General features: G+C 39.9%; 2 protein-coding genes, 1 long non-coding RNA gene and 1 pseudogene across 4 annotated transcripts; 1 reads left to right on the top strand and 3 right to left on the bottom strand.

Moving 5' to 3' along the window:
- Positions 1-30683: 30683 nt before the first annotated feature.
- Positions 30684-97188, bottom strand: LOC140516208 (uncharacterized). The gene is made up of 2 exons (XM_072627230.1): positions 96479-97188; positions 30684-32909 (listed from the first exon to the last, which is right to left on the bottom strand). Exon 2 carries the CDS (start codon positions 32234-32236, stop codon positions 31148-31150), a length of 1089 nt encoding a protein of 362 aa, XP_072483331.1. The 5' UTR covers positions 32237-32909; positions 96479-97188; the 3' UTR covers positions 30684-31147.
- SPRY3 (sprouty RTK signaling antagonist 3) lies at positions 96231-106958 on the top strand. Of its 2 annotated transcripts, none has more exons than XM_072627231.1 (2): positions 96231-96558; positions 105763-106958. In XM_072627231.1, exon 2 carries the CDS (start codon positions 105809-105811, stop codon positions 106670-106672), a length of 864 nt encoding a protein of 287 aa, XP_072483332.1. In that variant the 5' UTR covers positions 96231-96558; positions 105763-105808; the 3' UTR covers positions 106673-106958. The 2 variants fall into 2 exon arrangements, with proteins under 2 accessions (XP_072483332.1, XP_072483334.1); XM_072627233.1 differs by having other exon boundaries at positions 105702-106958.
- Positions 106959-127435: 20477 nt separating this feature from the next.
- LOC140516477 (uncharacterized) lies at positions 127436-134436 on the bottom strand. Its single transcript, XR_011971374.1, has 2 exons — positions 130584-134436; positions 127436-129987 (listed from the first exon to the last, which is right to left on the bottom strand). It is a non-coding gene; the product is annotated as an uncharacterized lncRNA (long non-coding RNA).
- Positions 134437-141710: 7274 nt separating this feature from the next.
- LOC140516256 (complement factor I pseudogene) lies at positions 141711-142786 on the bottom strand (annotated as a pseudogene).
- Between the last annotated feature and the right edge of the window lie 1393 nt (positions 142787-144179).

Genomic DNA, 144179 nt, shown 5'->3' with positions numbered 1-144179 from the left:
AGTTAGTGAAAATAAAGATGTCATTTTCCCCATCCAAATTGCCCATTGAAATCTATCCATGAATCCAAAGTTAAGAACTTCTGTTCTAAACTTAATTTCTGCCAGACTGTTTTTTAGTTTTCATAGCAATTTTTATTAAATAATAAATTATTACTTTAGAAGGTTTCTTTGGGTTTATTGAACACTAAACTACTATGTTGGTCTGTTTCTGTATGTTGTGTACCTGATCTATTCCAATGATTAACCCCTTTTTTATCATCATCAAATAATTTTCATGAATGCTATAGTGTACATTTAGATGTGTCACTGCTAAGTTCCCTTTCTTGACTGTTTTTAATTTCCCTTGAGAATCTTGACCTTTTACTACTTCAAATAAATTTGGTTATTTTTTTTCTAGCTCTATAAAGTAATCCCTTGGTAGTTTGAATGGAATGGCACTGAATAAGCAAATCAATTTTGTTGTAGTCTTGTTATTTTAATTATATTGACATGGCCCAACAATGTGCCATTAGAATCTTGTCTCTTATTTGGGTGTCTTTGTTTTTATAGTGTTTTGTAGTTAATGGGTGAGTTGGCAGATGGACCCAAATATTTAATATGTCCAATAATTACTTTGAATGGAATTTCTCTTTCTATCTCCTCCTGATGAGTTGTTGGCAAAATATAGAAAGGTGTGGGTTTATTTTGTACGTTGATATTTTGATGAAGTTATTGTTCCAATAACTTTCTAGGGTTCTCTATATAGATCATGATGTTATATACAAAACCCAATATTTTTCTTTCCTCTTTGCTTATGCTTATTTCCTAGATTTCGTTTTTTGTCTTTATTGCTATAGACAGCATTTCTAACATTATACTAAATAATAGTGATGATAATAGATATCCTTACTTTACCCTTGATCTTATTGTAGAGGCTTCCAGTTTATCTCCACTATGTGTACTGCTGGCTCTTGGTTTTTAGAGAAATCATATTTGCCAAATAAAGGAAAAATTCATTAGTCTTAAGCTTTTTAATGTTGTTAATATGAATGAGAGTTGTATTTTGTCAAAAGCTTTTTCTGCATTTATTGACAGAATCATACAATTGTGAGTGTTTTTATATTTATTGTTTTCCTGGTATAAACCCTACTTCATCATAATGTGCAATCTTTTTATGTGTTGCTATAACTTCTTTATTAAATTTTTATTTAAAAACTTAGTATAGATTATTCATTAGGGGAATAGTCTGTAGTATTCTTTCTTTGATTTGTTTCTCCCTAGATCAGGTATCAAAACCTCCTATTTATATCATAAAGGAAATTTGATAAGATTCTTTCTTTTCCTATTTCTTCAAATAGTTTACATAATATTAGTATTAATTATTCTTTCAATATGTAGTAGAAATCCCTCTGCATGTGTTATTTACAATAAATATGTTATGACCATTAATATAAATGGGGAAATGTGCTTGCCAAGAAGTGCAATGTATCCACCACTGTCAATGAGGAAATTCCTCACAAAATACAAGTTGAAGAAGAATACTCTATAGATGAGAAAGTCTCTCTATTTGTTGATGACATTATACTGATAATAACATGTTATAGATCATTTTAAAGGCTGTTAAATGACATTTGTAATCACTCAAAAGAATTCAGTGTATCTATGTAGAAAAATAAGTGGGTAAGGAATGCCTATTTTTATCCATTACTACATATAATTTGGACAAACACTACAAAAAGACAGTGGGATGTGCTGTGTACTCTATTGGTATCCTTATCATATCGAGAGAACATGAAGAAGACCTCTAGAACATTAGGTAAGCTACTTATGGTAAACTTAGGGGAAAACAGAAACGAGAGTCACAGACACATTGTTGGAGAGTACCCAAATGGATAAGATTGCAAATCCTTTTGAGCACTGAAATTTCTTATAATGACCACAAAAGTCCTCCTCTTGTGCCTGATCATTTTGTGGCAGGGACTGGGGACACATGAAGCACCAGAATAACTCTGTTGGTTCTAATAAGCTGAAAAAACTTTTGAGTATGGCACTGGTGACAAATTGTGTTCACTCTTTAAAGATCAGCTTACTAGATATGGAGAAACTCATCATAAGAAGCTTAACTAGGAGGGGACAAATACTTTAGCTATGGGGACCCACTAAACAGATACAAATACAAAATAGCCTTTAGTCCTCTACATTCCCCCTCCACTTCTGCAGCATTGAGGGTGGATTGAATCAAGAGGTCAGAGGGTGTTAAGAATCACATAGTTTTCGGGCCATCTACAAATATTAATTTAACTGTTGGCACTCTAAATATGAAATTTTGTCCAGTGACTAATGAGTTGGTACACTACTGGAAAAATTGAACCATATCCATATTGACATTATTACTATAAAAGAAATGAGAATAAAGACATTTCAGCTAAAGTGAAGGACAATCACAAGTTCTCCTCAATGAGGTGAATAAAGAAGTTGGTGGAGGGGATTTTGGTGTCCCCCAAAGGCAATGAGAGACTATAGTTTCCTGGATTCCCTTGGTTATCTCACATGTTGGTGTTTATGAAGTGTCTACAGAAACAGAGGCTTGGGAAGATGACTGCATCTTCCATAAAGGATATAAGCTTAAAAGCATTTAACTGGACAAACTTTTTAAAAACAAGTCAGCATGTGTTGGAACCTTCTAGAGAAGAGGATGTTGGAAAATAGGCTCTTAATTAAGAACACATGGTAGCTTCCTAGCTACTGATGCAGTCTGATAGGATGAGATACTTCCCTTAGGAATAGGGCACAGGTAGACAAAAACAGCTTGGATGATCCATCATTTTATGAGGACAGGCCCTCAAGCACTCATTCACCTACCAAAGGAGTATTATCAATTCCTGGACACATTCATATAGAGTTCTCTCATTCTCAGTATATTCCATAAGTCCCTGGAGTTTGTTGTATGTTTAAAGGCTCCAGTGACTCCCAAATATAAAACAACATCACCTCTAATGTTTAGGACTGCTTAGAGCTAGCCTGGAATACTGGGAAGGGCTAGGGTTACCTGAAACTATTAGATATGTCACTTCACCCCTCAGGGACCAAAATAGACAGACTTAATTGAGAGAGAATTGGATATGACCAGTAGAGCCAATGGGCACATGAATTCCTTGTATCCTTTTGAAGTGTCACATGAAGTATCTTTCTGTTCATTAATACATTTTCAAGGAGTGTTCAGGTATGTTGCTGTTCCTTGAGATCTAGAAATAGAATGATTGATTTGACAAAAGATGGTATCTCAAGGAATAGTAGCTTTACTTAGAAGGTGGTCTCCAAAGAAAAAGAGATATGTCTGACCAGATATATATATACATCCTAGCTTGGGGCAGCTCTGTGACTGTGTGTGTGCATGTGTGTGTGCATGTGTGTGTGTGTGTGTGTATGTGTGTGTGTTTGCATGTGCCTGTCTGTCAGAGGCATTAGTGGGGGGGCAGGAGGAGAAGGGGAGGCACGAGCTGATTGATAGACTGTATGATTGAGGGGGAAAAGGTATAGCAAATAAGGGGAACTCCAGGCTCAGGTATCAATTTTTCTGTTTTTAACAGTGGCTAAAATGATTTAAGCACAGCTCAACATGGCTGCAACGGAACACTAGAGGAACACTAGATAAAGTAAGCAAAGCTTCCCAATTTAATATTGCTAAGCAGCTTTTTGACCCCTCCCCCGAAACTAGAAGAAGAAGCCTAATTATTCCCTGCCCTGCCTCCCTACCCCACCCACCAACTCCATAAATACTGAGATGGAGTGAGGAAGAAAAGCTGTGGAGTGATAGACCAGGGAAAGGTAACTAAATGGCATACCAACTTGGATGAGGTTTGAGAGAATTTCCCTGAAGGATATGAGTATTTGAAAATTTTCCTAGTGTGTTGTGGAATCCCTGGATATGTGTAATGCCCTTTCTTGTTCCCAGAAACTTTCATCTGTTCAAATGCACATACTTGTGAAAATTGTACTGGGAGAACTGGCAAGTTATCTGGAGGTTGCCTTATGGGTTATCCTAAATTTGAAAGGTTCCAACTTCTAGAGATAAAGTGATTTCCTGATACAGTGATTCTCTCCTTGGAGAAGGAAGAGGATCGTTTCCCATGGTTTCTGCATAGCAGAAGAGTAAATCCAATAAGTTGCTTAGACATTGGAAGTCAAATAGGTAGGAGAAACTTGTTCAGAAGTTCCCCAAAACTACACGAGTGTGTAATGCCCAAAAGGTTCATTTTCAAGTATTGTCTCGTTAACTACCTGGAATTGCTCAGGAAAATCTCTTCATATTCTCAGAGATAGCATTGTGGGAAATATTAGCACATTCAGTTTCCCCATATATGGGTAATATGGTTTCCAGCAGCCATTATTTCAGCCAACCCAAAATGCACACAATGCAAAGTACTCACAAGACTCAGAGGACATAAACAGACATGGAGATTTGTAAAACACTCTTTCATAAGGGAGCTGAACAGAGAGCTGCTGTCTGGTTAATACTCTGACATACAGAATACTATATAGTCTCTTGAAGACTCTTAGTACTGCTCTGTGGTTTAGACTTCCCCAGAAAGTTACCACTTTGGGGGTTGCTGAACAAGTAATTTCCTTCATAGTTGACCTGCATTGTCTGGGTAACTCACTGGCTTTGTTTTCCAAATAGGATACCGTACAGGAGCTACACAGATAGTCTTTCTCCAAAGTGCATACAGCATCAGGAAATCCCCTTCTCTCTCCAGAGAAATAATGGAAATTTGTAAACTAACCATGAGGCAGTCTAAAAGCAGATGCTTCCCGAGAAAGTTCCTTACTCCAATTTGAAGGTTAGATTCTGGGATCATGCTACCTAGAGAATTCAGTCCTCCCTCTTTCACACAGAAGACTGGGCTTATCAATGTTGCCTATGAAGAATCCTCTCAGACACAGGTGTGTGACCACATGTCTACCTCTAGTATATGTTTCTGCTATAAGTCACTGTCAGATTCTCCTGGTTAGAGCAAAACCCTGAAGGACTCAAGTTTCTCAGTCCTTTTCCCAACCTAAAACACTGTTGCACTCTGATATGCACTGGCCTGTCTTCTCAAAATCCAAGGTGAGCAAGAGAGAAGTAGACAGAGTACTGGTCATGGAGTCTGGAAGACTTCACTTCTAGTTGAGTCTGGATTAAAATTGTTGGTAGAGCTGTAAATGAGTCCAGTGATTCTGGAAAGCAATTTATAATTATGCCCCCAAATATCTTTTCACCTAAATGTGCCATAACGAAGACTAATCCCGAAGAAAGCAATGAAAAAAACAAAAGACCTATAGGTACAAAACTCTTTATAGCAGTTTTTTGTGCTACCCCAAACTGCAGCCTAAGGGGAAATGCATTCTATTGGGAAATGGCTAAGCAAGCTACTATATAAATGTAATGGAATGCTTATTGTCCCAGAAGAAATGAAGAAATGGACAATTTCAGAGGAAATGGAGAGATCTCCATGGAATGATGCAGAGCAAAGTAAGCACGAAGAACTATTGATACAATGATAAGAATATTAGAGAAAAATAATTTTTCAAGACTTTAGAATTCTGATCAACACAATGATCATTTCAAAGGAGTGGAGATGAAACATGCCACTTGCCTCCTCAGGTATGGCCAATGTGGGAACCCCTTTTTTCAGACTATGCATATAGAGAGAGGGTCTTACTCTTCTCTTTTTTCTTATCTTCTATTCCTTTCTTTTTCTCATTGGAGATGGTATGTATTTAGAGGGATGGGCTAATAAAAGAAAACAAGACCAAGACAGGACACGTAAGCATGTATACCCTAAAACAATTGATTTGTGATCTCCCCGTTGTTACCGTTCTTTCCAATGCTGCTGATCACAACCCATTCTTATTGGCCTATCTTGTCTATATCATCCCATTAAGTTTGGCACCGAGGCTCTCCTCAGTATGCTAAGGGCCTTCTTCCTGTTCTCTTGACATAACAAGGAAACCAAGAGAACATGATATACTGGTCATTACTCTCTCTCTCGGTATATGACTATCTTACATGGCTTTGGTGACGTCTCTACCCTGTTTCTCTTTTGTTTTGCCTTGGGCGTAACATATGGCGGGCTTACTCCCACCCAACCTACACCTCTTCAAAGACCAGTTGTGGTACACCATCAGTGGAAGAATATTGGTCTGAAAAAGATGGGCATAATATGACAAAGGAGAATTGACACCCAATGAAGAAGGGAGACTATTAGAAACTCGTTTGCCCAACTACATGACAATGAAACTTGACAACTTAGATGGAATAGATGATGACTTGCAAAATATAAAATTGACATTACAAGAAACAGAGAATTTCAGCAACCCAAATTCAGAAAAAGAAACTTAGCAAGCCCAAATAAACTCCCAAAGTAAAGAAAAGAACAAAGGACCAGATAGATTTAGAAGTGAATTCTATCAAACACTCAAAAAACAATTTTTATACAATAAGATGTTAATAAAAATAGTAAAAGTAAGGATCCTACCAAACTCATTCTATAATACAAACATTGTCTTCATGCCTAAACCAAAGAGAATCAAAACAGAAAGAAAACCAATATTCCTAATAAAGATTGTTATAAAAATTTAAATTAGACTATTAACAAAGAAAACTACAGCAATATATCACAAAGATTATATAATATGACCAGATTGAATTCATACTAGAAATGCAAGTAGGTTTAATATTAGGAAAACTGCAAAAATAATTGACAACAAAAATCATATTACATATCAATAGAATCATTTGTTGTTGGCAGTTAGGATTAAGTGACTTGCCCAGTGTCACACAGCTAGTAAGTGTCTGAGACTGGACTCTGAACTTGGGTTGGGTCCTCTGTCCTGACTCCAGGGCTGGTGATCTATTCAACTGTACCATCTAACTGCCTCTAGAAAAAAGCTTGACAAAATCCCACACCCATTCCTGTTTAAAAGAGGAAAAAAATAACACTAGAAAATAGGAATAAAGAGACCTTTCTTTAACATATTAAGGTAACGGGGCAGGTGGGATGTGCAGTGAAGCAAATATGGCCTTAGACACTTACTAGCTTTGTAATTCTGGACAAGTGCCCAAATCTCTTTTTGCCTCAGTTTCCTTAACTGCAAAATGAGGAAAATGGGGATAACATCTCTCAGGATTGTGTAAAGTCTTTAACCCAGTGCCTGGTACATCATAGGCACTATATAAATGTTAGCTATTATTGTTAGCCATTAAATATTATATATCTAAAACCAAAAGCCAGCATTACATATAATGGTGATAAACTAGAAGCTTTTCCAGTCAGATCAGGTTAAATCAAAGCTGTACATTGTCACCTCTACTATTTGGTATAGTACTAGAAAGGCTAACCATAGTAATGAGGCAATAAAAATAAACTGAGGAAACAAACATAGAAAAAGGAGAAACAGAAGCATCCTTTTTGCAGATGATAGTGTTCTTAGAAAACCCTAGAGTGAACTAAAAAGAAGAATTCAAAAAATAAAGAACTTCAACAAAAATTTAGAATATAAAATAAATTCATATAAACCATTGGTATTTCTGTATACCACCAACAAAATTCAACAGGAAAAGATAGGGAGTTCCCATTTAAAATAACTACATATTGTATAAAATTTGTTGAAGTCTACCTACTAAGATATACACAGAAACTCTATAAATACAACTACAAAATAGTATTTGCAAAAAATACAGACCTAAATGATTGGTAATGGGTAAGGCAAGCCAATATAATACTACAATGCACCTAATTTACTTGTTCAGTACCAGACCAATCAAACTATCATAGATTACTTTAGAGATACAAAAAATTAAGAAAATTGATCTGAAAGAACAAAAGGTCAAAAATCTCAAGGGAAACAATAGAAAAGAGGGAAGGAAAGGGGCCAAGCAATACCAAAATATATCTCAATCACCACTACAAATAGTAATCATCAAAATGATTTGGTACTGGTTTAAAAAATAAACTAGAGGGTGCAATGGATAGAGCACTGGGCCTCAAGTCAAGAGAACCTAAGTTCAAACTTGGCCTCAGACACTTACTACCTGTATGACCCTGGGCAAGTCACTTAACCCTGTTTCTCTCATTTGTAAAATAAGCTGGAAAGAGAAATGACAAACCACTCCAGTATCTTTGCCAAGAAAACCTCAGATGGGATCATGGAGAGCTGGAGGTGACTGAAGAATTAAAAAAAAAAATAGGAAGGTTGATCCCTGGAATAGATTAGGTACACAACATAGAGAAGCAAACAGAACTATTCACTTAACATTTAATAAGCTCAAAGCCCCCAATTACCAGAAGGACTCACTATTTGACCAAAAAATATAGAAAAACTGTAACAGTCTGGTAAAAATAAGGTTTTATTTTTTATATACCTAGAATAAAAAGTCACATCATAAACAAATTAGAAGAACAAGGAAGAAATTACCTGTCAGATCTTTAGATAAGAAAAGAATTTGACTAAGGGATAGGGAGAATCATGAAAGATACATGGAGGAAAAAATCTTTTGCAGCCAGTTTCTCTGATTAAAGATCTCGTATATCCAAGAAGCAATTGCTTAGCTTGGTGGTTGATCTTACCTTCTGGAGATCAAGGGGGGTGGGGAGGAATGGGAAGTCGAGTGCTTCTGTGTGATGCTTGGATAAAGCTAAAAAGCAGAGTTTTCAGAACCAATCCATTTGAAATACTTACTGATATGGTACTCTCCTCACAAGAATGTCCAGTGAGGTTCTTCTGATAACTGGGTTAATGGTCTGAATTGCAATTGTAATTGAAAAGGAGTCTGGAAAATCCTTAGAGTCTGCTTTTAAAGCTATCCTTGGGCGATTGGCCTGAGAAGGGCACTTTTCTCCCAGTTTGCCCAGTTTGCCCAGTTCCGAAAAGCATCAATGAAATCAGCATCTAGACAACAGCATTCACTTGCAACAGCATTAGTCTGAGTAGTAAGAAATTTGCAAATGATTGGATATTCAGAAAAGCAAACGACAGCTTGAATCAGCACTGCAGTAGATTTGAACTCAATCAAAAGCTATTAAAGAGTAAGTAGCTGGAGATAGCCTGGGAGTGAAGAGAATCCCAGAAATGGAGAAGAAAGATTGCCACTTGGAGCCTTGAAGACGTAGGTTTCAGTCCTGCTGTTGAGGTCTGTGAACCATATTGAGGATTGAGGTGCTCCGGACCCCAAAAGACCGACCTGCTGGGTCATGCCAAAAGAATTCGACTTAAGACTTCTTCCAGTCAAAGTAAAACAAAGTTCATTAAAGGTTCACTCTATTAAATTGACTCTTAAGGAACCTAAGCATTTTGGGATGCTTGTATTGACAAGTGGGCCAGATAGAATCTTAGCTAGACAGAGTCAGAGCTGGATTGAATCTGAGCGCCTTCATGGAGCTGAGATGGAGCTTATATACAGAAAGTCCGTGGGAAAGATCTAGAAGTGGTCTAGTAGTCTGGGAGGAGGGTCTAAGGAGGATCTTGATGAGACTGGGGTAACTGGTAATGTAATCAAGGGTGGGAAACAGCTGGAGGCAATTGGGAGTATCCCACAATGCTGGGCTGGGGTGGGAAGCAAGAAGTAACAGACAATGGAAGGCCAGGCTAGGCCCAGGGCAACAGATTTGAGTATGAAAGGCCAGATTGAGTGAGAAGATTCAAGGGGAGTTCAAGGAGGTTCCCAGAGTCTTAACCCCATCACTACCTCATGCAATCCTTTCAGTTTTTGCATTAGTGAAATGAAGGGGTTGGATTGGTAGATAAGATGACCTCGAAGGTGAAAAATGTGATACTATCCTCCTACAAACATATGGTTTTACTTGGTATATTAGGGATCATTGATTTTAATTTGCAGGCAGTACAATAAATCTCAAGATGAAAATGGAGGGACAAGCAGATTTGGCTGAATTCTATCAACAGACAGTATGGTATAGTGGGTAGACATCTGCCCTTTGAGTTGGGAACACCTGCCTTAAAGTCTTACTGTCTGTGACCATGAGCAAGTCACTTAACCCCTTAGTGCCCCAGACAAGACTCGAAATTACGGAGAAGTTATGAAGCTGCATAAGTGGAGAGGGTTTATATACTGGGTATTATCCATGCCCATGAAATCACAGATGAGGAGCAAAAAATGAATACAGTTGGATCCACTCCATTATTTGGGAATATAGCTAGGTGGTGTTATTAGTTGGAAACATTAGTTATAATAACTAGTACATATTATTTTTTCCAAAACATTCTTGATATTTATAGTGGAAGGTAAGTGATATACAATGGCACCACATTTTTGCAGGCATAGAATAAATTTCATAACAGTAACAAGGTAAAACTGTGCCTGGGGCAAATTCAGCAGTGTCACAGCTCCCAAGAAAGATCATTTGATGAAGAAAATGAGGCATAATATAGGACAGTCCCAGTTCCAGATGAGGGAGGGTGACATATCTCCCAGATTAGTCAGTCAAGAAACATTTATTAAGCACTTACTATGTTCTAGGCACTCTGATAAGTATTGGGGATACAAAAACAAAAAGAAAAACAGTCTTAAGAGAAGAAAAAGGAATTGAAGGAGTTGCAGGAGGCAATCAGGAAACAAAACTATCATTCTTTGCAGCTGATAAGATGGTATACTTAGAGAACCCTAGAGCATCAACAATAAAAATTCCTTGAAATAATTAATAACTTTAGCAAAGTTGTCACATATAAGATAAACTCACATAAATCATCAGCATTTCTTTATATGACCTATAAAGCCCAGCAGCAAGAGAGAGAAAGAGAAATTCCATTTGCCAAGAAAAACCCAGGAACTATCCGAACACAATTACAAAATTTTAAACACAAATAAAGTCATATCTAAACAACTGGAAAATAACAATTGCTCATGGGTAGGCCTAACCAATATAATAAAAATGACAATTCTACCTAAGTTAATTTACTTATTCAATGCCACACCAATCAAGCTACCCAAAAATATTTTATAGAGCTAGAAAAAATAACAACAATATTCATCTGGAAGAACAAAAGGTTAAGAATACCAAGGAAATCATTTGTTTTAATTCTTCTATGCAACATGACTAAGGTGAAAATGTGTTTAATAAGAATGTATGTGTAGAACTCATATAAGATTGCATGTAGTCTCAGGGAGGGGTAGAAAATTTAAAACTTATATAACTGATTGTTGAAAACTGAAAACAAATAAATTAATTAAATAAAAAAATAAATCGCTTACAAAAAAGAATATTGAGGGATTTAATGAAAAAAAAAATACAAAGGAAGGCAGCCTAGCAATACCAGATCTGAAACTATATTATAAAGCAGCAATCATCAAAACTATCTGGTACAGGCTAAGAAATAGAGTGATGGATCAGTGGAATAGGTTAGGTACACAAGACACAGTAGTCAATGACTATAGTAACTTAGTGTTTCATAAACCCAAAGTCCTCAGCATTGGGGATGAGAATTCAATATTTGACAAAAACTACTGGAAAATGAAAACAAAAGGACACAAACTAGGTATAGATCAACATCTTGCACCATATACCTAGATAAGGTCAAAATGGGTGCATGATTTAGACATAAAGAGTGACACCATAAGCAAACTGGAAGAGCTAGGAATAGTTTACCTGTCAGATCTATGAGGAGGGGAAAAATATCATGACCCAACAAGAGATAGAGAGCATTATAAAATGTAAAGGAGATCATTTTGATTACATGAGATTAAAAAGCTTTTGTCCAAGTAAAACCAAATGCAACCAAAATCAGAAGGCAAGTAGAAAGCTGGGAAACAATCTTTACAGCAAGTGTCTCAGATAAAGGCCTCATTTCCAAAATCAGCCACTTATCACCAAGGGGAGACTGTCAGCAGCTTGCTTTCTTGAGAGTGTTCACGACTGAAATGCCGTAGCCATAGTATTAGATCTGAGTGGCATATCTGTCTATCAAATGATTCCCAGATAGACATTTAGGTGCAGCAGGAAAAGAATGGTAAAGGAATCTCTAAAGGCAATGGCAGAAGGGAACAGGGCAGCTAGGTGGCTAGAGCACTGGACCTGATAGATAAAGCACTTAAAACTCTGTCTGCATAAAACTAGAGAAGGAAATGGCAAACCATTTCAATTTCTTTGCCAAGAAAGCCCCAAGGATAGTTGGTCCACAGGGTCACAAAGAGTCAGACAGGACTGAACAATGACGATGATGACAAAGGGAAAAGCATTAAGAATTAACCACCAGACACTGGGTCAAGTGCTGGGCACTTAGCAAAGACAAAAGTGAGACAGTTCCTTCTCACAAAGAATTTCCATTCCAACCGGGAGTTCTTAATCTGGGCTTGTGAATAGATTTCAAGGGGCCCATGAATTTGGAAAGAAAAAAATGACATCTTTATTTCAATAATTGGCTGCTTTTGTCATCCTTTAGTTTCTGAATTTCAAACCATTTTTTCTGAGAAAAAGCCCACGACTCCACCAGACTACCAAAGGGGTCTGTGCCACAAAAGAAGGTTAAAAATTCTTGCAATGTGCAAAGACAAAACAAAATGGGGTTGGAGCAGATGACCAAAGAAGGAATTTTTTTAATTGAGGGGGCCCAGGGATGGTGAGTGAAGGCACAGGGCAGTTGATTGACATGCCCTCTCCAAAAGCATTGATGTGATTACTATGCTGCAAGGGGCCCTAAAAAGGACTAGATATAGTGCTCTACATGAGTTTGAACTCACCAATTAGGTCAGTTCAGTTCAGGGCAGGAATTTTGAAGGGTCTGTTCCTCTGGCTGAAAAACTTTCAGGGGCTCTCCAATGTCCAAAGGATAAAATACAGACTTCCCCAATACAGTCTGCATTTTCAGACATCTCACATTCTGTGTTCTAGACGAACTGTACTAGCTTGTCCTCAATTTCACCTTTGATTCTTCTGCCTCTGGGTATTATATGGATCCTTTCAGTGCCTGTAATTCACCTCATTCTCATTTTCTTTTTGGAGGCAAGTGGAATTAAATGACTTGCCCGGGGTCACACAGCTAGTAAGTATCTGTTGTCACATTTGAACTCAGGTCCTCCCAACTCCAGACCTGGTGCTCTATCCACTGCAGTGCCACCTAGCTGCCTTTTATCCTCACTCTTGCCTTTTAAAACTTCAGGGCGCAGCTCAAGGGCCAAATTCTCTGTGGAGCATTCTTTGATTACTCTAAACTGAAAATTCTCTCTCTCTCTCTCTCTCTCTCTCTCTCTCTCTCTCTCTCTCTCTCTCTCTCTCTCTCTCTCTCTCTCCATGTTTTCTCCGTTGGCTTTACTGCATGACATCTTATATAAAACTTATTTGCATATATATTTTATTCTCCATTAAATGACAGCTCCTTGACTCACATAATTCCTGTTTTGTTGTTGTGTAGTCCCAGTGCCTAGACGGGGCTTGTATGTAACCACTTAAAGCTTGGTTGAGTTTACCTAAATTCAAGAGAATTCCATGGCTAACTTGAGACACAGAACTGTTTTTCTTGTATACAAATAAATTTGTAATACACCTTCCAGTTAGCCTTAATTTGGACAAATAGACAGAAATTGCTCCTTCAATTAAGTAAATTGAATATTTGTCAAGTACCTCTTATTATGCATAGTGCATTATACTGATATAGCTGGGAGGGGGGAGAGCACTTATAATCTCTATGGAAGAGGGAAAGTTTGAGCCAGGACTTGAGGGGAAAATATCCCAAGTCACAAATGGGGTGATGGGGTGGGGGATATTTCAGGCATTGGGAATGCTGTGAGCAAACACAGAATATTGGAGTACTATATTCAATTCTGGGTCCAACATTTTAGGAAGGGCATTGATGAGCAAAGGAACTTTGAGAATAGGGTAACCTTGGAATTCAGTTTGGTGAGAGACCTTAAAATCATTCCATACAAAGATGGATCACCAGAAGGAACCAGGAATATTTAACCTAAAGAAGTGATGACAAAGGCAGAGACAGGGTGAGAGCAAATTCCAGGTGTGAGGGACAACCAGTGAAAACAAATAGAGTTGAAGGGGCAGAGTCAAGATGGAAGAGTGATAAATAGCATTTTTAGCTGAGCTCTTCCACAATGACCTAGAAAATTCACCAAATTGAATTCTGATTGGTAAAGCCAAGAAAAAAGTCACCATGAGTCATTTTCCAGCCTAAGGAAGCTTAGGAAGATAGAGACGGGGGGGGGGGGGGGGGGGGGTGAGGAGTGGGTTGGCCAAGAGCACAGCACAGTGGCAGCTTAAAAGCAGCAATATTGTCATGAGAGCACAGGGTGCATTCCAGTGCACAGGGACAGTAAGGACACCAGAACAGGGAGTACCAGTGCAGAAAGAGATGCCAGGCCATTAATTCTCTTTTCGTCTTTTTCTTGCACTGCTGTCCTTTCTTTTCCCAATTTTTCCTCCCTACTCTTATTTGGTTTTTACAAAGAATTCTTAGTCTTTTAGAAAAATCTCTTCCTTTAAATCTTCTAGGAATTTTTGTTGGTCTTGGTCCAAGTGCTGTGATCTGGGGAGAGGTCTCTTGACTGCCCTCCTGTTCTGCACTCTGCAAATTCCTGGCCCAGCTTTGGATCTGTTGGATTGTGTATGGTTGAATTCCCATAGATTGCTGCTGGATTCAGTCATTGTTAGTCAACTGGGAGGTTCTGTAAGTTCAAAGAGACTGAACTGCTGGCTTCCCCTTGGTTTTGCCCTGATGTGTTCCACTACAAGCTTATACTCAGGGCTAAAGGTTAGAACTGAGTCCCTGCTCTACTCTTAGGCTCCAAGTTGCACAGCTGTGGTTCTGGAACTCATTCCTTCTCCTCATCTAGGTAGAGTTCCTTCTCCCTTGCAACTATGACTGCTCCTCTCTGCCCTGGGACTGGGTAATGGGTGCCACACAGCATCTTTTCTTACTCCCAGTGCTAGGCAAGGAGAAAATATTGCAAGTAGCCAGAAAGAAATGATTCAGATATCATGGAGCCACAGTCAAGATTTAGCAGTTTCTCTATTAAAGAATCAGAGGGCTTGGAATATGATATTCCAGAAGGCAAAGGAGCTAGGATTAAAACCAAGAATCACCTACCTAGTAAAAGTAAGTATAATCCTTCAGGGGGGAAAAGAAGGTATTCAATGAAATAGAGCACTCTCAAGCATTACTGATGAAAACACCAGAGCAGAACAGAAAATTTGACTTTCAAAGACAAGTCTCAAGAGAAGCATAAAATGGTAAACAGGAAAGGGAAATCATAAGGGATTCAACAAGGTGAAACTGTTTATATTCTTACATAAGGAGATGATTCTTGTAACTCACAAGAGCTTTCTCTTTATTAGAGCAGTTAGAAGGAGTATATATAGACAGAGAACATGGGAGTGAGTTGAAGTTGATGGAATGGTAACTAAAAAAATATAAAATGAAGGAGTGAGAAAGAGGGATGCCTTGGAAGAAGAGGGAAGGGAGGGTAAATTATCTCACATAAAAAAGAAGACATGAAAGAACTTTTACAGTGGAGAGGAAGATGAGGGATATGGCAGGGAGAAGTACTTCATAAACTGTACACCACAATTGGCCCAAAAATAATAATATACACATTCAGTTGGGTATAGAAATCTGTATTACCTCACAGGAAAGTAGGAAGTGAAAGGGATAAAAGAAGAACTGTGACTCATAAAAGGGAGGGCAGATTGAAGGGGGTTGGCAATCAAAAGCAAAACACTTTTGAAGATGAACAGGGTGAAAAAAGAGAGAGAGTAGGATAAACAGGGAAGAAATAGGATGGAGGGTAATAAGCAAGAATCATAACTATGAAAAAAATTACAGCAAGTTTCTCTGATAAAGACTTATTTCTCAAATATATAGAGAATTGAGTCAAATTTATAAAAATAAAAGTCATACCCCAATTGATAAATGATCAAAGAAAACAGGCAGTTTTCAGACAAAATAATCAAAACATCTATAATCAGATGAAAAAAATGTTCTAAATCACTATTGATTAGAGAGGTGCAAATTAAAACAACACTGAGCTACAACTGCATACCTATCAGACTGACTATAATGAGAAAAAGGAAAATGACAAGTGTTGGAGGGGATGTGGGAAAATTGAAACACTACTATATAGTCAGTGAAGTTGTGAACTGATTCAACCACTCTGGAGGGCATTTTAGAGCTATGCTCAAATGGCTATTAAGCTGTGCATATCCTTTGACCCAGAAATACCACTACTAGGTCTGTATCTCAAATAGAGTTTTAAAATGGGGAGAGGGAGAAGGACCTGAATGTGCACAAATATTTATATCATCTCTTTTAGTGGTGGCAAAGAATCAAAAATGCAGGGGATGCCCATCAATTGGCAAATGGCTGAATAAATTATGGTATATGACTGGAATGGAACATTATTTTATTCTAAGAAATGAGGAGCAGGATGGTTTCAAAAAAATTCAGACTTACATGAACTGATGCAAAATGAAATGAGCAGAACCAGGAGAACATTGTACACCATAACAGCATTATTGTACAATGATCATTTGTGAACGACTTAGCTATTCTCAGCAAGACAATACTCCAAGACAATTCTGAAGTACATTTGATGAAAAATAACATCCATCTCCAGAGAAAGAACTGATGGTGTCTGGATGTGTATTGAAGCATACTTTTTAAAAACTTTCTTAGGCTTTTTTTTTTTTGGTCTGCTGTTTCATTTACAACATAACTGACATGGAAACATATTTTGCATCACTGCACATATAGAATCTATATCAAATTGCTTACCATCTCAGGAAGAGGGGAAAGAAGTGAGGGAGAGGGAGAATTTGTAATTGAAAAAAAATTAGATGAGTGTTTAAAAGTGTCTTTACATGTAATTGGGAGAAAATAAAATATTAAATAAAAAAAGAAAACTACTTAAAAATTAGAATTTTAAATTGAATCTAATGACTTCTTGAGAAGTCAAGAAACAACAAAGCAAAGTCAAAAGACTTGAAAAATAGAAGAAACCATGAAATATCTTATAGGAAAAAAGCAACTGTCCTGGAAAATGGATCAAGAAGAGCAAATTTAAGACTCACTATACTACCTGAAATCCATGAACAAAGAAAAAATCCTAGACATCATATTTCAATAAATTATAAAGGAAAACTGCCCAGATATCTTAGAACCAGAGGGCAAAGTAGAAACTGAAAGAATTCATAGGTTATTTCCTGAAAAATATCTCTAAACAAAATCTCCCATTATAGCCAATATCCAAAGCTCCAAGGTCAAGGAGAGAATACCTCAACAGCCAGAAAGAAACAATTCAAGTACTGTGGAGCCATGGCCATGATCACAAAACTTTAGCAGCTACCATTCTAAAGGAATGGAGTGCATGGACTATGATAATCCAGAATACAAAAGAGCTAGAACTACAACCAAGAATCATGAACCCAGAAAAACTGATTATAATCCTTCAGGGAAACAAATGGATATTTAATAAAATAAAGAACTTTCAAGCATTCTGGATGTAAAACCCAGCACTGAATAAAAAATTTGACATCAAGCAAGCTTTACTTGAACCAGAAGAAAAGCATTAAAAGGTAAGCATGAGTGAGAAATCATAAGGGACTAAACAAGGTTATTTATTTTTTTACATTCTTATATGGAAAGATGCTACATGTAACCCCTCAGAACCTTGTCATCATCAGGGATCTTAGAGGGAGTTTAATTAGACAGAGGACTTGGGTGTGATTCTATCATGGTGAAATAACCTCAAAAGAAGAACAGAAAGATAAGAAAGAAGGATGCACTGGGAAATGAGAGAAGGGAGAAAAAGGGGGAAATCATCTGGCATAAATGGGGTACAGAAGGAAGAGAATATGTAAAGGAGGAGAGAAAGATGGGGGTCAAGAAAGACTTGAACTTCCTTCACATCTGAACTGGTTCAAAGTGGGAAAAATGCACATACACATGATGATGGGTACAGAAATCCATCTTATTCAACAGGAAAGTAGGAGGAAAAGGGGAAAAGTCAGAGAAAGGGGAAATGCGATGGGGAATAAGAGGGAGACAGTGATCAGAAGCAAACAGACTTGAGGAGGTGAGAGGGTGACAAAGAGAAAGATACACATAAGAAAATGCGATGGAAGGAAATGCAGAGCTAGCAGTCACAATAGTGAATGTGAATGGAATGGTCACCTATAAAATTTATATCTTTAAAAGCTTACATCAATAAAAGAGAGAAAGAGCAGATAAACAAATTAGGTGTTCACCTAAAAAAACCTGGAAAAACAATAAATTTAAAAGTCCCAATCAAATGTCAAAATAGAAATCCTCAAAAATCAATGGAGAAATTAATAAAAATTGAAAGTTTAAAGAAAAACACCATTAAACTAATAAAAGTAGGAGCTGCTTTTCTAGAGAAACAAAGACAAACGATTGGCTAATTTGCTTGTAAAACAAAAGAATAAAACCAAATTACCAGCATAATAAACGAAAAGGATGAATTCACAACCAATGAAGGTAAAATTATTGCAGTTACTAGGAGCTATTTTGCATATTTACAAAACTACAATTGACCAGACTAATAGAATAGGAAATAGAATACTTAAATAATCCTGTCTTAGAAAACAAAATTCAACAAGCTATAAATGAGCTCTCTAAGGAAAACAACTCCAGGACTAGATGGATTTACAAGCCAATTCTTGTTGTTGTTCAGTTGTTTTCCAGTCATGTCTGACTCTTTATGGCCCCATTTGAGATTTTTCTGACAAAGATACTGGAGTGGATGGCCATTTCCTTCTCCAGCTCATTTGACAGATGAGGAAACTGAAGCAAAGAGTGACTTGCTGAGGGTCACACAACTCGTAAGCCAGATCTGAATTCAGGATGATGATGAGTCTTCCTGACTCCAGGCCTGTCAGTCTATCCACTGTGCTGCCTAGCTGTAAATTCTACCAAACATTTAAAGAACAATTAACCGAATATTACATAAACTGTGTGAAAAAAATAGGTAAAGGAAAAGTCCTATCAAATTCTTTCTATGACATAAATATAGCATTGATACCTAAATTAAAGGGAGCCAAAACAGAGAAAGAAAACTATAGATCAATTTTTTTAATGAATATTGATACAAAAATAAAAATAAATCATTAGCAAGGAGATTCCAACAATATATCACAGAAGTCATACTCTATAATCAGGTTGGATTTATGGCAGGAATGAATGTAGGGCTGTTGCATTATTAGGAAATAATTGACTATATTGATAATAAAAAGAACAAAAATCATATGATTATTTCAAAAGATTTAGAAAAGGCTTTTGACAAAATGCATAATACTAGGAAGTACATGCACATCTATGTATAAAGGACATGAAGACATGCATGTGTATGTGAGAGGTGGCACAGTGGCAAAACCTGAATGTCTGGAGTATGGAAGACCTGAGTTGTAATCTGGCTTCAGACACTTACTAGCTGCAGGACCCTAGACAAGTCACTGAACCTCTTGGCTTGGCACAGCTGCTATGAGAAGTGGAGTAGGGAATTGATTAGGTAGGAACCTCATACTGGTGATTCTGTAGAGAAGGCTTAGTTGAGATTACGTCACATACATCTATGGCACACCCACATCATTGTGGATTTGTGATTTTCTTCCAGCTACATTCAATAGTGTATGGATAGAAGTGCAAGGGCTGAAGTTTGGCAAGCTGTAATCAATGATAGAACAAGGGGGCAAGAGCTGGTAGAGTGGAGATTAGTGTAGAGTTTGTTCACCAAGGGCTACAGATAGAAAAGGGAGGAGAGAATAACTAAGGCAGGGGGAGAACAGAAGGGTAAAGAGGGAGGTCATGGGAAGGATGAAGGCTATCAAAAGTTGGGAACTGTCCTATTGGCTCAGGTGGGGAAAGAATGAAAATGACAAATGCTGGAGGGGCTGTAAGAAAACCTACAACAAGCATTATCTATAATGGGCATAAGCTAGAAACTTTTCCAATAAGATCAGGGATGAAGCAAAGATATCCATTATCACTATTATTATTCAATATTGTGTTAGAAATAAAAGCTATAGTTACAAGACAAGATGAAATTGAAGGAATAAGCATAGGCAACAAGGAAACAAAACTATTATTTTTTTTTTGCAAATGATATTTAGTTAGAAATTGTTTAGTTAGAAAACCCTAGAGAGTCAGCTGAAAAACTAATTGAAAAAAATTAACAACTTCAGAAAACTGACAGAATATAAAATGACCTCACACAAATCACCCAAGTGTATATTACCAACAACACCTAGAAGAAGGAGATAGAGAAATTCCATTTAAAATAGCTACAGATAGTATATAATACTTGGGAGTCTACCTGTCCAAGTCATACTCAGGAACTACATGAACACAATTATAAAATATCCCACACAGATAGAGACAATTCTAAATACTTGGATAAATATTAATTGCTTATAGGTAGTCTGAACCAGTATAACAAAAATGACAGGACTACCTAAATTGATTTACTTATTCAGTGCGATACCAATCAAATTACCAGAGAATTTTTTATAGAGTTAGAAAAATAATAAAATTCATGTAGTGGTAAACAAAAGATCACGGATATCAAGGATATCAATTTTTCATTGATTCAATGGAAAAAAATGTGAAGGAAGGAGGCTTCTTGGTATCAGATCTCAAGCCATATACAAAGTTGTAATAATCAAAATAAGGTGGTACTAGATGAAAAATAGAGTGGCTGATAAGTAGAACAGATTAAGTAAACAAAGCAAATGAGCACAGTAACCTAGGGTTTGATAAACCCAAAGATCTTAGTTATTAGAGCAAGAACTCACTATTAGACAAAAGCTGTTGGGAAAACGGAAAGCAGTCTGGCAGAAATTAGGCATAAAACATGATCTCACAATGTATGCAATGTTAACTCAAAGTAGTTTTCTAAATTAAATCATGCACACTCTCTTTTCTGCTTATTTACTCTTTACTTTTCAGAATCTGGAGTTAGTACTTTATAATCCATAAGTCAAGTGAGTGGTATTTTGCAATTTTTTTTTTACCAACATTTCTTATGCAATTTCTTTTTAACAGTGGTGACTTAACATTTCAAACCTAGATTGCTAAAATTCTAAACTGATTGCATTAAAAGTTACTATAGAGAAATTTTGACCAAAGAGCTCCCTAAAGAATAAAAAACTTACTTTTGCAGTTTTAAAAACATTGCCCTGATGTCAGATATTGTAGAGAAAAAAATATCCTCAGAGAGCAGTGAATAGTTCCCCTTAGTCTACCCAGGAGATCTTGCCCCCAGTTGGTTCACAAGGGGATTTAGGGAATAGGAGAAGGGTATTCTTAAAAGCAGGTAGAAAACTTGTCCTCTAACTGCTGCTTCTCTGAGTTAAAATAAAATTCCTTTCCACACTCAGCTTCAATTAGTTTAAGTTTCTACTAGATATTGTACTGATAGAAAGAGTTGTTACTCAGCTTCTAAAATTGGGGGTGGAACGGGGTGGGGAAGGAGAAGGGAATATCTGGAGAAAAGTCAGGGCTAGGATCTTGGGGTGTGGGGAAAAGAAAATCTGTCTTTGAGATCCACAACCCCAACCCCTACCCCTTCATGCAGTATTGCTCCTTAGGGAACCTACTGCTGCTATTTCTCTTCTTATTTTAGGGGCCTCACTTTTTCTTTCCACAATTTTGGGCAATATAGCCCTTTTTCCTGCAGTTAGATGTCTTTAGGTGATCTAATTACCTCTTCATTATCTATATTCCCCAGCTCATGCTGCTTTTGTTATCCTTAGTTCCCATGATCTGGAAAAATTCATAAACTGACCTAGGCTTAAATCTTCTAACTCATTCTTTTGAGTGAGCAGAAATCCTTCCTAAGGGACCACATAGTTTGGCATGTGTGAGAGACTGTCAATTGATCCTAACTGAGACATAGGGGGTCTGTTCTCTAAGAATTAATGGCATGGGGTGGGGGGAGAAACATAATAAACTTGGGGACGAGGAGAATTTCCTTCATTAACCCTTGCTTTCTATGGCTAGATTCACAGAACCATGCTTGCCCAATATAGGTTCCATTCCCTGCTCGGGGAATCCCAGGTCATAAGCTACTGGGTGGCAAAAATGGTGGGGGGGGGGAGGCACTAAACTTTCCAGTATCCTGGATATCGTTGTACTTTTGTTTTTTCAGTTGTGTCTAACTCCGCATGGCTCCATTTGGTGTTTTCTTGGCAAAGATACTGGTGGGGTTTGCCATTTCCTTCTCTAGCTTATTTTATTACAAATAAGGATACTGAGGCATTCAGGGTTAAGTAACTTGCCCAGGGCCACACAACTAATAAGAATTTGAGATCAGATTTGAACTCAGGAAGATGACTCAGATCAGGCACTCCATCTACTGTGCCACCTAGCTGCCTGGATATCTTCTGTACAGTGGTCCTTTAAAAAAATCTATTTTCCATATTTCATGTGTTGGTCTACTTTACAGGATTCTTCTGAGGTCATTTGCATAGTTGTGGAGTGATCATTAACTGTGTAAGTGAATAACAGTTGAAAGACAAACAACCAAACACCCAAGAGTTGTTGTCTGATTTCCAAGAAAGTACTTTCAGTGAGTCCCATTTGTTTTCTAACATCCCCAAGCTTAGCCATCTTTACGTGAAAAAGAAAACTTTAGAAATAGTTGCCTCAGGTTTTCAATTCTCTCATCATTGTACTTGATACAGAATATCCAAGAAAGCACAGAATGGTTGGTTTGTGTTTGTCCTTTCTTTGGGAAGAGGACCATGACATCAGGGAAATGATGACATGACTTGCAGTTGACTTTGATTTGAAGGAGGAAGGGCTGTGCAAAGTCACCAGCCTCACTTTCTCCTCCAGAGCCATCTGGGTCCGGTGGTCACCATTCATCAGGACAACTGGAGATAACTCAGGATGCAGTTGGAGACCCTGGCCCTTTTTAGGCTAAGGCCTTTTCAGCTCCTGGCAAATCCTTTAACCTCTGTCTGCCTCAGTTTCCTCATCTGCAAAATGAGGATGATAATAATGTTGTTGTTATGTGTTGTTATGAAGCTAACATAGTATAATATTTGCCAAGAGTTTTGAAAACCCTAAAGCTAGTTATTGTAACATACAGGAACCACTGTCAGTAGTACAGAGCCTGTCAACCTATACCACTAATGATAGGGAACTGGCCCAAGCCAAGACCTTTTCTCTTTGGATCGGGAGGGCTTTTGTCCCAGTAGTCTGTAGGGCCCCTACAAAGTCTGGCCTTGGGAGGGGGCTCCCTTTCCATTTCTCTCAGGCCAGATACTCCCTATCTTCTATTTAGCATTCTTTTGATATTTCTCCCTTTGATCCTATTACCAGCCACTTCCATCAGGATCCTCCCTGGGGTTGATCTATGGAGACCATCTCTGGGACCCCAGACTACCTGGTGACACCTGCTTCTGGCCCAGGCCTTCCATTGTCTGATATCTCCTGATTGCCTCCAGCTGTTTCCAACACTTGACCAGTTACCCCCTCCTTGGACTTCTCCTCAAGATCCTCCCCAAACCCCTCCTCCCATCACCCTGGACTACCAGACCACCCCCAGATCCTGCCTACAATCGTTTCTGTATTTTAGGTCCATCTTGCCTCCATGAAGGTGCTCAGATTCAATCCAGCTCAGACTCTAACTGAGATTCTATCTGGCTCACTTGTGAATACAAGCATTACAAATGGTTAGACTCCTTAAGAGTCAACCCAATTTGGTGAATCTTTAATAAACTTTGTTTTCTTTGACTTTAAGAAGACTTGAGTCGAATTCATCCAAGCAGGACCCAGCATGTCAGTATTTTGGGGTCCCCAGCACCCCTGAACCTCAACAACTACCTCTTCTGTGTTCAGCCACTGCAGTTTGTTCTGGGTTCTTGCTTTGGAAGCCTGTACAGGTTACTATTCTTTATCTGGTTGATCACTCAAGAGTCAAGGGATCGAAGAAACAATCCTTTTCTTAAAAAAATATATTCCAATACACCCAGTAGAAGCAATTCCTTTAGGGAGTAGACCAGAAGATAAAAACATTTTCAAAAACCAGCCAGAATGGAATTTCCCTAGTGCTCTCAGCCAGTCCTAAGGATTGTTTTACCCTCCTCTGTCTGAAGGTCCCACATGTGGATCCCAGATCAATCCATCTTGGGGCAAAGTTAGCCACACCTGCTCTAGGTCTACACCACAGTCTTCTTGCTTGCAACAATCCCAGCTGGGTATTCCAACTTGAGTCTACCAACCATTTCAAAATTCTTATCTTACTATCTTCTTCTGCTAAACTCATACGAAAAGGTATCCCTTTCCCCTCCAAAGCAAACTCCTTTACATGCACAAGCAACGCCATTCCATCCTGTCTCCTTCAGCACATGGGCCCCTCTGTCATCTCCACTCTCACTCATCTTCAATCTCTCCTTGTCCCCTGGCTACTTCTCTCCTGCCCACAAACATGTCCACATCTTCCCCAACCTCAAAAATCCCTCCGTTGATCCTCTTTTCCCACTAGCTATCTTGACATTCTTTAGTTGCTAACCTCTTTGAGAAAGTCACCTGTAATCAGTGCCTCCACTTCCTTTCTTGTCACTTTCTTCTTTACTCTCTGCAGTCTGACTTCTGACTTAATCATTTAACCAAAACTGCTTTCTCCAAAATTAGCAATGATCATTTAATGGCCTTTTCACCAACCTCATCCTTCTTGACCTCTTTGCAGTCTTTGACTAATGACTGTCTTCTCAATTCTCTCTTCTCTCTAGGTTTTAATGGCACTGTTTTTCTGATTCTCCTCCCATCTACTAGTACCCCCTTTACTGGATCTTCATCTAGGTCTTGCCTGGGAACCATAAACTCTGACCTAGGCCCTCTTCTCTCTATATATTATTTTGCTTGTTGATCTCACCAGCTCCCACGGATTCAATTGTGATCTCCGCAAATGTTTCTCAGGTCTATTTGTCTAATACAACCTCTCTGTTGACCTCCATTCTCACGTCTCCAACTGCCTATGGAATCTTAAACTCAACAGATCCCAAAGTGAACTCATCTTTCCTCCCAAGCTCTCTTCTCTTTCCAACTTCCCTATTCCTAGTCACCCAAGCTTACAGCCTAGATGTCATCTTTGAATGCGTACTCTGTCTTATGCCCCTTATCCAACCTATTGCCAAGGCCTACCAATTTCACCTTTGCAATATCTGTCACATAAAACTCATCATCTCATTCCTAGATGTTTGCAAAAGCTGGCTGGTTGCTCTCCCTGCCTTAAGCTTCTCGCCTTCCAGTTCATCCTCCACTTGGCTATCAAACTGATCTCCCTAAAGTGCATATCTGACCATGTCAATTCCTTATTCAATAAACTCCAATTGCTTCCTATTACCTATGGGAAAAAATATAAAATTCTCTGTTTGGCTTTCAAAACCCTTCATAACCTGACCCCTTTCTACCTTTCTAGTCTTATATTTTATTTCTTTCCATGTATTCTGTAATCCAGTGACACTGGCCTCCTGGCTGTTACTTGTCCCAAATCCTCCATCTTCTGACTCTGGAAATTTTTATTGACTGTCCCCCATGACTTCTTCCTCATCTCCATTTCCTTTCTTCTTTCAAATCTCCACTAAAGTTCTACCTTTTGCAAAAAGTCCTCATTAATCTTAGTGCCTTCCCTCTGAGATTATCTCCAATTTATCCTGTATATATCTTGTTTAAGCAATGTCTCTCCCATTAGACTGTGAACTCCTTGGGAACAGGAATGCCTTTTCTTTTTGCATTTCTTTGTATTTGCAGCACAAATACTTCTTGATTTGATTTATGGGAATGTAAGAGATTAACTCATACCTCCCCAGTTCTGCCAAGGTTTCACATTGTTGGTACAAAATAGGAATAGTGACTGAGCATGTTCAATTGGAGGGGGGTGCAGGGAAGTGGAAGAACTTTTCTGTAATAACAAGAAAAGGACCTATAGTCCATTTAATTTCCCATCTGTTTTCTCTCTTCATAATTAATACCTGATGCCTCCTCAGAACTATTACCCATTATCTCCTTACCAACTACTCAACTGAAACTGCTCTCTCAGAGGTTGCCAGGGAGTTAATGTGGTACTGATGCTGAAGTCAGAGGCCCTTTGTTCAAAATCTACCATTAAACTGACTATAGTATCCATGTCAGTCTGGGTTGGTCATTTCACTTCACTGGGTCTCAATTTCCTCCTCCATAGAATGAGTTTGAGCAAATGTCCTCTAAGGTCCCTCTAGACCTGCTCACATGCAGAAGGATTCAGAATCCTAGTGGGCATCCCTCTGCCTCTTCTGCCCTTGGACTGCTGAAGTTCTTGGGCAGCTGCCTCCTCCCATGTAACAGCTAATTCCTGGCATAGGGGTGTGAGACAAAGGAGCAAGTGACTCACAGGCAAGGTGAATGGTTTATCCCAACAAGGGAATAGGCAGGAAGGGTCCTGAAGGGAATTTTGGAGGCCAAAGAAAATGACAGAGGCTCAAAAGACTCAAACTCAAAGGGACCTTAGAAGTAATTTAATTCAGCCTTCTCATTTTCCAGAGGAGGAAGCTGACTGGCTAAAGAAGAAATGGGTGCTTTCTTTCAAGGTGACACAGTGAGTGAGTGGTAAGACAAAGGTAGCTCTTCCAACTGAGCCCCACTGAGAAGCCAGGAGGGACCAAGAGATGATTCAGTGAGCCATGGGGAGCACAGGGCCATGAGGTTCAGACAGGGCCACAGGACTCAGACAGGGCCACAGGATTCAGATAGCTTGGTTGATAGAACCTCTGGGTCACTCCCTGCATCTCCCAGTGGGGTCAAGCTACTCATCTGCAAACAGCTCATTGTCTGTTCTTTTTTCTTTAGCCAAATGTTCTCAGTGGAAGGGGGAAAGCCTGGCCAAGTCTAACTGGATTCCTTACAGTAATATAGCTCTGGCAAGAATTGCTGGATGGCAGAGAACCTTCGTTTCTGTGGTCATTCCTTCGGAAGAATTGATCATGAGAGTGGCCTCATTTTCCTGATCCCGCACAGTTTCTGGGCTCTTTACTTTCCTTTTGGCTGAATCACAAGTTCCCAATCTCTCCTTTTCCCTGTCCTCACCTCTCCCCAAGTAGATGACTTTCTTCACTACACCTTTCCTTACAGTACTCATTTTTTGGACTGTTGCTTTTTCTATGGCCTTGCAGTCCTTGCTTCTTCTCTGAGGCCCCTCTGGGTCCATCCCATCCCAACCTTGGACCACTTCCCAAAAGTATAGAATTCTCTTAAGTAGGATACAGAAAACAGAAGAAATACTAAAGGGAAAAATGATGTCTCTTTTCAACATCCTCTGCCCCATATACTTATCCCCCTGTGGTAAGTGCATTCTCATTATGAATGCATTCATCCAAAAGGTGGCTGGACTTTACTCCTCACATGAATCATTCAGCATAGGTCACTGCAGAATCAACAGAAAGTAAGTCTGTGAAAACTATACATCTCATTCAAAGTGTTCCTTCCCAGAATCCAAGTATCTCCAAGCTGGAAGCTATGTCAGAGACCATAGAGTCCCGCTGGTAGCCAACCGGGAATCCTAGCTCCACCACATCCAGCAGGGGATCACTCTGCTTCTGCTTTAAGATCTACATGAGATGAAACCCATATCTCCTGAGGTGGCATACTCTACTTTTGGATACTACTAATTGTTAGGAAATTGTATGTGTGTATTTTTTCCTCCTGAAACCTCCATTCTGGGGAAGAACCCAGGCTGGCCAGGTTTCATTCTTCTCTTAGCCTTATATCTGATTTTCTGGACTCAATCAATCAGTCAATAAACACTAAGCACCTACTATGTATCAGCCATTGTGCTAAGTGCTGAGGCTACAAAGCAAAACAGAAGACAGTCCCTGCCCTGGAGGAACTTTGTGTGTGTGTTTATCCTTCATCCTTCATTGCCAAAGAAGGCCATGCCATCAGAGAAATAATGACATGACTTGCACTTGACTTTGCTTTGAGTGAGGGAGGGCTGGGCAGGTCACCAGCCTCAATTTCTCCTCCAGCGCCATCTGAATCCAGTGACCAGTATTCATCAGGATGACTGGAGATGACCCCAGGATGAGGCAATTGGGGTGAAGTGACTTGCCCAAGGTCCCACAGCTAGTGAGTGTCAAGTGTCTGAGGTGAGATTTGAACTCAGATCCTCCTGACTCCTGCACTGGTACTCTATCCACTGCACCACCTAGCTGCCCTTGTAAGTTTCTAGAGGAACTTACAAGCTAATGGAGAGACAACATGCAAGCAAATGTAAATAAACCACCCATAGATGAAATGAATAGGAAATAATTAACAGAGGGAAAGGACTAGAATTAAGAGAGGTTGGGAAAACCTAGCAGTAAAAAGAGGGAATTTTACTTGAGACTTAAAAGAAACCAGGGAGGTCAGAGCAGAGGAGAGGAAGCATTTCAGGTATGGGGGACAGCCAGAGAAAATGCTTAGATTCAAGAAATGGAGAGTCTTATTCAGGGAACAGCCAGAAGACCAGTGTCACTGGATTGAAAAATTCTCATCAGGGGAAGACTGGAAAGGTCTTTGAAAGCCAAACAGAACATTTTGCATTTGATCCTGGAGGCAATAAGGAGTCACTGGAGTTTACTGAGTAGAAAGTAGGACATGATTAGACCTGTGCTTTAGAAAAATCACTTTGGTGGCCTAATGGAGGATGAATTGGAGTGGGGAGAGACTTGAACAGGCAGACCCCCAGAAGGCTATTATAGTAGTCCAGGTGTGAGGGGATGAGAGCCTGCACCAGGGTAGGGACTGTGCAGGTGAGAGAAAAGGGCATATTTGAGAGGTGTGGCAAAGGTGAAAATGAAAGGCCTTGGCAACTTGGATATGAGGAGTGAAAGAGAGTGAGGTATCAAAAATGACTCCTAGGTTGTGAGCCTGAGGGATTGCAAGGATGATGGTGCCATGGCCAGTAATGGAGAAATTAGGAAGTGAGGAGAGTGAGAGTTTGGGGAAAAGATAATAAATTCTGATTTGAATACGTTGAGTTTCATATATGTACTGGACATCCAGATTGAGATGTCTGAAAAGCAGTTGGAGATGGGAGATTAGAGGTTAGCAGAGAGGTTGGGGCAGGATAGGCGGATCTGAGAATCACTAGCATAGTAGAGATATTAATTAAATCCATGGGAGCTGATGAGATCACCAAGTGAAATGATATAGAGAAGAGAAGAGAAGAGAAGAGAAGAGAAGAGAAGAGAAGAGAAGAGAAGAGATGACCCAGGACAGAACCCTAAGGACACCTATAGTTAGAAGGCATGATCTGGAGGAGGATCTAGCAAAGAAGACAGAAAGGAGTGGACAGAGAGGTAGGAGGAGAACCAGGAGAGAAGGGTGTCCTTAAAATCGAGAGAGAAAAGAGTATCGAAGAAGACAGAGTGATCAACGGTATCAAAAGATGCCCTGAGGTCAAGGAGAATAAGGATGGAGAAAGGACCATTGGTTTGGCAAGGAAGAGATCATAAGTAACTTTGGAGAGAGAAATTTCAGTGGTACAAAACAAACTAATAGAGTACGTCCAGCTGACAGAGTATGAAACAGTCTGTACCTGTGGTCTACCACATTTCTACTGAGAGTAAGAACACAGTTTATCATGAGTTTTTGTAACCAAGATTAGGCATTTAATAGAACCTAAATCTGATGTCTTTAAAGACATTGTCATTATTATGTGTGTTGTTCTCCTGGTTTTGTCTTCTTCTTACTATGTCATTTCATTTTGCCTTTTTATGCTTCCCTAAATTTTTTATTTTGTCATTTTTGATAGCGTAATAATATCCTTTATATTTATAGCATGGGTTTGGGTCACCTATACTTCTATGTATACTAAGGAGCTGCTCCCATCTTTTGCTTTGTTACTGGGCAATATCTCATTCATTCTCATTCTGAGTTCTAAGGTAATTAGGGGTTTTTTCTAATATTTCCTCATTGCTTATTTAAATAATCACATTACTCACCAATTAATAAATTATCTTTGAGCTCTCACCATAGTTTATTGTACACTTTTCCATTTAATAAGCAGAAGAAACCTTTTCCCCAATAACCATTTGCTCATCTCTCTTTGTATCAAATATCCTAATTTCCTAGGTTTAAATAAACATCAAGCCTCCAGGATATATAATAGTGTATTGTAATAGCGTTACAAATAGTAAAACAAATTTATTTTTTTTTATTTAACTTTTAACATTTATTTTCACAAAATTTTGGGTTACAAATTTTCTCCCATTTTATCCCCTCCCCCCCCAAACCCAAGCATTCTAATTGCCCCTGTGACCAATCTGCTCTCTCTTCTATCCTCCCTCTCTGCCCTTGTCTCCCTCTTCTCTTTTGTGTTGTAGGGCCAGATAGCTTTTTTTACCCCTTAACCTGTATTTCTTATTTCCTAGTGGTAAGAACATTACAGTTGATCCTAACACTTTGAGTTCCAACTTCCTTACCTCCCTCCCTCCCCACCCCTTCCCTTTGGAAGGCAAGCAATTCAATATAGGCCAAATCTGTGTAGTTTTGCAAATGATTTCCACACTAGTTGTGTTGTATAGGACTAACTATATTTCCCTCCATCCTATCCTGTCCCCCATTACTTCTATTCTTTTATGATCCTTTCCCTCCCCATGAGTGTCGACCTCGGATTGCATTCTCCTCCCCATGCCCTCCCCTCTATCCTCCCCCCACCCTGCTTGTGCCCTTGTCCCCCACTCTCCTGTATTGTGAGATAGGTTTTCCTATCAAAATGAGTGTGCATTTTATTCTTTCCTTTAGTGGAATGTGATGAGAGTAGACCTCATCTTTTTCTCTCGCCTCCCCTCTTTATCCCTCCACTGATAAGTCTTTTGCTTGCCTCTTTTATGAGAGATAATTTGCCCCATTCCATTTCTCCCTTTCTCCTCCCAATATTTCTCTCTCACTGCTTGATTTCATTTTTTTTTTTAAGGTATGATCCCATCCTCTTCAATTCACTCTGTGCACTCTGTCTCTATGTATGTGTGTGTGTGTGCATGTGTGTGTGTGTACTCCCACCCAGTACCCAGATACTGAAATGTTTCAAGAGTTACAAATATTGTCTTTCCATGTAGGAATGCAAACAGTTCAACTTTAGTAAGTCCCTTATGACTTCTCTTTGCTGTTCACCTTTTCATGGTTCTCTTCATTCTTGTGTTTGAAAGTCAAATTTTCTTTTCAGCTCTGGTCTTTTCATCAAGAAAATTTGAAAATCCTCTATTTCATTGAAAGACCATTTTTTCTCCTGAAGTATTATACTCAGTTTTGCTGAGTAGGTGATTCTTGGTTTTAGTCCTAGTTCCTTTGACTTCTGGAATATCCTATTCCATTCCCTTCGATTCCTTAATGTAGAGGGTGCTAGATCTTGTGTTATCCTGATTGTATTTCCACAATATTTGAATTGTTTCTTTCTAGCTGCTTGCAATATTTTCTCTTTCACCTGGGAATTCTGGAATTTGGCCACAATGTTCCTAGGAGTTTCTCTTTTTGGATCTCTTTCAGGCGGTGTTCTGTGGATTCCTTGAATATTTATTTTGCCCTCTGGTTCTAGAATCTCAGGGCAGTTTTCCTTGATAATTTCATGGAAGATGATGTCTAGGCTCTTCTTTTGATCATGGTTTTCAGGTAGTCCCAGAATTTTTAAATTGTCTCTCCTGAATCTATTTTCCAGGTCAGTTGTTTTTCCAATAAGATATTTCACATTATCTTCCATTTTTCCAATCTTCTCGCTACATTCTGTGATATCTGTCTTTCTCACAAAGTCCTTAGCGTCCATCTGTGCCATTCTAGTTTTGAAAGAACTATTTTCTTCAGTGAGCTTTTGAATCTCCTTTACCATTTGGCTCATTCTGCTTTTGAAAGCATTCTTCTCCTCATTGGCTTTTTGAACCTCTTTTGCCAATTGAGTTAGGCTAGTTTTCAAGGTGTTAATTTCTTCAACATTTTTTTGGTTCTCCTTTAGCAGGGAGCTGATCTGCTTTTCATGCTTCTCTTTCATCCCTCTCATTTCTCTTCCCAGTTTTTCCTCCACCTCTCTAACTTGATTTTCAAAATTCTTTTTGAGCTCTTCCATGGCCTGAGCCCATTGGGTGGGCTGGGACACAGAAGCCTTGATTTCTGTGTCTTTGCCTGATGGTAAGCATTGTTCTTCGTCATCAGAAAGGAAGGGAGGAAATGTCTGTTCTCCAAGAAAGTAGCCTTCAATAGTTTTATTTCTTTTCCCTTTTCTGGGCATTCTCCCCAGCCAGTGACTTGACCTCTGAATATTCTCCTCACACCCACCTCGCCTCCTGGTCTTCCCAGCCAGCGTTTGGGGTCTGAGATTCAAATGCTGCTTCCCAGCCTCAGGGCTTTGGCGGGGGCAGGGCTGCTATTCAGTGTGAGAATTAAGTTCAGGTGGTAAGGTCGGGGCAGGGCTGCCTCTCAGGCTCAGTTCCCTCAGGGGGTTTATGCACAGACCTTCAACAATGGATCCAGGCTCCTGCCCCCTTGGGGAGCCCCTGTCTGCAGCCGCCTCTCAGCTTCTATCTCCTTTGGGGGCCTGAGCCATGGGGGCACCCCACTCCCCTCTCGACCCGCCAAAGAGACTCTCTCACCGACCCCCGTCACCTGTGGGTGGAGGGGCTTGTGCCACCACTGGAGATCCCGTCCCTGAAGCCCGCTCGGATTTTTTCCTCTCGGTGCCGCGGCCACTGCAGGGCTGCCCTCAGCTCCCAGTCCCGGCGCCCAGTCCGCAGCGCGAAGGACCCCCCGCGAGAGGTTTGCAGGTCTCTCCGGAACAGAAATCTCCCTCGCTCCAATATTCCGTGGCCTCTGGGTGCAGAATTCACCGTGAGCTGGTCCCCTCTAGCCGTTCTGTGGCTTGTGGGTTCGGAGCTATGTGTATGTGCGTCTTTCTACTCCGCCATCTTGTAAAACAAATTTATAATTGATTACCATATCAGCTGTGAGAAAGATTATAACCAGTGCTTAATCATAAATACAACTTAAACGATGATTATGGCTTCTGACTTTTCCTCATTTACTTTTAAAAAACATTTTATTTTTCCCCACTTGCATGTAAAAATAATTTTAATTCTTTTTTCTTTTTTATTTTTTTAACACTCATTTTTTAAAATGTTAGTTCCAATTCTCTCCCTGTCTTCCTCTCCTCCTCCTTCCCTGAGACAGAAAGCAATTTTATGTAAGCTATACATGTGCTCTACATGCAAAACATATTTCCATATTAGCCATGTTGTGAAAGAAAACACAGATCAAAAAAACACCATGAAAAAGCAAAGAAAGTAAAAATGCTTTGGTATGGATTCAGACTCTTTCAACTCTTTCTCTGAAGATGAATAGTATTTTTTAGAAGTCCTTCAGAGTTGTCTTTGTTCATTGTATCACTGAGAATAGCTAAGTCATTCACAGTTGGTCATTGTATAATAATGCTATTACTGTGTACAATATTGTCCTGGTTCTGCTCACTTCATTCAGTATCAGTTCATGTAAATCTTTCCAGGTTTTTCTGAAATCATTTGGCTTGTCATCTCTTATAACACAATAGCATTCCATTACAATCATATACCACAACTTGTTCTGCCATTCCTCAGTTGATGGGCATTCCATTAATTTCCAATTCTTTGCTACCACAAAAAGAATGGCTATAAATATTTTCGTATATAAAGGTTCTTTTCCCAGTGGTATTGCTGGGTCAAAGGGTATACACAGTTTTCTAGCCCTTTGAACATAGTTCCAAATTGCTCTCAAGAATAGTTGAATCAATTCACAATTCCACCAATAATGCATTAGTGTCTCAATTTTCTCACATCTCCTCTAGCATTTATCATTTTTATTTTCAGTCATGTTAGCTAATCTGATAGTTGTAAGGTGGTACCACAGAGTTGTTTTAATTTTCATTTCTCTAATCAATCATGATTTAGAGTATTTTTATGTGACTGTAGATAGCATTGATTTCTTCATCTGAAAACTGCCTGTTCCTATTCTTTGACCATTTATCAATTGGGGAATGACTTTTATTCTTATAAATTTGACTCAGTTCTTTATATACTTGAGAAATGAGGACTTTATCAGAGACACTTGCTGTAAAAAAAATTTTCCCCTGCTTTCCTTTTAATCTTGGCTGAATTGGCTTTCTTTTTGCAAAAACTTTTAAATTTAATATAATCAAAATTATCCATTTTACATCTCATGATGCTTTCTGTGTCTTATTTGGTCATAAATTCTTTTCTTCTCCATACATCTGACAGTTAAACTATACCTTGCTCTCTTCATTTGCTTGTGGTAGCACCCTTTATGTCTAAATCATGTACCCATTTTGACCTTATCTTGGTATATACTGTGAGATGTTGGTCAATGCCTACTTTCTGTCAAGCTGTTTTTTTTTTTTCCAGTTTTCCCACCAATTTTTGTCAAATAGCTTTTGTCCCCAAAGCTTGAATCTTTGCAATTTGTCAAACACTTGATTACCGTGGTCATTGACAACTGTGTATTGTGTAACTAATCTATTCCACTGATCTACCACTCTTTTTCTTAGTATCAGATTGTTTTGATGATTACCAGTTTATAATACAATTTGAGATCTATAGTACAGCTCAGCCACCTTCCTTCATGCTTTTTTCTTGATTCCCTTGACACTCTTGACATTTTGTTCTTCTAGATGATTTTGTTACTTTTTTTCCTAGCTGTATAAAATGATTTTTTGGTAGTTTAATTAGTATGGCACTGAATAAGTAAATTATTTTTAGGTAGAAATTGTCATTTTTATTATATCAGCTCTGCCTATCCATGAGCAACTGATATTTTCCCCATATTTTACATCTGACTTTATTTGTGTAAAAAGTATTTTATGATTATGTTCATATAGTTCCTGGTTTATCTTGGCACCACCATTTGACTGCAGAAGACCAGACAAAGTTTTCAAGAATTCTCTTTGTAATTTTACTTCAGAAGGTAAGAGTTAAAAAACAGCTCTCACAGCAAAGAAATTCTCATTATACTTTCTCTGTCTTCTCAGTCTCTCTTCAGCTATTACAGTCCTTCTGGAAAGACAGTTAAAGTAGTCTTCTCAGATTCTATTCTTAAGGCATTGTAACAATATCTATATAGTCTCTCTACATACTGTCTCTCCTAGTTACTTATCCACTCCCAATGGCTTAATTATCATCTCTATACACACGACTCCCAGATCTCTAGATCCAGCTCTAGTCTCTCATCTGAATCCCATATCACTAACTGGACATTTTGAACTGGATATCGCCTAGGTACCTCAAACTTAATATATCCAGAACATAATCCTTTATCTCTCTCCCCCAAATCTGAGGGGATGGTTGAGGGTGTAATGTTTTTTCCCCAGCAATCACCTCCTCAACCCCCTTTTCTCTCAGAGAGATTTAATCAATTATACCCTGTCACAATCATTAGCTCCTTTTAAGCCTAATGGCAACATTATGTCCTTTAACATCCTCTTGATCCTCTCCTTTGCTGTTCTATGGAGTTTATACCTAATTAAAAATAAGTTAGTAGTATAGGCTTCTAATTCAGAAAATTCCTCACATTCAGCAGAGGTTTGGCTCTCTGCCCTAATTTAAATGTATGTTTTCTCTAGCCAATCCCTGGCTTCTTTTTGTTTTAGGTCAAAATCAGGACATAGGAAAAGAAGTAAGCAGTATATTTGCAGTATTGATTACTGGATAGCCATGGGGAAGGAAATTTTGGGAAAGAATTCTTCTTTGGAATTGACCTTAGTTTTACAAGAGATGAGTACAACCCATAGCTTGGACCTTCCTGTCAGTTTCTCCTTTTACCTGTTGCCCCTCCAGCCACCAACTCTTTCTGGATCAACTTCTTCAGTTAGTAGGTGGCTCAGCTTCTGAAGTCCTCATTCCTTCTTTCTAATAGAACTCTTGCAGACTTTGCCCTTTGAAGAACTCCCAGGTAGGACCTTCTGGTTCAAAAATTATGACAGTCTCCCATCCCTCTCCAGCCTGAGAAGGAATGAGATAATCTCCTGATGCAGTCTCCACATGGGCTTCGGAGCATGTGCAGTTGGTGTTTCTAGCTTGCTTACAATGGCAGAAAAGAAAAAGAATCTTTCCATTGGCCTGTGAACCAGACAGGAGGATGCATTTAAAAGGCGGTCACTTGACCAAGGTATTTTCTCTTGTCTGCCAGGTTGCCTTGATCAGTGAGCATAAAGATTGCTCTAAGCCTCCCTGTGGGAAGAGAGGCCTCTCTGCCAGAGCCATCACCAGGTAGCCTGTGACTGCATGGCCTTCTTGTTGCTTCTGTCCTGCTCTGGGTGGCATATAGGTGGTTTATGGAGGAGGATCTGAGTTCAAATCCACCCTCAGACACTTGACACTTACTAGCTGTGTGACCTTGGCCAAGTCATTTAAGCCCAATTGCCTTGCCTTTCCCCCTCCAAAAAAGAAAAAAAAAGAAAAAGAAATGGAGCAAATTATCAAGCTTGGGAGACTCAGCAGAATAAACTGCCAGAGGAAAGAATCAAGGCCAGCATTTGTGGTTCATCAACAGAGCTTCAAGGGGTGACTGGGAAGAAACCCCAGGAGGGGATTGACTGTGGGCAGGCTGTTGGCTCCTACAAGAGGGAGAGACTGTCTATGTCACCTTCAGAAGAGAAAAGCCCGTTCTCCCTAGAGACTGAGATGGTCCTGGGGGACTGTACCCCATGTGTTTGTTTGGGTGAAATTGCACTTTTTTCTATACTTGCTGTATCTTCTAAGTAAAATTCCTCTGGAAAGCTAATTAATGTTCATTTAAATGACAATGTGGCTCCAATCAATGCTGATTGATAATGGGGAAAATATTGTATCATTGAGATAATAGCATTAGAAAAGAATCACCTTGATTTCCTCAAGAGTACCCCTAGAATTCTCAGGGGGAGATTTAACTGGCCTTATGAGAGAGTGAGTTCATGTCTATCACTATGCATGAGATATCTCCCTCCCCAAATAGAAGTCCTTTCTTTTAATGAATATATATAGCTAAGCAAAACATAAAAACATTGTTAGAGAATGTATGTCTGATTTTGTGTCTCTAGTCCAGGGGTCTATAAACTATGACTTGAGGGTTAAATTTGGCTCCCTACCTGTTTTTGTATAGCTTCTGAGTTAAGATTTTTACATTTTTAAATTCAATAAAACTTTATTTTAAAATATAAAAATCATTTTGAGTGCAGGCTGTGCAGACCAGATTTAGCCTATGTTTGCCAACCCTTGCTCTAGTCCATTACCTGTACGCTAAGAGGTGGGAGGTGTGTTTCAGTCTTAGATTTTTGTCTCATAATAGGTCACTGCTTTAGTCAGAGATCTGAGGTGCTTTAAAGTCACTTACCCTCGCATGAGTATTGGATCATCTCATCTTAATAGTTTGTAAGACAAGGGAAATGCTGGAAATAGTGTGAAATTTACCCTTGACCTCAGGAAAATGAATTTCCAAGAGTTCAAGGAAAACTTCTATAGGATGCCATTGCCTGAGCCATAGGAAGTTAACCCAAGTGCAGTGGGAAATTCTTAAAGCTGTAAATTGGACAACGTTAAATTTGCCTCACTAGAAAGAAATCCTTGCTAACAAAGTGTAATGGATTGTCTCAGGAATCCCACTCTCTGGAGGTCTTCAACTGGAGACTGGAGGACCAGCAGTTAATGATATTGTGGGGAGTCTTCATACTTAAGGCCCTCTGAGGGGGCCTTTCAAATCTGAGAGCCAATGAAATCCTGAAGGATGTGAGGAGAGCTGCGGTGTGTGCCAATTATATCAGCAGAAGTCTCCAGGTAAGGAAAAAAACACACTGGAAAAGCAGGCATGAAGCCTGGGTTCTAGTTCAGGCACTACCATGGACACACTGAGTGATGTTGCCTTCATTTCTGGGCCTTTCTTTCCTCCCTTGTAAAAGAAGGTGAGTGAGCTAGATGATCCCTAGCCCAGCACTCCCATCTTCTGATCCTGTGACTCTAGCCTCTTTCTCCTCTCTCATTTATGCAAGAATGGAATAGGTGCTGAGAGCTCCTCATGATGCCTCTTTCTGCTTTCTCTTTCTGCAGGTCTAGGGATGAGTGTCTCCAGCTTTTACTCTCCTGGATGGTGAAGAAGGTTTTTTGTCCCCAGCCCCTTTATGCTGAGAATTTTCTTTTTATGTGGAATTGTGCCCAGGCCTGATACACTGATTACCACTTCTCCTTTCAGACAACTCTGGCCTTCCTTCTTTCTGCTGAATCACTCTGCTCCCCAGTTTCTGGAGCCTTGGGAAGTAGAACAGGGCTGATGAGATGAGGCAGCTAAGAGCCTGAAGTGATGGGCTAGGAGGAATGATAGAATGATGGGCTAAGAAGAGGAAACCAGCTACATATAGGGAACAGTAACCAGCTTCTCTCTTTTCCTACTCATGACTTAGAAAGGGATCTTTTAGACTGATTTTGTATCTTTCAATTGTCCTGTCCCCTGAGTCATCCTGATCCTTGAGGCAGGAAGCCAATTTTCTTCAGCACAAAGGTTCTTTTTACACTCTGCAGCAAGGGGGATGGGTTGCAGTTAGACATGTTGTTTCTAGGCCTTGAGAGAGGGGATGACTATTATTGGGGTAAGTGACCCCAAGGAAATCTGCATAATAACCTACTGCTAACCTGGCTTTGAAGGCATCTATATTGTAGGAAAGAGGACTGTGTTAGCTTTTCTAAGGGCAGATGGAGAAAGAATGCTGGATTTGGAGTCCAAGGACCTGGATTCAAATCTTTATTTTGAAACTACCTCTGTGACCTTAGGTAAGTCCCATTCCTGTGATTTCAATTTCTCCTCATCTGTAAAACAAAGGATTTGGAATAGATGACCTTCATTGTCCTTTCCGGCTTCTAGTCTATGATTCCCAACCAATGCTCCCCAAGTCTTGGCTTTAGCTTTTTTGGTGATGGAAAATTCACTACTTCCTCAAGCAGCGTTTGTGGATACATCTCATTAAGTGGATTCAAAGAATAGTAGCTGCCTACCTGAACAGCATCTCAGAAGTCATCTGATGGACTCCTCTGATTTTACAGATTAGGACAAAACGTTTCAGGGAGATTAAGTGATTTGCCAAGGTCACTCAGGTGATGTGCAAAAGTGGGAGCATTTGAACTCAGGGTCTCTGATACCAGAGCCAGTGCTGGGGTAGGGGAAGAAACATTGCAGTCATTGGATCAAAGTCTTCAACTTCGATCCTCCATTCTTACTCAAGTGCTATTGAAGAGAGCTGGAAGAAGTCGTGAAATTGTCCTTACTAGGTCCACTACAAATCTTTGTGTAGTACAAGCTCTAGGCTCACTTTCCCAACTCATACTAGGACTAGCAGGTCAGGTTTCCAGAGCTGGGCTGAATACATCTCCCTTCAGGGTAACCCTGAGGTATTAGAGGTATCTAATGCTATCACTCACAAGCCCCCATCTAGTGTGTCTCCACACTATTGATCAATCAGTAAATAAACCCCAAATATCAATGAACTAATTAAAATCAATTTGCTTTTTATAAAGGGGTATTTCTTGAGAAGGTATAAAAAGAAGTGATATACTACATCTAAACTTGGAGCACAGTCTCCCCTTTACACTACTTGGGTCCATTTAAAGTGGTAGCAAGAATTCCACACTTCTCCTTACCTCCCCTGCCACCACCAAAGGTCAACTCTGATATGTCATAACCAATGGATAAGTTGCTCCTTTGCTTGTAGGACATGGTGTCTCAGCTGCCAGGTTGATTCACTGTTCAGCTGAGTCAAGGGTGACTTCTCCATTTCTCCACTTTCTCTCCTCTCACTCTCTTTTTAACCCCTTATAATCTGACTTCTGACCTTATTATTCCAAGAAAAACTGCAGTCTCCAAAAATTATAATGATCTCTTAGTTGCCAAACTCAATGGCCTTTTCTCAGTCCTCATTCTCCCTGACCTCTCTGCAACCTTTGACACTATGGATCACTCCCTCCTTGATGCTCTCTCCTGTCTAGGTTTTTTCAAGGATATTCCTCTCTTTTGGTTCTCCTTCTAGCTGACAACTCCATCTCCGTCTCCTTTGCTGCATCCTCTTCTACATCATGACCTTTGACTATAGGTGTCCCTCAGGTTCTGTTCTGGTCTCTCTTCTTCCTCTAGACTACTTCACTTGGTAATCTCATCAGCTCCCATGCTAATGATTCTCAAAACTACCTATCCTGCCTGAAACTGTCTGCTGACCTACAATGCCACATCTCCAATTTTTCCAGACATCTCAAACCAGATGTCCATTAAACATCTTAAACTCAATGTGTCCAAAACAGAACTCATTCTCTTGTTCCCCTCAACCCCACGCCAACTTTTCTATTATTGTAGAAGGCAACACCTTCCTCCCAGTCCCCTAGACTAACAACCTAGGAGTTATCCTTGACTCCTCACTCTCTTCCATCCCTCATATCCAAGCTGTTACTGAGGCTTCTCCTTTTCACCTCTGCAACATCTCCCTAATATGATCTCTTCTCCTCTGTTTCTGCCCCCACCCTGGTGCATGTCCTCATCACCTCACACCTGGATTTTTGAAGTAACTTGCCAGTGGATCTGCCTGCCCCAAGTCTCTCATCACTCCAATTCATTCTCTATTTAGCCACTAAAGTCCAGTCATGTCACTTCCCATGTCATCCCTACTCAGTAAACTCCCGTGGCTCCCTATTGCCTCCAGGAGCAAATACAAAATGGCATTGGAAGCCCTTCATAACCTATCCCCCTCCTGCCTTTCTGATTTCTTATACCTTACTCCCTGATAGGTACTCTTTGATCCAGTGATAACAGCCTCTTGGCTGTTCCATGAACAAAGTCGTCCATCTCTCAGCCCCAGGCATTTTCTCTGACTGTCCTCCATACCTGGAACACTCTCTCTCCTCATCTCTGCTTCCTGGCATCCTTGACTTTCTTCAAGTCCCAACTAATATCTCACTTTCTACAAGAAGCCTTTCTCAGCCCCTCTTAATTCCAATACCTTTCCTCTGTTAATTATTTTCTAATAATCCTGTATATAGTTTTTATAGTTATAGACCTATTGTCTCACCCATTAGATTATAAGCTTCTTGTGGACAGGGATTGTCTTTTTCTTCTTTGTGTATCCACAGTGTTTGGCACATAGTAGGTGTTTCATAAATATTTATTGATTAGGAGGGGAAGACTCTCAGGGTAGTTGTTCCAAAGAGAAACAGTCATTATTGATATTCATTCTAAGTCAGGAGGGTCCAAAATAAAGCCATTAAATGGAGCTTGGGCAGGAATCTATTGTGGTCCTATCTATGAGCCTCAGAGTGAACTGGGTTTAAGGTTTTGTGAAAGGAGAAAGAAAGAAAGAAAGAAAGAAAGAAAGAAAGAAAGAAAGAAAGAAAGAAAGAAAGAAAGAAAGAAAGAAAGGAAGGAAGGAAGGAAGGAAGGAAGGAAGGAAGGAAGGAAGGAAGGAAGGAAGGAAGGAAGGAAGGAAGGAAAGAAGAAAGGAAGGAAGGAAGAAAGAAAGGAAGGAAGGAATAAAGGAAGAAAAAAGGAAGGAAGGAAGAAAAAAGGAAGGAAGGAAGAAACAAAGAAAGAAAGGAAGAAAGGAAGAAAGAAAGGAAGAAAGGAAGAAAGAAAGAGAAAGAAAGAAAGGAAGGAAGGAAGAAAGAAAGAAAGACAGACAGAAAGAAAGAAAGAAAGAAAGAAAGAAAGAAAGAAAGAAAGATTTAACTAGTAAATCCCATGTTAACTGGGCAATTTCTGGTAATCAAAATTTACCTTTCTTTGGAGAGGAGGAGAGGATGAACTGAGTGACCTAATTGGCTGGCTCCCCATTCAGGCAGTTTGATCTACTCACAGGTTGTGTTTGTCCTTCCTTTTCGAAAAGGACAATGACGTCAGAGAAATGATGACATGACTTGTAGTTGACTTTCATTTCAGTGAGGGAGGGCTGTGCAAGGTCATCAACCTCACTTTCTTCTCCTGAGCCATCTGGGTTGAATGACCTGATATTCATCAGGATGACTGGAGATGGACCAGTATGCAATGGGACATCCTGACCTTTTTAGGCTAAGGCCTTTTCAGGTTCTCACTTTGAGTGAGGTAATGCCCATTCAGTGAATAGGCTTCTTTAAGAAATGGGTCAAGGGATGACCCCTTTAATTAGAAAGAAAAAGAAAAATATCAAGCTGGGAGGGGGAAAATCAGGGTTGCTGTTCCAAAGAGAAACAGTTACCATTAACACTCACTGTAAGGGAGGAAAGTCCAAAATACAGCCATTAAATGGAGCTTAGGCAGGGAACCTATGATGGTCCAATCTATGAACTTCAGAGTGAACTGGGTTTAAGGTTTTGAAAAAAGAATGGAAAAAAGATAGAAAGAAAGGAAGGAAGGAAGGAAGGAAGGAAGGAAGGAAGGAAGGATGGGAAGGAAGGAAGGAAGGAAGGAAGGAGAGGGAGGGAGGAGGGAGAGGAAGGAAGGAAGGAAGGAAGGAAGGAAGGAAGGAAGGAAGGAAGGAAGGAAGGAAGGAAGGGAGGAAGGGAGGAAGGAAGGAAGGAAGGAAGGATTTAGCCAGTAAACCCCAAGTTAACTGGCCGTCAAAATTTACATTCCTTTGGAGAGGAGAAGGAGAGGAAGAAGGAGAGGGAGATGGAGAGGATGAAATGAGCAACCCCACTAGCTTGATTCCCATTCAGGCAGCTCAGTCTACTCACAGGTTGTATTTATCCTTTGTTTTTGATTGAGGACCATTAAGAAGTGAGTCAAGGATGTCTCCTTCAATAAAAAAAAAATCAAACTGGGAGGGGAAGACCATCAGGGTTTGCAGCCCAAAGAGAAATAGTTAATATTAACTCTGCCTGAATGGACTTTTTACCTTGTCCTGTTCCCCCTGCACCTTGTTTTACCCTGCTAGTTTCACCAGCAACCGTGAGGTTCTTCCCCTTCCAGTTTGATTTTTTTCTTCTTTTTTAAATTAAAGGTTCTATCCCTACACACACTTCTTCAAGAGACTTATCCACTGAATGGGCATTGCCTCACTCAAAGTGAGAACCTGAAAAGGCCTTAGCCTAAAAGGGCCAGGGTCTCCCATTGCATCCTGGGCCATCTCCAGTCTCCCTGTTGGATGTCTGACCACTGGACCCAGATGGCTCTGGAGCAGAAAGTGAGGCTGGTGGCCTTGCACAGCCTTCCCTCATTCAAATGAAAGTCAATTATAAGTCATGTCATCATTTCCCTGATATCATGGTCCTCTTCAAAAATGAAGGACAAACACAATTGATTGATTCTCCCTGGGCTTAGCTGCTGCTATAGGCTCCAGTTTCTGAGAAGACCTCAAAGAGTGATGGCCATTCTACCTTTCAGAGGTTTACAAAGTCATAACCAGGCCTCTGTTACTCATTTCTCTAAGATCAGGAAAGAATCAGAAACAGAAGAAATAAGTGCACTGTGTATTCATGACCTTATAATGGCTCACCTCGTGAGCTAAGGTAGTCCATTCACTACTATTGCCTGTGCTGCTACTGCTGCTACTGCTGAGATCCCTTCCTCTTTCTTCATCCAAAGGCCCCCAGCCATTCTTGTCATATTCATCAACAAGGAAGAACAAGTTCACCTGTTTGAGCCTTCTGTATACACACTCAGTTCCAGCTAGGAGCATCTTTTCATCTCTGTGCACCAATGTAAGAGGAAACAATCAGAGAATGCCTGCATGAATTCAGAGGTAGGAGGGGAATGGGCCCCTCTGTTTCACATTTATAGAAGCAGACTCACCAAGACACCATGGACATATTGGACCCTTATTGGCCAGCACCCTATTTAAATGTTATCAGCTCTCAACCAGGACCTTTTATTCCTTTCCAGTTAATTGTCTTTTTTCATTTTCTTCTTTGCCTCTAATTGATAATTCCCCTTTCTACAGTGGATAAGCCAAACTACTTCTCTCCTCAAGTTTTCCCCAGTATTGCCTGCCCCCACTCTCTCTGCTTACATCTTTACCTCTTGTTTTATTGAGAAAAAATGAGGACCATTCATCAAAAGCTTTCTCTTCTCCCCTACTCTTCATCTGACAACCTTTTGGCATGGCTCCTGCCATTTCCTCCTTTACTCCAATCTCTGATAATGAGGTGGCCCCTTTTCTTGCCAACACAAACCCTTCTCTATATACCCATGATCGTATCCCCTCTCATTTCTTCCAGAATCTTGTCCCCACTATCATCCCTCTCTTTCATCTGGTTTCTTTCCTGCTGCCTACAAATACATCCATCTCCCCTATCCCTAAAAAAAAAAAATGAAAACCACCTCTGATTGCTATTATCATCCAATACTCCTATTTTACTTCAAACTCCTTAAAAAACCAATTTACATTTGCTCCCTCCACTTCCTTCACACCCTTCTAAACCACTTACAGCAGTTTCATCTGAAACCCCTCTCTCTAAAGCTGCCAGGGATCTCTTAGTTGACAAATCTGATGGTTATGGCCTCTTTTCAGTCTTCATCCTTCTTGACTTCTCTGAAGCATGTGACATTGTTGACCACTCTTTCCTTCTGGGTCCTCTCTTTTCTCTGGGTTTTTATGACCCTGCTCCATCCTGTCCTCCTCTTACCCTTCTAACTAGTCTCCTTTGCTGATTCATTGTCCATGTCTCTTCTGTCCTGGGACCCCCACTTTCTTTCTAACTTATCCCACTTTATTGACCTTATGAACTTTTCATGGATCCAATAATCATCATCCCACGTGTTTTAAAGGCCTATACATTTTAGTTCTTGTCTTTTTCCTGAGCTCAAGTCCAATGTCACCTTTTTGATGATGTATTGTCTTTCAGACAGCTCAAACTACATGTCTTATAAGCTTCTCAGACTCAACATGACCAAACAAAATATAATTCACCATTATCCCCCTCCCCCTAACCACTTCTAAACTTCTCTGTCACTGAAAACGTCCTCCCAGTCATTCTTGACTACTCACTCTTCACTTACCCCAAATTCAATCTGGTGCCAAGTAGTTTCAAATTCTTCTTTTACAACACCTCCCATATATATTCCCTTCTTTCCATTCACACATCTGCCACCATATTATAGGCACTTCTTACCTCTCACCTGAACTATCACAGTAGCCTCTTAATTGGTCTCTTTAACTCAAGTCTGCCCTTACTCCATCCATCTTTTCACACAGTATCCACCATCTATCTACCATGACTATCAATCAATAAACTTCAGTAGCAACCTATTATCTTTAAGGCAAAATGAAAATTCCTGTGTTCAAGAGGAAAAGTTTTTCACAGTCTAGCCCCTCCTTATTTATAATTCTAGTCATCTTACACTTCCACAAACTCTTGTTTTTTGTTGATCTTTCATTTTTGAAAAAGGACCAGTGACATCATGGGTTGATGTCTTGTCTCAGTGAGTTGGATTTAAGTGAGGCAGAGTTGTACAAAGTCATCTTCACTCTCTCTTCCAGAGTAATCAAAGGCCAATGGCAAGACAAAAGTCAAAATGACCATTGATGGTCCAGGATGCAGTGTATGACCTTTAATGTCTGACCAAGTTTGAAGCACTCCATTGCACCTGCTTTAGCAGTCTTCATGATCATTGGAACAAATTGTTCTCACTCACCCAGTCTTCAAGCTTTCACATGCTTAGGGAAGCCACCTCCCTCCAAATTACTGATGGGTTTGAGATCTGCCGGGTTACCCTCAATCAGCCCATCTGCCAAGAGTATGACCCATCTGCCATACCAGGGTATGGTTGCTACACATGCTACAGCTTCTTGGAGCCATAGGTTTGGTGAGAGGTAAGCACCAAAGGTGGATGAGCAGCCTGGAAAAGGGTTCGTCAGCCCTCATACCAGAGATGCTGGTCCTACCTGCATACCCCATACACCCCAATCATCCCTGAACATTCTATATACCCCAATCTTCCCCAAATACCTTATACACCCCAGTCGTCTCTCAGAACAAACTCTACAATCCAATCATATTGGCCTCCTCACTTTTCTACACACACTGCATCCCATCTCCTATTTCCATGCTTTTCCATTATCCCCCATGGCTGAAATGCTCTGCCTCCTCACCTCTGACTCTTGGACCCTCAGCTTTCTTTCAAGGCTCACCTTTTACAAGAAGATCTCTGTGGTCTCATCTTCACATGTTGCCTGTCTTCCCTCCAAATCTATCATATTCATTTTCTGTATATTTCATGTATGTATACACATCTCTGCAACAGAACATGAGCTCTTTAAAGGCAAGTATTGTCTTTTGCCATTGTCCTCTCCAAGCTTAGAGCTGTACCTGACATAAAGTAAGAGCTTAATAAATGTTTGTTCATTGACTGACTAAAATGCTTGGTTATGACTGATTGCATGTTTGTACCCAAGGGAAGTGTTTCACTGTGTAGCTCTGCTGGTCTGTAGGTACTACTATTAATGTGAGGTCTGACTGAAAGAGCTGTTCATTACCCATGACTGGTGGATAATGATGAACTTTGGTCCAGTAAGTATGTCCTATACTAAGCTAACCTGGGGTCTTAATCTATTTACAAAAATAGAAAAACAGTCAGGAAGATAGCCTGGTAGTGACCAACTCAACTAGAGCAGAGGATGTTGATCATGAAAGATCTATTTAGGTAGGATAGAGCAAATTATGGACAACTTGAACGCTAAGTGGATGTGTCTGGTGCCAGAGGAATTATGGGTAATCACAGGGATTTAACATAATAAAAATCCATGTTTTTGAAAGAGTAGTCTCACCTGATGTAGACTGCAAACTTCTTGAAAGAGTAGTCTCCTCACCTGATGTAGACTGTAAACTTCCTGAGTAAAAGAACTGTTCTAATTTTTGTCTTTATATCTCTGAGTACTTAGCACAGTACTTGAGATACAACACATGCTTAATAAATGCATGGTGAATTGAATTGAATTAGTTCAGAATTCAGGTTTCTCATAGTAATACCAGCTCAAGGTGACAAGGACCTGGATTAATGAAATCACAATAAAAATTTAAAGAAACGAACAAATAAGAGATATTTTAACTCCCTCAGATTGCCCTCTGGCCATTCCTGAATTTGCCCAACTTCTCTCTCCACCCTCCATCATGAAAGTGGAACTCTAGAAATCACTAAAAGGGCTTTGCCCTTTCAGTCAATCAGGAAGTCAGTCACAAAATACTTAGCAAGCACCAAATATGTGCCAGGCCTTGTCCAAAGTACTGAGGACACAAAGAAAGACAAAAGACAGCCTCTGTCCACAAGGAGCTCACTTAATGTGGGAGGCAACATGCAAATCACTATGGACAAATTATATACAGGATAGATAGGAAATACTTAAGAAAGAAAGGCACTAGAGTAAGGAGGGATTCACAAGGTTTTATGTAGAAGGTGGGATTGAAGCTAGGACTAGAAGGAATACAGGAAAAGCAGGAGGCAGAGATGAAGAGGAAAAGTCAGAGAAAACACCTAGATCCAAAGAAGAAAGCCAGTGTCACTGGACCAAAGAGGATTTGGGGGTGTAAGAAGGCTGGAAAGGTAAATAGGGACCAGGTCATGAAGGCTTTTAAATGTCAAAGAATTTTGTGTTTGATCCTGGAGATGATAAAAAGCAACTGGAGTTTACTGGGAAGGGAGGAGACATGGTTAGATCTACGTTTAGGAAAATCACTTTAGTGACTAAATGGAGGATGGAGTGGAAGGGGGAAAGATTTAAGGCAGGAAGACCTCCCTCTTCCTAAACAGGCTAACTGTGATTGTCCAAGCATCAGGTAATGAGGGGCCACCCTTCCAGGGGGGTGATAGTATCAGGAGATACATGATGGGGAAGAGATGTTGCAAAGGTGAAACTGACTAGCCTTGGAAACAGATTGGACCTGAAGTGTGGAGAGATGGTGAAAGAGAGTGAGGAGTCCAGAATGACTCCCAGGTGGCAAGGCTGGAGAACTGGGAGGATGGTAGTAGGGAAGTTTGGAAGGAGGGAAAGTTTAGAGGGAAATGTGATAAATTAAATTTTGGACATGTTGAGTTTAAGATGCCTGCTGGACATCAAGTTTGAAATATCTGATAGGTATTTGTAGATGTGAAACTGGAGGTCAGCAGAGAAATTAAGGTTGGATAAGTAGATTTGAGAATCATTAACCTAGAGATGATAATTAAGTCCATGGGATTTTCAAGACAGCTCCTGGTACAATACATAGAGCACCGGTCCTGAGTCAGGAAAACCTGAGTTTAAATTTACACTCAGATATTTATTAGCTGGGCAAGTCACTTAGTCTCTGTTTACTCTCATTATCTGCTGCAAAGGGTTATTGTGAAGACTGAAAAAGCCAATACTGGTTAAATGTGCTTACAACAGTGCCATATAAATGCTTATTACCTTTCCTCGGTGATGAGATCACCAAGTGAAATAGTATAGAGGGAGAAGAGAAGAGAGCTTGGGACAGAGTCCTCTGGTATCCCTACAGTTAGGTATGTTATGGATGAAAAACTAGCAAAGGAGACCAAGATAGATTAGAAGAAAATCAGGGCTTTGGAAAAACCTAGAGAGAAGAGAGTATTCAGGAGAAGAGGACTAATTTACAAAATCTTTTGTTAACTGTGCTCAGATGGAAGGCATTCTATTTCTTCTAGATGGAAGATCAGTTCCCGTGTAATTCTCCATTGCTAGAACTGGGGAGGGATAAGTTCCGGGTCACATGAGCAATAAAATGGCAAACTAGACATTTTATCTGATCCCCATAAGCTCTCAAACTTGTCCAGAACAAAAATTATGTACCAAAGATAAGACAATTTCAGCTGTGCCCATAGTCTAGGACACCTAGAATCTGAAGGAAGGTTAAAAAACCAACCCTGAATTGACTGACCCTGAGCTCACTCAGGACTCTTCCTCACTTATCATGACAATGTGAGAGAGACTACACTAGCAGGCCCAAGGATCTTAGGCAGGTTTACAACAAAATCTGCCCCAATTACCTAGTCTCCTTGTCTCTTTCTAATGCTATGGAATTCGAGGCTCAAGGCTATAGAAGTTTATTCAGAACTTGACAGTCATTACAACTGTAACCTTTCAGGTGTGAAAGCCTGCCTAGGCTACAACCCATAGTACCAGCATTACAAAGCTTTGAATTGCTGCTATCAAGGTGAACAGCACTACAGAACTCAGAATTGCTGGTGCCAGGCAGAGAACTGAGGAACAGAAGGAGTGAGAAAGGTCATCAAGATGGGACAGTGTGGAAGGAGGGGCTATGCATCACTCCACTAAGGCAAAAGGAAAGAGTTTGTCTAGCCTGGGACAGTTCTGAACACCTGAAAGTTACTTGAGGCAGAATCGTAGGCTGGTGAACCATGACTTGCCCGATATGGGAGAAGACTGAAATGTTTTGACATCCAGCCACTAAGGAAACAACAGCAAAAAAAGACTGAAATAACCAAAGATCTCAGAAAGGAGAAAAGTCAAAGACCTTGGACATAAGAAGATAAATCAACAAAGAAAATATAAAAAAAAAACCAGAAGGAAATACAGTCTCCAGATCCAGTAAAGATGAGTTCAGGCATCTGTGGTAAAACTATTGCAAAATAAAGGAAAAGTGCCTAACATTCGATGAGAAAAAAAACCCTATGGAATTTGAAAGGAACATGGAATTCCAGCATACTACTCCTGAGTGGTCTAAAAGAGGAATGATAATGATGAGAGTGGAATTTATGGCCTACATAGCAGAAATAATGAGCAGAAGAGAAAAATTGGGATCTGCCATGGAGAGTCTCATCAGAGAAACAAAAAAGAAAACAGTAGACTGGGAATGCAAATTCAGAGAAGTGAAGGGCAACATAGAAAAGGAAAAGCAAAAAACAAGAACATTGAAAGAAAATGTGTTCATTATGCAAACAAAATGTGGATCTTGAAGACAGGATGTGTAGAGACAACTTAAGGATCATAGGCCTCCCAGAAGAACACAACAGAACAAAAAGCCTTAACATAATAAAGAAGGAAATAATAGAAAAGAACAGCGCAGAGCTTCTGAACATAGTAAATGAAAGGCCAATTGAAAGAATTCATAGATGGTTGCCAGGAAAAAAGCCAAGGCTGTAAACTCCAAGACACACAGGGGTTAAATTTAACAATTCAATTCAGAATCAACAAGTTCTACAAACAATCAAGAGAAAGACCTTCAAATACAAAGGAAATACATTTGAAGAATGCAAGACTATTCTTCACTTACTAGAAAAAAGAGGAGGGAATGCAATAATGTGTTCAGAAGAGCAGGATCTCCTGGTGTGGCCCAGGGTGATCTATCCGGGAAAATCTAAGTTTCAACATACATGACAAAAAGATGTTCAATAATAAAAAGGAATTGGAATATTTTTAGAAGAAAAACCGGAACTGAAGAGATTATTTGCTTCTTGGACACTCTAAACAACAAAAATGCAGGAGAAGTGAATAAATGCATCGATCAAGAACAGCTACACAGTGACATTAGAGAGACCAATAAGAAACTTCTTTATAAGTAAACACAAGGAGATAAGGATAAAAGGGAGTTTTTGGTAGAGGTAACTGTAGGAACATAGAACTGTGTTTATGGCAAAAGAAAGAAACAATCATTATTTGGGGGGAAAAGCAATATCAGAGACAGATTGGGGAAAATATAAACCTAACTCTCATAGCTTTGTGAATAGATTGAAAAAGAGTGACAGCTTGGGTAAGAAAACAATACCCTACAACCTTTTACTTAAAGTAAACACGTGAAAAACAAAGACAAAATAACACTGAGAGGAAGGGGAAAAGTTACCATGCAGCAAGTGAATCTAAAAGATCATGAGTTACTATCACGTTATCAAAGAAAAGTAAACATTCAAAAAATAAAAAGGGATTAACAAGAAAGCTGTATTATGCAGAAAAGAACCATAGACAACAAATCAACATGAGTAATATTGATTACGGGCATAATGAAGACATGCTGCAAATACCTTAGCATCCAAATTCATAAAGGAAACACTATCTGAGCTAAAAGACAGGAACAGGAAATTTCAATCTCTTTCCATCAGTTATAGAAAAGTCTAACAGAAAGATAAACAAGAGAGAAAATATGGAATTGAACAAATTGCTAAAAAAACTAAAGTTAAAATACTTATGGCATCTTCTAAATGGGACAGCAAAAGAATATACATATTTCCCTGTACCACACGAAATTTTTACAAAAATTCACCACATATGATGGCACAGAGATATTGCAAGCAAATGTAAAAAGGAAAAAAACATAGCTAATGCATCCTTTACAGATCATAATACAGTAAAAATATAAACAGATTCAGGGATCAGACACAAAAGACACAGACCCAAATGAAACCTTAAATAACCAGTAGGTCAAAGAATAAATCATAGAGACAATTAATAACTACATAAAAGATAATGATAATGATGAAACAACATGTCAGAATCTCTGGGATGCAGCTAAAGCAGTCCTCAAGGGAAAAGAATCATATCTTTACAAACACGCATTAACAAACTAGAAAGAGGGCAGAACTGGAGGCCAGGTGGCTGTGGAGAGGAAACACTGTTAAGATTCTGGGCACAAAAATCTCTCCCTGATCCCAGACCAGTGTACACACTTGATTGTGTGCCACCTTGGAGGAACTGATATCTTACAGATCCCCAGAGTATACCCTACTCTTGACAAAGGACCCAAAAGTCAAGTAATTGGTTGGGAAAATGCCCAAAAAAGGGGAAAAAAAATAAGACTATAGAAGGTTACCTTTTTGGGGAACAGATATCTTCTCCCATCCTTTCAGATGAGGAAAAAAATGCTTGCCATCAGGGAAAGACATAAAAGTCAAGGCTTCTGTATCCCAAACATCCAAAATAAATATTCAATGGTCTCAGGCCATGGAAGAGCTCAAAAAGGATTTTGAAAATCAAGGAAGAGAGGTAGAGGAAAAATTGGGAGGAGAAATGAGAGAGATGCAAGAAAAGCATGAAAAGTGGGTCAAAACCTTGCTAAAGGAGACCCAAAAAAATGGTGAAAAAAATAACACCTTTAAAAGTAGGCTAACTCAATTGGCAAAAGAGGTCCAAAAAGCCAATGAGGAGAAGAATGCTTTCAAAAGCAAAATTAGCCAAATGGAAAAAGAGGCTCAAAAGCTCACTGAAGAAAATAGTTCTTTAAAAATTAGTATGGAACAAATGGAGGCTAATGACTTTATGAGAAACCAAGAAATCACAAAATAAAACCAAAAGAATGAAAAAATGGAAGATAATGTGAAATATCTCATTGGAAAAACAACTGACCTGGAAAAGAGATCCAGGAGAGACAATTTAAAAATTATGGGACTACCTGAAAGCCATGATCAAAAAAAGACATCTTCTTTCATGAAATTATCAAGGAAAACTGTCCTGATATTCGGGAACCAGGGGGCAAAATAAATATTGAAAGAATCCACCGATCACCTCCTGAAAGAGATCCAAAAAAAGAAACTCCTAGGAACATTGTGGCCAAATTCCAGAGTTCCCAGGTCAAGGAGAAAATATTACAATCAGCTAGAAAGAAACAATTCAAGTATTGTGGAAATACAAATCAGGATAACACAAGATCTAGCAGCTTCTACATTAAGAGATCGAAGGGCATGGAATAGGATATTCCAGAAGTCAAAGGAACTAGGACTAAAACCAAGAATCACCTACCCAGCAAAACTGAGTATAATACTTCAGGGGAAAAATTGGTATTTCAATGAAATAGAGGACTTTCAAGCATTTTGATGAAAAGACCAGAACTGAAAAGAAAATTTGACTTTCAAACACAAGAATCAAGAGAAGCATGAAAAGGTATACAGCAAAGAGAAATCATAAGGGACTTACTAAAGTGGAACTGTTTACATTCCTACATGGAAAGACAATATTTGTAACTCTTGAAACTTTTTTCAGTATCTGGGTGGTTGATGGGATTACACACACACACACACATACACACACACACACAGAGCATAAGGTGAACTGAATAGGATGGGATCATATCTTTAAAAAATGAAATTAAGGGGTGAGAGACAAATATATTTGGAGGAGAAAGGGAGAAATGGAATGGGGCAAATCATCTCTCATAAAAGAGGCAAGCAAAAGACTTTTCAGTGGAGGGAAAAAGGGGGGAGGTGAGAGAAAAAACATGAAGCTCACTCTCATCACATTCAATTAAAGGAAAGAATAAAATGCACACTCATTTTGGTATGAAAACCTATCTTACCATACAGGGAAGTGGGGGAAGAAGAGGATAAGCAGGGTTGGGGGGATGATGGAAGGGAGGGCAATGGGAGGAGGGAGCAATTAGAAGTCAGCACTCTTGGGGAGGGACAGGGTCAAAAGAGAGAGCAGAAGAAATGGGGGGCAGGATAGGATGGAGGGACATATAGTTAGTCTTACACAACACGGCTATTATGGAAGTCATTTGCAAAACTACACAGATATGGCCTATATTGAATTGCTTGCCTTCCCAAAGGGGATGGGTGGGGAGGGAGGAAGGGAGAGAAGTTGGAACTCAAAGTTTTAGAAACAACTGTTGAGTATTGTTCTTGCATACAACTAGGAAAAGATAAATACAGGTAATGGGGTATAGAAAGTTACCTTCAGGACAAAAGAGAAGATGAGGATAAGGGAAGGGAGGGATATTAGAAGGGAGGGTAGACTGGAGATAGGGGTAATTAGAAAAAAAACACAAGCATTGTAACACACCAACAATCTTCTCAAATAATCTTCTTAATGAAATTTAAAAGAACTTTACCACATAGGATTGTTCCTTTTGTGATCTTATAAAGTATAAAGTCACAATACAAAAAAAAAAATAAACTAGAAAGAGAAGATTGATGAACTGAATGTACATTTTTAAAAACTGGAAAGTCAATGAAGAAGCAAACACAAAAATGTGTGAAAGAGGAAATGTTAAAAATTAGAAGGAAATTAGATAAATTGAAAACAAAAACAAATCTAATAGAAGTGACAAATAAAACCAAAAGCTGGTCCATTGGAAAATACTCATAAAATTTTTAAACCTCTAACTAATCTGATTAAAAAGGAGAGAGCCAAAAATCAAATCAATAAACTATCAAATGAAGGTTAAATCACAACAGAACCAGAAGAAAAAAGAAGAAGAATCAAAACATATTAGGCACAGTTATTTTGGTAACAAAACTGAAAACACAAAAGAAATAGAGGAATATCTTCAAAAAGAAAGAAAGCTCACTGCCAGAATTTTTTAGGAGATAAATATAATACTAATACTCAAACTAGAGGAATACAAAAAAAAAAAAGAAAAGATACACTTGCCCAATATCTTTAGTGAAGAATAATGAAAAATTCTTAAGCAAAATCTTGACAGATTATAGTAATTCATCCAAGAATTCATTGATGACCAATTAGGATTTATACCAGGGATACCAGGATAGTTCAACATTAGGAAAACAATCAGCATAGTCATATTAAAAACCAAACATCCAAAACCACATCATCATCTCAATAGATACCAAAATTTTTTGAAAAGGTACAACACTCTTTTATACTAAAAACTCTGCCAAGTATAGGCATAGAAGGACCTTTTTTTTAATTTCATAAAAGGCATCTATCTAAAACCCCAAACCAGCCTCATATGCAACTGGGATCCTTTCCAATAAACTCAGCAGTAAAATAAGGATTAGGGCAGCTAAGTGGCACAGTGGATAGAGAGCCAGGATCATCTTTCTAAATTCAAATCTGGCCTCAGACACTTACTAGTTGTGTGATCTGGGGAAAGTCACTTAACCTTCTTTGCCTCAGTTTCCTCATCTGTAAAAGGGCTGAAAAAGAAATCACAAACCAAGTATCTGTGCCAAGAAAATCCCAAATGGAGTCAGAAAGAGTCAAACATGACTGAAAAATGACTGAACCACAATTGAAGTAAGGATGTTCATTCTTACCACTATTATTTGATGTAGTTTTAGAAGTGCTTGCTACAGTAATCAGACAAAAGAAAGAAAAGATAGGTAAAGAGGAGATAAAACTATCTCTATTTGAGGATAATATGATGGCATATTTGAAACATCTTACAGAATCAGCAAAGATTGAGACTATTATGAACTAATTGAGATAATAGCTTTAGAAAATTTGAAGGCTATAAAATAAACCCTTAAAAATCAACTGCATTCCTATATCATAATAACAAAATCCAAGAGGCAATAATAAAATGCAAACCCCATTCCAAATAACTGAAAAAAATCTATAAAATATATGGAGATCAACCTAACAAAGCATGCAAAAGACTTCTATAAATTCAATTTCAAAGGGTTCCTTGAGGAAACAGAACAACTTAAATAACTAGAGGAACATTCAGTCCTAGTGATTAGGTCATGTCAATACAATAAAAATGACAATATTACTGAAATTAGTCTACATTTTTAATGCTTTACCAATCATATTATCAAGGTGTAATGGCAATTTAGGGAAGATCTTTCCCATCCATTATTGGCCCATGTGACCTGCCTTTGTCACATGGAAGTCTGAGTCACATGGAGCCTGTAGTGGGAGGAGTTTGCTGAACGGGTAGAGCAGGAAGGGATGGAGCAGGAACTGAGGTAGAGAAGTCAGAGCTGAGAAAGAGAGAGGAGGCAGCAACTAGTATGAGTGGGAGAGCTTGTTTGTGATTTTGTTTAAGGGAGTCTGCTTGTGACTGTGTTTAAGGGAGCTGGTTTGTGGGAAGCCTAACAGAGGGAAGGACTGGGAATGGTAGAGCCCCCTGCATCGTTATTGTGTATAGATTTCTTTGTTGCTATGATGAATCTGGTTTTCTGGTGTTGGGAATTCGACTTTCTGGTGTTTGAATAAATGTTTTGGTTCTGTCTTCCATGTGGAGAGTCTGTTATATTTTGTGATTCAGAACTGTGCTGGCATGTTCATATCTGCTGCAGGAATTGCAAATATCTCATTAGTGCTACACAAGAGGATATTTTATAGAACTTGATGAAATAACAACAAAATTCATTTTTAATAAACAAATGATCTAGAATGTAAAGGGAAATGATGAAAAATAGTATTATTCTTTATTCTAACTACATTATAAAGCAACAATCAAAACCTTATGGTATTGGTTAATTAATAGAGAAATAGATGAATAGAACAGACTAGACAAGGAAGAATGAAAAAATGGATCTCAATAACTCAGCGTTTGATAAAACCGAAAACAAATTACTAAGGAAAAAACTCCTTATTTGATTAAAACTTCTGGAAAAACTGGAAAATAGTCTAGGAGAAATTAGGTTTAGACCAACACTTAACACCATATTCCAAAATAAATTTTAAATGGATATATTACTTTAATATTCAATATTATACTATTAAAATTAGAAGAGAAAAAAATCAGATACCTCTCAAAGCTATAGCTAGGAGATATATATTTTTAGCCAAACAAGAGATAGAGGCAATTACAAAAGATAAAATAGATAACTTTGATTGCATGAATATGAAAAGTTTCTAGCCAGACAAAAATGAAAGCATCTAGGATAAGAAGGGAATATTGAACAGGAAAAAGTCTTTGTTTCAAATTTCTCTAATAGGGATTTGGTACCCAAGAAAAATAAACCATGAATAAAAGTATATAAGACCAGTAGCAATTCCTCAGTAGATTATTAGTCAAAGTATATAAACAGTTCTTGAAAGAAGAATTGTAAAATATTCACAACCACATTAGAATATTTCAAAAGAGAAATGCACATTTGAACAGCCCTGAGGTTTCACCTCATAACCTGCAAATTGACAAAAAATAGCAACAGTCTATGTTGAATGGCACACTTTTTTCACCATTGTCAGTAAAGCTGTGAAATGGTATAACCATTTTGGGAAGCAATCCAAAATGCTAATATGCAAATTAAGTGACTAAAATGTCCATATCCTTTAAGCTAGAGATTCCATCACTGGGCTTATACCCCAAAGAAACCATCAATAAGAACAATGCCCCCAGATACCCCATAAAAATATTTACAGCAGCACTTTTTTATAGTTAACAATTGGAATCAAAGTGGATGCCAGTCATTTGGAGAAGGTTAAACACGTTGTGGTACATGAACGTAAGAGAATATGACTGTGCTTCAAGAAATGATGTGTGTGATGAATACAGAGAAGCATGAAAACATCCATGTGAAATGATGCGAAGTAAAGTAAATAGAAACAAGAAAACAATATACATAGTCACTAAAACAATGTAAGTAGAAAGGACTTACTGAATGTCAATGGAAAGAACACAACAAAGGGAAAAAAAGTCAATGTGACAAAATTATAAAGGCCAAGCATGACTCAGATGAAGAGATATGAAAAGACATGCCCAACCTACCCCTTTGTGGAGGTGGGAGGTCCAAAGATATTACACATTGCACTAGTTTTCAGACTTTTTCAATGTAGTGATCAGATGTGATCTAAAATAAATAGTATTTGTTCTGTGAGATGACCTTCAGGCAGGAGACTGAGAAGGGATATTTAGGGTAACTATAATGATATAAGAAACAGAAGATAGCAATAAAAACTTTAAAAAGAAAAAAGAAATGGGAATGGCTGAGTTAACTCCCCACACTCTCGCAACACTAATGGGGACCGTTGAGAATAAAGAAGCTACAACGCAGAGCCAGCAATTTACTTTGTTTCCAGGAAAATTGATCTGAATGATACTCAACTATGGGTCTTTGGAATAAAAAAATACAAAAGCATTTGTTTTTCTTAACTCTTTGGTAGAGAGTTCCCGAAATGCCAAGGAACAGCCTTGCCCACAGTTTATTTTTAACTAACTTTTTCTTCTTTTTTTTTCAGTTATTAAAACACATTTTCTTATCTTGCCTGAATGAAAAAAACCTTGTAGAAAATATATATGACCTGCAAAAAGGGATACTTATAGGGTTTTTTTTGCCTGTGTTTATTCCATCAGTTTGTTTTTCTTGCCTTTTTCTACAGAAGACACTTCTAGACACCATATCAAATAATAAGAGTGGCAATAAACATTCTTACTCCCGATCTAACTGAAAAGGTCTTTAGCTTATCCTCATTATATTTAATGTTGTTTCTTGGTTTTCAATAGATACCACTTACCATATTAAGAAAAAGTCTACTTATTCATATGTTTTCTAGTGTTTTTAACAGAAATTTTGTTACATTTTATTACATTATTGTTATATAAAATATAACAAAATGTTATATTTTGTCGGAAGCATTTATTGATAAAACACTATGATTTTTTCCTCTTGTTATGAATATAGAGTATCACTTTTACATTTTTCCTTGTATTGAACAAACCTTGCATTTCTGATATAAACTCAACCTGGGCATTTTGTTTTTAATATGCTACTATAGTCACTTTGTTAATATCTTACTTAAACATTTTGCATCTATGGTTCATTAGGGATTTCGGTCTATCATTTTTCTCTGTTTTGACTCTCTGATTTAGGCATCAAGACCATGTGTCACAGAAGGAATTTAGTAGGATCTCATATTTTCTTATTTTTGCAAACAGCTTATTTAATATTGGAATAAGTTGTTCTTTGAATATTTGACAGAATTCACTTGTAAATCCGTCTGGCCTGAGGCTTCCCCCCCTCCCTTTGGGAATACATTTATGGCATGTTAAATTTATTTTTCTGAGATTCAGTTATTTACATTTTCTATTTCTTATCCTGTTAATATGGATATTTTATATTTTTCTAAATATTCACATATTTCATGAAAGTTGTCAGTTTTATTGGCATATAGTTGAGGAAAATAGTTTCTTATTTGTTTGATTTTATTTATTTTTTATTTTGAACTTAAAACCAAAAAAGAGAGATCATTTCCATGTATACACAAGAATACAAAAGCAGGATTGTATATGAAACTCTGAATCCACATTTTATCCTGCTTGTTCAGTTTAAGTATATAATGAATTCCACACATTACTTTCAAACTGTCCTGCTTGTCTGTACTTCCTTCTTAACTTTCTTCTGTTTCCTTCTGTGCATTAAAAAAAAGTTTCAATGGCTCTCTTTCTTTTTATTTTCACCAGTATTACTAACCACTCCTTCTGCACCCCAGCCTCCACCCCCAACTTTTAAAAAAAAGGAAAGAAAAAAATCCTTGTAACAAATAAGCATAGTCAAAACAAATCCACACAGTAGTCATGTACAAAAATTTCTTTCTGCCCTCTGAGTCTAGCACCTCTCTGTCAGGAGGTGGATAACATGCTTATGTTCTCTGGAGACAAAATTGTTCACTGGTTTGATCCATTTTTTAAAAGTTTTTCAAAATTGCTTTTCTTCATAATGTTGCAGTACTTAAATAAATTCTCCTCCTGGTTCTATTTGTGTCACTTTGTATGAGTTCATGCTAGCCAGTATTTTTCTGCACTCATCCCTTTCCTCATTTCTTACAATGCAATAATATTCCATTACTTTGACACACCAGTTTTTTTTCCAGTCATTTCCTGATTGATGAGCACCCATTGAGATTCTAGTTCTAAGCTTTGCTTTCTTTCTTTTTTAACCCTCCCTTCAGGATCAGGAGACTAGCCTTTGCTATTTCTTTCCCATATTATCCTTTCTTTTTAACTTTGGCCCCAACCCTCGCTTATTTCCCGTTGAAGTTTCATGTATTTCTGCACCACTTTCTCTCTGTCTCTGTCTCTCTTTCTCTCTCTGCCTCTCTTTCTCTCTCTGTCTCTCTGTCTCTGTCTCTTTCTTTGTGTCTCTCTCTCAAAGTCTGTCTCTGCCTCTGTCTCTCTCTCTCTGTGTCTGTGTGTGTGTGTGTATGTGTGTTCAACCCTCCTTTTCCCTTTCAAACAATAGTAAAATCCATCTCATTCTTGCTCCTGCTGCCATTTCCTCCAGTTATATATTTTTTCTTTCACACACCACAGTTATGAGAAACAGCAAGTTCCTCTCTTCTCCTTTCTCATCCTCCTCTTTTCTATGCTCACATGTTGCTTCTTTTACCCTCCCTTTTGTTTTTCAATTCAATAAACATTTATTAATCACCTATAATTAGGTATTCTCAAGGCATAGACCCTTTTGATAAAAGAAAAACAATAAGAAATCAAACTGAGAAGGGAAGACCCTCAGTGTTCCTGGGTAAAAGAGAGACAGTTACTATTTAGAAAATACATTCTGGTTGTGTTTGCTCTTTGTTCTCGAAGAGGACCATGACATCAAGATGATGACATGACTTGCAGTTAACTTTGATTTGAGTGAGGGAGGGTTGTGCAAGGTCACCAACCTCACTTTCTTCTCGTCAGCCCTCTGGATCCAGTGGCCTGATATTCATCAGGATGGCTGGAGAAGGCCCAGGATGCAATGGGAGATCCTTGCCATTTTAAGCTAAGATCCTCTCCTCTCCCCTCCCCCCTTTCTTCTTCTCTCCTCCTCTCCTCTTTTCTCATCTCCTTTGCTCTTGTAGTTCTACCCAGGGGAAGGTACACTTCCATGGCCAAAAGCTGCCTTTTCTCCTTTGGGTTTATTGGCTACATTTCTTGCTCAAAGAACAAGCCTTAAGTCCAATTCACTCTGGAGCTCATAGATTGGACAACAGGTCCCTGTCCTCTTAGTGCAGAGAGAATTTAAATACTAAATAGTAACTTGTTTCTCTTTTACTTAGGACCACCGAGGATCTTCCCCTCTCAGTTTGATTTTTTGTTTTTTTTTCTTTTATTAAAAGGGGCTATCCAGTGAGTAACTACTTAAAGAGGTCTATTCATTGAATGGATGCATCTCACTCAAAGTGAGAATGTGACTTATCATGTAGCCTAAAAGGGCCAGGATCTCCCATTGCATCTTGGGCCATCTCCAGTCATCCTGATTAATATCAGCTCACTGGATCCAGATGGTTCTAGAGGAGAAAGTGAGGCTGGTGACCTTGCACAACCCTCCCTTACTCAAATCAAAGTCAACTGCAAGTCATGTCATCATCTTGATGTCATGGTCCTCTTCCAGAATGAAGAACAAACGCAACAACAAGTTCCTGCCCTCAAGGAGTTTACAATGTAATGGAGATTGTGCAACAACACAGGAAAGGAAACTGAAAAGGGGGAGGGTTGTGTTAATTGCTATTTGTCCTTTGTTTTTGAAAGAGAGCCAATGACATCATGGGGTGATATCTTAACTTGCATGTGAATTGGATTTAAGTGAGGCAAAGTCACACAAAGTCATCAGCCTTACTCTCTTCCAGTGTCATCAAAGTCCAGTGGCAAGACAAAAGTCGGAACAAATGTTGATGATGGGCTGAATTTCAGTGTATAATCTTGGCATCTTTGATGTCTAATCAAGCTCTAACCACTCCACAGAGCCTACTTAGGCTGCTCTCATTCGCCCATTCTGCCAGGAGAAGTCTTCACATGCTTGGGATAGACATCCTTCTAACTCACCAACAGTTATCCTCAACTTTGTTTAGCCCATCTTCTTAGATGGTTTTACAGTTTTACCAGGATGTGACCACTGTGCATGCGACAAGTTTCTTGGAGCCACAGGTGAGAGCTGCATGACTGGTTGGACACCAAAGGTGGATGAACAGCTATGAAAAGGACTCACCAAACCCTTACACACCCCATATACCCCTAGTCTGCTAGTAGAAGAAAAGTAGAACAGCTGATACAAAACAAGTTTCCCAGGAAGATTGAAAGATCTCTATAAAGGAAGGCTTTGGGAGGAGTTTAGTGTTCTGCGCTCCAATCAGACAGGAGAGACAACTCACTGAGGGTGAGTTGAGAAGGTGCTGAGCATCAAAACTAGAGTTATTCTAAGTGCTGAGATTTCAGGTGATTAGTCTACAGATGGAGAGGAAGTGGGGTGGGGAAGGTGTGTTGATCCCTCTCTTGTCTTTTTTTTTTAAGTTATATTTTGTTTTCGAACAAAGATCAGCCTTTTCTGCCTCCCACTTCCCTCTTCCCTACCTTGAGAAAGCAAGAAAAACAAAATGCCTGATTGGTGATGACGCTCATGAGAGCTGAGAGTACTCCATCACATTCATATACCATAGTTTGTTCATCCATTTCCCAATTTATGTATGGGAATCTCTTAGATTCCTGTTCTTTGCCACCTCAAAAAGAGCTGTAAACATTTTTGTGCATCCTTAGCAAAGAAATTCTTAACTAAGAATAAGTAGGACTAATTTCTTGCTTAATCTACTCTCCCCCCTTTTTCTCTTCCCCTCCTATATCACTGTAATGATGTCATTTTGGCCCTCTTCCAGCACTAAGAATAACAACCTATATCGCTGTTAAGTAGAATGTATTTCTGTACTCAACTCTGTGTGTGTGTGTGTGTGTGTGTGTGTGTGTGTGTGTGTATTCTTCCTTCTTTTGACCAGTTCAGATGAGAGTGAGGTTTGTGTTAACCACTCCTCTCTACCCCCTCCTTCTGGTTTATATAGAGGTCTACTTGTGCACTCTGATTATGAGTGATAATTTTCCTTAATTTTCTTCCTCCCCGCCCCCCCCCCCACACCGTGTATTCCTTTTTCCCTCTCTTTCCATGCTTTTCTTAAGGTCATCAAGAAATAACAGAACCACTCTGAAGCATTATGTAATTTGACTCCCTCTGTGAATCCTGATGATAATAAGAGTTCAGAGGAGATACATGTATCATCTCCCCATGTTTAAGTGTAAGCAGTTTATCCTTGTTTACTTCTTTATCATTATTCATTCATGTATACCTTTTTATGATCTTTGTTTTTGTTTTTCTACTTGCAAGTTTCTCCTTATCTCTGTTGTTATTCAGTCATGACCAACTCTTCTTGACCATATGAACAGTAGCACACCAGGTCCTTCTGTCTTCTACTGTCTCTTAAAATCTATCCAAGTTCATGTTCATTGTTTCCATGATCCTATCTATCCACCTCATCCTCTGCCATTCCCTTTTTCTTTTGTCTTCAATCTTTTCCAACATGAGGGTCTTTTCTTACTCTTACAAAATATTTAAGTTTTAGTTTCAGTATTAGACCATCAGCTGAATAGCCTGAACTAATTTCTTTAAGTATTGAGTGATTTGACCTCCTTGCTTATCCAAGGGACTCTCACAAGTCTTCTCCAGCACCATAATTTAAAAGCATTGATTCTGTGGCAATCAGCTTTCCTCTTAGTTCACCTATTACAGCCATACATTGCTACAGGAAAAACCAGAGCTTTGACTGAACAGACCTTTTTCAGCAAGGTGATGTCTCTGTTTTTCTGCATGCTGTCCAGATTTGCGATAGCTCTCCTTCCAAGAAGCAAGCATCTCTTCATTTCATGACTGTTGTCACTATCTGCAATGATCCTTGAGTCCAAGAATATAAAATCTGACACTGTTTCCATTTCTTCTCCCTTTATTTGCCGGGAGGTGATGGAACCCATTGTCAAGATCTTGGATATTTTTTCCATGTTAAGCTTCAAGCCAGTTTGACATTCTCCTCTTTCACCCTCATCTGGAGGATTAATTCCTTTTCACTTTCTTGTCATTAGAGTGATATCATCTGCATATCTGAGATTACTAATATTTCTCCCAGCAACTTCAATTCCAGCTTTTGATTCATCCATCCTGGAATTTCACATGATGTACTCCGCATATAAGTTTAGTAACTAAGATGACAGTATGACAACCTTGTCATACTCCTTTCCCAATCTTAAACCAATCAGTTGTTCCATGTTCTAACTGTTGCTTCTTGACCAGCTTCATCAGGAGACAGGTAAGACAATCTGGTGCTCCTATCATTTTGAGGATTTGCCTGTCACATATTGTTGTGATTCACAGTCAAAGGCTTTAGTGTAGTCAATGAAGCAGAGGTAGATGTTTTTCTGGAACTCCCTTGCTTTGTCCATAATGCAGCAAATGCTGGAAATTTGGCCTCTAGTTTCTTTGCCTCTTTGAAAAACATACTGTTCTTCTGAGAATTCTTGCTTTGCATATTGCTGAAGCCTAGATTAGAGAATCTTAAGCATAACTCTGCTGGAATGGGAAATGAGCACAATTGTTCAGGAATTTAAATATTTCTTAACATTACCCTTCTTTAGGACTGAGACATAAACTGATCTTTTCCAATCCAATGGCTGTTGTTGTGTTTTCCAGATTTGCTGGCATGGTGAGTATGTTTTAACAGTATCATCTTTTAGGGTTTTAAAGAGCTCAGCTGGAATTCCATCATCTTCACTAGCCTTATTGCTAGCAATGTTTCTTAAGGTCCACTTGACTTCATTATCTAGGATGAATGACTCTAGATCAGTAACCACACCATCCTGGTTACTGGTGATATTAAGATCTTTCTTGTGTAGTTTGTGTGTCTATTCTTGCCTCCACTTTTTAATCTTTTCTGCTTCTATTAAATCCTCACATTTTTTGTCTTTTATTATGTCCATTTTTGCATGAAACTTTCCCTTGATATCACTAATTTCCTTGAAGAGATCTATTGTCTTTCCCATCTATTGTTTTCTTCTATTTCTTTGCATTGCTCATTTAAGAAAACCTTAGTATCTCTCCTTGCTATTCTCTGGATTTCTGTATTCAGTTAGGTATATCTTTCTCTTTCTCCTTTCTCTTTCCCTTTCCTTCTTTCCTCAGCTATTTGTAAAGCTTCATCAGACTGCCATTTTGCTTTCTTGTTCTTCCTTTTCTTTGGAATTTTGTTGTTGTTGCTGCCTCCTGATCAAAATTGTGAACCTCTGTCCATAGTTCTTCACTCATTCTATAAACCACATCTGATCCCTTAAATCTATCCATCACATCCACTTCATATTCATAAGGCATGTCATTTAGGTCATACCTATATGGTCTCATGGTTTTCCCTACTTTGTTCAATTCAAGTCTGAATTTTGCAATAAGAAGCAAGATCTGAGCCATAGTCAGCTCTAGGTCTTGTTTAAACTGACTGTATAGAGCTTCTCCACCTTTACCTGCAAAGTATAAAATCAATCTACTTTTAGTATTGCCCATTTGACGATGTCCATGTGTACAGTCACCTTTTGTTGAAAAAGAATGTTTATTATGACCAGTCAGTTATCTGGACAAAACTCTATTAGCCTCTGCCCTGCTTCACTATGTTCTCCAAGGCCAAACTTGCCTGTTATTCCAACTGTCTCTTGATTTCCCACTATAGCATTCCAATTCCCTATAATGAATAACATCTTTTTAAAATGTTATTTCTAGAAGATGTTGTAGGCTTTCATAGAACTCATCAACTTTAACCTCTTCAGCATCAGTGGTTGGAGCATAGACTTGTATTACTGTGATGTTAAATGCTTTACCTTGTATTTAAACAGATATTCTATCACTTTTGAAATTATACCCCAGTGCTACTTTTCATACCCTTTCATTGACTATGAGGACTACTCTATTTCTTCTAAGGAACTTTTGCTCACAGTAGTATATGCAGTGATAATCTGAATTAAATTCATCCCTTCCCAGACATTTAAGTTCACTGATAAACAACATATCAATGTTTAATCTTTTCATCTCCTGTTTGACCATATCCAGCTTACCTTGGTTCATAGATCTTACATTCCAGGTTTCTATGCAATATTGATCTTGGAATGTTTGGAAGTCCTCTGTTTTATTAATGATCCATTCTCCCCTCACAGCACCCCCCCCCCTTACAGCATTATATTGAATTTTACTGGGTAGGTTAATTTTGGCTGGAAGCATATATACTTTGCCTTCTGGAATGTCATATTCTAAGTTCTCTGCCACTTTAGAGTGGTGGCTGCTAAATCATGTGTGATCAGACTTTAAGGCAGCTCCTCAGTATTTTAATTCTTTCTTTATGACTGCTCATTGTTTATCTTTCCTTTCACCTGGAAGCTCAGGATTTTGGCTATGATGTTCCTGGCACTTTTCATCTGGGGGCTTTGTGTGAACCTGACTGTAGTTTCTTGGGACTTGCATTTCTTATTTTTGGATGTGTAATTGTTTTTCTCCCTTTAATATAGAAATTCTAGCTGTTGGCTATGATAATCCTGAGACTTCTTTTTCAGACTTCTCTCGGGAGGCAATTTATGCATTCTTTCTATTTTCATTTTATGCCCTGACTCTAATAGATTTTCACTGGTTTCATTTATAATTATCTAGAAATTAATGTCTAGCCCTTTTTTTTAAGAATCATGACTTTCACAACCAAAATCCGGAGGGATGTAGTAAATTGGGAAAAAGTTTTTACAGCTAAGCTTGGGGATAAAGGCCTCATTTCTAGAATATATAGAGAACTGACTCATATGTATAATCATACAAGTCATTCCCCAATTGATAAATGGTCAAAGGATATGAACAGGCAATTTTCAGAGGAAGAAATTAAAGATATCTATAATCATATGAAAAAATTCTCCAAATCACTATTGATTAGAGAGATGCAAATCAAAACAACTCTGAGGTACCATATCACACCTATAAGATTGGCAAACATGACAGAACAAGAAAATGATAAATGCTGGAGAGGATGTGGGAGAGTTGGAACACTAATTCATTGTTGGTGGAGCTGCGAGCGCATCCAACCATTCTGGAGAGCAATTTGGAACTATGCCCAAAGGGCTACAAAAATGTGCATACCCTTTGACCCAGCAATATCGCTACTAGGACTATATCCCCAAGAGATCATAAAAATGGGAAAGGGTCCCACATGTACAAAAATATTTATAGCAGCACTCTATGTAGTTGCCAAAAACTGGAAGTCAAGGGGATGTCCATCAATTGGGGAATGGCTGAATAAATTATGGTATATGAATGTAATGGAGTACTATTGTGCCATAAGAAATGATGAACAAGAAGACTTCAGAGAGGCCTGGAAGGACTTATATGACCTGATGCTGAGTGAAAGGAGCAGAACCAGGAGAACTTTGTGCACAGCAACGACCACAGTGTGCAAGAGTTTTTTCTGGTAGACTTGGAATTTTGTAATAACGCAAAAACTTCTTATAAAAAAAAAAAAATCCCAAAGGTGGTTCTCAAGGCAAAATGCCTTCCACACTCAGAGAAAGAAATATGGAAGTCATTCACAAAATGTAGCAGATCATGTTTGTGTATGTGTATGTGTTTGTGTATCATGTTTTGATTTGTTATATGATTTCTTTCATTTATTTTAGTCTAACTACATAGCATGACTATAGTGAAAATATACTCAATAGGAAAGTATATGTAGAACCTATACAGAATTGTATGCAGTCGTGAGGAGGGAGGGGGGTAGTGGGGGGTAGGTGTGGGGGGGATAAAATCTCAATTGTATGGCAGTGATTGTTAAACATTAAAAAATAATAAAAAATAAAAAAAAAGAATCATGACTTTCAGGGAATTCAATAATTCTTAAATTCTCTCTCCTGTTTTCCTCTTTTTTTCTACTCTGTTTTCCAGGTCATTTGTTTTTTATATCAGGTGTCTTCAATTTGTTTCTTTTTTCCAGTCAGCAATGATTTTGAGCTAATTTTTCATAATATCTCACAGAATTCTTGATTTCTTTTTGATCTCTTCTCATTTTCAGAGAGTATGTTTCTTGGGTGAGATTTACCCTCTTCATATCTATGCTCCCTATTCTCCTTCCAGTTCTTTCCTTCAATGCTTTTACTTAACTTCTTCATTTTTTAATTATTTTACTTATTATTTTATTTTTCTTTGCTTTTACTTCATTTGATTCTTGTTTCATTTCTTCTAGATATTCATATAATCCTTGTAGACAATTCATTTTTCCCCTTGAGTCTCTCCTTGTAGTTGTTACAAAGTTACCAGCTCCTTATTTGGAGGAATTTATAGATGAGCAGTGAATTTTATACTACATTAGGATTTGGAAAGAACATTTGTTTCTTCTCTATTAGAATAGATAAAAGAGGGGATAGATAAAAGGGATGTCATAGATATTGAGTCCATAAGACTTGGCAAATGATCAGAAATGTGGGTTGAGTACAACCAGATCATAGCTCTAATGACATTATAAATTCCCTGCAGGCCTTATTGATTTAATATACTTTATTTTCCCCAAAATACTCTAGGATCTAGCTATGCTGACATAATGCTTCATATTTTGCATCCTCCCACTAGTTTGCCACTATACCTTGAGTGTCTTTCTTCCTTATCTCTACCTCTTAACATTCCTTGACTTCTTTCAAGACAGCTCAAATCCTACATTTTGAAAAGGATGTTTCTGGCTATGATCCATTCGTACTCCTCCCTTGTGCCTTCCCACTGAGATTACCTTCTATTTACATTTTATTTATCTTATACGTACCATTATTTGAATTAAAAAAAATTAATTCTGAACTTAAACACAAAAAAAGAACATCTCTGTACATATAGTAGAACACAAAAAGAGATTTTGAAAATATAATAAACACATTACTTTTGAAACTCTCCCACTTGCTTATGTTTCTTTCTGAATTTCCTTCTCTTCTGGGTATTTTAAAAAATGCTGCTAGGACCCTCTTTTTTGCATCACTATTATAACCCCCTGCTCTCAATTCTTTCCCCTAGAAACCAAGAGAACAAAAGAGGAAGAAAGAGTTGTAACAAATAAGTGTAGACAAGCAAAATAAATTCACACAATTGTTATGAAAAAATGTATGGCACATTTTACACTTTATATCCACTACCTGTCTATCAGGAGGTGAGTAACATGTCTCACCATGAGTCCTCTGGAGCCATGGTCAGTAATTGCATTGATCAGAGTTCAGAAGTCTCTTAAAATTGTTTTTCATTATAATATTGTATAAATCGTTCTTCCTCTTCAGCTATTGTTTGAGGTTTTTTTGCAATTTTGGGGGGGTATTTATTTTTAAAATTTTATTTTTATTTTCAGTTCCAAATTCTCTCCCTCCCTCCATCTTCTCCCCCACCCACTCAAAAAGCAAGAAATGTGATATTCATTATACATATATATATGCATATGAAGTAAGACATATCTGCACATTAAACATTTCTTTTTGAAAAAGTGAGGGAATAAAGGAAAAATATGCTTCAGTTTGCACTTTGAGACCATCAGTTCTCTCACTGGAAGCAGACGGTACTTTTCATCATGAGTCCTTTGCATTTGTAGTTGGTCATTGATTGGTTATCCACAGTGGATTATCATTATGATAGTCTTTTCACCGTATAGATTATTCTCTTATTTCTTATGACTTCACTTTGCATCAGTTCATATAAGTTTTTCCAGGTTTTTCCAAAATTGTCTGCATCATTTCTTACAGCACAGTAGCATTCTATCCCATCCTTATACCATAACTTGCTAGGCCATTCCTCAGTTGATGAGTTTCCCTTCAATTTCCAGTTCTTTACCACTGCAAAAAGAGCTGCTAAAAATATTTTAATACATGCAGCCATTTTCCTTTTTCTTTCATTGAGGTATAGACCTAGTGGTGGTATTGCTAAGTCAAAGGCTATGTACAATTTTATAGTTCCAAATTGTCTTCCAAACTGGTTAGACCAGTTTGCCGTTCCACCAATAGTGTATCAGTGTACCTATTTTCCCACATCCCCTCCAACATCTGTTATTTTGTTTTCTGTCATCTTAGTCAATCTGATGGACATGAGTTGGTTCAATTTCTCTAACAATTAATATCTAATTATTATTTTCTCTAATTATTCATGATTTAAAACATTTTTATGTGACTATTGATAACTTTTATTTCTTCCTCTGAAAACTTTTTGTTCTTATCCTTTGACCATTTATCAAGTGGAGAATGATTTCTATTTTTATAACTATGACTCAGTTCTCTATATACTTGAGAAATGAGACCTTTATCAGAGAAACTTACTATAACTTTATCTCCAGTTTCCTGATTTTCTTCTCATTTTAGCTGCATTGGTTTCCTTTAGACAACAACTTTTTAATTTTATGTAATCAAAATTATCCATCTTACCTCCCATGAATTTCTACTTCTTGTTTAGTCATGAATTCTTCCCTTATCCATAGATCTGATAGGTAATTGCTTTCATACTCTCCTAATTTGTTTGATATTATACCCTTTATGTCTAAATCATGAATATATTTTGAGCTTATAAATATATATACATAATATATACACATATATGTATACTATATAAATATAATATACACATATTATATATATATACATATATATATATATGTGGTGTCAGACTACTCTGCAAGTGTTTTGTTTTTTTTAATCAAGTAGTGAGTTCTCACTGTAATAGGTGGGTGTTTCTGTTCATTTTATTCTAACAGTTAATACTACCCTGTATTCTCTGATATATCCATCATTTCTTACAACACAATGATAGTCTGTTGCATTGTTATATTACAATTTATTCAGCCATCGTCTAATTGAACAAGAGGCAATCTATGGTACCCCCTTAGATTCTAGGGTTTTTTCCTTCCCCCCCCCACTTTAATCTTTTCTTAAGGATCGGAATGTTTGTTTGCTTGTAAATATTCCTTCCAAGGTATTAATTTCTCTCATAACTACATCCTCATCTCCTTGCTTGTTTCCCTGTTGACTTTTATCTATTTCTGCACTTGCTTGTGTGTGTATGTATGTACAGTCAATTCTCCATTGACTATTTCAGATGAGTGAGGTTCATCCGATGCCCATTCCCCCTTCCTCCATGTTTCTAAACTAGTTTTCCTCTAGAAGATTATACTCAACTTTTCAGGGTGAGTTATTCTAGGTTGTCAGCCTCTGTCCTTTGACTTTTGTTATTTATATTCAAAGATCTCCTTTGGATTTTAGTAAAAGCTGCCAGTTCTTGTGTGAGCCTGGATATGATTCCTTGGTTTTTGAACTGTTTCTTTCTAGATGTTTGCAACATTCTTCCTTTGGCCTGGGAGCTCTAGGTTTGGGTTTTTATTTGTCATTCCTTTGGGAGACTTTTCCTTTTGGGGTTCCTTTCTGAAATCGATCAGTGGGTCCCACTTTACCTTCTGGTCTGAATAAATCTGGGAAAGTTTTGAAATTTTGAAATATTTTGAAGTATAATAGACAAACTACTTTTCTTATTATGGTTTTTAGGAAGTCCAACAATTCTTAAATACTCTCTTCTTTGGGGAATTTGCAATAACACTTTATTATGTTGATCAATGTTTTCTTTTATTTACTCATCTCTCCAGATTTAATTCCTAAAGTGGAGCTTTGTGCCAGAGCCAGGTGCTACCCCTTGATGCACTTTTAGGTGGGATAGTTGGTCCTACTTGTTGTCACCCTGGATCTCCTTGTTCATAACCTCCTCCTGGTGAGGTAAACCATCCACCCACCCCAATGGACCATTAAGGGTTTCTATTGCATTCCAGAACATACTGTTTTTTTAGAGTGTCCTACTCTGAACTACACTTATGCTGGTTGATGCCGCTCCCTGGGTTTCTAAGGGTTCCCCGCTATGTGTTTACAACCATCCCAGAGCTTTCTCAAGGACCCCTCTAGTTTTTCTGCCTCTGAATAGAGAGCTCTACAGACTATATACTTATCTCTCACCTTTTTCTGGTCAAGCTAGAAGGTTATAGGCTTGTTTGAGGGAACTCATGCTGACTTTGTATGCAGTTCTGAAGTGGAAGAAGTCATTCGTTATAGTTTCTCATTGAATTTCCTGATTCTTATTCAGTCTGATGAAAACTTCAATTTTTTTGCTACAGTAGATGTGGGAGAGCTTGGCAGCCTGCCTTTATTCAGATATCTGCCTTAGCCAAAAGTCTGGGCAAAGTAGTATCTGGTCATTTCCTTTATTTCATCTTCATTTGTGTAAATATTCCTTTTTTAAATTTTGACACTGGTAATTCAGTTTTCCTCTTTCTTATTAAAAATTAAATTAGGTAATGATATTTCTATCTTATTCACTTTTTTAAAAGACTAGTTGTTTTATTTATTAATTACATTTTTTTGCTTTGAATTTCATTCATCTTTTTTGATCTTCAGAATTTCTATTTTAGTATTTAATCGTGGTTTTAATTTGTTACTTTTCGATCTCTAGCTCTTTGACTTGCATGGTGAATTCATTGATCCCCTTCCCCTATCTTCTGGTGATGAAAATGTTTAGAAATATTGATTTCACCCTGGGAACTGTTTAGACTGCATCCTACAAATTTTGGTATATTGTCTCATGGATGTCTTTTTCTTTTATGAAATTATCTATAGTTTCTATGATTTGTTCTTTGATTCACCATTTTATTAGGATTAAATTATTTGCACTGCTAGGGACAGTCAGTGGAGCTGCTAGAGGAACAAGCAAAGAGATCTCTCCATATGGGGGTGTCTAAGGGGACCCAAGTCAGGGACCCATTCTGTGGTTTCTCACCCTCAGGTTCAGGTTCCTGCTGAGCGAGGAGCAATGAAACTGTAAGAAAGCAGACTTGGGGCAGAGGTTAAGGAACTCCCACCAGTGGTTAGAAAGTCCCAGGCCCATCCTATCACTGGAGCAGCTGGGTGATACAACAGATAGAGTGCCAGGCCTGGAGAAAAGAAGGTATAACTTCCTGAGTTTAAACCTGACTTCAGACACATACTAGCTATGCGACCCTGGGCAAGTCATTTAACATTGTATGACTCAGTTTCCTCATCTGTAAAATGAGCTGAAGAAGGAAATGGAAAACCACTCCAATCTCTCTGCCAAGAAAACCCTGAATAGGGTCATGAAGAATAGGACACAATTGAAATGACTGAATAACAACAACATCCTATCACTGCTCCCTGGAGGACAGTGACTCCTTGCCCAGAAGGAATAAAGTGTGGGAGAACCCTTTCTGTCAAAGAGAGCAGGTGGTGACTTCAGGAGAAGCTCAAACAGAAAGCTAGGAGTACCTGGAGCAATGGCTCCTGTGGGCATGGCTCTAACAAAGCCAGTGGAGCATAACTCAATGTTTTACATTTCCATGGGGGGAGCGTTCTGAGAACCTCTTTTCACAAGGCCAACTAAATATATTAGAGCCTCCAAAAAGGATAATCTAAAGTGGCTAAGATGTGGAGTTATTCACAGTAGGCCTTCTAAAGATAAATTCCCCTTGCAACCAGCTCCCAGATAGGAAGAAGATGAAGTTCTAAATGGAAACAAGTTTGATAAACTGGATTTATTCAGACCCTTTCAAAGCTGCCTCATTCTATGTCCAACCTTTCTCAGGAGCAATTAGATCCCACCTTCTGGGGAGAACCCCATCAGAATTGCTCATACTTCAGCTGTGGGGTTCATCGACCACACAACTATACAGGTGGGAGTCAATCAATGGGCAAAATTTGAGCAGATATTGGGACAGTTGTAGCCTGGGCAAATACTGATATTGGTATAAATAAACACTCTTGGGATGAGGGGAGAAGTCACAGAGCCTTCCCCGTGAGGTGGGCAGAGGGGGATAATGCCATCTCCAGGAGAAAGTTTTGGGTTTGACTCTGGAATCATGGGGCTGATAAGAAAGTAATAGATAGCCAACTTATTAGACACCTGCACAGCAGAGGCTCTTTAGCGTCCCCTCCCCCCCAAGCCTGAAGTATCCTCCAAAGTCCCTGCCCCGTTTGAATCCTTTGGAAGGCTACAGAGGGAAGTCCATTAAGAGAACAAGAACTATGGACTCAGTATTTATGTGGGCACCTTCACCAACTTCTAGGCATGTTACTGTAGGTTCAGACAATGGAACTCATTAGAGATACCCAAACCACTCCACATAGTTAGCTGCATATAATATCAGCTCTGGTGTAGCTGGGGGGCAGGGGGTGGGGAGGTGTGAAATATATTTCTTTTCCAGGAATGGAGATGAAGGAAGCTGTAGTATTTAATTATACCAGATACCCTTATAACAACTTTTTGTTTGGGCAGAGCCAATATGGTGGAGTACAGGCAGCAACCCTGCTGAACTCTCCCAACATTCTCCTCCAAACAACTTTAAAATAACTCATCAAGGGATGCCCACTAATCAGGGAATGGATGAACAAGTTGTGATCTATGAATGTAATGGAATGCTATTGTTTTATAAGAAATGATGAGCAGGCAGATTTCAGAAAAACTTGAAAAGTAACTGATACTGAGTGAAGTGAGCAGAACCAGGAGAACATTGTATACAGTAATAACTACCATAGGTAATATCTAACTTTGATAGACATAGCTCTTTTCAGAAATGCAATGATCCAGAGAGGAACCAAGATAGTGGAGTAGAAAGATACACATATACTACCTCTTACCCCACAGCCCATAAAATACCTGTAAAGAAGAACTCTTAACAAATTCTAGAGCAGCAGAAGCCACACAACAATGGAGTGGAGGAGATTTCTATCCCAGAGAGACTGGAAAGACTGACGGGAAAGATCTGTCATGCACCCGATGGGGAGCAGAGCCCAGACCTGCCTTGACCACGTGGCACCAAAAGGAGCAGATCCTAGCAGGCTTCAGGGACAGAATCTCCAGCGGCAGCGCAGATACCCCAACCCACAGGCCCCAAAGATCAGTGAGAGGGTCTTTTCGGCTGGAGGGGAGAGGAGTGGGGTGTCCGCATAACTCAGGTCTCCTCAGGAGGCAGCAGTAGAGGCAGCAGTCGACGGGGTTCCCAAAGCAGGCAGTAGCCCTCATCCATTGTTGAAGGTCTCATGGTAAACCCCCTGAGGGAACTGAGCCCTGTGTGGCAGCCCTGCCCCCTCCTGAGCAGCTGATCTTAATCTCACACTGAATAGCAGCCCTGCCTCCATCTAAAACCCCTGAGGCTTTGGAGCAGCTCATCTGAATCTCAGCCCCCAGAGCTGGCTTGATGGAACTGGAGTCCAGGTGGTTGTGGAGAGGAAACTCAGAAGTCAAGTAACTGGCTGGGAAAATGCCCAAAAAAGGGGGAAAAAAATACAACCATAGAAGGTTACTTTCTTGGGGAACAGGTGTCTCCTCCCATCCTTTCAGATGAGGAAGAACAAGGCATACTGTCAGAGGAAGTCAAGGCTTCTGCCTCCAAAGGGAACTTAAACTGTGCTCAGGCAAAAGAAGACCTTAAAAAACAAAGTAGCAGCTTACTAAAGGAGAAGCAAAAAAATGCTGAGGAAAATAACAGCTTTAAAAAGAGGCTAACTCAATTGGAAAAAGAGATCCAAAAAGCCAATGAGTAGAAGGAGGTTTTAAAAAGCAGAATTAGCCAAGTGGAGGAGAAGATTCAAAAGCTCACATAATTCATTGAAAGAGAGAATTGAGTTCAGGGAAATGAATGACTTTGAGTTAAACCAAGCAGTTAGTAAACAAAACCAAAAATTTGAAAAATTGAAGATAATGTGAAACATCTCATTGGAAAAACAACTGACCTGGAAAATAGATCCAGGAGAAATAATTTAAAAATTATTGGACTACCTGAAAGTCGTGATCAAAAAAGAGCCTAGACATTATCTTCCATGAAATTATCAAGGAAAACTGCCCTGATGTTATAGACTCAGAGGGCAGAATAAATATTGAAAGAATTCACCGATCACCTCCTGAAAGAGACCTGAACAGAAAAACTCCTAGGAATATTGTGGTCAAATTTCACAGTTCCCAGATCAAGGAGAAAATACTGCAAGCAGCTAGAAAGAAACAATTTGAGTACTGTGGAAATATAATCAGGATAACACAGGATCTGGCAGCTTCAACATTAAGGGATCAAAGAGCTTAGAATGGGATATTTCAGAGGTCAAAGGAACTGGGATTGAAACCAAGAATCACCTACCCAGCAAATCTGAGTATAATACTTCAAGGGAAAAAATGGTATAAATGGTCAATGATATAGATGACTTTCAGTTAATCATGTTGTAGAAAAGACCAGATCTGTATAGAAAAATTTGACTTCCCAAGACAAGAATCAAGAGAAACATGAAAAGGTAAACAGGAAAGAAAAATCATAAAAGACTCTCTAAAGCTGAACAGTTTGCATTACTACATGGAAAGAAAATGTTTTTAACTCTTGAATCTTTTCTCAGTATTTGGGTAGATGGAGAGATTGTACACACACACACACACACACACACACATACTCATAGATAGATAGAGAGTACAGGGTGTGCTATATCAGAAGAGATGATATCCACACACACAAACAAATAAAATAAAATAATAAATAAAATAAAATAAAAATAAAATAAATAAAATCAAATAAAAATTAAGGGGTGAAGGAGGAAAACTCCGGGAAGAGAAAGGGAGTAATGGAATGGGGCAGGCTATAACTCATAAAAGAGATAAGGAAAATCTTATTCAATGGAGGAGATAAGGGATAAGGGGGGGAGGGAAAAAATAAAGCTACTCTCTCCACATGTGGCTGAAGGAGGGGATAACATGCTCACTAAATTTGACATGAAAATTTATATCATACCACAGGAAATTAGGAGAGGAGGCAACAAGTGGGGTGAGGGGAATGCTAGAAGGGAGGGCAAATGGGAGAAGGGAGTCACTAGAAATAAACTCTTTTGAGAAGGGACAAGGTCAAGTGTAGGGGAAAAAATAAGGGGGGATAAAGTAGGACAGAGGGCAATATAATTATTATTACACAACATGATTATTATGGAAGTCTTTTGCAAAAGAACACATATTTAGTCTGTATTGAATTGTTTCCCTTCTTAGTGGGGCTGGGGAGGGAGGGGGGAGAGAGAGAAGTTGGAATTCAAAGTATTAGAAACAAATGTTGAGAATTTTTATTGCATTTAATTGGAAAATAAGAACAACAGGGAATGGGGTATAGAAATTTATCTTGCCCTACAAGAAAAGAGAGAAGATGAGGATAGGAGAGGGGTGGGGTGTGATGGAGGGGAGGGTACATTGAGGGAAGGAGTAATCAGAATGCAAGGTATTAGGAAGTGGGAGGAGAGGAGTGATGGGGAGAAAAATTGGGCATGTTACAAAGTGAAGTAAAAACAATTAGTATTAAAACAGTAGACTGAATTAATTACTGGGAATAAATCAACGACATCTTTAGTTTGGGGAAAAGAATTTCAGTCTAAATTTCCTAGAGGAAGGTAACCTCGGGCAAAATTTGGCATTGATGGAAAAGTTAAGGTTTTAATGGTAAATTTCATTTTATGATTGCTATTTAATCAGGAACTAGAACATGTATAGAAAAGCATGTAAGGCACTTAAGACTTGCCTCAGAAGATGTTCCTTAGCCAAAGTGAAATTATAATCATATTTGAAACCTGGATATTGGAACTTGCCATTTTTAGATGCTATGGGACTATTAAGTGACTGTTCTTCTGAGTCTAACTCCAGGTATGGGTAGCAAGAAAGGCAATCTGAGCCTCCAATCCATGATGCTGGTAAACTGGTGAGATGCTGGTATGAACTGCATAAGGTGATCTCATAGGAAGAGTGGGAGAGTGGCTGTTCAGCCTGGGCTGAAGTAGGATTCTCCTGATTCATTTTCCCCACTGACACCTGGCAGACTTTAAGCCTGACTGAATGCAAGTGGACAATCTAATCCTGCCTGGAACTGACATGAAGTTGGGGAGATATTGTATCCCTGCAATGTCCTTACTCTTGGTGGCAATTTCCTATAGTCAAAAGGTTTGTAAGCGTAATACCAGATCTATTCAATTATAGATTATCAGTAGGGGAACAACCAAGGTTAAGTCTAAAATTAAGCTATTAGGCATAGGACTTTAGACCAACAACAATAAGTTAGGGTCCTTTAATTCTTAGTAATACTGTGGAGACAATGAGGTCAAGAGCTTGTGAAGTTAGCAACATAAATATTATTTGTGTCTCAGTTGGTTAATGTTTAAAAAAAATTCTTTTGTGGTCCATATTGTAAATGCTTTAAAAAGAAGTATCACCTGACCAAAAGTTTGAATTGCTTTATCTGTTATAAACTGTGTTAAAAATAAAAATTAAAAACAAAAAAGAAATGCAATGATCTAAGAGAATTCCAATAGACGAAAGATGGAAAATGCTATCCACATCTAGAGAAAGAACTATGGAGTCTGAATGCAGATGGAAGCAGACTATTTGCTCTCTTTTTTTATTTGTTTGTTTTTTCTTTCCTGTGGCTTTTACCTTAGGTTCTGATTCTTCTTTACAACATGACTAATGTGGAAATGTTTAATATGACTATATATATTTAATATGATGTAATATCAGATTACATGCCAGCTTGAGGAGGATGAAGTGGAGGCAGAGGGAAAAATTTGGAATGCAAAATCTTATAAATGTGAATGTTGAAAACTAAAAATAAATAAATATTTTTTTAAATCTTCAAATCAAATTTCGGAGTGACAGAATCAACAGATGGTTGAGGTGAGATATTTTTCCAGCCTGAGACAACTTAGGAGGTCAACAGGAAAGGTCTGAGATACTGGGATGGGAAATGGCACAGAGCACATGCAGTAGCAGCCAACAGTAGTAGTGGCAGCATCTTCAGGAGCTCTCAGTCTAGAGATGATGAGGGGGTCAGACAACTAGTCAGAGAGTATATGGGGACCCTTTGCTGGCATTGGCAGCTATCTCTGACTGGCAACTGTATTGGTCATACAAAGTTCTGAATCACTGTTCCAAGAGGGAGAAGAGAGTACTTTTGGGTGGTCACAAGGAATCAGGCAACTTGGTCACAGTTCCAGGACCAAGAAAAGCACTAGCACCTGCAGCTGCAGGGGATCAGGGGCCCTGCTTGGGTAAAGACTAGAATTTGCACCAGGAAAAAAAAACATCTCTATAGATCACATCACCTTAGAAGCACCAAGAACTTGCAGACCCCTAGAATTAAATCTGAAAACAGCAGCATGGAAAAGCCTGAAGCTTGGGATGGTGCCTCTCCACCCCAAGGTGAACAGAGCTCCACTTTAACATAAAGTTCAAAATGAAGAAATAGGTTGGGAAAATGATCAAACAACAACAACAACAAAAGAACTTGACCATAAAAGTTAGTGTGGTGACAGGGCAGACCAAAACATTAACTCAAAAGAAGGTCACAATGTGAAAACAACTACAAGCAAAGTTTCAAAGAAAACTGCTAAGTAGACCCAAGCAAAAGAGGAATAGAAGAAAAATTGGGAAAAGAAATGAGAGTGATGAAAGAAAATTATGAAAAGAGAATTAACAGCTTGGTAAAAGAGGCACAAAAAGTACTGAAAAAAATAGCACCTTATATGAACATGCAGTTTTCAGATGAAGAAATTAAAGTTGAAAGTATAGTACCACTTCATACCTATCATTTTTTCTCATGTTCTCCATCATCAGTCATTTCTGAGGTGGTGCTTCAGAGTTGTCTTAATTTGCATTTCTCTAATAGATAATGATTTAGAGCATTTTTTCATATGAACTGTTGGTGGAATAGCGAATGTGTCCAACCATTCTGAAGAACAGTTTAGAATTGTGCCCAAAGGGTTATAAAACTGTGCATATCCTTTGACACAGCAATACCACTACTAGGTCTGTACCCCAAATAGATCAAAGGAAAAGAAAAAGGACCTATATGTACAAAAATATTTATAGCATTTCTTTTTGTAGGGGCAAAGAGTTGTAAGTTGAGGGGTTGCTCACCAACTGGGGAATGGCTAACAAACTGTGGCATATGATTGTGATGGAGTACTATCGTGCTATATGAAATACCAAAGTGGGGGTGTTTAGAAATAAAAGCATAGTAAAACCTGTATGAACTGATGCAAAGTGAAGTAAGGAGAACTGGGAGATCGTTGAGCACAGTAGCAACAATATAATGATGATCAATGGTGAAAAACTTGACTACTCTGATCAGTACTCTGATCTGAGACAATTCCAAAGGACTCTCCTTTTCTGAGGGCATTAGTGTATACCACCATATTGATGGCATAATGCTGACCAGGCTGGATGAGGCCAGAGTGGCAGGTGCCCTAGAGCTGATGGTGGCCCACATGAGGGACAAGGGGGACGAGGGTGGGAAAGGGAACCAGTCCTAAGAAAATACAGGATCCAACCCACTCAGTCATGTTTTGGGACATAAAGTGGTTGAGGAAAGTCCAGAGTATTGCAGGCGTAGTCCAGAATGAGTTACTGACAGTTGTTTCTCCATGACTTAAGAAGGAAATACAGAAATTTTTTGGACTCTTCAGGTTTTAGAAAACATATTTCTTACTTGGTATCCTAATGGCCCCAATTTACTGTTACGCGCAAGTCTATGTCTTTCAAATGTGTCCCAGAACAAACATTAGCCCAGGAAGATGTAAAGCAGGCTGTCCAGTAGTGTCTCCTCTAGGTCCCTTATATCCCTGTAAGGCCCACGTTTCTGGAGAGCTCAATCAATAAACATAAGGACCAGGCATGGTGACCAGAATAAACCACTGTTAGGTTCCTGGAACTCTTTGGAAAAGCAGTTGCTTGCCTCTTACTGGGCCGTAGTTGCTACTGAACAGATGACAGAGGATCATATAATCACCCTTTGTCCAGAGTTACCTGTTATGGGGTGGGGAATGCTTGCTGGTCTTAGTGCTCTTTACAAACAGGTGAATGCACAGAATGAATGTAAATACTAAATAGTAACTGTTTCTCTTTTACCCAGGAACCCTGAGGCTCTTCCCCTCCCAATTTGATTTTTTTTTTTATTAAAGGGGCCATCCGTTGACTTAACTGAGTAGGTGTATCTCACTCAAAATGAGAATGTGATAACACCTTAAAAGGGCCAGGGTCTCCCATCGTATCCTGGGCCATTTCCAGAGTCCTGATGAAAACTGGCCACTGGATCCAGATGACTCAGGAGAAGAAAGTGAGGTTGGTGACCTTGCACAGCCCTCCCTCACTCAAATCAAAGTCAACAGCAAATCATGCCATCATCCTGATGTCATAGTACTCTTTGAGAACAAAGGGCAAATGCAACAAACCAAAACAACAGCAAACAGGTGGTGACTATGCTAGAGACTGAGACCTCCAGTGGTGACTCTGGAATCCTGTCTCCTTGCCTGGCCCAGTGGGAACCAACCTATAAAGACCTAGCTCCTGAAGAATGCCATTTTTAATCAATCGATAAACATTTATTAAACGCTTACTATGTGGCACTGTGCTAAACACTGGGGATACAAAAGACAGTTGTTGCTCTTAAGGAACTTACAATCTAATGCGGGAAGCAGCATGCAAACAAGTATAGACAAAGCAAACTATAGACAGGAAATATTTCACAGAGAGAAAGCACTGGAATTAAGAGGGGTTGGGGAAGACTTCCTGGAAGAGGTAAGATTTTAGGTGGGACTTCAAGGAAGCCAGAGAGGTCAGTGGTTGGATTGGAGGAAGGAAAGTATTCTGGGCACGGGGGATAACCAGAGAGAATGTCTGGAGCCAGAATGGAGTGTCTTGTTTGTGGAACAGCTGAGTGGTCAGAGTTACTGGATCCAAGAGTACGTGGGGGGATATAAGGTGTAAGGAGATCAGAAAGTAGGGGGCTAGGTTATAAAGGACTTGGAACACCAAGTAAGGGATGTTTTATTTTATCCTGAAGGTCATAGGGAGCCACTGGATAGTCACTGTGGTGGCTGAATGGAGGATGGACAGGAGTGGGGAGAGACTGAGGCAGGCAGACCCAGCAGCAGCTTCTGCAACAGTCCTGGTGTGAGGAGATGAGGGTCTGCACCAGTGGGGTGGCAGTATCAAAAGAGTATCAGGAATGTAAGGGAGAGATGTTGCAGTGGTAGAATTGACAGGCTGTGGCAACAGCGTGGATAAGAGGGCAAAGGAGAAGTAAGAGAGAATGGGGAGTCCAGCATGTCTCCTGCGTTGCCAGGTGATTGATGGCTCCATCTACTACAAGAGAGGCATACACAGTTGGTAATAACATGCTGTACTGGGCACAGGACCTTGCGATTCCCCTCACTAAGGACAAAGCAGCTATTTCTAAAACAAGGGGCCCTCAACCTGTCCACAGTTGGACCCTTATCAGGGTAAGGTGTTGCCCCTACTGATGAACAGCTCCATCATTATGTGTCTGTTGTATTCAGATGCCCACATCATGTCTCCAACCTTTCAAAACCTATGTCCTTGACAAATCCATGTTATCCAGTGGTTTCTTGGAAGTCTTCAGGAAGATTTACATAATAAGAAGGAAGTGGACACAGTTCTAGATGAGCCTCTCTGACCCTTCCTGATTCCATCCCCAGCAGAGTTGCCTTACTCTCAAGTTCCTTGACCCCTCTGATGGCTCCATACACTCAGGAGGAGCTCAGATCTCCCTCAATTGGCAGACTTCCTTTCTTTTGGATTGGTTCAGGTAACTCCTTCCCAGGAAGGGTTTGGAGAACCAAAGGCTGGTATTGTTGGGGGACTTCTTATTTTCTACTAGCATGGGGGAAGTAAAATTGTTGCTATATAACTTTTGAGTGTTATTTACCTGGAAGAAAGGTCATTCTCTTAGTTGACTTAGTGGTAATTCTGAGATGAGGATGAGGGAGAGTCCCTATTTAGCCACTGTGGAAGAAGGGGGCAGCTGTTCCACAGAAGCCTCTAAGGGGGCAAAGATTATGTATTATTCCCCTGATGTAGCTCTCAAGGAGGGGGAATTTGGGGCAGATGAGCCGGGGAATATCAGATGCATAATGGTACAGGGAGAGACTAGATATCCACTCACATCCAAAGTTAGGTTGTGTGTAAGAGGCTTATGACCTCTTAGTCACTTTACTACAGATGACCCTGATGCAAGAAAAAGAATTGTTGACTTTTTCAGAAGGGTCTGTGTTTCTGGGTTCTTTTTTAAGAAGAGCCTTGATGTTCCTAGAGGAGTTCCTGCTTGTCATCACTATCTCATATCAGGAGAAGAAATCTGTGACTACATTAGATGTCTCATCATCTCTGTTGAGACTGGTTCATCATCACTGTTTTGTTCTAGGAGACCCACTGTGAAGTTCAAAGTTGTCACATTACCCATCACATGCAGCAAACTGAGACTTGGGGACTTAGTTTTTCTGAAGGACACAGGAGAAGCTTAGGACTTCTGACTTTTGCCTTCCCCCACATTTTTGTTCTGTTTAGTTTTTTTCTGTTCCCTTTTTCCCCCTCGTACAGTTCACACTAGGAGGCTTATCCTGTAAAAGAGTTGAGACTTAGCCCTTCCAAAGAGGGAGGGAAGGCCTAGACTCCACATTTTTGGTTATTGTTTTTTATTTGTTTGTTTTTATTTTTCCCGCTTTTCTGCCTTTCCCTCTCTTGTACTACCCATGACAAGAGGATTATCCAGTCATTTAAATGGTAGAAGTTCTTCTAGAACAGTGGGGACAAACTCAAGTAAAAATGGGAGCTACTGATCCATATGTAAGGGTCCCAGTGAACTGCATATTGACCTAAATATAATATCATAAATGGTTTATTGCATTTTTGTATATTTTGTTCAATATTTCCCAATTCTATGTTAATATGGTTTGGACTGTATGCAGCCCACAGGCTATGTTCTCTAAGAAGACCGTTAGAACCTTGCCACCACGGATTCCACGAGTTTGGACCAGTAGTTTCCTGATGCAGGTTCTTCATTCCATACAACTTGATTGAGTCTAGCTTAACTGGTACATCTTCCTGGTCTGGGGGCAGAAAAGATCCCCTCCACCTGGAACTGGCATCTCTCCAACTTGGTGAATGCCTGAGACCAAGCTGCCATACCTTAATGACTGACTGACCAGATGCATCCATCAAAGGATGTGAGGGGGAGGCCTTCTTTTCAATACTATTGTTCTACCATCGTTAGTTACTTTGTGACAGCAAGACTTGGAACACGACTGCCTGGGAAGATACAGAGGAGTATCCCCCAGAGGGCAGATAAGAGGCTCCTGGTAGGTGTTTGCCGGTGGAAACTCAAAATGAATGAGAAACTCTGTAGGAGGTACTCTGTAGGAGTAAATGATGTCATCAAGGAATTGTATGATAAAAAGAAAAGAAGCTTGTCACATAAAAACAAAGGGAATTGTGATCGCAAGCATTTATTTTTCACCTTAAGTTTTGCAAAGCACTTAACATATGCTAGATCATTTGCTCCTCACAGCAATCTGTGATGCAGATGCTACTATTGTCCTCCCTTCCCAGATGAGGAAACTGAGACTAGAGAAGGAAGACAAGTGACTTCTTGAAGGTCATACAGCTAAGAAGTGATGATAGGTGGACATCCAGAGTATAGAAATAGCAGTTGACCATACCAGGCCAAGTTGTGGAGCTGAACACCCTGCTGGTAAAAATCATTAAGAGAGGAGCCTTGAGTCTGCAGTAATGGCAGGGGTTTTGCTGTGATGGAGAACAGGTAGCAGAAGAACTTGAACTCTGCCTCTGTGTCAGTCTTAGTAGTCACTGTCATACTTGCCCCGCCCCCTCGCACGGCCCACATTCCCTGAGATGCAACATTAAGAAGGGACAGACTCTGTCAAGGGCATTGATATCGTTCTGGGGTTTCTAATTTCAGTGTTGTCCCCAACTTGTCTTTCACACTCATTCCCCACCCCAATCTTCTGCAGGATCTTGACATTCTCACTTTCCCAACATCTCTTCTATGAGGTTCAGTGCTAAAGTATAGCCTTGTGATGTTAGGGCTGAGGATATCTCCTTTCAGAAACTGCAAGAGTGCCTCCTTTCATCCCAACATCAAATATAATGGTGTCAGGCCCATCCCTAACACAGTAGGAGGGCCCAGAGCCAGGATCAAATATCAACACCTCTGTTTAGCGTTTTAAGCTGGCCTCACCTCATTTTTCCAGACCTCTTACATGTGATTTCCCATCACATCAATTACTGTCCCACTAAACTACCCTTCTTACCATTCCTCTTCCATGGCACTTCAACTTCCTTTCTGTGCCTTTCTCCTACCTGTCCCTCATGTCTAGAATGTACATCCGTGTCATTGCTATTTCTTGTTTCTTTTATGGTCTTTCCTCCATCCTCATTCTCCTGGATCTCTCTGCAGCTTCCGGCACTGTGGCTTATTGTCATCTCCATAACACTCTCTTCTCTGTAGCTTTCTGGGCACCACTCTCTCATAATTGTCCTCTTACCTATCTAAACACTTTTCCTCTGCCTCATTTGTTAGATTTGGCTCCAGGTCATACCCTCTAACCATAGGTGTCCCTCAGAGTGGACTCCCCCTTCTTTTCTCCCTCTATACGACTTCACTTGGTGATCTCATCAGCTCCCATGGATTCAACGACCAACCTCATGTTGGTGATACTCAAATCTACCTATTCTGCCCTAGCCTCTCGGCTGACCCCCAATCTGTTTCAAGCTGTACTTGGTAGTGTTATGGGCAGTGTGTCTGATGCCTCTGGTATATACCAATACCTGGAGAAACTGATGCTAGAGGTGATACATCTTGGAAGCATAGAGGCATTCCTTGGAGAAGGGAAGGTATCAAAAGGAGAAGAAAAAAAACCCTAACAATAATCACCTCAAAAGGTGATTGAGAGAAGATCTATAACTACTGATTCATGTGACTATTTTCCCATCTTTACAAAACCTTGATGAGAATAACCAACACATACAGTTATGAAAATATGAGAAGAGCAGTTTTCCATCAAGTATTCTCCACAGTAGAACCACACAATTAACTGAAAGATGCAGAGAACTCAAGATCTGGCTGCATTTGGTGTTGCTTGATTATAAAACAACGACAACAACCATTTGCTCTGGTCTAGTGAAATGCAGCTTAGAAGGCTGTCCTCCCAGGGTCTCTCCTGCACATGTAAAGATTGTGAAGGTTCTCAAATAAATGCCACCATAGAAAAAACTCTGCTCAACCATTCTCTGATTACCTTAAGCATGAAGCAGAGAACCGTGTGCTTTCTGAAGGGAATTGCCCCGGTCGTGAAGGGCGTTGGCAGCTTCCAAATGGAAGTGAAATCACCTTTGCAGAGTAAGCTCCTACCAAGATTCCTGTTTGCAGAGGATGATAATTGTGTTGATCACCTCAAGCTCCACATCAGTTGAGGTTTTGAAGTATGGTCTTGCATTTCATAATATCACTCCAATTGGGATATTTGGGTTTGCTCACTGGGCTGCTTTGTTTGTTCACAATCCTTCAGATTGTGTGGGCAGACAGAATAAATAAAAGAATCTCTGGAACAGTACTTCCAGTGATCTGCCTCCTACTCTCAGTATGAATAGGCAAGCACCCTACCATTCATTCACTCTGGTCATGCCTTTAGCCCACTTGTCTATCCAGAATGTGCCTTTCTACATAAACTATGGATTCCACAGTTCTTGCAATGACAAATTGAGGGAATTGGAGGACTTGGATTTTCAGTACACCCTACAAGTAACCATAGAGGTATCCCCAAAGGGATAGCTTCAATTGTACCCCCAAGGAGCCCTTGCATGGAAAGACTCAGATCTAACTATACTCTCCTAACCTCTGCATCTTTTCAGACACTAGCAGGATGCATTAGGCTCCTTTTCCATCATGGTCTGGGGTGACCTTATAAATCTACCCCTTATTCTCCTCACTTAGACCTTAAACTGTAACCTCCATTTCCTTACTAATTGTGAATGGGCAGGACAAATGCATCATTTATTACCTTCTTGACTACATAGTAGACTGGAAGGGTCACTGCCCTGAGGAGAGCTGGTGGTAGCCAGTACATAGTGTATAGAATCCAGAAGTGGCAGAGGACTCCTATCTCTGGACTTGGCCTATAGAGTCCAGGCATGTATTCTATAGGAAAAGATGGCCTCAGAACCCCAAACCTTGCTTTCATAGATGAATCAGGAGGCAACGTATGGGATCCAGTCTATGACCATGCTGCTATACTAGTGTGGGTTTGAGAAAGGGAATATAAGCAGCTGCCATAAAAGACTTAAGTTTGGGGGAGACTCTCTGATCTAGCTAATCAGTTCCCTGGCATTTCCTGTATCATGTCTCCTGATCCAGTCCTGGTACCCTGAAAGTACCCCTGCTCCTGCAGCTGGTTTCCTATTCATTTCAGATTCACCATTTTTACCAATACCAACTGCCATCAAAGGCAGGCCAGCTTCATGGAAGCTGCAAGGTATCTTGAAGGAAAGATAGGAAAAACCAGGTAGGTCAAACCATAGCTACTTCCTTGACCACCACTTCTCCTCAGAGCTTTATGGAGACAGTCCAGGACTAGATGGAAGTACTAACCTGGATTTATAATTCCAGTCTCTCTCCGCATCCCGCCTTGCCTTTTTTTTTCTTGGAGGCAATTGCTTAAGTCACAGAGCTAGTAAGCGTCTGAGGTCAGATTTGAACTCAGGTCTTCCTGACTCCAAGACCAATGCTCTATCCACTGTGCCACCAACTGAGCTACCTTCCACCCTCTGCTTATGAAGCCTGCAGTAAAATCTGCCATCTTTCAAGTATAAAAGATCTATGAGTCCTCTTCCAGTGATGTTGTGGTGGATCCTGCCTGTTTTGGGAGGGCTGATGACCAGGCCTACGGAGAGAAGCTGGGAATATAGGACTCCAGCTAGAGTGTCCAACATAGTGCCCAGAATAGTGACTGTCTTCTTCCCCAATAGAATGTCACTCCTGAAGGGCAGGGATTATTTGAGCTTTTGCATTCATATTCTCACTGTTTGGCACATTGTAAACACTTAACAACTGCTTTTTCATTCATTCATTCACTCATTTACTTTGTACGAACCAGATATTGTGCTAAACACTGGGGACACAGAGACAAAATTGAAACGATCCTTGCCTTAATGAAACTCGCATCCAATTTGGATAAACAACAAGTAAGTTGATAAACAACAGATAAGTAGCTACAAAACATATCCAAGTGAAAATGCAGATTGATTTAAACTGACTGCACCAACTGCTCTGAATAGAAACCAATGCTTCATGTCTTTAAAGGTAGAGAATAACACAAAAAATGCCCTAGAGAAGAACATGAAAGATGGGCTTACCCCACCCAGGACTATATTATTTTTCAAATCAATTAATCAAAAATAATTTTTAAGTATCTACTGCATGCAAGGGATTGTGCTTAGCAATGTCGATATTATCAGTTCTACAATAACATGGATTTCTTTTTGTAATTGTACAGCTTTATTTTACTTTCAGTTCCAAACGTTTTTCCTCTTCCTGCCACCTCCCCCATTCATTGAGAAAGCAAGAAATATAATACCCATTACAAATTTGAAGTCATGCAAAACAAATTTCCACATTAGCCATGTTCTGCCCTCTCCCCGGCTCCCCCAAAAGAAAAAAAAGAAACAAATATGCTTCAATCCACACTAAACCCATCAGTTCTTTCTCTAGAGGTGGATCGCATTTTTTTCTTCCTAAGTCATTTGCTATTGTGGTAGGTCATTGTGTTGGTCAGAGTTACTGTCTTTCACAGTCATTTGTCCTTATAAATCTTGTTGTTACTATGTAGATTCTTCTTCTGGGTTTTTTCACTTTACTATGCATCAATTCATATAAGTCTTCTCTGGTTTTTCTAAAACCATCCTCTTTATCATTTCTTATAGCACAATAGTATTCCATCCCATTTATATACCATAACTTGTTCAGCTATTCCCCAATTAATGGGGATTCCTTCAATTTCCAATTCTTTGCCACCACAGAAAGAGTTTCTATAAATATTTTTATATATCCATGTCATTTTCCCTTCTCTTTAATCCCTGTGGTACAGACCTACTAGCAGTATTGCTGGATCAAAGGGTATTTAGAGTTTAATAGCTTTGGGGGCAGAGTTCCAAAAGGATTTCCAGAATGATTGGATCAGTTCAGAACTCTACCAACAATGCAGGAGTATTCCTATTTTCTCACCATCTGCTCCTTTTCCCTTTTCTTGTCTCTTAGCCAATATGAGAGATACAAGATGATCCCTCAGGGTTATTTTAATTTGCATTTCTCTAAATTATTAATGATGTAGAGCATTCTTATGTGACTATTGATAGCTTTGATTTTGTCTTCTGCAAACTACCTGTTCCTATCCCTTGACCATTTATCAATTGGGGAATGGCTCTGATTCTTAGAAATTTGGCTCAGTTTCCTATATATTTAAGAAATGAGACCTTTAACAGAGAAACTTGCTGCAAAGATTCCCCCCTCCCCTAGCTTCCTGCTTTTCCTCTAATTTTAGCTGCATTGGTTTTCTTTGTGCAATTTAAAAAAAAATTATATAATCAAAATCATCCATTTGACTGTCCATGAATCTCTTTTATCTCTTGTTTGGTCACAAACTCTTCCACTTTCCATAGATTTGACAGACAATTTCTGTGCCAGCAGATCACTCTGTCATCGTCACTTATCTTCAGACTTCTTCCCTATTGCCTACAAACATGCCCAGGTCTCCCTTATTCGCAAAAATAAATGCTCCATCCCCACTAGCTATTGTCCCATATCCTTCCTGGTTTTTGTAGCCAAACTAGTTGAAAAGACCATCCACAACAGGTACCTCCACTTCAATCCCTCTCATTCTTTTATTAACTCTCTTTCTTCTGGTTTCTGCACTTATCATTCAACCAAAACTGCTCTCTCCAAAATTACCGATTGTCTCTTCATTGCTAAATCTAATAACTTTTTCCCTATCCTCATCTTTCTTGGCTTCTCGGAAGCTTTTAACACTACAGAATACCCTCTTTTCCTTGATACTCTCTTCTCTCCAAGTTTTCATCACACCACTCTCTTTTTCCTGGTTCTCTTCCAACTCGTCTGACCATTTCTCTGTCTCCTATGCTGGATCTCCATAGGTCATACTCACTAACCATGCGTGTCCCCTGAAGCTTTTTTCTGGCCCTGCTTCTTTTCTTCCACTATGTAATTTTGCTTGGTGATCTCATCAGCTACCAGGGATTCAATTATCATCTTTACATAGATATTATCAGATTTCTTTATCTAGCCCTGACCTTTCTCCTGATCGTTTCTCATATTTCAAATTTGATGTCCTATAAACATTTTCAACCTGCTCCAAACTGAACTCATTATCTTTCTCCTTAACTTCTCTCCTCCCACTCCTACCTTCTCTATTACTAAAAAATATAACAGCAGTCACCTAGTCACCCAGGATCACAAGCTAGATGTTATTTTCAGTTCCTTACCCTCTCTCACTACCAGCCCACCACCTCATTCAATCTGTTTGAATGTCTATCAATTTTCCCTTCTCTTGTCTATTTTGTCTTTTCTACTCTGACATTGTCCCTACTCTGGTGCAGGGCCTTATTACTCACACTCACACTATTGCAAGAGCCTGTGGGTGGGCCTCCATCCCCCACTAAGCTATACTTCTGTCATCCTACTGCATTCCTACTCAACAAACTCCAATGGCTCCCTATTACTTTGGGGATCAAATGTAAAATCTTCTGGGTTGCTTTTATTTTTTAAAATTATTTTATTTGTTTTCAGTGTTTTACAATAGTTCCATATATCTTAGATTTTCCCTCCTTTCTCTCCACTCCTTCCCCGGGACAGCATGCAATCTTATAAAGGTTCTACTTCTATATTGCTTTTAAAGCCTTCATAACTGGGTCCCTTCCTACCTTTCCAATCTTCTTTTACTTTACTTCCCTCCACATCAGGGAAACAAACATTTAATAAGCACCTAGTACATGCCAGGCACTATGCTAAGTTGAGGGGGGCACAAAAACAGTCCTTGATCTCAAGGAGATTACAGGCTAATGGAGAGAGAACATATAAAAATTATGTAGAGAACAAGGCATATTAGAGGATAAATTGGAAATAATCAACAGAGAATTAAGAGGAGTTGGGAAGGGCTTTCTATCAAAAGTGAGATTTTAGCTGGCACTTGAGAGGAGCCAGTAGACAGATAAGAGGAGGGAGAGCATTCCAGACAGGTGCAAACAGTTAGAGAAAATGCCTGGAGCTGGAAGGTAGAGTGTCTTGTTTAAGGAATGGCAAAGAGTTCAGTGACACTGGATCACAGAATATGAGTGTAAGAATACTAGAACAGTGTGTGTGTGTGTGTGTGTGTGTATGTGTGTGTGTGTGTGTGTGTGTGTGTGTGTGTGTTGGAGGATAGGGGAAAGGACAGGTTATGAAGGGCTTTGAATACCAAACTGAGCATTTTGTAATTGATCCTGGAGGCAATAGGGAGCCACTGGAGTTTACTGAGTATGGGAGTGACACATAGTCAGACCTGCACTTTAGGAAGATCACTTTGGCAGCTGAATGGACAATGAACTAGAGTAGAGAGAGACTTGTGTCAGGTAGACCCACACACAGGCTCTTAATAGTACAGGCATGAGTGATGAAGGCCTGTAATCAGGGTGGGGGCAGCATGGAGTAGAGAAGGGGACATATGTGAGAGATTTTATGAAGGTAAAACCAACAGATCTTGGCAAAAGATGTACTCCACACACTGTGATCCAGTGTGATCCTTACTGTTCCTCACCCAAGTCATTTCATATGTTAACTCTGAGCATTTTCCCAGCCTTGTTCTCTCCCCGCCCCCATGTCTGGAGCTCTGCCTCCTGGCTTCCCAGGTTTCCTCCAAGTTTCTCCTAGAGTTCCCCCTTCTGCAAAAAGCCTTTCCCAGTCTTTCTTAATTGTAGGGTCTTCCCTCTGAGATTCTCTCCAATGTATCCTGTACACAGGAGAATATCATGTACATTGTACATAATTTTACATGTTGTCACCCCCATTGGACTGTAAGGTCCTAGAGAACAGAGTCTGATTTTTGCCTATCTTTGTATCCCTAGCACTTAGTGCCTCGTACATAGGAAGCACTTAATAAATGCTTCTTGACATGAATTATTGACTATGTAAAGGGATACCATTTTTATGGTGGAATCTTTTTATTACTGCTGTACCCAAAGATTTGTAGCTGCTTGGTTTTAAAAATACAATTGTTATTATATTAGCAAAACCATCAATAAACACAAATATTCAAACAGAAAATAGAAACACCACCAGAAAGCAATGGCAGACCAAACCAGGACCTCGCATTACTGAAAAGTCAAAATTCATATGAATAAGGTAGTAGCCACATCATCTTCTTTGTTTCTAACAGAATCATCCTGTTGGCTTCTCTGTCATCTAAATTTTGGTTTTCTCCAGTGTATTTTCTGAATTGTTGCTGAAAAATTATCAGCTCAATTCAATTCAATGAGTATTAATTAAGCTCCTACTATGTGTTCAATATTGTATTGGACTCTGGGTATACAGTGAAAATAAGAGTGAGAAACACTGTGTATCCAGGTAATTTATTACAAAGGATTTAGAAAATCAACCCTAAACAATCTCTGGGGTGGGGAGGACTGAGCATGACACTTGAGGTCGTACTAGGAATTCTAAGAGGTGGGGGTGGGAAGGGAAAGTGCTCCAGGTTGGGAGGGGGTGGGAACAGCTGGTGCAAAGTCACAGAAGTGAGAGATGAGATATCATAAATGGGGACAATCAAGTGAGTCCCTTTGAGTAAAACATCAAGTTCCTGAGGGGGGGAATGAAAAAGTCTGGAAAGATGGGGTATCTAGGACTTTAAATGGATTTTCTGGATTTTCTCGAAAATGTCATGAATTTATTATCAGTAAATGTGTAACAATTTATCCTAAAATGTTTTTCAAAAACAAACACATCTTAACCCTGGATTTCATTTGCATGTGCCAAGCAAACCAAGCCATCACCAACCCCTTGACCACCATTTCCCCTCAGACCTTGATGAGGACAGCCCAGGACTCTGAGCTGAAGAACTTCCCTTCCAAGATGCAGTCTGGGAACTGCTTCAGCAGATAATACAGACACAGAAAGGAGAGATCATGCCACCAAAGTCCAGTGGTTCAACATCAGGAAATGGAATGATTTTATCAGTAGAAAAGACCACAGAAGAGGTCTGACCATCTGCTTTGCCACCATACCCCAAGAACCATGGGGACTTTCCATCTGACATAGCTGAAACTTTCCTGGTGTGTTGTCTCACACGTAAAATGGGACCTCCTTGAGGGAAGGGGCTGTCTACTTTTCTAATTGTGTCCTCAGCTCTCTCCATTACACCACACAATTGCCCATTATCATTTCCCTGTTACATGAGTGATGGAGTAACTGTGGGACAGAGAGACATCTCTGGGTCATTTCCCCAAATTTCTCAATACCATCATTACCCAGAGAAGATCTTCCTCTTCATGCCAATGCCTGGCATTATCCTTGGGGAACTTCAATTCATGTTCATAACTCTTCTGACAAACTGACCACACCAATCCTTAATCTCCTTAATGCTAAGAACCATCATCTACATCTTGCTTCAGTCACACACCTGTCAGAGATCCCTATCTCTTAGAATTTCACCACCTTTAAGATCTGGGCTTTTAACCTTCTAGTCAAATTGGCCCATCAGCTATTTCTCATACTGTTGTCATGGTTCAGTCCTGTCTGACTCTTCATGACCCCCTTTTCTTGGCAAAGATACTGGAGGGGTTTGACCTTTTTTCCAGTTCATTTTACAGATGAAGAAACTGAGGCAAGCAGGGTGCATTGACTTGTCCAGGTTTACGCAGCTAGTAAGTGTCTGACACCACATTTGATCTCAAGCCCAGCATTCTATCCACTGTGCCACCTAGCTGCCTTTCCTCATATACAGCATTCTCATTCCCTTTTCTATCTCTGCACAGGCCTGGAATGTTCTCTGCCTCTTCAAACCCTTAGCTCCCTTCAATGTTCAGCTGAGATGCCACCTCCAACATGGAGTCTTTCATAATCCCTGAGTTGAAAGTCCCCCCTTTATTTTGTATGTAATTTGTATATTTACTTTTAAGTATATATGTTGTTTCCCCCAATATAACAGAAGCTCCCTGTGAGCAGGGATGTCATCACTGCATCATCAATGCCTAGCACAACATCTGGTACAAAATAGGCAACTAACAAATATTTGTCTATTGACTGTAGGTGAGTGGATGGATGGATGGGTTGGTTACCTACTTATTAAGACTACTATTTCTACCAGGGTCCTGCCCCAGCAGCCATCCCTGTTCTCCTGCACCTTCAATCTCTTCTCCATCATTACCTCTTACCTATTTGCCTATAAACATGCTGGCTAAGGTCTCTCACTGGAGTCCTGAAAAAAGTCTTCCCTTGGTCCTTCCATTTTCTCCAGCTGCTGTCTAATTCCTTCTCTCTTTGTCTGGTTGTGGAGATTACATAGTTCCCTAGTTCTTCTTCTAACTTTTCTTACTTTCTTCCTCATTCTCTTCCTTCAATGTGAGCAGTTCTTAAGTATTTGGGCTTTGCTTTCCCCCTCTCCCTTTGCACCCCCTCCTCTCATCTCCCTCTGTCCATTCTCATGTCTCCAACTACATGTTCTATACTTAGGACGTCCATCGCTCTACTGACCGTAGAAAGGTCTTGTCTTCTCTTTTGAGTTGCTGTCCTACATCTCTAACTACTTTCAGGACATGATGTCCCACCAGTAGCACCTTAAGCTCAACATATCTAACATTGCTCATTAGCTTTCTCACCATCTCTTACTCTCATTCATTCTGTCTTCTGTATGTCTGTGCTACTGCTATTCCTTTGATCACCCATGTGTGTAATCCTGGAATTATTTTGTGACTTCTCTCTCTCCCACCTTTCCTATGCCATCAATTAACAAAGCCCTTTAAGACTACCTCTGCCACCTCTCTCCCATTCATTCCCTCCTCTCTATTCCTGTAGTCACCAGGGAGTTGAGCTCCTAGTGGCTAAGTGGGTGCAGGTTCTCATCACTCCCCTGGATTACTTCCATAACCACCTAACGCATCTTCCTGGCCCTCTCTCCCCTTCCCATCTAGCTTTCATGCTGCTCTTGAAATCATCTTTCTTATACATAGATCTGATCATGTTGTTCCACTGCTGAAAAATCTACAGTGGTTCCCTATGGCCTTCTGAATAAAACTCAGTCATCTACCTGGCATTGAAGGATCTCCACAATTTGATATTAGCTGACTTCTCCAGACATCTCATCTCAATCCTCTCCACACACTCTGTTGGCTGGGACACTCCATGAGCCTTAAATAAGCACAATGCTTGCCTGTCCACTGTGCCTTTCCTCAGGTTGACCCCTAAGCCTGCAGTGCCCTCCTGCCACCCAGTTTCCATTTTTGTCCTTATCCTCCTCCTCCAGGAGGCCTTCTCTGATCTCACAAAGTCCAACCCCAACCTCGACTTCACAGAGCACTTTGTCTAATGTAGTTACCATGTGTATGTATCCCAGCCCTTTGTGATGTGACCCTGAATGACTCAAACTCTGGATTTCCCTCAGTGCCTCAGGATTGGTTGTTGCTATTTTTTGCTGACAAGTGGATGGCCTCTGCTTGCACAGTTTGTCAGTGATGGGGCAGGATGTAAAAAGCCCAGTCTCCTAATGCTGCTCATGGCTGCTCCTTCTTACCTTGGAGCTCACTCACTGAGTTTGGAGAAAAAATGCTTGGGTTCCTGTGCACCTCCCCCAAAGGAATAGCTCTAGGGGTTTCTCTTTAATTCTACATCCTAGTGGAAAGCTTGGCTCAGCACAAGGCCCTACATAGAATAGGTAACCAAGAACTGGGGAAGGAAGGTAGGGAGAGAAGAAGGGGGACGGAGGGAAGGGAGGGAGGGAGAAAGGCAGGGAGGAAGAAAGGAAGGAATGAAGGAAGCAAGGGAAAGAGGGAGGAAGGAAGGGAGGGAGGAAGGGAGGAAGGGGAAGGTAGGGCTCACGATGTCATAGCAACCTGTGGAGGAGGACGTGCCTTTGCCTGTCTGTGTTGACCCAGCATCCAGCATAAAGGCCTTTGTGCTCAATGCTCAGGGTCAGTGGGGCTCCCAGGTGAGATAGAGGTTCAAGCAAAGGAGAAGCTTTCTCCTTTCATCATCAACCTGGAGCCCTGAGAGGCTGTCTGTGAGATGGGGAATGGCCGGAATGCATGCTGGTAGCCAGGGGGAGTTAGGGAAGATTTCAATGGATTCCCCTTAAAATGAGGACTGCCCCTCCCCCCCTTTCCCTCTGTCAATTTCGTTGCAGTCATTATTCCAGGGTCTGGATGCAAAGATTCCTATGGGGAGTTCTCAGAGACGATTCCATTTCCATTGGAAGATGCCACTTAGCTAAACATGAATAGATTTAGCCCAGAGAATCAAAGGGGGAGAGGAAAGGGAAAGGGAAAGGGAAGAAAGGGGAGAGGAGAGGAGGGCAGGACAGGGAGGGGAAGGGAAAGGAGATGGGGAAGGAAAGGAGAAAAGAGGGGGAAGGGAGGAAAGAGAAGGGGAGAGGGAGAGACATTCCAAGGAGCAATAAAGCTCTCCCCTCCTCCCCTGGAACTCATTCACAAGACCTGCGGAAATCATCTATATTCACCAGCTAGCCAGCAGAACCGAGTGAGCACACTGCACCTCAAACTGCCAGCAGCTCCCCCCCACACACACACACAATGATACCCAAACAGCGAGATCAGAGCCCTACACGCAAGCGAAAGCTATTGGTCTGCTGAGATACACTGAGGCTACAACTGCATTCCCTTCATTCTCTTCATCTGTCAAAGAGGAGGAGGGGGGGCAGGAGGGGGAGCAGCAGCAGCAGCCCCAGAAGCAGCAGCAGCAGCAGCAGGAGGAGGGAATTTACCCTGACTGGCTTTCTTTGGGGAATATGTGCCCCTTGATTTATATCTGTATGTAAAACCTATACAAAGTATCTGCCAGTAACAGGTCTCGAATTTTTTTTCCCCTCCCACTCTGCTGTGTCAGAGGAACGCAGACAGAAGTACCTCTGTTTCGGGCTCCACCGCTGGAGGAGGAGTTTTCATTCAGACTTTCTAAAGAGGTGGGGGATACTGAGAGACTCACCAGAAAAGGTCCCCTGAGCCAGCCTAGGGATTCAGTCCTTTTCCTGCTCCTGTTCGCCATGGACCTGCCTTCCTCTCCAAGTAAGTAAGCCTTAGTAGACAAGAACTTCCCCCAGTGTGTGGGGATGTGTGTGGGGGTGTGTGTGTGTGTGTGTGTGTATGTCCGTCTGTGAATGCAGTGGATGTATGCGAGTGTGTGTGTGTGTGTATGTATCTGTGGTGTGTGTGTGTGTGTGTGTGTATGTATGTATCTGTGGTGTGTGTGTGTGTGTGTGTGTGTGTGTGTGTGTGAATGTAGTGGATGTGGATGGGGGGGGGGGGGTTGGGGGGTGATCTAGGCTGCTAGCAGCTTTAAATACAGAGCCAGGTCTCTATCTCACCCTGTTTATCTATGCAATGTATTGATTGATTTTGCATAGGGCTGCCTAGCCCTGGGCTGTGTAGATTACACCCAGCCTGGGAAAACAGAGAAATCCATTGACATGAGTCAGCACTTAGAGAAAACTCCAAATTGGACATCTGAAAGCCAAAAAGATACACTTCATAATCACTCCCTTTTGAAGCCCGGAGCTCCATCCATTTCTCTCCCATTGACCTTTAAATACCTTTGTGTGTGTGTATATGTGTGTGTGTGTATGTGTGTACGCGCGCGTGTCTGTGTCTGTGTGTGTATGTATGTATGTGTGTCTATTGGCGCGCGCCCGCGCGCCTGCGCGCGCGCCTGTCTGTCCTAGCTCCAGACAGCTCCAGGTCATCAGCGCTAGATGGCTGGGGGAGAAACAGACAGACAGGCTGTACCCAAAGGACCGAACCACTGAGGCAGGGGCCAGGCCAGGGCCTCCTCTTCTAATGGCTTCCTGCTTGGATTGGTGCAGCTTTCTGATTTCATCATATCACCTTGCCCTGGGAAAAAGATGGCCCAAACTGGCAGAGTGTAGCACACCCCCCTCTTACAATGAGCCACAGTAGCTGTTTAGAAATCTAGGGATTTAGGTCTTGGTGGGCACATGTCTGAAAGTGGCATTTCAGTTGGGATTACTTTTCCCTCCACCCCGAATTTGGGGACCTGCACACAGATCAATTTAGCCAGTGGCTGCCTGTGAGACTCTGGGGCTGGTCGTTCTTAGGTCTATCCTTCTAGGCACTTGTAAAATATTGAAAAATCAGATTGGGCAATTAGAACTGAACTTTTAGGCAGAAAAGCTATTTCAAAGTGCAAATATCCTGTCAGGACCAAGAAGAATCACATGGATGTGAAAATATTAGAAATGAGAACATTTTAGATATCCGGTAACTTACAATATTCCCCCGATATTCCAACCACTTATAAAGAAAAGCTTGCTTGAGCACAGGAAGCCCCCAGAGTGCTGATCTGAAGCTCAACCTCATTTCTGGCTCAGGATTTGGGCTTCTTTGTGGCCATTGGATGTAACCTATAAGCACCTGTAGTCGTCTGTATTGAGAGGGTGCTCTTCAAAATGGAGGGGCTTTAGAGTTTGTGTGTGAAGGGTGGGGAGGGGGGGGGTCAGGGGGGGAGGGGGAGGCGCTTCAAAGAACACTGGGTTTTTACCAAGCTTAGAGACTGAGAATTAGAATTAGTGATTTCTCTCCCTCCTACCCTGCCCCCAACGTAGCCCCGAAGAATGGGGCTGAAAGAAAATAGGAGGGGACCCTCTTGATCTAGTGGTAGAACCCCTCACATTTTACTTACAGGGAAATCGAATCCCTAAGACACGAAGTCTCAAAGTAGTCTATCCCTTGACTTGGAGGGTTGACACCAGAACCCAGATATCTTAATTCTCCTCAAAGCAGCTTAGAGTAAAAAAGAAAATCCACAGAGCCCTCAGAAAGGAAAGACTGGTTCCTCAACATGTTCTGATGTGTGAAAAGCATTTGTATTCATGAGGTCTTGAAATCTTCTAATTGCCAAGCTTAGAAATGAACTATCTTTACTTCCTAAGCTAAGGTAGGGGCGCAGTGAGAGGAGATAAGAATTAAACAACATATGGACCTGCAGTGAGATGCAGAAATGATGGCTGAATTGAGATGGAATTACTCTGGCAAGTTGTGAAAGATTCATGGAGTTTAAAAGCCAGAGGCGGCCTCAAATCTCTTCTAATACCAACTGTCTCATTTTACAGACCAGGAAACTGAGGTGCTGAGCAAGTAGAGGGGAATTGTCAGAGGTCACACCTTTGCAGAGCAAAAGACCCTTGGTCTTCTGAGTCCCAAACCTGAGCTTTTCCCAGAGTGCTGCAGAGGTTATAGTAAGGCATTGGGCAGTTACAGAGGGAGAGCTTAGTCATGTAGAAAGGGGACAAGTGAGGATTTGCCAGGTAGGGTGTAATTTGTACAAGGAGGGATTTTTCAAAAGCGAGGGTCAACACGAGGAATTAAGCATAGTTAAGACCATTGTGAGATCCCACTCTCTGCTGGAAGTCATTCTTAAAGGTAGCATATATGTCACAGAGAAAAGACAAGGTTTGACTGCCAGATGACTAGATGGGGGTAGGGAAAGAGGGGTCAACCTGTCCTCCACTGTCCTTTCCCATTTTCTTCTGAAATCCACATTGACTTCCTTTGTGACAGCAGGGAATTCAATCCTAAAATCAGAACTCTCCACAGTTTTCTTCAGGAAGGTAGTGGTGGATGGACACATTACAAAGCATTCAGGGCTTAGAGTATTTTGTCATGAAATTTTTCTTAAACAATCACTCCCCTGAAGGGACTTTAGACTGTCTCTGTCTCCTCCAAAGCAATCTGGAAAACAAAATTCACATCAGATCAGAGAGAGCAGATTCCAGGACCAGAAGAAAACTGTTCAGGAAGTTGTGAGTACCTGAGCAGAGAGATGCTGATGGGAGTGGGCTTACAATGCATCATTCATGACTGCAGAGGCACTAAGCATCCGTCTGAAATAACAAGATCTCTCCATCCTGCAGTCAAGAATTTGCAATCTCCTAAGCCACTTTTAAGAGTGTGTACCTTGTTGAAAAAAAAAGCCCCTTCTCAAAGAAGGAAAGAAACTGCCCAGCAGCATTAGTAGGTTGTGCTGCTGTTGCTTCAGAGTTTTTCCGGATCAGAAGAAACATGTTTGTAGCCATTTCTCCCTGTATCTTTTGCATCAGCCTGTTCATTTCTGAGCCTCTGTTCCCCTTTACCTTCGTTCTATTAGTTAGATTGCATTCAGCAGTCTGGAATGGAACCCAGTTTGTTGTCATTCATTTAATCGTGTATTCTGTTCAGCTCCCTAATCTTACCCAAGTCTCCTTGAAGTCCCTCTCTATTACTGTTCCTCCATTTGGGAACTGAGAGTTCCTGCTGATGAAAAGATTTTGCCCAACTAAAAGGAACCTTGTAGGTTCATCTTGGCCATCCCCTTGCAGAACCATACCCAAAACAGAGGACTAAGTCTGGTCTTAGAGATTACTCTCTCCTTCTCCCTCCTCCCTCTCTCCCCTCTCCCCTATCCCGGGGAGGGAGGGGGAACATCTTAAACCCTGTTGGTCACCCAGTCCAAGTGTTTCTCCTCTTCATTACTCTGATAGTCTGCAATCGATGCCCAGATCTACCCTGTGTGACCTTGGGTAAATCACTTGCCCTGTTTGGGCTGCAGTTTCCTCCCCTGTAAAATAAGGAGTTTGAACTAGCTGACCTCTGAGGCCCCTTCCAGTTCTACAATCTAGGAGCCTGTGATCCTATAAGCCCTACACTTAAGAGCCAAAGAAGCCTAGAATCTTTTGTCTACAAGGTTCCTTTGTCTGACTTGTTCCTTTGACGTCTCCTGAGGCCCTTGGTCCTCAGTGCTGTGCCTGGACTGTCATCCCCATTCCTTACTTCCTTTTCTCATGTTTTCTCAGGTTTTGTCTTCCCTGTCCTGAGCTACCCACTGTACTCCACTCCAAATCTCAGATAGTTGGAGTCTGAAGTTCTGTGGATCCTTGAGCCCTACTGCTTCCTTGATCTTTCTGTCTGAAGCCAGTGTTTAATGGGATCTCCAGTCTAAATCACAACCTCTCAGGCCCTCTCAATCCTACTGGATATTTGTACTCTCTGGCACGTAGGAGATGGATATTAATGCTTCTGAATTCCTCATTCCACAGGGAAGTCCACTGGAGACAATAGAGTCATTCTTAGCCCTACCCCTGGAATCCATAGGACATTCAGTTCATTTGGACAGTGCCCCTTAGAAAATGCCGGTGTCCTTGTCAATTAAGGTGGCCAGATGCAAATGGCTTAGACCTAAGGAATGTATTGCACACTCCTCACCATATCGGTGGATCCCAAATCACTTCCCATCCAATCATATCTTCTATTTGGGGTGACTCTTATCCATGTTCTCCCAGAAAAAGAATCAGAAAACCCTAAAATATCAGAGTTAAAACTGGGAAAGTCCTATGTTTCACACCTGGAAGGGATATTAGAAGTCATCTCCTCCAGCTCTCTCATTTTACATAGGGAAGTGAAGATACTTGCCTAAGCTCATACAGGTAGTAAATAACAGAGCTCGGACTGGAAAATTCACATCCTTTGATTCCAAATCTAAGATTCTTTATGTTATATAATTCTACTAATAATAGACATAATCATAATCATGTGCATTTATTTAGTGCCTACTAAGTGCCAGGCACTGTGCTAAGCTTTTTGCAAGTCTTATTTCATTTGATCCTCACAATAGCCCTGGCATGTAGGTGCTGTTATTATCCCCATTTGACAGATGGGGAAACTGAGGTAGACTGAGGTTAAGCGACTTGGCCAGGGTCCCCCAGCTAGAAACTCGGTTCATCCTGACTTCAGCACCAGTGCTCTGTGTGCTGTGGCGCCCCTTAGCTGCCCACCCTCTGTCTCCAATCCCTTCATTTCTCATTTCCCAATACACAACCCTTTTTTCAAGAAGCCTCTTTTGTCACACAAAAAAAAAAAATGACTGAGGAAAGCCAGTGTCCACATCTGACAGCTTATTCCACACCTGAAGGAATTGTGTTTTCTCATTTCTCCTCAGGAACCAGAATTTCAACCCCTTCATTTTATAAGTAAGGAAACTAGCCCAGAGAGGGAAAGTGATTTTGCCTGATTGGCATTTGGGACCCTGCTTGAGGTACTGAGTCCCAATACCCATGGTGAGTGGTGTCCCGGGACTTCCATGAGGTCAAAATAACCATTGCAAAAAAATACAACTACATTGGCTTTTGGGTGCATTGAGATTCTTTCCCTCCCCTCGCCTCCCCCTCCCCCCAAGTCATTTCACTGATTAACCCTTGGGCAAACATTTCAATTGAAATGATTTGTTGGATGCCTTCCCCATGCCACAAGAACCTCTCACCAGATAGACTCTCCTCCATTGAATGTTTAGCGACTAAGGCCTTTCTCATTTCCCTCCCCCTCTCTCTGTTCCTCTGAGTCTGGTCATTTCCCTGCCTTAGCTGGTTTTATTTGTTACTCTGCTGCATTCACTGAAGGAAACCATATCCTTTTGCACCCATTCAAGCCATCCGCACCATCCAGTTTGTATGACTAATTGTTCTATTTTGAACTGCTCTGAAATCTGACGGCTTTTGTACATGCTTTTATTCCTGCTCCTGTTTTCTGGGACCTGGTGCCCCCTGATTGGCTCTTGCATTTGTATGAAAGCTTGCTTAGCTCCCCTTTCTCCCATTGAAATTGCCAAAGGCTCAGAGGGCACAGGAATGATTGGCATGTGCTCATCACTCCTGTCTGCCTCTCTTGAGTGGGCAACCTCGAAGCTCCACTAAAAATCACATTTGGGAGAACAGTACTCCCCCAGTTCTTTCAACTGAGGGCCAACCATCCTCTCCTCGCTGGTAGCCATAGTCCTTTGCTTCCTGGACGTTGTCTTTGTGGACTCTACAGCCTGGGTTTCCAGCAAGGATGGTGGTTGGTGGGGGTCGGGGTGAGGATGATATTAAATGCAATTCTACTTACTTCAAAAAACATTTCTTTACATCTTACAGTCATTGCACTTAGCCAACTGCTCCTGTAGGTTAGGGTCACAGAGAATGCTCACTCACCTTTTTTTCTACCCAGAAGTCATCTGGCAACCCAAACTGAGGCTCAGACACCCATTCATGGTAAGCCTACACCTAATGGGAACCTGGCTCTGCCTGGATCCATTTAGAGCCTGAGACAGCAGGGAATCACATTTGTACTTTAGAAGAAGATGGAGCTTAGGAGGCCAATGTCCTGACTAGGGGCTTGGCTTTGTCCCTTACCACAGATGTGTACACAGGTCATATCATATCTCCAGGCCTCGATTTCTCCTTTTTTGAGCACTGGAAGTAGATGAGAGTCTCATCCACTGAGTCCTTTCTTTTTCCAACCTCATATCTACTGATTTTCCCGGTCCTGTCTCTGCTACAAGCAAGGTCTAACATGCTTAGAGATCTTTTTGCTGCCCACCCCTGCTGCCACTCAACCCACAGAGAGTGCTCACATCTTTCCAGTGCACTCTCCTCCTGACAATCTTATAAAGCACCTAATGCAGGGATTCTTATCCTCATTTCATTTCATAGAGAAGGATGCTGCAGATCAGAGATGCAGGGAGACTTGCCCAGAAATGCCAGCAGAAGGTGACAGTGCCAAGATCTCCTGGCTCGCAGGCCCAGTGCTCACTCTTATCCCCTCACCTTGTCTCCTCCTCTGTGTCTTGTCCTTTCCCTACCATTACACAGCCACAGCCTCCCCTCCAAAACATTCTGAAAGAATTCCATCAACATCCACATTGCCATGCATTCTGAGAAGGCAGAACCCTGCTCCCTCCAGAACCCTGAGATTTGTGAACCTGAAGCATAGCCATGCGAAGGCTTTAAGTAGCTGGAAAGACAGCACCTTTCGACTTAAGGGCCAAAGGAAGTGGGTTCATTCTTATAGCTGCATGAGACTGTTTCCTTATCTCTAGAATGGAAAGAATCATCCTACCCTACCTCCCACAGGGTACTGTTAGGAGGCCCTAGTGAGAAAGAATGAACAGAGCTTTGTAACCCTGAAGGGCTCTCTGTAAGTGTCCGTTGAAATTGTTAGTATTATCACTAATGATTATTATTGTTGGAAACTCCTACAAAACCTCCTAAGGCTAGAGATCCCCTCTCCTTCCAGATTGAGCCTGTCTTCTTCGAACAAATGCCCAGCAAATGAAATGCTACAGTCTCCATGGCTAACAACAAATAACCATGGCAATCGATTGTCTGCACCTCTAGCCCTGACTAAATAAGCCTTGTGTCATGGGAGGTGCTTTGGTCACTGCTCTTGGGAGATATTTTGCATGTGCTGCCAACAAATTCTCTTCCAGTTTTTGGTATAGGTTCTGCAACTACAGGTTTGCAGGGTCAGAAAAATATGGCATGTATTAGCTGACAAACCGTGTCACCCATGACTGTAAACCCAGTCAGGCAGAGGAGGGAAAAATAAAAGGACTGGACAAAATATTCTATGAGGAGCTTGATTTCATTCCATTTCTGGCAAAATCCTCCAGCATTAATTAAGGGGTGATTTGTAAGCACTCAGGGAGGCAAGGCATGGTCACCAAAAGCCAGCATGGCTTTTTGAAAAACAGGTCATGTTAGAATGATGTTATTTCTTATTTGAACAGGGTCATGGAGTTAGTACATCAGGGAAATGTCAGTGGTACACATAGATTTCAGCAAGACAGTGGAGAAAATAATCTTTTATGTTGTCCTTGTGGACAAGATGGAGAGATATCGGGTTAGATGATAATAGAGTTTGTTGGACCTTGTAGGATCAACCCCAAGGACTGGTAATTAATGAACGATGATAACGGAGATTCGAAGTCCTTAGTAAAGTGCCCTGGGGACCTGTCCTTGGCTCTGCCTCTTACATGTTTTTATCACTGACTTGGTGAAGGCATAGAGAGCGTACTTATCAAATGAAATGAGGATGGGAAGCTGGAGGAAAGAGCTGATTGGGTGACAGATTGGGGATTTCAAAAGGTCCCACTAGCCTGTGCCCCATCCCCATCCCCACTTACCTCTCAGCAGAATCTAACAAGATGAAATTCAAATGGGATAAATGTAAATTCCCATAATTGAGTTCCAAGAAATGAATTGTGCAAAGTAGAGAATGGGAAAATTGTGGTGAGACAACAGTCCCTTTGGAAAAGACCTGGGGGCTTAGGAAGACTATAAACTCACTCTGAACTAGCAGTGTGACTAAAAACAGACTATCTAGAATAAGAGTCCCACTGTCCTCCTGATGAGACCTCACCTAGAGTATGGTGCTCAGTTCTGGGTACTGCATTTCAGAAAGGAGATTCTCAAATTCTCTGAGGTTGAACAGCATAATGGGGGGTCCAGAGGGCAAAGCACACAAAGATTTGTTGAAAGAACTAGGGAGAAGAGAAGATTCAGGGAGACCCAAGGATTTGCGTTCAAGTATTTGAAGGGCACTTATGAAAAGGGGGACTTGTTTTGTTACGCCTAAGGGGGCAGAACCAGCAGCAATGTGGGAAAGCTTGCAAAGGGGTAGCTCAATATGAGGAGGGATTTTCTAACAATTAAAAGCATCTACCTTGTTCTGTAGGGAGAGCTTTCTGTCACTGCAGCAGAGGCTTTTAGGAGAGGCTTGTGCCAAATTGGAGCTGCACAAGGAAGCCACTAAGATCCCTTGTCACAGTTCTGTTGTGAGAGTCTGCATCTCAATGGGGGACCTGCTGCACTTAGCCCTAGGGGAAATGTAAGATGGCAACCCGTAAATACATGAATGCTGAGAAGCGATCAGAGTTGGGGGGGAGAGGGGAAAAGCAGAAGATGATAAGTGGCTTATGAATACCCTGCCTCTCCTTCTATTGAGTTTTCATTCTTTGGTGTGTAGGGGCAACTGATCCTGCTCATGCCTCTTCTTACTCTCTGGTGATGGTCCTGCCTATGTGATCTCATTCTCTCTCCTCTCTCTCTCTCTCTCTCTCTCTCTCTCTCTCTCTCTCTCTCTCTCTCTCTCTCTCTCTCTCTCTCTCTCTTTCTCTCTCTCCCTCCCCCTCCCTCCTTCTCCTCTCTTCCTTCCTCCCTCTCCTTCCTTCTTCCCCTCCTCTCCTTTTTCTCTCCCTCCTCTCCTTCTCCCCTTTCTTCTCCTTTTTCATCATCTTCCTCCTCCTCCTCTCTCCATCTCTCCCTCCCTCTCTTGCTCTCTTCTTCTTTTTCTTCTCTCTCTCTCTCTCTCTCTCTCTCTCTTCCCCTCCCCCTTTTCTCCCTAAGGCTTTTCAGATGTGCCCTGATGCCTACATAACTGCAAGCCCTCCCTCCTCTTTACCACCAGAGTGCCACCCTCACTCAAGTCCAAAGAATTCAAGAGCCAAGACAACATGGATGCCCCAATAACAGATGATTTTCCTCAAACCCTGCCCATTGAGCAACTCTGCTCCATCCATGTGAGCAATGAGTATGTGGAACGGCCTGCCATCTCCTGCCAACAGACCCTGTCCAGCTCTTCCCTTGCCCAGCAGGCCCACAAGTCTGATTGGTCCCTGTCTACTATTCCCTCGGATCTGCCTCGAAGCCTCAGCCAATGCCACCAGCTTCAGCTCTTGCCACAGCATCTGAGCCAACCCAGCCTTGCTAGCTCCATATCCCACACCACCATCACCTCCGACCAAAGGCTTCTGACCAGCATCACTCCATCACCCTCCGATCACTCCCTTATCTGTACCCAACCTCAAGCAGGGGCTCTGAAAGTGGAGGATTCTCAGAAAGGTGTAGCGGAGAAGCTGTCCCTCCATACTGGGGGGCACCTCTTTATTTGTGAAGAGTGTGGCCGTTGCAAGTGCATCCGCTGCACAGCCACACGCACCCTCCCCTCCTGCTGGCTCTGCAAGCAGCGGTGCCTCTGCTCCCCGGAGAGCCTCCTTGACTACAGCACGTGCCTCTGCTGCGTCAAGGGGATCTTCTACCACTGTTCCACTGATGACGAAGACAACTGTGCCGATGAGCCCTGCTCCTGTGGGCCTGGCTCCTGCTGTGCACGCTGGGCAGCCATGAGCCTCCTGTCACTGGTCATGCCTTGTTTGTGCTTGTACCCTCCAGCCCGAGGATGTCTCAAGTTGTGCCAGCAAGGCTACGATGGCCTACGGAGGCCAGGCTGCCGATGCAAGAGCCACACCAACACTGTTTGCAGGAAGATCTCTTCCAGTGGAGCCGCCTTCCCCAGGGCCACGGAGAAGCCGGTGTAAATGCCTTGCAGCCTCCACCCAGTCCCTTCTCTCCCCCTCACCCTTCACTCTGTAGGAAGGAAGGGTGGGGATCAGAGAAACCAACCAGCCAGGACTCAAGGGCCCGCTCCCATCAATCCTGCCATGCTGTGGGGCTGGCTAAGTGCATCTTGAGTCCAAGGCAGCTTGTCCTTCCTTCATTGGCTCTCTGTACCCCCCCACTCCTCCCTTAGCCTCCCCTCCCCCCACTTACCTCTCGATTTTTCCTGCCCCAAAGCAAAAAATAAATTAAAAATCAGATGATCCAAAGACATGGGACTTGCACATTGAAGACAAATTGAGCCAGCTTCTGGCCATCTCTGCCCATGGCCTCCTCAGCACTGTGTGGCAAATGGGAGGTTCCCTGACATGGCCTTCTTCCACACCAGACTCATTTCCCCAGTGCCTTCGGGGGCTTTCTCCTGAGATGGCTTCCAAAGAGTAACATGGGGCCACACAGCAAGCATCTAATCATTCTTTCCTCCCCCTTTCTTGCCCTCTCTTGGTCCTTGACTTGCTCATTCTTTCTCTCTGTCATCTGCAGTCCACTCACTCATTCTCAACTTGCCCCATTATACTCTCCTTTCTCCCTTCTCCCTCCACCTCTGCCCTGCTCTTTTTTTCCCTCCACCCCCTTCATTTCTCCCTACCCCACCTTATCCTACATCCCTTTTCCCATCTTTCATCTTTTCTCTGTCCCCTTATTCTTTCCCTTGCCCCTATGTCATTCCTCATCACTTCCCAGTTCCCTAATCCCTTGTCTCCTCCCTTACCCAACCTGATCCCTCATCCCCTCCCTGGTCCTTTATCTTTTCCCCTTTCATTGACTTTTCCATACAGTTCCTTTTCCCACATCCCAGCCCAATGTCTTCTCCCTCCCCCACGTCCTCATTGCCTCCCTCCCCCATCTCTTCCTCAGGCCTTTTCCCCTCCTTGCCTCTTTCTCTAGCACCTTCAGGAGTGGGGGTTTCCCAAATGCCGTCCCTCTGCTTTTTTCCCCTTGCTGTGCTATTACCCAGTCTTACAAAAAAAGAAGGATTCATGTGATATATTAACCAATAAGCCTGCCTGAAACCCAGATGTGTGAGTGTGTGTGTGTGTGTGTATGCACTGCACCCACCATACCCACACATCTCTAGGCATATGGGATCAGGAACAAGTAATCCAGGCTTGGTCAGCTGGAGTCTTGTCCTTTTCCCTCCCCTTCCCCAAACTTGATGGCCTTGGGCAGTAAAGGGTGGAACATATAGCCCTTCCCTAGAAACTAATAGCCCTAAGACTGCATGATTCACGTTCTGTGGATATAATTATGAAACCACAGAACTTAGGGCTGGAAAGGACTTTAAAGATCTTGCAACCCATTTGACAGATGAGGACACAGAGTCCCAGCAAGGGGACAGAGCATGCCCAAGGCCACACAGGACAATCGTGATAGAGCTGGGATGAGAACATGGATGTCCACTCTCCCAGACCGGTGCTCTTTCCTGGCACCACATCAGACATCTTCTCACCTGGCCCCCCTGTTAGCAGGGGCAAAATACAGCCTCCACCTATCTACTGTTCAGGAATCGGGGAGAAGTGAGTCAATGATCACTGTCCAATGTCTGTTGGACACTGATCCATTTAGGAAGTGTTGAGTGTCACTCATGGGTGGCCCTATTGGTAGGACCAAGGTTGTAACTCACCGTTACAGTAGCTTAGGAGGAGCTGATATCACTGTTTGCCCTTCTTGGTCACCAAGGGTGGTCTGTTGGAAGATTGAAAGCAAGGGCCCCAAAAGGAGACCTCACTATGGTTCCCCAAACTGACTGTGCCCCCCACCCATGCCCCACCGCCTCTGCAGAGAGGCACTGGCCAATGCACCTGGTAGCTCAGAACCAAATTCCAAGGAAAAAGAAAAGTTGCAGATTCAAAAGTTCAAGGTCCCAGGTATGTAACACAGGGTGTACCTCCCTCTTTCCTAAATCGAACTCAGAGTACCCAGGCTAAACTTCCTTACCTGTGAGAGAGACTGCCTCTACGATTCTCCGGTTGGTCAAGGTCACACACTGTGGAAGAACTGTAGGGATAGGCTACTAGGAGGAGAAATTCCCCAGGGCTGCAGCTTTCCCTGCCCAATGGGTTTGAAGTTCACAGAAGGATTCTGAGATGGAGGCCACCTTCTCCAAAAAGAGGAGCTCCAGCCTGGTTTGCTGCTTTCCTGTTCCATCCATACAGCTCATGCTCTCCAGAGTGGGCATGCAGGTGTGTGTTTCGGTGGGCAGGGGGTGGGAGGGTGGTTAGGGGAGAAGAGGAGGGGAAAATTCACACATTCTGCATGAATGCCAAAGGCAGGAGATGACCCAAGAGCACTAAAGTCATCTGTGCTGCAGGTCTTGGGTCAGTCTTGAATCTTCTGGCCCAGCAGGCCTGCTCAACTCACTGGCTCCTCTCTGTGGAGAATTACTTTGATCTATTTTTGTATATAGAACATACTGGTATGATGGTTAGAATGATTGCTTTAATAATATTAATGATATTACTGTGAATGGTGCCATATGCAAAGGTTTGCCTTCTTGGTACAGATATGCACCCAAACAAGTATCTATAGCCTTCTCTGTTGCTTTTTAATCCCTCCTTTGGAAGCCAATTGCTATTCTCCTGAGCGTGCTTCAGATTGACCTTCCACTAAAAGCTGTGACCAGCTCTCTGGAACCCAAAGTGGAGGGAGGAAAAGTTCCTTCTTTGTCTCCACCTGAAGTGTGCCTAGAGCTGAGCTATATCAAGATTTGCTGATACTAGTGCATTGTGCCTAAAGCTAAAGCTAATCTATGGATGTTCACTTATTACCCCCAAATCCTGTGCTGACAGTAGCCTTTTCTCCGAACCTCCTTTGACATCCATGGGTCCTCATCCTGTAGTCTTCATTAAGGCCAATTGCCCCCAGTCACCAGCAATGGGTCCCCCAACTCTGCCATATACCCAGAGGGTCCTTTCTCCCGGTGGACTTCAGAACAGTTTGACACCAGCCTCCAGGAAACTGAGAGGTTCTCAGAATTCACTCTGCTGATAAAAGCAGAAGTTTCATTTGGTTCCAAGCTAATCAGACTCGGGCAGCAGTAGGTTCACTATAGATAGGTTTAGTGGGGATTCTTTTGTGTCTGTGTGTGTGTATGTGTGTGTGTGTATGTGTATAACCTTCCTGTTATGTACAGACATGTATCCATATCCATATATATGTAGATACATGTGTGTATATGTATATACACACATGTATATTTAAAATATAGACAACAAAATTCTAAATCCTTCAGAAAAGCTTGGTTTTCATGATGTTTCTACTTTGTGTCATGTATATTATAAACAGCAGCCTTTAATGAATATTTCTTGATTCTATCGATGTATATAACTATGTGTATATATATATATATGTATTCTGTGTGTATATATACACATATATGCAATTAGGCCATTTTTTTTGACTTCTTAATCTCCTTGCTTTCTCCATGTCAATCCCTTGCTATTGGTCCATGCCATTTGTGCTAAGGGTTTTCCTCAGGTTCCCCACACTAGCATAGCTTTAGGAGTCTGGAACAGTTATAAGCCCTGGTACAATGACAAACCTGTATGAGTGACTCTTCTTTCTGCCAATTCAAATCTTTCTTCACCCCAGACCACCAGGGAAAAGAGGACATACTCTATTTATTTGGGCATAGATCTACTCTATCATATGGAATTGAGTCCCAATTCTCAGCCAATCTTTCAGGATTCTCCTAGTTTTCTAAGATGTTAGCAGTACCAACCAGTGCCACCCTTGCCTCCTCCCTGCCATTGGCAGCATGTCTTCTGAGTCTTTATGGCATAGGAAAATCTTACCACTGTCACAGATGGTTTCTGTATTCCTTGTGGTGACTTGGTGTAATAGTGATCACTCTGAAACACTGGGATAGAAAGATGGTGTCTCTGTTGAACAAGGATCAGAAAAGGTCAGAATATCCTGCACCCATTCCAGTGATCCAGGATGCCCTAGACCACTGAAAAATGAGGGATAACAGTATAGTGAGAGAAGGAAAAAAGGCTGCTTGGCCTCTGGAATCAAAATTCAGGAGTGCCTGATGATTGATCCAGGTGTTAGTTCACCTGGCTGACACTCCAGCACAGATGCTGCTGGGCTTTAGCTAGCATGATCTCATGGGAGTGCCCTGGCACCCTCTTGTTTTGGTTCTTCCTAACTAGTGTCTCACCTTTTCCATTCTTCTCTCTTAGTTCCAATGGGGTATGCCTCTGTCCCTAAACCCATGGATGTCCCTGAAAAGGTCTTAGCTGAATGCTGAAGTTCTGACTGATGGCACACAGCTGCTCATGGGTAGGATTGAAATGATAGTTCCATCACCCTAGCATAGATTGAGTTCAAAGCCTGACCAGGGAGAGAGAAAGCTGGCAGAGCTTGGGAGAAGGCTTGAGAATGTTGCAGAGCCAGGGTGAGCTATCACTTCACTCCCTCAGAAAGCTGTTTTTTGGTTTATTGGTGGAGTTAGATGAGGACAGGTTGGAGAATGAAGGAAGTGAAGCATTGACTTATGAGTGTGTCCAATACCTTGAGCTTTTGCAGTTCCAAGCTTTCCTTTACTCTATGCCCTTCATTATAAAGCAGTCAATGGGTGTGTGGAGCACAGACTACCCACTGAGGGCCTCCGAAGGACACCAAAATGTAAGAGTCATTTAGTGCAGGTCCCTCCTTTTAGAGATGGGAAGCTAAGATCCTGGGTGGTTGGAGGACTTGCCTAATTTCCCATGATTTCAATCAACAAGGATTCCTTGAGACCCCTTATGTGCCCAGCACTGTATAACGCCTATCAATCTAGACTGTGCTATCACTGTACTACTCTCTTTCCTACTTTCTGCAGGAAAGAATTTGGTGACTCTGATTAACTGGTGCTAAACATACAAATGAAAATGAATTTGTTCTTGCAATCCAAGGACTAACCAAGTCTGAAAAGACCATTTTTCAGAGGAAACAAAAACAGTTATTATTTTGACTAGCTTTTTGAAAAGCACGTCTGCATGCACACACACACACACACACACACACACACACACACACACATTTAAGAACTCATGCTTTTAGGCTATGTCCACATGCAATCAAAACAATTGGTCGATGCAGTCAAACCAATGATCAAATAGTCAAAGAAATCTGGGTATTATGAGGATCCAACAACTTGTCGATTACCTTGAGTTTTTCCATTTCACCCCATTGTTGTGGCATCTTTCCATTTCCCGCTTCATCCAGTAAGAACCTGGTGAATTTGTGACTTAACCCTGAGGAGGCACATTGATTTTGTGTCTGCCTTAAGTCAAAGCATCCCAACAAAACCTCCAAATGTCGATGACCTGCATGTGTTGTCCATAAAATGTCGAATATTTAAATAATTGGCAGAATTTTTTTCATTCTTTATCAGAGGAGTTGACATGTGACAAAAAGATCATTGAGGCTCTGGGGAAATTTTAAACCAAGGTTCCAATTTCTGTTGGTCTTTGTAGGAACAGAGAGCAAAGAGGAATCCCAAAATTTATTCTGGGTGAAGAATGAAGTCCAACACAAAATATCTTCATTGGTTTTTTTTCTTTTCCAATTCCTTTCTAGGTTAATTTTTAATATAGTGTAGACTTACATTTGGAGATACTTATTCCTTCTAGAGTGGTCAGAAAAATATACTGTGTTGATGTTGGAATGGCTGGATGGTGATTTCTTTTGTCATAGAAATAGTATTGGACTGGGAGTCATAACACTCCAGTTCCAGGCCCAGCTCTGCTCCCAACTGGCTATGTGACCATGAGTACGTCATTTAACATCTCCGGATGACCTCATCTGATCTGTAAACTACGGATAGTAATATCTGTCCTTCCTAGTGGGGCTGTGATAAAGATCAGCTGAGATAGTGGGTGGGAAAATGCTTTGAAAAATGTAGTGTCATAGAAATAGGATTCTTCTAGGGGTTTTTTTCAAGTCAGTTCACACAAAGTCGGAGGATGACTAAACTGGATGAGACCTTTGAGGTCATCTCATTCATCCCCTGACATGTTACGGATGACAAAACCAAGACCTAAGGAGGTCAAGTGACTTCCCGAGGTTCACATAGGTGTCAAGTGGTAGAGATAGGATTCAGTTTCCAAATCGAGTGCTTGCTCATTTCACTAACGCTTAGATGACTCCCAAATGTCTGTTGGAAAAATGAAAATCAGTCATTTCCCAGGATATTATTGGACATTTTAAAGATCAACATGAACCTCAACCATCTAGACTGATTGACCTTTGGGGTGGACTTGCTTTAGTGATACCTTAAGAGGATGGAGTTTGGAATTTGAGAGAGGTTGTCAGACTCCATGCGTCCTGAACTCAGAGCATTCATTGCCCTGGAACATAATTCCTGCCATGGAACCTAAAGTGACGTGCACTTGTAGACCCAACTTCCACTCACTGATTAGAAAGAAAATAATCTTTGCAATTCATGCAGTATTGCATGAATTGCACTATCCATATCCTCAAGTTGTTCCTAAATGATAAAGAACTGAGAAATGTTTGGAAACCCTCATTCCTGGCCAATGTATTCTGCAATTTCATTCTTACTCCTTTGGAACTTCTGGATTTCCTTGATTGACCCACTCCCTTCCTCCCCCTCCCCAAACATTCAGAGAGTTGCCATTGTTTTTTTGGTACAAATGGTTTCCCAAAAAGTGCATACAGTGGTCTTTAATTCTTGGTCTTGTTTTAAGGTATGATATGTATTTGTAGTCTGTCACTCATTTTGTCAATGCTCTTTACCATTCATATGCTTTTATTTTCCAAGTTCATTGTAAAGGAAAAAAAAATCTTTATTTTCAAAAGCACCATTTTGTGCGATCTCTTTGCAGTGCTAAAAAAAAATGTCTGAACTAAATAATCCTATAGGTGGTGTGAGACAACACTAACAACAACTATTCAATAAAGTTTTATATATATATATGCATAATATATATATGCATAATATATATGTATACCTATACCACCACAATGTCTATTATTCTCATTTCTGTCAGGGGAATTAGCATTTGGTGTGATTGGGTAGAGCCAGTTGCTTCCAACAGGGCATTTCCTTCCAGGAGTTGGGCTAAGAGGTCGCAGCATCCCCAGGCTGCCACTTGGAAATCTACATTCTCCTGGAAAAAGGAGCTGAAGAAGCTCCCCAGTTATAGTTCAGGTGCTGAGGCAGAGGAATATTCTCCCATGGGCATAATTAGGCCCCACGAGTAGAAATGTCAAGAATGCAGGTGAAGACTGAAGAGTTAGAAGAACATATTTAATGATCAGAACTGTCTAAAAGGAGAACAGGCTGCCTTGTGAGGTGGTGAGGCCTCTTTCACTGAAAACATCCAGACACAGTTTGGAACAACCACCCATTAGGGAAATTGCCCATGGGTTTCTTTTATGGGTAGAAGGTTGATTTAGGTGACCTTTAAGGTCCTCATCTAAAAGAGTTTGAGATAGTATTCCATGTGCCTCAGGATCAAGGACATCATAGCAATATGACCCAAGACCCTGGGAGAATGAAAATTGACTCTTGTAGATTCTTCCTTGCTGTGTCCCAATTCCAGTGACTTCCATGAGGGCATGTATCCTCTGAGACATACATTCATCTGGGTATGTTCTGTGTATATTTACCATGGGGAAAAGAGTGTCAGAACTTGGACAAGACTTGAACTGTCCATCCAAGGACAGGTAACTAGAGATAGATGGGAGAGGGGAAAACCAATCAGAAAACACGGGCTAGTCTCTTGAAAATGGAAATGAAAGAAATAGAAAGGCTCTAGTTTAATAGTAATAAAACAAAGAGAGGAAGGTGGTAGGAGGAAAAGAGGGGCATTTGGGGAAACTTGAAAATTAAAATCTAGCCTAATGTTCTCTTTCTCTGAACTTGCCACCTCTCTGAGATACCTGGGAAGCATCCTGACACCCTCATTACTTGTGCTTCTGACACTCAGGTAAACATTTGCTTTCTCCAGGGGAGCTGGAATTGAAGTAGATGGCTTTGGAAAGTGGGCCAGTTGGGTTAGGAGGTTTTATGGTTCTCTTTTTTTCCCTCTTCAGATTGGTCTAGAAGTTAAACACACTGCCTAACAGCCACATGTAGCCCCCAACACTCCTGAGGAGTGCCTGAACCAGATTCAAATGGATTTGGGAAATAGTTTTAAGAACAATTAAAAATACAATGAAAGATAGATTACATTCCATTTTAAAACCAATATGTGTTTAATAAACCTTTAGAAAAGCTGTGAAAAAAACCATATGTAGTGGCAGGAATTCTTATATACGGATCAGTGGCCCTGTTTCTGTCTGGGTTTGGTACCAATGATCAAGATTTCTCACATTCTCTGGTCCTGAAAGATATCACTAAGAGTAAGAACAAAAAATAAAGGTTCAGTAATTCAGAGGAGACGGTATTCAAGAGAAGTAAAATACACAGGAGAGAGGTAAGAAATAAAATGGACCAGCCATCTCAGTTCAAGAATGTAGATGCAACCTTACAGGCATCATTTAGACTTGGAGACTTCGCTATGACTGCAATATGGTTAACAGTTGAAGTGGAAATGAACAAGACCTTGAGGGGAAGTGACCATATCTGAGAATCTTTTATGGAAAAGGAAGGAAGGAAATAAGCATTTGTTAAGCATCTACTATATGCCAGATGAATTTAGGCTTTAGGCAGGTGAGTGGTGAAGTGGATAGCCCCAGGGTCAATTCTTCCAGACTTTAACCCTAGTGCTTTAGCTACTGGGTCATTCAGCTGCCAGGGAAAGCCAAACATAAGCTAGACATTAAAAGAGTAGATTTCAAAGAGCTCAGCTAATGGATAAGTAGGATCCCACAGCCAGAAACACTAGGAAGTAGGTCCAACAAGTCTAGGGTTCTCTTAAATAAACAAAATTTGGACATCTTCATAAACATCATTAACAGTTTCAATGAGACCAAAGTTGAAGTGGGTGAGTGGGTGAGGAGTGGGGAGTGGAAAAGGACTGCATTCAAAAGACCATAACTCTATAAGAACTGCCCTCACCAAAGTTCCCAAAGCTCTCTCAATGGCCAGATCTCATGCCCTTTATTCCATATGCATTCTTTTTTTTTTTAAATCTCTCCAGAGCCTTTGACACTGGTGACCACTTTGTCTTTTCAGATAATCTTTCTTTGTGTTTTCACAGCTCTATTCTTTCCTAGCTACCTGTCTGACCACTTCTCCATCTCCTTGGCTAGATTTTTATCCAGGTCATGCCAAATAACTGTGGGTGTGCCCTAAGGCACACCACATCCTGGCTCTTCTTCTCTCTTCCCTGAACACTCCTTTTTGTTACCTTATCAGCTTGGGGGGCCCTCAGGTATCATCACTATGTGGCTGATTCTCATGTCTACGTGTCTAGCCTTAGCCTATCTCCTGAGCTCCAGTCCCACATCATTCTGACATCCTTCTCGTTCTCAGTCACCCAATCAGTTGTCAAATCTGGTTACATCATTCTCTCTAATGTCTCCCATGTATCTTCCTCCTCCTCTCCATTCACATAGCCATTGCCCTAGTTCAGTTACTCACCACTTTTTGTATAGACCATTCTCCCTGAATCAAATCTTTTCACACTCCAGTTCATCCTCCACACAACTGACAAAATTATATTTTTTTAAGTCTGAAGTCTTGTGGAAATGAATGCCGAAAACTAAAAATAAGTAAATAGATAAAATTTAAAAAATAGAATCCTTCTGAGAAAAAAAATTTCAAGTAAACATGTTACTCCTTTCCTCAATAAACTCCAGTGGCTCCCTATTACTCCCACCATCAATAACATGCTCTTTTTGACACTTAAAGTTCTTTATAACCTGGCCCCAGACCACCTTGGCAGTCTTCTTACATTTTTCTCCTCTCCACACATGCTACAATCTAGTCATATTTCTTATTTCTCACAGAAGATGCTCTGCATTCCCATCTCTTCCCCTTTGCCCTGGCTCAGCCCCATGCCTGGAATGATCTCCTTTTTCACTTCTGACTCATAATATCCCTGATTTCTTTCAAAACTCAGCTCAAATCACACTTCCTGCAGGAGGCCTTTCTCTACTCCTGCCAGCTCACATTGCCTTCTCCGCTAAGGCTCCCCTTCATCCTTTTTTTAATCTCCTGTATATATTTATCTTCTGTATAACAATGTTGTCCCTGTTTTCTCCCCCCATTAGAATAGGAGCCCCCAGAGGGCTGGAACTGATTTTGCCTTTCTTTGTATCCCCAGTGATTAGGACACAGTAAGTTTTAATAAATGCTGTTGACTGATGACCAAATTCTTGCTAACCTGGAAAGAGACTTCTAGAGGAGTGCCCCAAGGTTCTGTCCTTGACCCTACGTTGTTCAACATTTTGTTGAACTACTTGGACAAGGACACAATGCAATTTGGTTTTTTGAAGCTGCGTCTTCCTATCTCAACCAGGTTGGAAGTGCAATAGTCACTCATTGGCCCAATTCCACTGCCGATTGGCACAAGGACTCCATTTCCAACCTGGGCTCATTAGCCCCTCCTTGAGCAGCCTGATGGCCCACCATTTCAAAAGGTCTATCATATTGGTTCTGGGCTTAGTGAGGATACCTGATTGGCCCTAGATCTACTGTAGCTCAGAACTCCTGTACTCAAGCAATCCACCACCAATCTCTATAGTGGGGATTACAGGTGTGAGTCACCATTTCTGGCCATTGTGTCACTTTTTTCACATTTGTAACAAACACAAAATGGGGACAGCTAACTAATACACTGGATGACAAAATCAGGAGACAGGAGGAAAAAAAGAAGACACTGAGAGGCTAGAGTAATGAATCTAATAAGCCTGGATCTAATAAGGAGAAGTATAAGGTCCAATAGTTAAGTTCAATACTTAAAGAGTTCAGGCTATTCACTGGAAGGTCAAATACTGAAGCTGAAGCTTAAATACTTTGGCCATATGATAAGAAGACAGGACTCACTGGAAAAGACCCTGATGTTGGGAAATACTGAAGGCAAAAGGAGAAGACAGTAGAGGATGCGATGGATAGATAGTGTTATGAAAACAACAAACAGGAGCTTGGAAAGACTTTGAGAGAGAGATAGAAGGGTCTAGTGTGCTATGGTTCATGATGTTATGAAGAGTCAGATATGAACTCTTCAACATCAACAAAATGAGGAGATTGGACTTAATGACTTCTAAGGTCAAAATCTAAATCTTCAGAGTCTTTGAATTAGCGGAGGAGGAAGTTGGTAGATAAACTGAAGGGTTGTGTTAAGACACTGGGGAAGAGAAATATTGTGTGTGTCTAAACTTTGGCAAGTAGACCAAGATCAGATTAACTTTAGAAATGTTGAAATGATGAGTGAGTCCAATGAGAGCCTTAGCCAGGGGGCTAAACTTTAGGGATTTTTACATTTCTATTGAGAATAATCTGGAATACAAACATTCTATTTTTCTTTAGAATGATTTTGAGCAAAGTATTCCTGATCAAAACATTGATTTTCTGCTGAAAATATTCTTTGAAAGTGGTTTGCTGTACTCTTAGGAATGATTTTATTATATGAGGCCCCAGTGAACAAGTCTTTTTTATAATGGAAGTCAATTGGAAAATAAGATTCGCTAAACAGACATTTCTTTTTAACCACAAATGGCTGAACCAACCTAATCTGTTAAGGAAAATGTACATGTAAATACTTCACTGCCAATTTTACATCCCACTGGACTGTTTGTTACTAATACAAGACATCTTACAACAGAGAAAAGCTCAAATCCAAATATGAATACAGCATAATAACTAGAGATAAAATTTCATACCCTGACAAAAACAGTACTTAACTTTATTTGCCTGCAATGTGCCTTGGGGAGACAGTGTGGCCCAGTAGATAAAAAGCTACCCCTGGAGTGGGAAGATCCCAAAGCTGACTCACACTGTCAAGTGACCCTAAGCAAGTCACCTAACTCCTCAGGATTCTAGGGATCCTGTAAAACTGCATTAGTTACAAAGAAGATGCTGACCATATTGGTGGAGGGAATTTCCTCCTCTGGGAATTCACTGGGAAGTCACAAGTTCAGTTCTTGAAACCCTGAAATTAGGACAAAGAGTACTTTGGACAACCTGGCTGCAAGGCCAGGACCAGGACTCTGTAATCACCTACATGGAATGGTTTGACCTGCTAACAATTTCCTCTCTTACTGGCCCTAAAATTCCCATTACACACACACACACACACACACACACACACACACACACTCACACACACACACTCACACACACACACACACTCACACACACACACACACATTTTCTTCTGAAGGAAGCCATTTAAATGCACAGTTATGCCATAGGAGGAGACGGAAGGAGAGGAGAAGAGAAGAAAGGCAGGACCCTAGGGATATCCTTCAGCCTTTTCATGTGCATACAACTTGAACACCAAGGCAGCTTGATTTCCTCAGCAGGGGTGGATAGTGGGGGGTCCCTCCACTGAGCTGCAGCCTATTTCCTGAGTAGATTTTGCTGTGGCACATTATAATGGAGTAATTTAGCTAATTGTCATCTTGGAAGACACTGAGAGCTTAGCTCTGTATTTATAGTACAGATAAGTTTCAAAGATGAGAATGGAGGAGGGAAAAGTGGGCTGAGTATGATGATGAGATACTCTAGTCTAGTCAATTGGGGGATCAACATGAGGACATTGGGCCAAGTCCAGCAAGAGCTTGATCTGATTCATTAGGGGTTGAAAAAGGTAAGTAAAAAGTAAAGTGAAGTGAAGTAAAAACAAGGGGGAGAACTTGCAATAATAGACATCGTCTTCAGCTCTTGGGAAGTTTCAGGTGACAGCGATCACCTTGGCCTTCGGTGATGGTTGTCTGCCGATTTTGAAGGGTAAGGGAAAAGATTGGTTTACTAGGTCGTGCTAGGTTTCTGATATCAAAAGTAACAAGCAGGTTCACCTTCAACTTCCGCAAACATTTATTTATTGAAGACCTGAAAAAAACATCTACAAAGATATACATATACACATTTGCCCACATAAATATGTATTAGTATTATTATCTTGGTCCAGATTTATAATTTTATCAGTGGAAAAGTCCTGGTGTAGAAATTCACTAATTCCACCAATACATATCTATGATTTCTAAACTTAGGGTTGCTTGGGGTGAAATCAATCAACAAGGAATTAAGCAGTAACAAAGGTCATATGGTTGCTGTGTGTGTTTGGGCAGAACTTAAACCCATGTTTTCCTGACTCCAAATCTAATCTCTTCACTAAACCTCTGCTCTCACTAGAGATACTAGAATATAGATGTAACTGGGCTGCTGGTGAGCAATCCCTGCACCCATTTTGTAACTAGCTCTGGTCTGCTAATCACATGATGACAAGAACCATTGATTGGCTGTGGACCTAGAAGAGATGGATTCAAAAAGCACTAACCCCTCCTTCTCCCTCCCTCCTCTCTCCTCAAAAAAGTAAAAGACAGTCTCTGCCCTTATGGAGATTGAAATCTAATGAAGGAGATGGGGGGGTGGAGCCAGGATGGCTGAGTAACAGTATTAACTTTTTAGAGTGCTCCTACCAAGCCCAGTCAAATACCTGTAAAAAATAGCTCTAAACAAATTCTGGAGCTGCAGAACCCACAGAGTGATGGAGTGAAACAAATCTCCAGCCCAAGACAGCCTGAAAGATTCATGGGAAATGTCTATCGTGCCACACTGGGAGCAGAGCACAGTCCAGTCTTGGCCATGCCAGCACAGACAGGACCTGAGCAGGCCTTGGGGGGCTAAATCTCTCATTCCAATGCAGTTTCCAGACTTCAGGATCTCAAAATGCAGAGGACAAATTGGAAGGTCAATTGGAAAAGCAGGTGGGACAAGTGTGGGAGAGCGGAGTAGTATGGCCCCAGCCCCATGGCGGCAAAGAGGGAAGGGGGGTGGAGGAACCCAAGGCAGATACAGCCACTGTTTCTGGAGCTCTAGGCCCATAGATTGTGGGGGGATCTAGTGGCTGACAGCATACCCCCCACCCCCACTGGAAGCAGAGATCTACCTTGTTGACAAAGAGCTCAAAAGTCAAGTAAATGACTGGGGAAATGAGCAAAAAATGGAAAAAGAATCAGACTATATAATCTTACTTTGGTGACAAGGAAGACCAAAACATGCAAACAGAAGAAGACAAAGTCAAAGCTCCTCCATTCAAAGCCTCCAAGAAAAATATGAGTTGATCTCAGGCCATAGAAGAGTTCCAAAAGGATTTTGAAAATCAAGTAAGAGAAATACAGCAAAAACTGGGAAGAGAAATGTGAGTGGTGCAAGAAAATCATGAAAAACGAGTCAACTGCTTGCTAAAGGAGACTCAAAAATGCTGAAGAAAATAACATTTTAAAAAATAGACTAACTCAAATGGCAAAAGAGATCCAAAAAGCCCATGAGGAAAAGAATGCCTAAAAAGCAGAATTGGCCAAATGGAAAAGGAGATCCAAAAGCTCATTGAAGAAAACAATTTCCTAAAGATTAGAATGGAGCCAATGGAAGCTAATGACTATGAAAAATCAAGACATTATAAAACAAAACCAAAGGAATGAAAAAATGGCAGACAATGTGAAATATCTCATTGAAAAAGCAACTGACCTGGAAAAGAGATCCAAGAGAGACAATTTAAAAATTATGAGACTACCAGAAAGCCATGATGACAAAAAGAGCCTAGACATCATCTTTCATGAAATTATCAAGGACAACTGCCCTGAGATTCTAGAACCAGAGGGCAAAATAAAAATTGAAAGAATCCACCTCCTGAAAGAGATCCGAAAACAAAAACTCCTAGGAATATTGTAGCCAAATTCCAGAGTTCCCAGGTCAAGGAGAAAATATTGCAAGCAGTCAGAAAGAAACAATTTGAGTATTGCAGAAATACAATCAGGATAACACAAGATCTAGCAACTTCTACATTAAGGGATCTGAGGGCTTGTAATACAATATTCCAGAAATCAAAGGAGCTAGGATTAAAACCAAGAATCACCTACCCAGCAAAACTGAGTATAATACTTCAGGGGAAAAAATGATCATTCAGTGAAATAGAGGATTCTTTCAAGATGAAAGCATTCTTTTTTTTAAAGTAAAAACAATGGTTTTTATTATTAAGATAGTTACTCTCTCTTATAATCTTCCACTTTTTTTATTTTTATTGTTTAATTTATTTAACTTTTAACATTCATTTTCACAAAATTTTGGGTTCCAAATTTTCTCCCTATTTGTCCCCTCCCCCCACCCCAAAACACCGAGCAAGGATGAAAGCATTCTTGATGAAAAGACCAGAGCTAAACAAAAAATTTGACTTTCAAACACAAGAATAAAGAGAAGCATGAAAAGGTAAACAGAAAAGAGAAATCCTAAGGGACTTACTGAAGTTGAACTGTTTACTTTCCTACATGGAAAGATAACATTCCCAACTCTTGAGACTTTTCTAAGTATTTGGGTAGTTGGAGGGATTATATACATATCGGCAGAGGGCACAAGATGAGTAGAATAGGAAGGGATGATATCTAAAAAAATAAAATCAAAGGGTAAGCAAGGAATATATTGGGAGGAGAAAGGGAGAAATAGAATGGGGCAAATTGTCTCTCATAAAAGAGTCAAGAAAAAACTTTTTCAATGGAGGGGAAGAGGTGGGGAGGTGACAGGGAAAAATTGAAGATTACTTTCATCACATTTGACTTAAGGAGGAAATAACATGCACACTCAATTTGGTATGAAAATCTATCTTACACTACAGGAAAGTAGGGAAGAAGGGGATAAGTGGAGTGAGAGGGGGTGATAGAAGAGAGAGTAAATGGGAAGGTATCTCTGAGTTGGAAAGGTCTACAGAAACATCTAGTACAGTCCATGCCAGAACAACACACAATGTCTTCCAGTAACAAAAATTCTGCCATCAACTGTCATGTCTAACGCGCTAAGGTTAACAAAGTGCTTCCCTCACAACACCTCTGTAAGGCAGATTGTGAAAGGAATACTTAGAGTGGCTACGTGGCTTCTTCTTGGAGAGCCCTAGTGAGACTTCTGGGAGTGCAGGTGGGCCCAGAGCCACACTGCAATTAGTCCTCAGGATGCATCTATTATTCTCATTTCTGCCTTCTAGAACAAAGCAGAACAAGGTCAAGCTCTCTACTACCTGAAAAAGTCCTCAGATACTTGAAGATAGTTACCTGCTAAGTCACTTCTTTTCATGATGTACATCCCATTATACATTGAGATGACACATTCTTTCAGCCAGGCCTCACACAGTCTACTCTTCAGGGCCTTCACCACTCTGAGCACCCTCCTTTGAATCCGTTCTGGTTTATCCACATCATTCATATACTGCGGAGTTCAGAATCAAATCCACTACTCCAGATGGGGTCTGTACTAGGTATAGGACAGTGGAACTCTCATCTCCCTTTCAAGTACACTATACCTTTTCCCCACACAATGCTATTGAACTACATTTCCCTCATCATACATTTATTTTTTAATAAATAGCATTTTACTTTTTTCAATTACATAAAAAGATAATTTTTAACACTCTTTTTTTAAAAACGTTTTGAGTTTCAAGTTTTCACCCTCCATCCTTCCCCTCCTTCACTTCCCTTCCCTTCCCTAAAATGGTAAGCAATTTAATATAGGCTGTGCACCTCATCATATATTTATGCAGTTGGTTTTTTTAACTGAAATGTCTGACTTCATATTCATTCCTATTCAGTTTGAACTTTTTAGATTCCTTCTATTATTCTAGTTTGTTGAATCTTCTTTAGATTCTGACTCTGTCATCTAATATGGTGGCTCTCCTTCCCATTTGGTGTCACCAGAAATGTGCATGCCATCTCTGCCTTAATCTAAGGACACACAGGTGCTGAATTTAGGAGAGTCAGAATTCAAATCCAGTTCCTTTGAGTTGAAGTCTGGTGTTCTGCCAATGCCCTGGTGTGGCATTGTACGACAAGTTATAATACCTTGATGGAGGGGCCTGATTCTCTGGGCCCTGGATGCTGCAATATCTTGAGCTGATTAATGCTGTGCTGCCAACAGAAGATGATTTCATATTTTAGCAATTGGTGGATGTTGATAAGTTTGCCAACTTGGTATCTTGAAATTAGTAAGAGATCTCAAACTGGCCTGATCCAAGGACTTAATTAAATGTTGGCCAGATATGGTCAGAGACTGACTACTTAATAAATTGGCATACAAATTGAACAAATGGAATCTAACACTCTGAAGAGTTTACTGGAAAGGATCTGGGCATTCCACCAAGAGATTCCAGGGCACCTCTGCTAAGGAGGGGGTTACCCTGACTCACTGTTATTATTCCCTTTCCAATGAGGCAGTTTCCTTGGTAGGTAGTAATAATGACTGTGCTGGGGTCTAGAGATGGAGAGGGGTGATATGACATGTATAGACATCATTATGCTATGAAGTGTGGAAGGCGGTGGGCAAAGGAATGAGTCATACTGAGTGTTCAAGGAAAATTGAAAAAGGAGAGGGTACTTCTAGATGCAGAGATCAGGGCAGGCTTCCAAGTAGAGGTAGTACCTTAAAGCAGCAGAGAAATGGGAATTCGTGGTGGTATCATTGCTATTGGAAGACACTGCTGTTCCAGCGTGGATTCGAATCAATGCCCTCTGCAGCCCCTTATTCCAGCTCAAAGATCTTATGAAAGCAAGGGCTTTGAGCATCTCTTAGTATCCTCAACAACACAGGAGCTGTTTCATTTGGTTTTTGTGTCTCTAATATCTACCATAATGCTCAGCACATAGGAAATATTTAACAAATAATTGCCTAATTGAGCTGGGAAATAATTCTCTGAAGGTCTTATTGCAAAATTTACTTTTCAAAGGTTGCAAGCTCAAGTCCTGTTCCTGCTCAGAAAAAGTCTAGCAAAGGAAAACTACTGCTGTCTGCCATTATCATCTTTGGACTAAAGGAACAAAGCTTGAAGATGAGAATGACAATGCTGTATTTGCTTAGAGATTAACCTCCAAATAACTACTAACCCCTTGAAAATGTCATTTCACCAAGCCTTACAAAAGCTCTGAGAAAACTGCTGATTCACGGTGAGACCAGGAGAGAGGAGAGGAAAAATAAATGAGTTTAAGGAACACAGCATAAGCCTGCCACAGAGGAATGATATAGTAGTGATGAGAGATTTCAGTTATCCAGACAATCAATCAACATTTACTAAATACCTTCTATACTCCAAGCACTGTGCCAAGTGCTGGAATTATCTCTATATGTCACCTTTTGAAGCATGAAATGACCATATTATTGCCATGCATAGATAAACAAACTAACAAGGGAAAATTTCATATCAGATCTGAGTCTCATTAATGGGGAGAAACTGGTTGCCACAGTGAAAATAATAACTGAAGATAAGTGACCAGCTCCCTCCTAGATTTTTTGGTAGAGAAGAGGAAAATCATATGTCCAATATGACATTCCCTCCCTGAGGCCAGAAACACTTGATCCCAAGGGAAACCTTCCCAGAAACTTGTGCCTGCAGGAGCCCAGCAAAAGAGATAAAGTCCAAGGCATTCCAGGTAGGTCCAGTAAGCCAACCAGTGCCTAAACCCAGCCCAACAGAGACCAAACCTTCCCCCAAAGAACATGACCAGCCAGAAAGAGCAGACTTGGGGTTTTCAGGTTCAGGTAGTCCAATGAGACACCAGTGGTGCAAGAATAGTTGAGAAAGACCTAGGAGAAATCCAATCTGAGAAATTTGTGAAGCCTGTGGACTTTAGGGAAACGAGCATAGAAGCAGCCCCTGAGTGCAGCAGCAGATGGGAAGGAGCCCAGGCAAAGCTTATAGCAGGGAGAAGTAACAGAGTGGTATGCCCAGCCCTAGAGTAGCTGGAAGGAAGAGTCTAGTCTGGGCCACAATGCACACACCCTTCTGTTTGGGGGCTTGACACAAACATAAGACCCCCCAATCTAAATACTGAGATAGATAAGAGGAGCAAATCAAGGAAAACTCCAAATTCCATGAGGAAACTCCTCGGTTTGAGAGACCCCCAGAAGGTAAGCCATGAAATGGATGCTGATCCCAAAATAAGTCCATGAAAAGCCTCAAGAAAAAAAAATAACCTGGTAAAAGGGATTATAAAAGCGTCTGGAAGAAATAAAACAAGAGATACAGAATTGAAACGCCAAGGAGAGAAGAATGGAAAGGAAAACTGATATCTTGAAATTGACAGTAGAAAACATTCAATAGAACTGAATGCCCTGAAAGTTAGAATAGGCCAGACATAAAGAACAATGATTCAACAAAACAACAAGAACCATTAAAACAAAACCAAAGGATTGGAAAAAAACAAGAAAATCTAACATATACAATATGGAAAAACAACTGACCTGGAAAACAGATCAGGAAAAATTAATAGACTGATAATGATGATCAGAAAAAAAAGTCTGGCTACCATACATGGTAGAATTAAAGTTGAAGTTGATCTTCAGGTGTCATTAATCATCAGCCTCAAAGCATCCATGAAGAGGGGGAGTCAGTAAGTAAGTAGGAATCCAGAGATTAAGCAAAGAGGTTTTTATTTGGCTAGCCAGGTAGATATTCATCTAGAGCATCTACACTGAGCGTTATATTACTTTTATACACTGCTTTTAGGCAGCGTTCTGCAGCATTATCAAGAAAAGTCTAAACCAATCACAGTCAAAGGTCAATTTTCACATCAACTGGATATCAGGAAGGGTTAAACTCAGTTTATCTCAAAGAAATGTTTCTGAGGGAAGGGGATGTGTGCATTTTTCAGCCTATGAAATACAGAATAATAAGAGTTATCTGCACAGCTGGAGTCTATAATCTTGTATTTTCTCACACATATTTCAAGAAAGAATAAATTAAAACTTCCCAGAATTCTTAGAACCAGAGAACAAAGTAAAAAATAGAAAGAATCCACCATCCACATCCAGAAAGAAAAGTTCAAAATGAAAACTCCCAGGTTTATCACAGCCAAAATCCAGAGATTCCCTGTAAAAGAAAAAAAATATAATTTAATCTGCTAACAAGAAGGTATTCAAGTGCCAAGGAGCCACACTAAGGCTCACATAAGATTTAGCAGTCATTGTTATAAAGGACAAGAGAGGTTGAAATGTGACATCCCACATGGCAAGAAATAAAGTTATTAAATAGGAATTACAAAGTGAGGATAACCTATCTAGCAAATTTAAACATTATTGTACAGGAGGAAAACGGATTTTTAATAGGAAAGAATATTCCAAGTATTACTGATGTAAAGGCCACAAACAAGCAGACATTTTGAAATGGAAACACAGGTCTAAAGAGAAATAGAGAAAAATATACATAATGGTTTATTTGAAACAGAGATAAATTGTTTACATATTAAGAGTGGGACAAGAAACAAATGTCCACTCAGAACTCTAATATCTTTAAGGATAGTAGATAAAGGTTAAAATGACAAAATCTATCAGTTGCTTTGTCCTGTTTTAATGGTTTTAGAGAAGGCAAAAAATAAGAGGGACAGGGAATATAATGGGGTAGGAAAGAGGAAAAGTGGGAGGGAAATCAATATTACGAAATAGTGATGCATAAAATAAAAAGTATACAGTCATGGAGGAAGGAATGGTAGGCTCATCCTACAAACCTTATTTTTATATAGTGATGTGCTGGTAAATGTTTAACAACTGGCTCACTGTGGAGGGTATGTGGCATGAACCCATGTACACCTTTTAGCTTAATATAAATTATTAGCATCTTCTCTTTCACTTTATTAAGCCTAAACAATCAACAAAATAATAAATCAAAACTCGATTTGTAACATTTGCTGATTTCCAAAGTATAAATGTTCATCCTGAAATTTTAATAACAGACTCTCATAAGCCAATATGGCTCCAGAATACTCCTATTTTCACCTGAATCAGATAAAGGAAGATTGAACACAAATCCCCCCCACCTCAACACACACATACACACAGATTTTAGTACAGAAATAGATTAAACTCATGAGGGAACAAAGACAAAGGAGGAGTAGAGAAGGCTCTAAAAGAGAGGACATAATGGAATAGTCATAAGTAAAATAAACTAGTAGGTTGGAGGGAAGAATGTAAAAGAAAGGTTAAAACGAACAGAAGGAAAAGCAAAAACCTGGATCAGGAATGGCATAAGAGCAAGAGAAGAGCTGCAGCAGAGGGGAAGTGGATAATTTCATTTGTAAGATCACAAGTGTTAAGTGTAAATCCCTCTTTTCTGACACCTTATTTATAAAGCTGGAGGTGAGAGAAAAGAGAGGAAAAAGTACACGAGGACAGAATGGAGGGAAATACACAGTTAACAATCATAACTGTGCATGTAAACACAATGAACTCACCTATAAAATGGAGGGTAACAGAGTGGTTTAGAAAATAGCATTATATAATATGCTGATTAAGAGCAATAATTAATATAGATTTTAAATAAGGGGCTAGAGTAAAATCTATTGTGCTTCATATGAACCAAACAATAAACAAGAAAGAAGTTAAAAATGTGAACAGAACTTTAGAAAAATTAGAAATGACAACTCTCTGGTGATTATTGAAGAGGAATAGAAAGGAGATAAAGATAGATATAGATATATGTATGTGTCTGTGTGTATGTATATGTATATATACACACACATATACATGCATACATACATATAACATACACGCATTTCTCAGCTGTATGTGGCACCTCAACAAAAGTTGACCATATTTTGAGGCATAAAAACCCTCTAAAAATATAGAAAAACAGAAATGTTAAACACACTATAAGATCTGGAATTTCCCTGGCTGGGAAACCCTGTACCTCTCCCATAACTGTGGGGTGTTCTTTTTATACCAAAAGAAGAGGCCACAGAGCTCTAGACGGATTATAGGAGGTTGTTCAATCATTATGAATACTTACAAATAGGGACAATCATTGGTCTGGGACAGCAGCCAGACGGTTCTGTAGATCCCTGCTCATGAACCCTAAAACCCCCATGTTATTACAGAAAACAGACAAAGAGAGGAGGAGCTAGAGAGTGTATCACTACTGATTATGTATATATTTGGTTTTCTGTTTAGTAATGAACTTGGAAGTTAAACCAAACGTAAGTTTGTGCTATCAGTCATGTCCCAGGCATATTATTAGGGTTATGGCTTTCATATTTCATAGTAGGTCATAGTATCTTAAGACTCAGTGCCTAAGTTATGATTTAGTATCTAAGTTACAATTTACAAATAGGTCACCATGTTCAGACTTCCACCTTTCACAGAGTTTAGGTTTTTATGGCTTTTCACTAATTACTGTATTTTTGAGATTTTTTCCCAATTCATAGCCTACAATTCACCCCTGAAAAGCCAGCCATACAATTTTTTTCAAATATCCTCATCAATGTCCCTGGGACAGCTCTATACTAGAGTGTTTGGGGCCTTTTTGGGTACAGCCAGGATGATCTCATTTGTAAGCATAAATCACATAAGCAATACAGTACAGATAAGAAAACAACATGACCAAGAAAAGTAATTAACCACAATTGTTACAATTTTCTTCCTTCCCACCTCTGGGAACCAATGACATTTGGGGATTAATGGGTAAACTGAATTTCTAAACTTGGTTCAGAGACATGTAAACATGGCTTGCATAGTTTTATAACATATTGCAGGTGACAGAACAAAATCAATTACATAGTGGGATCAAAACAATTTGATTTCCTCAATTTCCCCTTTTTTGTGAAGAGAAGACTTATACAGCGATGACTTTCAACTCATTCTCAAAGTCCATTTTAATTAATAACTTTCAACTTGGAATCCAGATGTCCCATGAAGTTGTTGTCTGGCCTCTGGAAAAACTTTTTTTGGGGCAACCTGGAAAATGTCTTGTCCTCAGGGGCAGCTCTTCAGTAGAATTGTTTTTCTGGTTCCAGGAAGCTTGTAGAGACTCCTTAGATGTTCCTGTTAAAATCTTTTACAAAACAGATCTCAGTACAAGTTTAGTGTAGCCTCTCAAATTTTACTTCTCCAATAACTAGTTCACATTGTGAAGACAAGGTCAAACCTTAGAGTTCTGGTGTTAACAATAGAACTGTAAGGGGGAACGTCAAAGTAGGAACCCAGAGTGTTCTTGAAGCTTCAGAAAATTTAGAGTTTTCTTTTTTTACACGCTCCATTAGAATAATTTATATTTGACATACAGGATTGTTCAATCTTGTTGCTTTCTCAAAATTTTCCACTCTGATTCCAACTCCTTTTGGAGGATCAGATGCTATTGGGGATTCAATCCTGTATATGAAAACATAAGTAACAACATTCTTGCAGATAGAAGCTTTCCACCATGGGTTCAATGGTTATACAAATGAATTTACTTATAAGAGGCTGACTTTATTCCAATTATAATAAAGGACTTGGGAGGATACTTAAATAATTCCAAAACAGTGCATATCAATAAGTTGTTTATAGTAAAACATACTTGTACCACAGGACACATGGTTCAAACAGGCATTAATTCCACATTAGTAATAAATTTTAAATGAAATTGACTTTCAATCAATGCAAAAATTAATAATAAATAAACAAATAATGTAAAAATTCCAGAAGTTATCTCCCTCTAAAAAATGATTGCACTGAAATTCTCTTCCCCAAACCAAATCGAAGATATTTCTGATTTAGTTTCAGTAACCAACAAAATAACAGGTAGGCCCTTCAATCAATTGGACCATTACCCAATTATTCTTACATCGTTTTGAAATATTTAAGGACCTTATTTTGTCTTTGCTTAATTATTCTCATATTGTTCAGAAAGGATGAACTATTTCAGGGGTATAATCTTTCACATGACTATGTAGGCAGGCAGATCACAAGTCTGAGTACTGATTTACCTAGTTGTTCGGGATGTGGAACTACTTCACGTTCAGACTGAAAACAACAAGGTCTCACATACTTGCATTGTGCTCATATCTTTTCTTGACCACTTGCTCTGATTACAGAAATATGCTCCAACAGGAAAATCTGGAGACAGGATCATAGCAAAGTCAAACTGGTCCTTCAGGCTAAAGCCTAAGGGCACATATATGACAGGATAAAGCATACTTAGTTCTGTTTGATTTCAGATAAGAGTTACAGTTTGTAGTATCAATTCCACCTTATAGCCAGACTCAGGAATAGCCAGGTGAGAAACATTCATTTTCAAAGGAACACAATGTAGAAACTGAACCAGGAGGATCCCACCTTAGGCTGATGCCAAGGTTGTCCTCTCAACTTTTCCCAGATGTAAACCTCCACCTGTAACAGTACAGGATTACATTCCCTCTGAGCAGCTCGTGGAATTTCTCTCAAATGGTGGATTATTGACTATTGACCATTGATGGATTATTATGATCCATCAGACAATTATACCTGGATTTGAACCTCAAACATCAGAACAAAATCAGTTACAATCCTAATAGCTTTCACCTCAAACAGCGAGTTTCACCAATCACAGCTTAGGGCTAGGTACAATTATTTTTACTCTCATGGAGATGTAATAAGCAATGGAAATTTGCCAGGACTCACGTGCATAAGAGATTTTACTTAACATCTTTTACTTGTTTTTCTTTCCTTCTCAAATTTAAATTTGTCCTGGTGCAAAAGCCAATCATTAGAAATCATTTCTATATTATACACAAACTTACAAATTCTTAGCAAGCCAAGTTCATTGTTTACTAACTCCATAACTCAAACAAGCTCTTTTCCAAGGGTTTGCCCACACGGATGGTTTCCAGGGACCTGGCAAGTTTACAAAATAAGAGGAATCAACAAGGACCCCACGGAGGTTCTGATGCCCCTGCCTATCCACCAGATATATATTCTTCCTCTGAACTGATGCAAGCCACATACTTTCTGGGTGGCAAATCTCCTATACTTTCTGGGTGGCAAGTCTTAATTTAGTTTGTTTTGTCCTGACTGAATTTCTCCCATTTCTTTCTATGACTACCCACTTGCCAGGATGTCTTTCAGGGTTCCCATATAGCATTGTGCATTCTGCACCAGTACCTACCAGAGCAGTCATAGTTTATTTTTAGGACTTCAGTATATGGTAACTGGCACATGGGACCTCTGGTCACCCCCGATAGCTCTGCATCAGAGATGACTTTAGCAGTCTTCCTAAGGAAGGGGAGTCAGGGGTATCCACCCCATCTACCCTCAGAGCTGTTGTAGGCTGTGCTGTTTGACACCACTATCCCTGCTCCCCTAAGGTGGAATAGACTAACCCTGCTGCTCATCCTCACATCCCAAAGAGGACTGTTCTGAATGGACAGAACCAATCCAGACAAGGCTTCCACCTCATTCCCCTCCTTTCTACACACAGTAATCAATTATCATTTTTAGGTTTTATCATTAAAGCAATAGCCCCAAATAATTTAGTCAACAATCTTATGACTTTCATAAGTGATAGACAAGTTGTTTTAGCTGTAACTTCCTCTTAACTATAGGCAAAGGTTGAAATACCCAGTTTTCTAAGTGGCAATTGCAAAACATTATATGACAGGGTTAGCAGGGCTGATAAATGATGCAACTAGTTTTAAACAATTTTTCTATCATCTTTTTGTTTCTTTCAGTTCATACTTTAATAATATACAAATTATGAATAGTCACCACATAACTGATACAAAAGCTTACCAATTTGAAGCAATATTATGTATTTAAAACTTGAAACAAACACATGACCAATCAGGTGACTCTAATTCTGTTGAATGCATTTCCAAATTACTTTACATAGAAAATCAAGCATCACTTTTGGCATTGTATACTGGTCACATCTAATTAAAGAACTAATAATAATAGTTAACATTTATAGTGTGTGCCCTCTGCCAGGCACTGTGTTAGGCACCTTCTAGTCATGTGAAGTGTTAGGCACCTTCTAATCATGTGAAGTAAACTGAGGTAACTTGCTTAAAGTCACGCAGCGAACAAATTTCAGAGCTATGCACTTTCCCAATTTGTCGTAGTGCCAAATAGTGTAATAAATTCTGACTTATCCTGATCATCAAATTAGGAGAGACAGTATTTCACTTAAAATGTGACCATGATGAATTCATTTACCTGGATCTGTGTTTCAGATGGTATTACACAGAATCTGTGAATTGTAATTGTAATTGTAAAATTACAACTTTAATACTGATCACAACATTATATTTTACACAAATGTTATTTATTCCAAATATTTTATATTATGGGATCCTCCACTATTTCCAGCCAATCCACTGCCAAAGATTGTAAATTTTATCTATCCCAATTATCACACTTAAGAGCATGTTTTAATTTAGTTCAAGCCTGGGTTCACAATATCAGAAGAAATACATAGCTCTCTATGATTTCTTATTATGAGTAAGAGTCTCATATAATTTAAAGATTCCAATTTTTAATACACATCCTATTTTTTAAAATTATTTTAAAATTGACCAGTACTTAATTTTAGTTTGTAGGACTCCCTAAATTCTAGCTAGATATTTCAATCAAACTCGATTACCTTTTGAGTGTCCCAATTCACACAAACCTTTTACCTTTTTCATGAGCCAGCGTATACCTCTTCACTCTCTTCACCTTGAAACTTTCATTGACACAGCTCCCACACCTGCCTATCTCTAATCAGTGAAATGCCTTTCTTCACTTTTTGTGAGCCAAGAAAAGGGTTAAGTGTTAGTTCTATTTGAAAGTACAAACCTTGAAACTTTCACTAACACAACCCCCAAACCCACTTCTCTATAATCAGTGACCTTCTTCTCTTAGATCTGAGAGGGGGAACTCTTTCCTTTCCCCTTATCTGTCCTTTTACACCTAGAACCTGGCCACCGTCCAAAAATATAGAGGGAAAGACAGAATACTTTTGATCCTATTCAAATAATGATCCTCCCTCTCTCTCTCTCTCTCTCTCTCTCTCTCTCTCTCTCTCTCTCTCTCTCTCTCTCTCTCTCTCTCTCTCTCTCTCTCTCTCTCTCTCTCTCCCTCTCTCTCCTGTACACTCATCATCTGCCTGCAGTCAGCCAGAGATGGAGGGAGAGAAGGAGAAAGAGACTCTCACAATTACAGGGCTTGTCACTTTCTTTTCTACATACTTAACTTCCTTCAGCCTGGTTAACCAGTATGTTTCTTCTAACTGGAATTCCTTTCTATTCTCATCCTCTGAGTCTAGGAACTTGGTAGTGGCTTTTTTTAATGCTGTGAGGAGGGGTTAACCTACTGCCACTACTTTCTTCCTCCTTTTTCCTACCTGATGAAATATAATTCTATTAGAAGGGACTCTAGAGCCATTTGGTGCATTCAAGGCATCCCTCTACTTATGCTGTAGTCCAACACAGACCCCCCCCCACACACACACGGAGGACATCCAGGGATTCCCTCACTCCCAGCCTATTCTCTATTCCTTTGGCACTCCTTTGGTATGCCAAGGTAGTCAGTCCTGCCTGACTATGCCAATCCAAGGTTCAGAATTCCTCTGGCTCAGGAACTCCGTACCTCTCCGATAACCATGAAGTGTTCTTTTTATACCAAAGGAAGAAACCATTATAGGTGGTAGTTTAATCAATCACTATGAATACTTACAAACGGGCAATCTTAGGTCTGGGGCAGCAGTCAGACAGTTTTCTGGATTCCCGCTCAAGAACCTCAAAATTCCTGTGATAATTATGGAAAACACACAAAAGGAGGAGGAGTTGGAGAGTTCATCATTACTTATTAGTGGATATTTTTGGTTTTCTGCTTGGTAGTGAGCTTGGGAGATAAGTCAATGTTATGCCCAAATATAAGTTTGTGTATCAGTCATGTCCTGGTCACAATATTCTTGTTTTGGCCATCATAGGTCATAATATCTTAAGTTTTGACTCAGAATCTGAGTTATGATTTAGTATCTAAGTTACAATTTGTAAATAGGTCACCATTTTCAGACTTCAACCTTTCACAGAGTTTAAGTTTTTATGGCTTTTCATTTATTACTGTATTTTGCAGCTTTTCCCCAATTGGTACCCTACACACACCATTTCCTGATCACAATGCAATAAAATCATATTCACTAAAGGTGCTATAAAAACAACAATGATATCTATTAGAGATGAAATAGCATAATTCTAAAGAACTCAAGTCAAAGAACAAATTATAGAAATAATAGAATATTCCATGAAAGAAAATATCAATTATGAGACAACATACTGAAACTTATGGGACATAACAAAGCCATTCTGTGGGGAAATTTTCAATCTCTGAACACTTTCAAAGAGAAAGTGAAAAGAGAAAAAGAACAAAAATGTGAATTGTGCATGCCAATGAAAAATGTGTTGCAAATAACAACAAATCAAAACTACACAACTAAATAAAAAAGTAGAAATTCTGAAATTCAAAGGAAAAATTCAGAAAAATAGAAGCAACAATACTATTAAACTGATCAACAAAATCTGGAGTTTTTTTTTATAAAAGCAATAAAATAAATAGCTAATATTATTTAAAGAGAAAAAGAGGAGAAAACTAAATTGCTCAAATAAATGAAAAGGAAAAAGGAGTCACAGCAATTGAAAGATAATACAAAGGAAGAATAACATGAAAGAAATTATCAGAAACTATTCTTTCCAATCATATACTAATAAAACTGATAACAGAGGAAATAGATGAATTCCTACAAAAATATAAAATACCAAGATTAAGTAAAGAAATTTTGTCAATAAAAATAGTTTATTTAAATTATTTAAGTAATCCAATATCAGAAAGAGAAATTGCACAAGATATAAATGAAGTCCCAAAGACAAACACTCTGGGACTAGATAAATTTACTGGTGAGTTTTCCCAAACGTTCCAAGAACCAGTCATTCTAATATTTAAGATGCTTGCAATAAGAAAAGAAAGCATCTTTTTAATCTTTTTATAATGCAAGTGTGGTTTTGATACCTAAATTTGGAAGAAACAAAACAGAGAAAGAAAACTTCAGATTGATATCCCTAATGAACATTGATGCAAACATGTTAAATAAATATTTTCAAGTATACTGAAACAACATGTTAGAATGACATACACTATAACCAGGTTGTGTTCATGCCAGAACACAGAGCACAGCATTAGGAAGATTATAATATATTTTTAAATTAATAATCAAATTATACAAAAATACTATTGTATCAATAGATGCCTAAAAGCCTTTTTTAAACAAAATCCAACATATATTTTTGTTAAAATTATAGAAATCATAGGAATAAATGGACCTTTCTTTTATATAGTAAATAATACTTATCTAAATCCAATATTTTATGTAATGGGGTAGGAGGGGAGCATTTCTAATAAGATAAAGCAAAGATGCCCATTATCACCACTGCTATTTAACATAACACTAGAAATACTAGTTATGGTAACAAGACAAGAAACAGAAATTGGGGGAAGAAGCATAGGCCAGAAGGAAACAAAATGATCACTTTGTAGATGATATAATTTTATACCCTAAAGAGGCAATGAAAAATGAAATCAAAGTCAACTAAAATTAATTGAATTAATGGCTTCAGCAAAGTTTCAGTATATAAAATAAATCCTCACAGACCACCAACATTCCTATACGTTACCAACAAAACCCAGCAGAAAGAACTGGAAAGAGAAGTTCCATTCAAAATAATCACAAAAGCTATAAAATATTTGGGAATGTTAACTATCAAGATTCACTCAGGGACTATGTGTATTCAACTATAAAACACTCTTCACAGAAATAAAGACAGACCTAAACAATTGGAGAAACACTGGTTTCATATGGGTAAGTTAAGCCAATATAATAAAAACTTAAACTAATTTATTTATCTAGTGCTATACTAATCAAACTCCCAAAGGAATGTGTTATGAAATTAGAAAAAATAAAAATGAAATTTATTTGGAGGAAGAAAAGGTCAAGAATCTCGAAGATAATAATGAAAAAAGTGAAAATAAAGAGATCTATCAATACCAGACCCAAACTTTATAACAAAACAGGAATCATTAAAATGATTTGGTACTGATTAAGAAAAAACAGATCAATCATTGGAACTTATTAGGCACACAAAATACAGAAGCAAAAAAATGCAGTAGCATATTGTTTTCTAAACTCTGTTAGTAGAGGATGGACTCATTTGACAAAAACTGCAGGGAAAACTGGACAGAAATCTGGCAGACATTACAGATAAATCAAAGCCTCATACCATACATCATGATAAACTCCAAATGACCTAGACATCAATATATTAAACAAATTAGAGGAACAAAGAATTACCTTTTGCAAAGAGTTCATCACTAAATAAATGGTAAGATCACAAGATAAAATTTGGATTCTATAAAATTTAAAAGATTATGTACAAATAAATATATTGTAGTTAAGATTAGAAGGAAAATAGGTAACTGGGGGAAAACAACTGCATCAAGTCTCTTTAGTAACAGTCTCATACCTAAGATATTTAAGAAACTGATTAAAATTTAAGACAAGAACCATTCCTCAATATATACTATAAATGGTCAAAGGATATAAACAGGCAGTTTTCAAAGTAAAAAAAAATCCAAGATATTAACATGCATATGAAAAAATGCTCCAAATCATTAATAATTAAAGAAAATTAAAGCAACGTCGAGGTTCCATCTCATATAGACAGGCAAAGATGATAAAACAAAAGAAAATGACAAATGTTGAAGGGGCTGTGGGAAAATACCAACATTAGTGTGGAACTATGTGGTCCAGAAACTCAGAAAATGTATTTGAAATGCTCAGAAAGTTATCAAATTGTTTATATTCTTTGACCCAGCTATACCACTTCCAGGCCAATACCCCAAATAAATAAAAAAGGAAAATAATCTGTTGTTATTGTTGTGTCCAAATTTTTATAGCTCCGTGGACCATGACATGCTAGGCCCTTCTATCCTCCACTCTCTTGAAGTCTGTCCAAGTTCATGGTCATTGTTTCCATGACACTATACACCTCATTCTCTGCTATTCCCTTTTCCTGTTGCCTTCAATCTTTTCCAATATCAGAGTCTTTCCTAATGAGTTCAATCTTCTCATTATGTGGCAAAAGTATTTAAGCTTCAGCTTCAGTATTTGACCTTCCAGTGAATAGCCTGAATTAATTTCTTTATGTATTGACTGATTTGACCTTCTTACAGTCCAAGGGACTTTCAAAAGTCTTCTCTAGCATCACAATTCAAAAACGATGATTCTGTGGTGCTCAGTGGAAAATCCATAGTTTTGACAATATGGACCTTTGTTGTCAAGGTGATGTCTTTACTTTTTAGTTTGCTATCTATATTTGCCATAGCTCTCCTTCCAAGGAGCAAGTATCTTTTAATTTCATGGCTGCAGTTGCCATCTGCATGGATCTTTGAGCCCAAGAATATAAAATCTGATATGCTTCCATTTCTTCTCCCTTTATTTGCCAGGAAGTAATAGGACCAGTTGCTAAGATCTTAGGGTTTTTTTTAATGTTAAGACACTCTCCTTTTTCACCTTCATCAGGAGGCTTCTTAATCCCTCTTCACTTTCTGCCATCAGAGTGTTATTTTCTCCATATCTGAGATTGCTTATATTTCTCCCAGCAACCTTAATTCCAGCTTTTGATTCATCCAGCCTGGCATTTCACATGATGTACTGTGAATATAAGTTAATAAAAAGGTGACAATATGCCATCTTGTCATATTCCTTTTCCAATCTTAAACCAATCAGTTGTTCATGGTCAGTTCTATCTATTGCTTCTTGACCCTCAAACTGGTTCCTCAGGAGAAAAGTAAGATGATCTGGCACTCCCATCTCTGAGGATTTGCCACACTTTATTATGATCCACACAGGCAAAGACTTTATTGCAGTCAATGAAGCAGAGGTAGATGTTTTTCTGTAACTCCCTTACTTTGTTCATAATACAGTAAATGCTGGAAATTTGGTTTCTAATTCCTCTACCTCTTCAAAAACCAGCTTGTTCTTCCAGTAATTCTTGGTTCACATATAGCAGAAACCTAGATGAAGATCTTCCTTAAGCATCATCTTACTAGCATGTGAAATGAGTGAGATTGTTTAGTAATTTGAACATTCCTTGGCATTACCTTTCTTTTGGATTGGGATATAAACTGATCTTTTCCACTGCTGAGTTTTCCAAATTTTCTGGCATATTGAGTGCAGCATATTAACAGTATTATTTTTTAGGTCTGGAATTCCATCACCTCCACTAGCCTTATTGTTGGCAATGTTTCATAAGACCCACTTGGCATGATTCTCCAGGATGAATGGCTTTAGATCAGTAACCATACTATCTTAGTTACTGGTGATATTAAGATTTTTCTTGTGTAGTTTGTGTGTGTGTGTGTGTGTGTGTGTGTGTGTTCTTATGTCCACTTTTTAATCTCTTCTGCTAAATCCCTACCTTTTTTGCCCTTTATTATGTTTGTTTTTGCATGAAACTTTCCCTTGATATCACCAGTTTCCTCAAAGAGATCTCTTGCCTTTCCCATTCTATTGTTTTCTTTAATTTCTTTGCACTGCTCATTTAAGATTCTCTGGAATTCTGTATTCAATTGAGTGTTTTTCCCTTCCTCCTTTCCCTTTTCTTCTTTCTGCAGTTACTTGTAAAGCCTCATCAGACTGCCATTTTGCTTACTTGCTCTTCTTTTTTTTTGGAATTGTTTTTGTTGCTGCCTCCTGCATGATATTGTGAACCTCTGTCCATAGTTCTTCACTCACTCTGTCTACCAGATCTGATCCCTTAAATCTATCCATCACATCAACTTCCTATTCATAAGGGATGTTATTTAGGTCACACCTATATGGTCTCATGGTTTTCTCGACTTTCTTCAATTCAAGTCTGAATTTTGCAATAAGAAGCTTATGATCTGAGCCACAGTCAGTTCCAGGTCTTATTTTAACTGACTGTATAGAGCTTCTCCACCTTTGACTGCTAAGTATATAATCAATCTGTTTTCAATATTAACCATCTGGTGATGCCCATGTGTAGAGTCACTTTTTGGGTTGTTGAAAAAGAGTGCTTGCTATGACCTGTAAGTTAATCTGAACAAAACTCTATTAGTCTCTCCCCTACTTCATTTTGTGCTCCAAGGCCAAACTTGCCTGTTTTTCCAAGTGTGTTACAATTTCGTACTTTGGCATTTCAATCCCCTATGAAGAAGGCATCATCTTTTTTTAATGTTATTTCTAGAAGATGTCATAGGTTTTCATAAAACTGTTCAACTTTGACTTCTTTAGCATCAGTGGTTGGAGCACAGACTTGTATTACTGTGACGTTAAATGGTTTGCCTTGGATTTGAACAGATATCATTCTCTCATTTTTGAGATCATACCTTAGTGCTGCTTTTTCCACCCTTTTATTGACTATGAATCAACAATAGTCAATGAGCATTGACTTTCATTTTTCCATTTCTTTCAAGGGATTCTTGTTCACAGTAGTATAAGTAGTGATCATTTGAATTAAATTCACCCATTCCCATCCATTTACATTCACTGACACCCAAGATGTCAATGTCTATTCTTCCCATCTCCCATTTCACCACCTCCAGCTTACCATGATTCATAGATCTTACATTTCAGGCTCCTGTGTAATATTCATCAGACGTCCCTTTCATCACCAGACCCATCCACAGCTAAGCTTCCTTTTGACTTTGACCCCACCCCTTCATTAGCACTAGAATTCCTTGTAGCAGTTCTCCACTCTTCCCCAGTAGTATATTAGACACACCTTCTGACATGAGGGGATCATCTTCCAATGTCACCTCTTTTATCATTTTAGCACTGTCCAACAGTTTTCTTTGCAATGATACTAGAGTCATTTACCATTTCCTTCTCCAATGGATCAGAACTCTCCATGACTTGGGTAATCCTAGAAACTAAGGGGGTATCTTTCAACTGGGGATTGACTAAATAATTTATGGCATATTAATGTAATAGAATATTATTATGCTATAAGAAGTGATGAAACTAGGAAGATTTCTATGAACTGATGCAGATTAGAGCGATCTGAACAAGATAACAATTTATATAATGATGACAACATTATAGAGAAAAATAACTTTGAGAACCTTTAGAACTCAACACAATAAGTCCAAAAGAATAAAACTGAAACATGCTACTCACCTCCTGCTAGAGAGGTGATGAGCTTGACATGCAGAAAGAAACATATCTTAAGATGGTGCCAATGTGAGAATCTGCTTTGCTAGACAATGAAGCTATGTATTAAAGGCTTTATTTTTCAAGTTTCATTTGTTCAGTGTAGAAGGGAGAGGAATACGGGATTATTAGTGAGGGGGTACAGATCAATTAAAATTTTTTTGCTATGAAACACTACATTTAATTCAATAGAATTCATGATTCTGTTGTGGTATTGTTCTGAATGAAAATTGATGCTCTGAAATACACTGCCAAAGGGGAAAAAAATGAAAAATACTGCATTATTCATTATTTTGTTACTAAGAAAAAGTATTTCAATTCACCACCTTGTTTGGGCAGGCCTGTTATTGATAATAAGGTTATTGATAATAAGAAATGAGAAATAATTATTATATGAGAAATAATTATTGAAAAATAATGTAAGTGTACAAGATTTTAAGTGGGCATTTGTATTTTTAAATCATTTCATTGCTAAGATTGCTTAATAAGAATTTTTTTTTAAATAAAGAAAAGATATAAAGGAAAGGAAAGCCCAACATAGTCTGACACACACCTTAGATTTAGGGATAATTTATTTTAAGGTGTTCAAAGGAAGGCCAGATAGGATCCCTTCAACAAAAATTACAGAGGATAAATCATTGTAGCAGGGATGGGAAACACTTAAGAATGAAAATCAGCAAAAAAAAAAAAAAAAAGGCAACAATTCTACTGAAAAGGAAAAAAAATGAATATGAGGATATGTAGTTGCAGCAGTCAGTACCCAACAGCCACCAACACAGATTCCTCCACAGTGGATTTTTTCACCTTCTTTAATTGTTACCTGCCATGGAAACTCCCCCTCAGTTGCAATCTGTCCTCTTACAATTCCTTTCCTTCAAACATGCATGTTGCTCCTAATACCACAGCTTATTTTGGGTAAAAGAGACTTCAATAATTTTCTGTCTTCATTCATATTAGCACTCAATATTTCAACTTGTTCTTGGACTTCATGTTCAGGATTTCTAATGTCTTGAACTTCAGAGTCTTGAACTCCAGAGCGTCCCAAGCCTTGAATTTCAGAGCACCCCAAGGCTTCACAATTAACTTCATCATCTCCTCTAATGTAGTCCATTTCACCATTGCATTGATATGTTTTTGGAATACAAACACCTGATTTACAAAGGAAACCTCCACTTTTGCACTCTTTACAACATAGCTCATCACTGTGGTCTCCACAATCATCGATGACATCACCAATTTTCTGCACTAGAATGTACTACATTGACACACTGGAATGAGTTGTCATCTAGGAGGTCTGCTGATTCCTGTGTGTGACATAGCACACCAGCCAAATCCTTGTGATTAGCCTTCCTTTTTGTTAAAGCACATTCTGCCAAAGTGGTCTCCAGTCCTCTACAATATGCTTGCAAACAGTCAGTGATCTCATCATCAACATCATCAGGGAAGTGAAATGTTTTCTTATGATCAATAGCTCCTCCTTTAAACCCATGATACGAGCAGGCCACATTAGCTTCAGTTATACTCCAATTTTTACATATGAATGCTGCAGTATTCCCAAGTTTGACTTCAACAAGTCCCTCAGACTCCGTATGTCCATATTTCAAAGAAAGATCGAAGTGGCTTTGACCATGGCAAGTTCTATTAGTTAAAAAACTTTGCTTTCGTAGAAATGCATTTATGACTCTTTAGTTGACAGGAATTATTATAGGTTTTTCCAGTAGCTGAACACACTGACTTAACAGCTTTTGGATGTTGGTAGGGAAGTTTGCAAATACAGCTTCTGTCAACACATTTTTCCCATGGGTGGCAGAAGACTTTTTCACAAGATTGAGGTGTGTGTTTTTCTTTTAAGCACTTTTCATCTAGAAGATCCTCTTGAACTAGTGGTAGAGTCCTACAAAAACATAAGCCAACACACAAAAGTAAGAGAAGACAATGAATTCGTTTCATGTTGTTGACTAGGGTGTCTTTTGTGTCCAGGATTCTTTTCCAACTTGAATCTTCTCTGAGTTTTTAATTTTTCACCTCATCTTATGTTTTTAATGAACTGCACAGGCCTGCAATTTGTAGCTAGGCATCACTGGAACAAACATCTGGGGAAGGAACTGATGAATGATGAGGGCAAGTGGATGAATTATAAGGGCCGGAAGTAAGTGGCTCGCGAGGGTGCTGGACACCCCGAAATTTGCACTACATTTGTCTCTATTCAGTTCTACCTTACGCGATGGCAAGGATCTTATTGCAGGAAGGGTTTGGGGTCTCTGGTGAGGAGAGTAATTCTGAATTACTGCAGTCAGAAAACGGGGGGGGGAAAATCACTTCCTCAGCCTCTTCACTATTTCAGTAATAATCATAGCTCATCTTGATGAGCTACCAGCCAGACACTGAGCTGAGCCCTTTTAACGGGGGCAGTCCGGGTCTATAGGGACATCGCAGGACCCTCAGGCAGTGGCGGATGAGCCTCGTGGGCCAAGCTGCCCAAGCCTCAGCCCATGGAGCCCTTCACGATGGCAGGGGCAGGGGCAGGGCAAAAGCGTGGCACGCGAAGGAAGCTGTGATTGCTTCACAAATCAGAACTAGATAAATTTAACCACAAAATCAACATGAAAGAAGTTAAGGAGGTGAAAAAAATTTTAGAAAAGTTGAAACTTGAATGGAGATAGAAAGGAATATATCTTTCTTTTTTCTCAGTGGCACATGACCATGTACTAAGGCATAAAATTAAGGCATAAAAACCCTCACAATCAGTGTAGGAAGACAGAAATATTAAATGCATTCTTTTCAGATCATGATGCAATAAAAATTACATATAATAAAGGGTCATGGAAAGATAGGCTAAAAACTAATTGGAAACTACATAATCTAATCCTAAAGAATGAGTGGTTCAAACAACAAGTCATAGAAACAATCAATAATTTCATCCAAGACAATAATGAGACAACATACCAAAGCAGTTCATAGGGGACATTTTATATCTGTAGATGCTTATATCAATAAACTAAAAAAAGAGGAAATCAATGAATTGGGCATGCAACTAAAAAAAGCTTGAAAAAGGGAAGACTTAAACTCCCCAATTAAATACCAAACTAGAAATGCTAAAAATTAAAGGAGATATTAATAAAATTAAAATTAAGAAAACTATTGAACTAATAAATAAGACTAAGAGGTGGTTTTATGAAAAAAATAATAAAATGGATAAGCCTTTGGATAATTTGACTTAAGAAAAGAAAGAAGAAAACCAAATTACAAGTATCAATAAGAAAAAAGGTTAATTCACCGTCAATGAAAGAGGAAATTAAAGCAATAATTAGAAACTATTTTGCCCAACTGTATGCCAATCTGA

The sequence above is a fragment of the Notamacropus eugenii genome, chromosome X (genome assembly GCF_028372415.1).
Source record: "Notamacropus eugenii isolate mMacEug1 chromosome X, mMacEug1.pri_v2, whole genome shotgun sequence".
Taxonomy (NCBI): Eukaryota; Metazoa; Chordata; class Mammalia; order Diprotodontia; family Macropodidae; genus Notamacropus; species Notamacropus eugenii.
The sequence above is the reverse complement of the archived record's forward strand: the minus strand, read 5'-3'. Positions and strand labels throughout refer to the sequence as shown.

Bases quoted from the DNA above. Each gene is read 5' to 3' on its own strand.
- SPRY3 (XM_072627231.1), top strand. From the start codon at position 105,809: ATGGATGCCCCAATAACAGATGATTTTCCTCAAACCCTGCCCATTGAG.
- LOC140516208 (XM_072627230.1), bottom strand. From the start codon at position 32,236: ATGCCCAGAAAAGGGAAAAGAAATAAAACTATTGAAGGCTACTTTCTT.